Consider the following 144,179-nt stretch of genomic DNA (forward strand, 5'->3'; position numbering starts at 1 on the left):
ATTGTCATAGTGGATTTAAAAAAGGAATACCATATTTGAACATTCTTAATGTGTTTTCTTACCGTCCAACGATAAACAACTGTTCGAATTTACATACTCTAGTGGATTTGAGTATCGGCAATCTGATTGGCCAGTGAGAGAGGTGGACGGGTACAGGATGCAAACCAGATAGATGAGTACAGCAGTGTTGATCTCTGCATGTACAGAGGAGGCACAAATGACCATCCCATGTCCACCTGGCCGCCCATGTGGCTGGCTTCCTTCCCAGGGGGCAATGGGGCCATGGAGTGACTGACCTCCTACAGGTATTACACATTGATGTGTAAGCTTCGCTGATGGTTAACTGCTCACTGCGTAATCACGGCAACAAGGACACGGTCTCTTGAACCGATTTCGTGTACTATATTTCTTTCAACCTCATCGATTTCTCCACGCATATTTAGACTTTGTAGCCATAAACGTGTTATTCCGCTGTGACCATGGACCACAAATACCTGCAAAACAAGCACAGGGTGGGATATTTGAGTTTTGACATCTTGATTGGTCATCTTGAGAGGGTCAGATTACTGTAAGGTTAAGGTTGATGGAAAATGTGTCAATTTCTGTGCAACTCAATCCTCAGTACACGACATGACACGAACAATCACACACAACACTCAACAGTCCTGGGCTATATAGGGGTGGTGATGAGATGATGAGGTGCAGGTGCGCTGGACGTGATTAGGGTGCGTTGGGTTTCCATTCCGGTGTTGCCGAGGTGGTGCGCTCAGACCGGTGGCTCAGTAGACCGGCGAATCAGAGCACCAGAGGGGAGCAACGGGAGGAGACGTGACAGTGTGTTTGATTTTACTATCCTTTTGGGGACCAGAAGTCCTCAAAAGGATATTAAAAGAAGGAACATTTTGCTCGTCACAAGGAAAAATGATATTTTAGGCCTTTCCTAGGGGTTAGGTTTAGGGTTACAATTAGGGTTAGAATTAGCGTTAGGGTTAGGTTTCGGATTAGGGGTTTCGGGTTTGGGTTAGGGGTTAGGAAAAATTGGACTTTGAATGGGAATCAATTGTTTGGTCCCCACAAGGATAGTAAAACAAATGTGTGTGTGTCCTTGTGTGTGTCATCTGATCATGTCATCTTGTCATGTGACTGTAGCTTCTCATGTTTTCAGAAACTACAGTCATTGTGCCACCTACTGGATACAGGGCTGTCTATAGCTCATGCAGGGCCTTATTCATAAAGCGTCTCAGGGTAACATTAGGAGTGCTGATCTATGATCAGATTTGACTTTTTAGATCGCATCACAAGATTAGATGGACAGGGGGTACCTGATCCTAGATCAGCATGCCTATTCTGAGATGCCTCATGAATACCAGCCCTGGCTCAAATAAATACATTTGGATTTAACATTCAGTGTACCTTGCCCCAAATGACTGATTGTGCACACTGTCGACGCATATTGGATGTAGTGTAGATTAACAGTGTAACAGTCAGTGGCGACAGATCATTCAGGGCAGGTGGGGCAGAGCCATTGAGTTAATAAAGACGCATACAAACCTGGTCTCTTTTTTTGCTTTCTTGAGTAAGGCAGCTCCAAAATGCAGGTGTTTCAGCCTAGCTCAGTGCTTTTTGTGGTTGTGCGGCAGCCAGCGGAAAATACGGAGTGTAGGGGTTGGTAATGTTCTCTAGTTGCACCGTGATTGGCTCAGTGTTCTTTCACTCATGAGGACACTACGTCGCCGCAAAATCTATGGGGAGAGAAATTATTAAGAGAAATTATAGATAAAACGTATCGGTGCTCCTCGGCCATTAGACATAAACATTACACAACAAGTTGGAAATCGCAAATTCACCAATGAGTGGTTTGGAAAGAATCAGTGGCTAACTGCAAGCATTGCAAAGCAATCATTAGCCTTCAGTGGAGTGGGTGTGTGGTCCAAGTCTGGGTTTAAGGGTCTCTTTTCCAAGCTTAAAAGGATAAACGTTCAACATTAGCCATGCTGTCAATCCAGCATGACTTCTGCTGCGTTCAAAACAACTAGAAACTCGGAACTGGGAAATCTCAGACTTCAGTGAGTTCAAGACAACTGGGAACTCAGAAAAAATTAGCTCCAACTGGGAAAATACGTTTTGAACGGTCATCTAAATCGGAATTCCAAGTCGGGAACTCGGGCCTCTTTCTAGAGCTCCGACCTGAAGATCACTGACGTCATGATTCGACCTTGTTTTTTCTCGGGTTCCCAGTTGTCTTGAAAGCACCATAAATCCAGAGAATGCCAGACTTTGATGACAAAGTTTGATGACAAAATTTGCCCACGAAGGCCAACTTCCTGTTCAAGTGAGCACAGCACAACAAGGGGAGTCAAAAATGTATTGTATGCTGCTGCATAAATTATGTAATATGCCAGGGAGATATGTATACTGTAGCTAAGAAAGTAATACTAAGTGTATGTTTCTGTAGTAAGCTGTTAGTAGCCCATGTGCCTTGCCCTAATAATTTGGTCCCTTTTCCCCTCATAACTTAGCCTACTGTTCTGACTTGGTGGTGCACATGTAGCCCATAGCCTGTTTTAGAGAAATGTAATCATCATATATTGTAAGAGCTTTCATTGTCTGCGTATATACCCCTTTTATTTATCCTATGGTTCTGACTTGGTGTACAGGGAGAATACTGTAAGAACGGCCCATGTTCTGAATTCTGTCGCTGTACGTTTCAAAAGTGCTGAACAAATAGTTATATTGACTACGTCCGTCCTAGCTCACTTATTAATGTCTTAATCGAAATTACGGATTGCCTCTTATCCGCTTGTCATCCCCTTATGCCATAGTTTGTATGTCTCAATTGTCAGTAGAAACCACATTTATTTAAGCAAGTCAGCTATATCAGCTATTTATTTTTAAAGGCAGTAAATGAGGTTGAATGAACTGTTTCTCTGCCAGACAAGGCTCCACTGCCCCATCAATATTTACATGCTAAAATCGCCACTGGTAACAGTAGCACCACCCACTGGATTAGTAGCCTATTGTATGTCATGAATGAAATAGGCCTACTGCAAGTTTATCAATTCCACTTGTGACAGAAAGCAGCCAAGTCACTCATATTATATTATGTTAATGCTTCCCAAAGGAAACATGGTGTGTCAGGCTCAGTCAATCATATCCTGTTGCATCTAAAACATAAAGGTAACGGTGTAAAATGATTCTGAAATAATAGGCCTAATAATAGTGAAATAGGTCTAGAGTTGTGTTACACCTGAAATGCAAAAAAACAAAATGTCAGTGTCTGTTATTTATTCAGCAACAATCCAAAAAAATTGATACAAAATTACCCGACAAAGTTACATCATCACCACAGAATCATTCGCATCCACGTGGCTATGCAAAAGCGTAAAAGCAGGAAGCCAAATCGGCAGTTATTTTTTTATTGTCGCTGTCATGTGTCATTTGAACTATTAGCCTGGACTTTTGATGTTGCAATTTGGTAGAGAAAACGTGCAATTTATAGCGTCGGGAAAGTAACACGTTTAATGTAACTATTGCTGTTTTATCATTCTTTTCATTTTGATAAATAATTTACGTGCGTAGGATGACTACCATCTACGAAGAGAATGATCCAAATTCTTTGGAGCTTGTGGAAGGTCTTGGTCAAGATAACGGTCAAGAGGAGTTCGACTTCTCCTACCTGTTTTTGTACAACCCATCTGAGGATGACTTTCGCGGGAATGAAGGTAAGGGTGCGAACATTTTCCATAAGTGCAATCAATATGTTCCGACAAATCTTTTGGTGTTAAAATAATAAAGGTTTAAATTGGAGTTTATAACATTTTTATTCAGGATTTACAAAACAAAAGTAGCCTTATCATGTAATCATATTTTGTACACTACTCAGAAAAGGCTACAGTCACAAAACGAAATGTAAAATAGATTTCAATTAGCTTTTTCTTGCTTGTACAAATCCATGGTTTTGTGATTGAGTTTATATTTAGCCAGGTTGAACCAGTGGTGAATGATGGAGTCACTCCGTCAATTTAAAACACATGCTATTTTAGGAACATGTTTCCTATTATTGCTTGGAATTGCCTGATGTCCATAAAAAAATATTTGGTAACAAAATTCGTAAGAACAAAAAATATTGTCACTAAAATGGCAGGCGTATGGTAATTAGTAAAACAAAAATAAATCCCATTCTGATCCTGAAATGGTGCAATCCATGATGCACTCCCCTAAATGAGTACTCCCTTCATTCTTCCATATTCTTTACAGACAACTCAAGGGTTCTCCCTCACGATGGTCACAACCCTCCATCTATGGTGCCCTACCCTTGTGATGACAGTTCCAGTTGTGCCCCTACAACCTCCAGCCAGTCCTCCTACTACCATGGGCCTGTCACTGACTGCCTGTCTGGGCCTGGGTTTAACTCGCTGGATTTCCCCTCCAGGCCAGGGGGTGCTCCCTCCCCCAGCCCTAGGATTGAGATCACCCCGTCTGGGGACCCTTACCGGACTCAGCCCCTGGATGCCAGCCCCAGATCCACGGCCCTGACTGTGCCTGGCTATGAGAACACAGCCTATCGAGAGCCCCAGTGCCTAAGCCCTGCCAGCAGCAACTCCTCTACGGGCTGGCTGTCCGAGGCCTGCTCTCCCCGGGCCTCGCCTTGTGTATCTCCTAGTGGTGGTGGTGGGGGTGGGGGCGCGGTGGGCTTGACCACCTCGGACCACCTCCAGGGCATCAACATGTCCTCGGCTCACTCCTCCCCAGGGACCTCCCCGTGCACCAGCATCACAGAGGAGACGTTCCTGGTACTGCAAAGTCAGCGGTCATCCTCCCCCCACTCCCATACTCACCCGCGCTCTCGTTCCGCCTCTCCCCAGGGCAAACGCACCTACGACCAGTACAGCGCCCCCAGCCTGGGGACCACCAGCAAGCAGCAGCTCTCCCGGAGCCCCAGCCCCTCGCCCCACCACCCCCAAGGACCCCAGGCCCAGGCTGACCCCCAGGCCAATGCCTCTCAGCAGGCTCCCAGCCTTGAAGAGGGGTTGAGCAGCCTCAGCTCCAGCCTCAGCTCCAGCCTGCCCAGGGCGGTGCCCTCCAAGATAGTGCGGCCCAGTGTGGAGTGCTATACGTACAGAGAGAGCCAGGGGGATGGCTGTGTGCATCCCATGGAGCAGGGGAGGAGAGGCAGAGCTGGGGCTGAGACCTACATCCTCCCCACATCTGTTTGGCCAGTTCCACTAGCCCACGGAGCCTTCAGGTATAATGTGCTACGGGAATGATGATCCCTCATAAGAATGACTCTGTAATTACAGGCTATGTACAGAAGCAGTATTAGGAAAACCTTATTTCATTTGAAATTGTGATTTCATGTTCTGATATGTGATCTGTAATTTTGTGTGTGTGTTATGGCAGGAAATGTTACACTAATGATCTAACTCCGCTATAACCATTGAAATCTCTCTCTCTCTCCCCTCTTCAGTAGCATCTCTGTGCCATCTCTGCCCCCTCTAGATTTGCAATTGCCCAGTCACTCAGACCAGTATGAGCTCTGTCTGGAGCAGCAGCCTAAACAGCACCACCGTGCCCACTACGAGACAGAGGGCAGCAGGGGGGCAGTCAAAGCACCCGGCGGAGGACACACTGTGGTTCAGGTACTGGGGGAGGGGGGAGGGGGAATGTGTGTGTGTCTGTGTTAAATCTAGGTATGTGGGGATGGTTGTTGACAATGTGCCTGTGTGGATGTTTGAGTGTGTAAATGTATCGTGCAGCTTGTACTCCCGTGTGTATAAATGTGTCTGTGGTGGTATTTCCTTGTCATTATGTCACCCTGTCTGTCTCAGCTGCACAGCTACAATATGTAAATAAACATCCTTGTATCAGCCTGCATTATTAGGACTACACCCATTCAACCACAAAACCAGCACAGCACAGTTAAACCAACATAGGGCGTTTTCACACTTGAAGTTCGGTACCTTGGTTCGGTTTCTTCAAGTTTTTGTGAGAATTCAACAAAATAAGTTTAGCTTTTACAAGATCTGACGATAACCGTTTCAGGGTAGGATTTGCGAGATGCTCATTCTACATGACGTAAGCAAGCTAGCTTGTTTATAACGGGTAAAAAGTTACATGCGACTTGTGCTGCCGCCTCACAATACCTAGTACGCTGGTCTTGGATCTTGGACACGTTACTCACGCATGCTTATTAGCGCAGATCAGGGTACCAAAGACTCTTGGATCCAGATCATACAGGTGATACGTGAAAGCTCCCATACTCTCATGTACTCTTCTTTACAACAAGTTATTTACTACAATGTTCTATTCAAGTAGTTTGAGAGGACGCGCCCTAAGTGAAAGGAGAGGAAGACTCCCTGTTGAAATAAAAGTTAAATAAATGAAAGCAAATGGCTTAGTTTAGTAAGTTGTTTTGTGATCTAGCATCTCACCCTCAAAACCTGCTGGAATTTCCCTCCTTTACTGACAAATGTTTTCCATGTAAAGGTGAACACTTTCAACTTCTCATCCCCAGCAGGCTCTCTAGCAATTGAGCCTTGGATCGAGGTTAACGTTCAGCTTCATATTGGTGGAAAATCCACCAATATGAAGTAGTAGACAGTTCAGAGACATATTGACTAAGCCATTTTGTTTTTGATGTATAGTTACTAACGGAGTGAGCGGTCTTCTCATTCCGTGACGTGAAAGCCAAGGCATTTCTGGGTCCAGGGCAACAGTAGCGATGCTAACCATCTGCTAATCATTAGCCATCTGCTACATATGCAAATAATTATGTCAGGAGTTGGCCTTTCGTAACCTATGAAGTCATTTTCCTTCATGATGTAACAGACAAGAACTGTGATATTGTTGGAGGTATTTAACCCTCGATGATCCCTAAGTAATTATAGATGTCTCCGATTTCAACAGTTTAATATTTTGATGAGTAGGTGTCTAGAATGAATTGTTCTACTGTGGATTACACATTAGAATGAGGTGCACAGTTCAAATTATCAAAATTAGTCAGAGATATGATTATTTACCATCATGTATAAAAGCTGAAGGAATGCTGTGCAGTACAGGGGACACAGTATCGATTTCAACTTCCGAAAGATGTTTTTTTACCTTAAAAAGCAGTCTAATGTCCACATCCTATGTCATTGATTGTGTAGATCCAGCTTTGCCTCAACCCCAGATGAATGGAAAAGAAAGCACCGGGTAAGATTTGGAAAATAAATGGTGCTTATCATTTCTATTTATTCTGGGTTGTGGCATATAGGTGGATATATACAATAGCTGGCTTGGGATGTGGACTTATCTCAACATAAGACCAGTATTGACGTCTGAAAACATCTGTCAAACTTTGGTTTTGGAATATAATGTCCCTTTAAATATCGAATCCGCATTAGGAGAAACAGAAACCCTGTTCGCCCCAGCACTTTTGTTGTTGTTTTTGTTCTGTGGTTGAAACGGAGGAGAAACTGAGGAGAAACTGAGGAGAGGAGCCTCCGGCAAAGTGCAAAAAAATTTGCAGTACATGTTCTGCTGTTCTATTGCACATGCAATGATGTCGGGGGGAACAGTGTTCGTTGTTTGCGGTAACTTCTTTGTTGTTGTAATATCCCAAACGGACATGGCAGATTCCAGCTTTAATGGTAAAACTGTTTGTTTGTTTGTTTGTTGACAGCTTCATGGGTACAGAGGCACAGCTCCACTGGGTCTGCTGGTGTTCATCGGAACGGCTGACAAGAGGCTCCTCAAGCCCCATGCCTTCTACCATGTGCACCGCATTATGGGCAAAACCGTCACCACCCCCAGCAATGAGATAATGGTCAATGGCACCAAGGTCCTGGAGATCCCTCTGGAGCCCAAGAACAACATGAGAGCAGTGTATGGAGAGCAGTCTCTAGTACACTAGAGATAGTACAGTGTACACACACACACACACACACACACGTTTTCAGAGCTAGGTTATGAAATAATTAATCAAATAAAATGTTCACTTCCCATGTAAAGGATTGACTGTGCTGGGATCCTAAAGCTGAGGAACGCTGACATCGAGCTGAGGACAGGAGAGACCGACATCGGACGGAAGAATACCTGTGTCCGTCTGGTCTTCCGGGTCCATATTCCCCATCCAGGAGGACAGTATGTCTCTCTTCAAGTGGCCTCCCATCCCATCGAGTGTTGTAAGTTAACATTTGTTCCAGCAACCTGACTTCTATAACTACTGCAAATAATAATAAAAATAATAATAATAATAATCTGCAGAGCGATTTAATCCAAACATTTTCTTCAGTAATGTGCGTTATAAGGATTATATAACTGGAATTTAGTAAACTGCCTACCTGTCTATATGCCTTCCTGTCTATTTGAAATGTTAGTTATTTTGCTCACAGCCATTTGCTCGTGCAAAATGTCACCCTCAGAATGTGACTCGGGTTCTAATGTTCTCCTAATGACGTTTTACTGTGGTTCCACAGCCCAGAGGTCAGCCCACCAGCTTCCCACTGTAGAGCGCCAGGACGTAGACCGCTGCTCGGTTCTAGGGGGACAGCAGATGATACTGACCGGACAGAACTTCACCTCTTATTCCAAGGTGGTGTTCACGGAGAAGACACCTGGTGAGGAATTTACAATCAAGCAATCAAATATATAAAGCCCTTTTTACATCAGCAGTTGTGCTTTACAGTAACCCGGCCTAGACTCCAAAGAGCAAGCAAAAGCAAGTCATTGTATCTAGTAATGGCGTACTGTACACTACCTTTAGTAATGTTTGGCTTCATGGTAGTAAATTATAGAAATGGGCTAAGCCAGGAGGTTGTCGCCTATTGGCTGCCTCAGTCTTTTCTTCGTACAGCAGTAATCAGCCTTCCACGAGCGTTGGCTTGTATGAGCCGGAACAGCTCATATGCGCAGGATCTGCGGTTTCTGTAGCATGAGGCAGTTTGATGTACAAGTACACCCCCTGGATAGGACAGGCCTTACCCCCAATCTATCGCCGTAATGCTTAGTGCCAAGCAGCGATGCACCGGGACCCATTTTTACAGTCTTTGGTATGACTCTGCCAGGGAACAAATCCCAACATTCCAATCTCAGACACTCAAACCACAAGGCCACTGAGTTTGTACAGCAGTAGTTGATAACTATTTTGAGTTAGTTGTCCTATTGAGAAGACAATTTCCAGAACATTTGCTATTTTTTTAAACTATTGGCTCTCTCTTTCTCTTGCCATTGTGCTCCGTTGTGATCCAGAATTACTGTACTGCACGTTCTAAAACCAACCAGCTCATCTTTGACCTGCTTAGATTTGTATGGATTGCTGGTCTCAATGGACTGGTCTCCAAGCTCTCTGACATCACCATGGCTATATAATGCAAAGCTTTATTTCTTTGCATAGCCCAACATGGATAAGATGATTAACATCTAGTTTGTTTATTTGTACTCCCATCTTGTTTGCATATTGCCAAAGAAACCGATAGTACTGGAGTTATAGTACAGAGCAGTGAGATGTCTAGTCTAGTCATAACCCCCTGACTGCAATACAGGAAGAGAAACTAGATAATAGGATTAGTGACGCACTACTCCCAAGTTGAAACAGTCACAAAATAGGGACGCACTGCACATGCTCAAATAACTCCGCACAAATGAAAAATGACTAGACCAAAAGGTTCTGTAATATTCAAGCCTATGCCATTTAGGAGACCATTTTTTCAAAAGCAACCTACAGTACAGTGTATGTATGTGATCCCTGTGGGAATTGAAGCCATGATCTTAGCATGGCCAGCACTACACTCTTACTAACTGAGCCACATAGGACCTACTTATTGCAATGATTAATTTCCATAATTGTATGGTCTTTACAGGATTATGATGCCTCTGTAGAGTGTCACGTAACAAGGTGTGGGTGCAGAATAGAAGTACCATTATGAGTTTGTAAACTGCTCTCTTGTTTACCATGTGGTTTAGTGCGAGAGGATGTGGTTAGACAAACATCGATACCATCTTCAAGCAGAGAGATGTTTTTTGTCTCACTTTACTCAAAACGTGGGCTGTGAGCAGTAGGTCAAAGTTTAGATGGGAATATACTAGAGCAGAGATGACAGAGAATCTTTACTGATACTGCCAACGTGCCAGTTACTGAGAAGAAAATGTGGGTGGATAGGGAGTTTTCATTTAACCTCACTACCTTGATAGATTTACAGATGCTTTCTTAACGCCCTGAGTATGAAACATGTAATTGCTAAGTTTGTTGCTACCACCACATTACTGGGTTTGTTTGTGCCATTTGTGAGTTTTGGTCGGATCTTAAAAGGTTCCATTTGACTATAACTACATCAGCTAGCTCCTGTTTTAGATACTTGTATTTATTTAATAAATATGATGTTATTCCAGTTTTACTACTGTAGTTGCCTTCACATCCCTCTCTGCTAATTTTTTAGTTTGTTCATATCAATCTCTGCTCTACTCCTAATATTTAATTCAATGTATTCCATTCATGCTAATGGTATACTGCACTTGCATTGTGTTTCTTTCAGATGGGCAGCAAATTTGGGAAGCGGAAGCATCAGTAGACCGAGACAAAAGCCAATCAGTGAGTTACCATCCTATCACCTTTATGAAAAGTGACATTAAAATACTACTGGCTTTATAAAGTACTACCTAACTCCTCTTCTACATATATACACTATATATACAAAAGTATGTGGACACCCCTTCAAATTAGTAGATTTGGCTATTTCAGCCACACCCGTTGCTGACAGGTGTATAAAATCAAGCACACCGCCATGCAATCTCCATAGACAAACATTGAGAGTAGAATGGCCTTACTGAAGAGCTCAGTGACTTTCAATGTGGCACCGTCATAGGACGCCACCTTTCCAACAAGTCAGTTCGTCAAATTTCTGCCCTGCTAGAGCTGCCTGTCAACTGGAAGTGCTGTTATTGTGAAGTGGAAATGTGTAGGAGCAACAATGGCTCTGCCGCGAAGTGGTAGGTCACATGAGCTCACAGAACGGGACCGCCGAGTGCTGAAGCGCGTAAAAATCGTCAGTCCTCAGTTGCAACACTCACTACAGAGTTGCAAACTGCCTCTGGAAGCAACGTCAGCACAATAACTGGTTCGGGCAAGACCCCTTAGTTCCAGTGAAGGGAAAGCTTAACGCTACAGCATAAAGTATTTGATACACTGCCGATCTTGCAGGTTTTCCTACTTACAAAGCATGTAGAGGTCTGTAATTTTTATCATAGGTACACTTCAACTGTGAGAGACAGAATCTAAAACAAAAATCCAGAAAATCACATTGTATGATTTTTAAGTAATTAATTTGCATTTTATTGCATGACATAAGTATTTGATACATCAGAAAAGCAGAACTTAATATTTGGTACAGAAACCTTTGTTTGCAATTACAGAGATCATACGTTTCCTGTAGGTCTTGACCAGGTTTGCACACACTGCAGCAGGGATTTTGGCCCACTCCTCCATACAGACCTTCTCCAGATCCTTCAGGTTTTGGGGCTGTCGCTGGGCAATACGGACTTTCAGCTCCCTCCAAAGATGTTCTATTGGGTTCAGGTCTGGAGACTGGCTAGGCCACTCCAGGACCTTGAGATGCTTCTTACGGAGCCACTCCTTAGTTGCCCTGGCTGTGTGTTTCGGGTCGTTGTCATGCTGGAAGACCCAGCCACAACCCATCTTCAATGCTCTTACTGAGAGGAGGAGGTTGTTGGCCAAGATCTCGCTATACATGGCCCCATCCATCCTCCCCTCAATACGGTGCAGTCGTCCTGTCCCCTTTGCAGAAAAGCATCCCCAAAGAATGATGTTTCCACCTCCATGCTTCACAGTTGGGATGGTGTTCTTGGGGTTGTACTCATCCTTCTTCTTCCTCCAAACACGGTGAGTGGAGTTTAGACCAAAAAGCTATATTTTTGTCTCATCAGACCACATTACCTTCTCTCATTCCTCCTCTGGATCATCCAGATGGTCATTGGCAAACTTCAGACGGGCCTGGACATGCGCTGGCTTGAGCAGGGGGACCTTGCGTGCGCTGCAGGATTTTAATCCATGACGGCGTAGTGTGTTACTAATGGTTTTCTTTGAGACTGTGGTCCCAGCACTCTTCAGGTCATTGACCAGGTCCTGCCGTGTAGTTCTGGGGTGATCCCTCACCTTCCTCATGATCATTGATGCCCCACGAGGTGAGATCTTGCATGGAGCCCCAGACCGAGGGTGATTGACCGTCATCTTGAACTTCTTCCATTTTCTAATAATTGCGCCAACAGTTGTTGCCTTCTCACCAAGCTGCTTGCCTATTGTCCTGTAGCCCTTCCCAGCCTTGTGCAGGTCTACAATTTTATCCCTGATGTCCTTACACAGCTCTCTGGTCTTGGCCATTGTGGAGAGGTTGGAGTCTTTTGATTGAGTGTGTGGACAGGTGTCTTTTATACAGGTAACGAGTTCAAACAGGTGCAATTAATACAGGTAATGAGTGGATAACTGGAGGGCTTCTTAAAGAAAAACTAACAGGTCTGTGAGAGACGGAATTCTTACTGATTGGTAGGTGATCAAATACTTATGTCATGCAATAAAATGCAAATGAATTACTTAAAAATCATACAATGTGATTTTCTGGATTTTTGTTTTAGATTCCGTCTCTCACAGTTGAAGTGTACCTATGATAAAAAATTACAGACCTCTACATGCTTTGTAAGTAGGAAAACCTGCAAAATCGGCAGTGTATCAAATACTTGTTCTCCCCACTGTACAATGACATTCTAGACAATTATGTGCTTCCAACTTTGTGGCAACAGTTTGGGGAAGGCCCTTTCCTGTTTCAGCATGACAATGCCCCTGTGCACAAAGCAAGGTCTATACAGAAATGGTTGGTCGAGATCGTTGTGGAGGAACTTGACTGTCCTGCACAGAGCCCTGACCTCAACCCCATTGAACACCTTTGGGATGGATTGGAACGCCAACTGCGAGCCAGGACTAATCGGCCAACATCAGTGCCTGACCTCACTAATGCTCTTGTGGCTGAATGGAAGCAAGTCCCAGCAGCAATGTTCCAACATCTAGTGGAAAGCCTTCCCAGAAGAGTGGAGGCTGTTATAGCAGCAAAGGGGGGACCAACTCCATTTTAATGCCAATGATTTTGGAATGAGATGGTCGACGAGCAGGTGTCCACATACTTTTGGTCATATAGTGTATCTCACACAGCCTCAGTATAGAGATATGGTATGTCCACAGTCCACACTGTCGCCCGGTGATACTCTATGACAAATGACTGATGTTCTATTGTACCATATTATATCAAGAGCATGCTGTTTATCGAGATCCCTCCATATCGAGATCACACCATTTATCACACGGCTAAAGTTAACTTCTATGTGATCAACGGGAGGAGGAAACGCAGTCAGGCGCAGCACTTCACCTACACTCCTTTAACAGGTGAGTCCATCCATACTCCTTATATATTTTTGTCATCATTAGAACTGGATCCGGCCACACCTTAAATGGCAGTAACTTTATCACAATCCCATTGCTTACTATTTAAAGGGATAGTTCCCCCAAATTACAAAATGACATTGACAATCAGTGCCACCTCTGCCTAAACGCAGACTATGTGGCGTGCTGCATGTAGGAAGTCAGACGGGGTCTGAACTTACTGTTGAGAGATAGCATAGTAGAATACACAACATGCAATTTAGAAATTTGGTAGTGCATCAGCAGTTTTCCTCTTGTTATATCAGTCACTGACAGTCAATATATCATTTTGTAATTTGGGGGAACTATCCATTTAACTTGTTTTTAGCGCCAACTGTCATTTAAAACTCAGATCATCCAAATTCTAATTCCGATTTACTGTTCTTTTCAGTTCCCTCCATTAAAACGGAACCCGTAGATGACATCCAGTTTGGCCAGCTGGGTTGTACTGTGTCCCAGATCCTAGGAGTGTCACCCAAGTCCTACCACCACACCCCCAGTAGCCATCTCAACCCTAATAGCCACAAGGCTGGCATGACAACCTTGGTATCCTGCCAGCAGGCGAGCCTCCACGACTCCATTGTCAGAGTGTCAGCCTATCAACAACAAGACCCATCTGTCTATTACCCCAGTAAAAGCAGAAGCCTGGGTAGCAGCCCTGTTCTGTATCAAGAAATGAACCACCACCACCACCACCCAGTGATGACCCACTGTGGCTCCCCATCTCAGATGTCGAATATCGGTAGCCAGCACTACTCCACCCTAGTCTCCCAACCTTTCCACCCCTCTCACTCTGCCACCAATCAGCGAGTTGTCAACATTGCAGTCCCGTTGGCCCAACACCAGCATGTCACCATGGTGGGTGATGTGTACCGGGCTGCAGCTTCATCATGGAAGGTTGGTGCCGCGCCAGAGGCCTGTTCATCAGAAGGCCAGTACCAGGGCTTCATGCAGATGGTGGTGCCGGTCTTGGGCAGGTCTCCACAACTATCACCACGACATAGCCCTACCCTGGCCCAGAGGGGTCCAATAACAGGGAGCCAGAGTGGGCCAGTCCTGGAGAAGGTGACGGTCAAGCAAGAAAACCTGAACCAAGCCTATCTGGATGATGGTGAGTGAAAAACATATTGGATACTGCAGAAATGTACTGAACCCAATGTAGGCTTGGGCGACATACCTTTTATACCGTATACTGGGTTATTTGGAAACGGTATGATACAGACGGTATGATTTTCAATACTGTTTAATTGAAAATAAAATAATTATATATTTTACTTTTTTGTGTTGAGGGCACCCCCGCCTCACGGGGGCTGCATGGGTGCATGCCACTGCTTATAAATAAGTTAAGTATAACTATAAGAAATCTAAGATGTGTGAAATAAATTATATCCAGCTCAGGGCTCCAGCTATGCATTTGATTTGCTAACTTGCTAGCTAAGAGGCTAGATGTCAAGATCAAACGTCTTGGTTACAGCAGAGACATTCAATCCCCTCCTGGATCAAGATCCCGGTTGCCAAAATTGTTTTGAAATAGCGCCCCTTGTGTGCACATTCGGTAATACAGTATACTCCGGTATGGTACAGAAACGGTATGAAAGTCTGGATACCGCCCAACCCTAACCCCATGCTCCTCTCACTTGTTGTTTTGAATTAGTGAGAATGTCTGGTTAAATGGTTATTGTTAATTTGGTGGGATGCTGGAAATTGAGATGGACTACACTGATATACAGTACACAGCAACATCTTTAAATAAAATCTCAGATGTTTGAAAGAGGAAACACATTTATTCGTATCCCTAAGCTTGTTCAAAGGAGATACAGATGATGAACAAACAAACAGGAAATATAGAGCACATGTAAAAAATACAAAAATAAAAAACCTTCAGTATGTGAATGTCTGTCAGCAGTAGCCTGCCAGAATAAGCTGCTGGCCCCTTGACTTTGGGCCTTGACAGAGGAGTGATATGGTTTTCTACTCTGACACTCAGTATGAGTTGGTCTCTTTATTTCTGAATCCCAAATCAGCCCCAAGCCCCAACACTAGATCCACTAGAATTTGTGGGTTTTTGTTTGTCCACCCGCCTCTTGAGGATCGACCACAAGTTCTCAATGGGATTAAGGTCTGGGGAGTTTCCTGGCCATGGACCTAAAATGTCGATGTTTTGTTCCCCGAGCCACTTAGTTATCACTTTTGCCTTATGGCAAGGTGCTCCATCATGCTGGAAAAGGCATTGGTCGTCACCAAACTGTTCTTGGATGGTTGGGAGAAATTGCTCTCGGAGGATGTGTTGGTACCATTCTTTATTCATGGCTGTGTTCTTAGGCAAAATTGTGAGTTAGCCCACTCCCTTGGCTGAGAAGCAACCCCACACATGAATGGTCTCAGGATGCTTTACTGTTGGCATGACACAGGACTGATGGTAGCGCTTACCTTGTCTTCTCCGGACAAGGTGTTTTCCCGGATGCCCCAAACAATCGGAAAGGGGATTCATCAGAGAAAATGACTTTACCCCAGTCCTCCACAGTCCAATCCCTGTACCTTTTGCAGAATATCAGTCTGTCCCTGATGTTTTGCTGCCCTTCTTGACACCAGGCCATCCTCCAAAAGTCTTCGCCTCACTGTGCGTGCAGATGCACTCACACCTGCCTGCTGCCATTCCTGAGCAAGCTCTGCACTGGTGGTGCCCAATCTCACAGCTGAATCAACTTTAGGAGACGGTCCTGGCGCTTGCTGGACTTTCTTGGGCACCCTGGCGCCTTCTTCACAACAATTGAACCTCTCTCCTTGAAGTTCTTGATGATCCGATAAATGGTTGATTTAGGTGCAATCTTACTAGCAGCAATATCCTTGCCTGTGAAGCCCTTTTTGTGCAAAGCAATGATGACGGCACGTGTTTCCTTGCAGGTAACCATGGTTAACAGAGGAAGAACAATGATTTCAAGCACCACCCTCCTTTTAAAGCTTCCAGTCTGTTATTCTAACTCAATCAGCATGACAGAGTGATCTCCAGCCTTGTCCACGTCAACACTCTCACCTGTGTTAACGAGAGAATCACTGACATGATGGCAACTGGTCATTTTGTGGCAGGGCTGAAATGCAGTGGAAATGTTTTTTTGGGAGATTAAGTTCATTTTCATGGCAAAGAGGGACTTTGCAATTAATTGCAATTCATCTGATCACTCTTCACGACATTCTGGAGTATATGCAAATTGACATAATCAAAACTGAGGCAGCAGACTTTGTGAAAGTTAGTATTTGTGTCATTCTCAAAACATTTGACCACTTATTGGATCCCTTGATAAAAAAATTAGCAAAAAATACTGTATAAAATGAATAATAAAAAACACTGAGCTATATTGTATGCTAAAAAAAATGTAATTATATTATTTTATGCTAATACAATTGCACAGATAAGTAGATTTTGTTTATCAAGTAATCTCAAAAAGTTAAGTCAAAATTATTGGATTCCCTGTTTTCAATACTCCAGCACCCTCCCCAGTCGAGGATAACGACACTGAGCCTTTTTCTAAGATGTTTTATGAGATTGGAGAACACATTGGGAGGGATCTTAGACCATTCCTCCATACATAATCATTCCAGATTCTTGACATCCTACGTCTGTGCTGGAGTATTAAAAACAGGGGATCCAATAATTTATCTTTCTCTGAGCAATTGTATTAGTAAAAAATAATAAAATAAAAATGTGGAGCACAAAATATACAGTGCATTCGGAAAGTATTCAGACCCCTTCCCAATTTCCACATTTTGTTACGTTACAGCCTTATTCTAAAATTGATTACTTTTTTAAAAATGTTTTATCAATCTACACACAATAACCCATAATGACAAATCTAAAACAGTTTTTTTGATTTTTTTGCAAATGTATAAAAAATACGAAACAGATACCTTATTTACATAAGTATTCAGACCCTTTGCTATGAGACTCGAAATTGAGCTCAGGTGCATCCTGTTTCCATTGATCTTCCTTGAGATGTTTCTACAACTTGATTGGAGTCCACCTGTGGTAAATTCAATTGATTGGACATGATTTGGAAAGGCACACACCTGTCTGTATATGTTGACAGTGCATGTCAGAGCAAAAACCAAGCCATGAGGTTGAAGGAATTGTCCGTAGAGCTCCGAGACAGGATTGTGTCGAGGCACAGATCTGGGGAAGGGTACCAAAAAATGTTGGCAGCATTGAAGGTCCGCAAGAACAAAGTGGCCTCCATCATTCTTAAATGGAAGAAGTTTGGAACCACGAAGACTCTTCCTAGAGCTGGCCGCCCGGCCAAACTGAGCAGTGGGGGAAGAAGGGCCTTGGTCAGGGAGGTGACCAAAAACCTGATGGTCACTCTGACAGAGCTCCAGAATTCCTCTGTGGAGATGGGAGAACCTTCCAGGAGGACAACCATCTCTGCAGCACTCCACCAATCAGGCCTTTATGGTAGAGTGGCCAGACGGAAGCCACTTCTCAGTAAAAGGCACATGACAGCCCGCTAGGAGTTTGCCAAAAGGCACCTAAAGGACTCTCAGACCATGAGAAACAAGATTATCTGGTCTGCTGAAACCAAGATTGAACTCTTTGGCCTGAATGCCAAGCGTCACGTCTGGAGATAACCTGGCACCATCCCTACGGTGAAGCATGGTGATGGCATCATGCTATGGGGATGTTTTTCAGTGGCAGGGACTGAAAAACTGGTCAGGATCGAGGGAAAGATGAACGGAGCACAGTAGAGAGAGATCCTTGAACCTGCTCCAGAGCACTCAGGACCTCAGACTGGGCCGAAGGTTTACCTTCCAACAGGACAATGACCTTAAGCACACAGCCAAGACAACGAAGGAGTGGCTTCGGGACAAGTCTCTAAATGTCCTTGAGTGGCCCAGCCAGAGCCCGGACTTGAACCCTGATCGAAGAATGGGAGAAACTCCCCAAATACAGGTGTGCCAAGTTTGTAGCGTCATACCCAAGAAGACTCGAGGCTGTAATCGCTGTCAAAGGTGCTTCAACAAAGTACTGAGTAAGAGGTCTGAATGTTTATGTAAATGTTACATTCAGTAGTTTTTTATTTATTTATGTTTTTAGGTGGTAGATCAGCTTTAAAATTGCAGATAGATTGTAGCTTCCAATCCCCAATATCACTTCCAATCCCCAATATATTTTTTTGCATATATACCTGTGGACACACCTATTCATTCCAGGGTTATTCTTTATTTTTAGTATTTTCTACATTGTAGAATAATAGTGAAGACATCAAAACAATGAAATAACACATATGGAATCATGTAGTAACCATTTTTTTTTAAAACAAATCCAAATATATTTTATATTTGAGATTCTACATATAGCCACCCTTTGCCTTGATGACAGCTTTGCACACTCTTGGCATTCTCTCAACCAACTTCATGAGGTAGTCACCTGGAAAGCATTCTAATTAACAGGTGTGCCTTCTTAAAAGTGAATTTGTGGAATTTCTTTCCTTCTTAATGCGTTTGAGCCAAATCAGTTGTGTTGTGACAAGGTAGGGGGGTATACAGAAGATAGCCCTATTTGGTAAAAGACCAAGTCCATATTATGGCAGGAACAGATCAAATAAGCAAAGAAAAACAACAGTACATCATTACTTTAAGACATGAAGGTCAGTCAATACGGAAAATGTCAAGAACTTTGAACGTTTCTTCAAGTGCAGTCGCAAAACCATCAAGCGCTGTGATGAAACTGGCTCTCATGAGGACCGCCACAGGAATGGAAGATCCAGAGTTACCTCTGCTGCAGAGGATAAGTTCATTAGAGTTACCAGCCTCAGAAATTGCAGCCCAAATAAATGCTTCACAGAGTTCAAGTAACAGATACATCTCAACATCAACTGTTCAGAGGGGACTGTGTGAATCAGGCCTTCATGGTTGAATTTCTGCAAAGAAACCACTACTAAAGGACACCAATAGGAAGAAGAGACCTGCTTGGGCCAAGAAACACGAGCAATGGACATTAGACCGGTGGAAATGTGTCCTTTGGTCTGGAGTCCAAATTTGAGATTTTTGGTTCCAACCGCTGTGTCTTTGTGAGACACAGTGTGCGTTAACGGATTATCTCTACACGTGCAGTTCCCATCGTAAAGCATGGAGGAGGAGGCATTATGGTGTGGGAGTGCGTTGCTGGTGACACTGTCTGTGATTTATTTAGAATTCAAGGTACACTTAGCTAGCATGGCTACCACAGCATTCTGCAGCGATACGCCATCTGTAGTGGGTTCTTTGCACAGTGCTGATATTCTCTTATTCTTAAACAAACTTAAAACTTTAGAAAATGACACAGACAATGGCTTCTGAGTATATGTAAAATATCTTTAGTTATGCAATTGCAGGCAGAAGTTAATACATAGTCAACATGATTTGTATAGCTCTTCATAAGTTCTGCAAAGTGTCTAAAACAGTCTCTGCTTTTTATACTAGCACTCCCTTCCAATAGCCTGACCCTGAACTTGCCCTAGTAACAACAAAGTATTCTCCCTAGTCTTGTCTTCCCACAAACTCAGTTTCAGGGGGTGAGGTGTCAGACAATAAAATGAGACATGTCTAAAAACAATGTGGCAATTGTGGTTGCAGGTTTCTGAGAACTTTCTGCTGTCAAGGCCTCCATAGATTTTAATAATGTAAGCAAATGCGCATAATAGATAATATATTCCCCATCACATCCCATCTGGTTTGGGCTTAGTGGGACTATCATTTGTTTTTCGTCAGGACAATGACCTAACACACCTCCAGGCTGTGTAAGGGCTATTTTACCAAGAAGGAAAGTGATGGAGTGCTGCATCAGATGACCTGGCCTCCACAATCCCTCGACCTCAACCCAATTGAGATGGTTTAGGATGAGCAGCCAACAAGTGCTCAGCATATGGGGGAACTCATTCAAGGCTGTTGGAATAGCATTCCAGGTGAAGCTGGTTGAGAGAATGCCAAGAGTGTGCAAAGCTGTCATCAAGGCAAAGGGTGGCTATTTGAAGAATCACAAATATAAAATATATTTTGATTTATTTAACACTTTTTTGGTTAAAACATGATTTAATGTGTTATTTCATAGTTTTGATGTCTTCACTATTATTCTACAATGTAGAAAATAGTAAAAATAAAGACAATTATTGTGCGCCGCCCCATGGGTCTCCCGGTCGCGGCCGGCAAGACAGAGCCTGGATTCGAACCAGGATCTCTAGTGGCACAGCTTTAGACCACTGCGCCACCTTGTGAAGATGCTGGAGGAAACAGGTACAAAAGTATCTATATCCACAGTAAAACTAGTCCTATATCGACATAACCTGAAAGGCCGTCAGCAAGGAAGAAGCCACTGCTCCAAAACCACAATAAAAAAGCCAGACTACGGTTTGCAACTGCACATGGGGACAAAGACCTTACTTTTTGGAGAAATGTCCTCTGGTCTAATGAAACAAAAATAGAACTGTTTGGCCATAATGACCATCATTATGTTTGGAGGAAAAAGGGGGTTACTTGCAAGCCGAAGAACACCATCCCAACCGTGAAGCACGTGGGTGGCAGCATCATGCTGTGGGGGTGCTTTGCTGCAGGAGGGACTGGTGCACTTCACAAAATAGATGACATCATGAGGAAGGAAAATTATGTGGATATATTGAAGCAACATCTCAAGACATCAGTCAGGAAGGTAAAGCTTGGTCGCAAATGGGTCTTCCAAATGGACAATGACCCCAAGCATACTTCCAAAGTTGTGGCAAATTGGCTTAAGGACAACAAAGTCAAGGTATTGGAGTGGCCATCACATAGCCCTTACCTCAATCCTATGGGAAATTTGTGGGCAGAACTGAAAAAGCGTGTGCGAGCAAGGAGGCCTACAAACCTGACTCAGTTACACCAGCTCTGTCAGGAGGAATGGGCCAAAATTCATCCAACTTATTGTGGGAAGCTTGTGGAAGGCTACCCGAAACGTTTGACCCAAGTTAAACAATTGAAAGGCAATGCTACCAAATACTAATTGAGTGTATGTAAATCTGACCCACTGGGAATGTGATGAAAGAAATAAAAGCTGAAATAAATCATTCTCTCTACTATTATTCTGACATTTCACATTCTTAAATTAAAGTGGTGATCCTAACTGACCTAAGACTGGGAATTTTTACTAGGATTAAATGTCAGGAACTGTGAAAAACTGAGTTTAAATGTATTTGGCTAAGGTATGTAAACATCCGATTTCAGCTGTATCTCTTAACACCATCCATATTGGATTTTTATTTGCCATATTTTTCAACTGTGCTGAGATGTTTCACAAAAAAGTTTGGAACCTTTCTATTCTCATTGTTTCTACAGACTGTAAATTGAAAATAAATATTTTTGCTAAAAGTATTATTATATTATTGATCGATTTGACTATGAATAAATAAATAAAATAAATTTGACTATGACTTTTCAGATCACCCAGTAGTGCTATCTGCAGGGTTAGCTCCAGGTAAATATTGCAATTCTTCAGCCATTTCTGGAGCTGTGACCAAAAACAAGCTACATATGGACAGTACCAAAACAAATGATCTAATGATTGTCTCTTCACAGCAAAATCTGCAGAGCTGGGAAGGTTGTATCCCCCATATAAATAACATTCTATTGGTTGCAATAATTTTGTATAATAATTTAAATTGAAAAATTCAAAGTTTTGAATCCGGTGTCGTTTAGCGTATCAGTTCATAAACCCTGTGCCATGAAATCGGTACGTCAAAAATCTGTTCCCAGCTATTTTGCAATCTATATGGCACAGTTGTCAATATGGCAGTTTTTTATTTTTAATACATTTGCTAAAATTTCCAAAAACTGTTTTTGCTTTGTCATTATGGGGTATTGTGTGTAGATTGACGAGGGGGGAAAAAACGATTTAATCCATTTTAGAATATGGCTGTAACGTAATCAAATGTTGAAAAAGTCAAGTGGTCTGAATACTTTCCGAGTGCACTGTAGCTCAGTATTTGTATTATTAATTTAAACAGTATTTTTTGCTCATTTTTATCAAGGGATTTAATCATGTTGGACCCCACTGTACCTAGAAGGTAGGGTGGAAGAGTATAGGGGTTGATTTGGAATTGAGTGTAACTCTTTTTAGTGGATGCTCCCTTTCCCTTGCTTATCCGGCTACAGTATGTGGGTCAAAGCTTTAAATAGTCACAAACAAAGCCAATTGATATTGAGTTTTTTATCTGTGTTTGAACCAACACTAAGCCTGGAAAGGTCAGTGAGAGTACACATTATTGATCATGTCAGAATGGATACAATTAGATCCCCCTAATTGCAAAATGTGCTTTGCCATCCGAATAATGAAGATTCAGCAAGCCTCCATGGTCTATACGCTCAGGAATGTTGTACAGAAGTCTGCCATTACGTCTAGTAATTTGTTTGTTAAATGTGCGTTGTGTTGATGATTCCTGATGCCTGTTACCTTGTGTGTTCATTTATGATTAATTGCTTTTCAGAGGTAAAAAGTCGAGAATGTGAAATGGACAAAATTGACATACAGTATTTAGCATAAAGAAACCTAGGCAAGGCCATAAATTACGGTATAATTGATTTGGTCTGTTTTAAATACACATCAATGCATATGTTTTACAAATGTTTACATTTAACTAATTTAGCAGACGCTCTTATCCAGAGTGACTTAAAAGAGCAATTAGGGTTAAGTGCCTTGCTCAATGACAGTAGATGATACATGGACGGTATTTCAAAGAAACCAAGAAAAAACACAATTCTCTATGAAGCGATGAGGATAATGTCATAATACATTATGATAGTGAGTTTGCTACAGAATGTGGTTAATTAACAAGGAGTAAGCTTATTCTGTAGGTGTCAGAAAACAAACCTCTGTGCATTCTACCCTATTTACAAAAGGATGCAGGAGAAAAGCTTCCATTTGATATTATGTATACTGAAGAAATATATAAAATGCAACATGTCCTATGTTTCATGAGCTGAAATAAAAGATCCCAGAAATGTTCCATACGTACAAAAAGCTTATCTCTAAAATGTTGTGCACAAATGTGTTTACATCCCTGTTAGTGAGCATTTCTCCTTTGCCAAGATAATCCATCCACCTGACAGGTGTGGCATATCAAGAAGCTGATTAAACAGCATGATCATTACACAGGTGAACCTTGTGCTGGGGAAAATAAAAGGCCACTCTAAAATGTGCAGTTTTGTCACACAACACAATGCCACAAATGTCTCAAGTTTTGAGGAGCGTGCAATTGGCATGCTGACTGTAGGAATGTCCACCAGAGCTGTTGCCAGAGAATTTAAATGTTAATTTCTCAACCATAAGCCGCCTCCAACGTCGTTTTAGAGAATTTGGCAGTACGTCCAACCGGCCTAACAACAGCAGACCACGTGTAACCACGCCAGCCCAGGACCTCCACATCCGGCTTCTTCACCTGCGGGATCGTCTGAGACCAGCCATCCGGACAGCTGATGAAACTGTGGTTTTGCACAACTGAAGAATTTCTGCACAAACTGTCAGAAACCGTCTCAGGGAAGCTCATCTGCGTGCTCATCGTCCTCACCAGGGTCTTGACCTGACTGCAGTTCGGCGGCTTAACCGACTTCAGTGGGCAAATGCTCACCTTCGATGGCTACTGGCTTGCTGGAGAAATGTGCTCTTCACGGACAAATCCTAGTTTCAACTGTACCGGGCAGATGGCAAACAGTGTGTATGGTGTTGTGTGGGTGAGTGGTTTGCTGATGTCAACGTTGTGAACAGAGTGCCCATGTGTCACGACTTCCGCCGAGGCTGCCTCCCCTCCTTGTTCGGGCAGGTTTCGGTGTTCGGCGTCACCGGCTTACTAGCTACTGCCGATCCATTTATCATCACTCCATTTGTCTTGTCTTCAATCACACACACCTGGTCCTTATTCCCTCATTAGTCATGGTATAAGTGTTCCCTCTGCTTCCTTGTCTGTGTGGGTGATTGTTTATTGTGGAGGTTAGTTAAGCTCGGTGGAGCTCGTGTAATGTGTATCGACGGGAGTATTTCCCGTGTGCCTTGTATTTTCCAGTGCGCCTGTTTTGTGCCCTGGAGTGTGTTTGACGCATTTCTGCGTAAACCTGTATTTTGCGGATTAAAGCCTGTTATTCAGTGATTTACCCTCCAGCGCCTGACTCCTTCAACACCACCTCGTCACAGAATCACCCACCTGATATGGAGTCAGCGGGAGAGACGCACATGCCTGGAGTCGTGGAACGGGTCCAGGAGCATTCAACTATGCTACGCCCCTCTGCGTTCTTGGGTGAAGCGATGGGTCGGGTTCTTCAGGTCGTCCAACGCCTGGAGAGGAGAGAGCCCGATCCATTGAGACCAGCTGGTCAACCGGATCCCGCCACCTACACCCCAGCACCCGGAGGGATCCAGATATCCCGACCAGGGGAGTTCGATGGGACAGTGGGGCTGTGTCAAGGATTCCTTCTCCAACTGGAGCTCTACTTCTCCAGCATCCGGCCGGTTCCATCGGAGCGGGAGAAGGTGTCCGCCCTCGTCTCCTGCCTCTCGGGGAAAGCCCTGGAGTGGGCCAACGCGGTGTGGAACAAAGGAGGTCTGCCCGTTTCCATCCCGGCCAACTCGGATCCAGAACCGTTGGAGATGGGTGGAACCGCTAGCCGAGAGAGCGAAGGACGACAGCGCCAGTGCCACACTGGTGGCGCGAAGGGACATTTCACCACACGTTGTCGTCAACGCTCTTCTGGGTTTGGAGGCGGCAGGCAGGGTACTCTCGCATCACCCCAGGTATCGAACACCCACACTTGTTCAGAGCCCTCTGCTGCGCACTGTAAAATACTTGTCTCCTTTCCTGAGCACATGGTAGTTCCCCAGTGTAAGGTGCTAGTCGATTCAGGTGCAGCTGGGAACTTTATGGATAGGGCATTCGCACACCGTATAGGCATTCCATTGATTCCCCTATCCATTCCACGCCCCATCAGAGCACTTGATAGTCGACCATTAGGGTCCGGGTTGGTTAAGGAAGTTACTGCACCAGTCACCATGATTACCCAGGAGACTCATTGTGAGCAGGTTACTTTTTCCATTATTGAGTCTCCTGCTTTCCCTGTGGTATTAGGTATCCCTTGGCTAGCATTCCACAACCCCACCTTCTCATGGCCGCAGAGGGTTCTCACGGGGTGGTCGCGAGAGTGTCAGGTTAGGTGTCTAGGTGTTTCCGTTGGTGAAACCACGATGGAAAGTCCAGACAGTACCTCCACCGTGCACATTCCCCCTGAATACCTCAATCTGGCGCAAGCGTTCTTTAAAACGCAGGCGACTAAATTACCACCTCATCGGGTGGGGGATTGCGTGATAAACCTCTGTATTCCGCTACCTGCGCTGAGCATGTGTCCCTGGTTCGCAAGGTGCTGGCCCGACTGTTGGAAAATGACCTTTATGCTAAGGCAGAGAAGTGTGTTTTTCCAGCAGTCCGTCTACTTCCTCGGATACCGCATTACCACCTCAGGTGTGGAGATGGAGGGAGATCGCATTTCAGCCGTGCGTAATTGGCCTGCTCCAACCACGGTTAAGGAGGTGCAGCGCTTCCTTGGCTTCGCCAACTACTATCGGAGGTTTATCCGGGGCTTTGGCAAGGTCGCAGCTCCCATTACCTCCCTGTTGAAGGGTGGGCCGTCCCGGCTCCGCTGGTCTGCTGAGGCTGACCTTCTGCAAACTGCGGGGTCTGTTCACCTCAGCCCCAGTACTGGCCCACCCCGATTCATCACTACCGTTCGTAGTGGAGGTGGATGCGTCCGAGGTTGGGATAGGAGCTGTCCTGTCTCAACGCTCGGGTACGCCACCCAAGCTCCGCCCCTCTGCGTTCTTCTCGAAGAAGCTCAGCCCGGTGGAGCAGAACTACGGCGTTGGTGATCGGGAGCTGTTGGCTGTTGTCCAAGCCTTGACCGTGTGGAGGCATTGGCTCAAGGGGGCAAAACACCCTTTCCTCGTCTGGACGGACCACCATAACCTGGAGTACATCCGGGCAGCAACGAGGCTGAATCCTAGCCAGGCCAGGTGGGCCCTATTCTTCACCCGGTTTGATTTCACTCTATTATACATCCCGGGTACGAAGAACGTGAAGGCAGACACGTTGTCCCGGCTGTATGACACAGAGGAGAGGCCCAGTGACAACACTCCCATACTGCCGGCCTCCTGCATTGTGGCGCCGCTAGTATGGGCGATGGACGCGGATATAGAGCAGGCATTACACGCGGATTCCTCTCCACCTCAGTGTCCAGATGGGCTACAGTACGTTACTGCTCTTATCCGTGATCGTCTGATCTATTGGGCACACACACGTCACCCTCATCTGGTCACCCAGGTATCGGCCATACAGTGCGCTGCCTGACCGTAAAATACTGGTGGCCTACCTTGGCTGAGGACGTGAGGGTGTATGTCTCCTCCTGCTCAGTGTGCGCCCAGAGTAAGGCACCTAGGCACCTCCCAGCTGGTAAGTTACAACCTTTACCAGTTCCACAACGACCATGGTTTTCTAACTGATCTTCCCCTCTCCCAAGGTAACACCACCATGCTGGTCATTGTGGACCGCTTTTCCAAAGCCTGCCACCTCCTTCCTCTTCCCGGTCACCCCACGGCTCTGCAAACTGCGGAGGGCCCTGTTTACACACGTCTTCCGGCACTACGGGGTACCAGAGGATATAGTGTCTGACCAAGGTCCCTAGTTGACGTCCAAGGTCTGGAAGGCGTTCATGGAACGTCTGGGGGTCTCGGTCAGCCTGACCTCTGGGTTCCACCCCGAGAGTAATGGACAGGTGGAACGGGTAAATCAGGACGTGTGTAGGTTCCTGCGGTCCTACTGCCAGGACTGGCCGGGGGAGTGGTCGGTGTTCTTGCCATGGGCAGAATATGTTCAGAACTCTCTCAGCCACTAACCTAACGCCTTTCCAGTGTATTCTAGGTTACCAACCGGTTCTTGCACCGTGGCACCAGGGCCAGACCGAGGCTCCTGCGGTGGAAGACTGGTTTCGGTGCGCGGAGGAGACGTGGGATGCTGCCCACGTTCACCTCCAACACGCCGTGCGTCGTCAGAAGGCCACCGCAGTGAGGCCCCAGTCTTTGTACCGGGGGATCGGGTCTGGCTCTCGACCCGGAATCTGCCCCTCCGCCTGCCCTGCCGGAAGCTGAGCCCGCGGTGTGTGGGGCCGTTCAAAGTCCTGAGGAGAGTCAACGAGGTCACTTATAGGTTATTACTTCCCCCTGAGGACCGTATTAACCCCTCGTTTCATGTGTCTCTCCTCAGGCCGGTGGTAGCTGGTCCGCTCCAGGAGGCTGAGGTGCGGGAGGTCCCTCCACCTCTTCTGGACATCGAGGGGGCCCCAGCGTACTCTGTCCGTTCCATCCTGGATTCGAGGCGTTGGGTGGGGGCCTTCAGTACCTCGTGGAGTGGGAGGGGTACGGACCGGAGGAACGGTGCTGGGTCCCAGTGAGGGATATCCTCGATCCCTCCATGTTACGGGATTTCCACCGTCGCCATCCGGCTCGCCCTGCTCCGTGTCCTCCTGGCCGTCCCCGAGGCCAGGGTCGGCGTGCTGCTGGAGCCGCGCGTCAAGGGGGGGGTACTGTCACGACTTCCGCCGAGGCTGCCTCCCCTCCTTGTTCGGGCAGGTTTCGGCGTTCGGCGTCACCGGCTTACTAGCTACTGCCGATCCATTTATCATCACTCCATTTGTCTTGTCTTCAAATCACACACACCTGGTCCTTATTCCCTAATTAGTCTTGGTATAAGTGTTCCCTCTGCTTCCTTGTCTGTGTGGGTGATTGTTTATTGTGGAGGTTAGTTAAGCTCGGTGGAGCTTGTGTATTGTGTATCGACGGGAGTATTTCCCGTGTGCCTTGTATTTTCCAGTGCGCCTGTTTTGTGCGCCTGTTTTGTGCCCTGGAGTGTGTTTGATGCATTTCTGCGTAAACCTATATTTTGTGTTATTCTGTGATTTACCCTCCTGCGCCTGACTCCTTCAACACCACCTCGTCACACCATGGTGGTGGTGGGGTTATGGTACGGGCAGGCATAAGCTAGGGACAACTAACGCAATTGCATTTTATCGATGGCAATTTTAATACACAGAGATACCATGTTTCAGCATGATAATGCACGGCTCCATGTTGCAAGGATCTGTACACAATTTCTGGAAGCTGAACATTTTCCAGTTCTTCTATGGTCTGCATACTCACCAGACATGTCACCTATTGAGCATGTTTAGGATGCTCTGGATCGACATGTACGACAGCTTGTTCCAGTTCCTGCCAATATCCAGCACCTTCGCACAGCCATTGAAGAAGAGTGGGACAACATTCCACAGGCCACAAACAGCCTGATCATCTCTATGCGATGGAGATGTGTCGCGCTGCATGAGGCAAAGGTGGTCACACCAAATACTGACTGGTTTTCTGATCCATGCCCCTACCTTTTTTTGTTAAGGTATCTGTGACCAACAGATGCATATCTGTATTCCCAGTCATGTCAAATCCATAGATTAAGGCCTCATTTATTTATTTCAATTGACTGATTTCCTTATATGAACTGTAACTCTGTAAAATATTTGAAAATTGTTGCATGTTGCGTTTATATTTTTGTTCAGTGTAGTACAAAAACAGGAAGCACTACCAAATGAAGTAGTGAGAAGATTGCGCCAATAGACATGGCCGCCCTGTTTCTGGCTCCTAAGCAACTTTGCAGTATTTTGTATTTTTCTGTTATTTGTCACATTATTAGTCCAGAACGTTTTTTGCATTATTACATACAGCCAGAAATAACTTTTGGATAGGGGACGTTGTTCCCACTGTGACGATTAAAACCTATCCAAACCAAAAACTGTGGCTAGATGGCAGCATTCGCACAAAACTGAAAGTGCGAACGACCGCATTTAACCACGGCAAGGTGACTGGGATTATGGTTAAATACAAGCAGTCCAGATATGCCCTCAAACAGGCAAAATGTCTGCGACAAAGTGGAGTCGCAATTCAACAGTTCAGATACGAGACGTACTGTATGTGGCAGGGACTCCAGACAATCATGGATTATAAAGGGAAAACCAGCCCCGTCGTGGACACAGATGTCTTGCTCCCAGACAAGCCAAAAACCTTCTTCGCCAGCTTTGAGGATAACACAGTGCCACCGACGCTCCCGAGGACTGTGAGCTCTCTTTCTCCATGGTCGACGTGAGTAAGACATTTAAGCGTGTTAACCCTCGCCAGGCTGCCGGCCCAGACGGCATCCCCAGCTGCATCCTCAGAGCATGTGCACACCAGCTGGCTGGAGTGTTTACAGACATATTCAATCTCTCCCTATCCACTTGCCGCCCCCTGGTGGTGAAGGTAGGCAAAAACACCTCCACTACGCTGATGCTCAAACAAGGGCCCCATAAGGGTGCGTGCTCAGCCCCCTCTGTATTCCCTGTTCACCCATGACTGCGTGGCCATGCACGCCTCCAACTCAATCATCAAGTTTGCAGACGAGAACAGTGGTAGGCCTGATCACCAATAACGATGAGACAGCCTACAGGGAGGTGGTGAGGGCCTTGGCAGAGTGGTGCCAGGAAAATAACCTCTCCCTCAACGTCAACAAAACGAAGGAGCTGATCGTGGACTTCAGGAGGCAGCAAAGGGAGCACACTCCTCATCCACATCGATGGGGCTGCAGTGGAGAAGGTGAAAAGCTTTAAGTTCCTCGGCATACACACCACTGACAATCTGAAATGGTCCACCCACACAGACAGTGTGGTGAAGAAGGCGCCTCTTCAACCTCAGGAGTCTGAAGAAATTTGGCTTGGCCCCTAAGACCCTCACAAACTTTTACAGATGCTCCATTGAAAGCATCCTGTCGGCCTGTATCACCGCCTGGTACGGCAACTGCACCGTCCGCAACCACAGGGCTCTCCAGAGGGTGGTGCGGTCTGCACAACGCATCACCGGGGGCACACTGCCTGCCCTTCAGGATATCTACAGCACCCGGTGGGTGTCACAGGAAGGCCAAGAAGATCATTAAGGACCTCAGCCATCCGAGCCACTGCCTGTTCACCCCGCTATCATCCAGAAGGCGAGGTCAGTACAGGTGCATCAAAGCTGGGACCGAGAGACTTAAAAACAGCTTCTATCTCAAGGCCATCAGACTGTTAAATAGCCATCACTAGCCGACATCCACCTAGTACCCTGTCATCACAAGCCGGCTACCACCCGGTTACTCAACCCTGCACCTTAGGGCTGCTGCCCTATGTACATAGACATGGAACACTGGTCACTTTAATAATGTTTACATACCTTTTACCCATTTCATATGTATACTGTATTCTAGTCAAGGCCATTCTATTCAACAATTGCTGTACATATACAATTCTAGGTATTCTTCAGGTATATACTACATACAGTCACCGTATACAGTGCATTCGGAAAGTATTCAGACCCCTTGATTTCTTCCACATTTTGTTACGTAACAGCCTTATTCTAAAATTGATTTAAAAAAAGGTTTCCTCATTAATCTACACACAATACCCCATAATGACAGAGTGAAAATAGGATTTTAGAAATTTAGACAAATGTTATAAAAATGTTTAACAGATATCTTATTAACATAAGTATTCAGACCCTTTGCTATGAGACTCGAAATTAAGCTCAGGCGCATCCTGTTTCCATTGATCATCCTTGAGATGTTTCTACAACTTGATTGGAGTCCACCTGTGGTAAATTCAATTGATTGGACATGATTTGGAAAGGCACACACTTGTCTATATAAGTTCTCACAGTTGACAGTGCATTGGTCAGGGAGGTGATGGTCACTTTGACAGAGCTCCAGAGTTCCTCTGTGGAGATGGGAGAACTTTCCAGAAGGACAACCATCTCTGCAGCACTCCACCAATCAGGCCTTTATGGTAGAGTGGCCAGACGGATGCCACTCCTCAGTAAAAGGCAAATGACAGCCTGCTTGGAGTTTGCCAAAAGTCACCTAAAGGACTCTGACCATGAGAAACAAGATTCTCTGGTCTGATGAAACCAAGATTTAACTCTTTGGCCTGAATGCCAAGTGTCACGTCTGGAGGAAACCTGGCACCATCCCTACGGTGAAGCATGGTGGTGGCAGCATCGTGCTGTGGGGATGTTTTTCGGCGGCAGGGACTGGGCAACTAGTCAGGATAGAGGGAAAGATGAACGGAGCACAGTACAGAGAGATCCTTGATGAAAGCCTGCTCCAGAGAGCTCAGGACCTCAGACTGGGGCGAAGGTTCACCTTCCAACAGGACAACGACCCTAAGCACACAGCCAAGACAATGCAGGAGTGGCTTCGGGACAAGTCTCTGAATGTCCTTGAGTGGCTCAGCCAGAGCCTGGACTTGAACCCGATCGAACGTCTCTGGAGAGACCTGCAGCGACGCTCCCCATCCAACTTGACAGAGTTTGAGAGGAGTACTGAGTAAAGGGTCTGAATACTTATGTAAATATTATTCCATCTTTTTTTTTATACGTTTGCAAAATTTTCTAAAAACGTGTTTTTGCTTTGTCATTATGGGGTATTGTGTGTAGATTGATGAGGGGGAAAAACAATTTTAGAATAAAGCTGTAAAGTAACAAAATGTTGAAAAAGTCAAGGGGTCTGAATTATTTCTGAATGCACTGTATTCTATCCACATACTGTCCATAATGTCTATACATCCCATCCCATCACACACTACATGGCCAAAAGTATGTGGACACCCCTTCAAATTAGTGGATTCGGCTATTTCAGCCACACCCGTTTCTGACAGGTGTATAGCATTGAGCACACAGCCATGCAATCGCCATAGACAAACATTGGCAGTAGAATGGCCCGTACTGAAGAGCTCAGTCACTTAAAGTGGCACCATCATATGATGCCACCTTTCCAACAAGTCAGTTCATCAAATTTCTGCCCTGCTAGAGCTGCCCCGGTCAACTGTAAGTGCTGTTATTGTGAAGTGGAAATGTGTAGGAGCAACCGAGCAGCCGCGCACAAGCCTAAGATCACCATGTGCAATGCCAAGCGTCAGCTGGAGTGGTGTAAAGCTCGCCGCCATTGGACTCTGGAGCAGTGGAAATGGGTTCTCTGGAGTGATGAATCACGCTTCACCATCTGGCAGTCCGGCGAACGAATCTGGGTTTTGCGGATGCCAGGAGGAAGCTACCTGCCCCAATGCATAGTGCCAACTGTAGGCTGGGCCCCTTAGTTCAAGTGAAGGGAATTCTTAACACTACAGCATACAATGACATTCTAGACAATTCTGTGCTTCATACTTTGTGGCAAGAGTTTGGGGAAGGTCCTTTCATGTTTCAGCATGACAATGCTTCCGTGTACAAAGCGAGGTCCATACAGAAATGTTTGTCGACATTGGCGTGGAAGAACTTGACTGGCCTGCACAGAGCCCTGACCTCAACCCCATCTAACACCTTTGGGATGAATTGGAACGCCGACTGCGAGCCAGGCCTAATCACCCAACATTAGTGCCCAACCTCACTAATGCTCGTGGCTGAATGGAAGCAAGTCCCAGCAGCAATGTTCCAACATCTAGTGGAAAGCCTCCCCAGAAGAGTGGAGGCTGTTATAACAGCAAAGGGGGGACCAACTCCATAGTAATGCCCATGATTATGGAATGAGATGTTCAAGCAGTTGTCCACATACTTTTGGTCATATAGTGTGTATACATTCAAACATACATTCATACATACATACGGACTCCGACATTGCTCGATTTCTATATTTCTTAATTCCATTAATTTACTTTTAGATTTGTGTGTATTGTTAGATACTACTGCACTATTGGAGCTAGGAACACAAGCATCTCGCGACACCCGCAGTAGCATCTGCTAAATATGTGTATGCTACCAATGAAATTTTATTTGAGTACCTGTAGCAAAGACTATCTCTGCTCAGAGGTGGCACCACAGGTACAAAAGTGATGTGGTAAACTTAATGTATTTTCTGGGGCCTGGAGTTTTTCCTGATCTCATGTCCTAGTCAGGTAGAACTCCTATGGGTCCTATTCGTAGGAGATGACAAAATATTATTATTATTATTATTATTATTATTATTATTATAATAGATAGCTTCCCTTTTCATCTGTGCTATGACTATAGGGGTGGGATTTTTCTTGTCGGGTCATGTGAATTGGAAACACTCCTGGCCTAAGATGGATCAAACTCTTTCAAACTACTACAAACCTTGTTATTATTCATTCTGAATCTGGTATCAAAAGAGCCAGAGACAACAACTTCAATGGACAACAGGGCTGAGCGTTATGCAAAGAATGGTTACAATGTATTTAAATATTTATTTCACTCTATACACACAATGTTAAGCACTGGATGTTGAAAAATAAAAAAGACAGACAGGTTTCATAATTTTTTGTTTGTTCATAAAACCTATTTGTTCATCTGATTAGTGCTCTTTTGCAATTATTCATTCTGTAAACTTTATGTAAGGCTGGATTACATTTAACACTATACACAGTAGACTTTGTAAGAAGGCAGGGTTACATTTAACACTACACAGTAGACTTTGTAACAAAGTTTGTTTTATGTGTAAGTCATAAAACCACTAACCTTTTGTTGTCCTGTTCTCCAGCTGGCCCACCAGAGGTAGGTTCTCTGGCACTCACTGTAGGAACGGATTGCCTCTAAAATCTATATTCAATCATTGAATCAACTACTTTCAACATTTTCATTGAAAATATTTTTTTCTTGAACGTCACTATATTGCACTCTATTCTAACCAAACCTACATTACCAGTTCATATCAGTAGGTGTCATTATTCACTAGCTAGTCAAAAAGACTGACTCGATGATGGCTGCCTGTCTCTGTATTTGTGAAAGTTATGGTGGTGCTAGAATCTATTAATTCTCTCTTTCTGCATTAGCCATCAATCTGTTATGGTGGGACAAATGTGTTCATATTGTCTGTGTAGACTGCTCTGTGGCAGAATTTGTAGGTTTTTTACTTATAAGACAGTGAAATTTGCGCCACAAACATTTGTGAATAACCACCAGCAGTGGAAATAAAAGAATATGCCATCATTCGTGGACAAAAAAACTGTCTGACTAACCTTTTCAGGAACTTCAGTATCAGCAGCAGATCGCTTCATCTTCTTTATCGTGTGCCAAACACATTTATTCAATGAGTCTAAATTATTAACGTTAGCTTCTGGCTCCTTTATTGTATCAACCTAGCTAGCTAATGTTAGCTATCTATCTAGCTAGGTTACTAAAGCTAACATTAGTAATTTTGTTAGCTAGCTATAGAGTGGATTATTGTAGCAAGTTTTAGAGGACGACTAAACTGCTTTTATTAACACATACCTTGTTTGATATGAAAATTTGTGTTCGCTCTCTCATGAGGCAGGAGGGGAGTGTGAGCGAAGAAAGAAACCAAGTGCAGAGTCAAAAAACTAGGTGCTGGTGCAACCAAACTAGTTGTTGAGAGGCGTGGTTGATTAGGCTCCGTAGGCTGTAGCTAGGAGACCAGTGTGACTGACAAGTGAATCCACCTGTCGCAGTGAGCGTGGGGGTTACCGCTTGAAATCCTAGGGACAGGGTTGTATTCACTAGACAAAACAAAGGCAAGCGGGCTGAAATTGGGGGAGGTACTATATGAACTTGTGCAATAAGAAAGGCCTGCTTTTTCTTTTCCGTTGCAAATTGTTTTCCTATGTGTTTCTATGACGTGAACTAATGAATATGTTTGATAAGGTACTGGGGCAAATGCTGTCTAGCCACACGTTTTCCAGCGGCTCTGTCTCTGCCTGTGGTTTGCTTGGAGAAAAGCAGTGAAATGACACCTTGTGGAGCACCAGTGTCAATGTGATTTACTATTACAAGTACAATAGGCCTTTATGTTAGACTGTCCTAAACATTATCCCACCCTATCTTGTTTTCCAGTGAATGACATCATAAGGAATGATCTGACTGTCCACAGTAAAGAGCAGTCGTAGAAGAGCCAGGAGAATCCATATTGTGACCAACAATCACATAGGTTCGAGAAATGCCATGACATCATTCTACGGTCTGATTGACCCCAACTTCGTATATCGTGTATGCAGATGAAATCAAGTTAGGGGTATGCAGTGCCTGATATCATGGGTTATCTTATTTTAGCATGTGTATCATGTATGTGGCCTCAATGTACAGTAGACCGAAATTTATTATTTTGTCATTGTAAATAGAAACATCTTTATGAAAATCTCTATGTATTTACTAAGACAATATCGAAAAGACCAGAATATGATTGAGAGACATGTAGTGTCACATATTTTTTAGGCTTCTGTCATGTTGGCAATACAATTTTATTTTTTCATTGTATTATTTAATTTTATTTAGTGTTCCTGCCATTAAAATATATATTTAAAATCTTCTTTGTTGATTTCAAAATGAATCAATGGCTATATATCGTGATTTTAAAAGTCCCAAAATGTATGTAGCAATCACAGATTGCCCCTTTAATCTACCATTGATTTGTAACAAGTGCACATGCAGTCAATCTAACCGGACAAAATACTTCCAACCACAGGTCCCATACATCTTCTGGATGATTACTTTTTAATGTCCTCTAATATACAAAAAATCATTTCTACTCTGCAACCTCCACAATGTTGAAACGAATTGCTTTGTAACACTAAAACTAGTGGCAACTGAGCTGCCACCACCTTAAAGGAGACCAAACCTTAACTTTGCTGGAGTGTTGAAACACATGGTTGTGAGGGTATTGGGACAGATTTAAAGTGTACTGAAACATTCATCCTGAGGTGTTCTGAAACATGACATGGTTAGTTGTAACGCCACCTTGCCAGAGACTGGGAGCATTAATCCAGAAAAGGTTGAAAACACTATTACAGTGTTTCGAGTCCTGTGTAGAGCAGAATTAGATCCCTTCTTTTTTGTTGTTCCCTCTCTTAAAAGCTCCTAAACACTATGATGGTGTTTTGAATCCTGTCTAGTGCAGAATTTGATCCCTTCTTCTGGAGTTTCCAAATACTGTAAATGGGTGTCCATCCTCTTATTGTATATTCCCTGTTTACATATGGTGTGTTACGCCTCATCGGTAATTCCAAAAGGTCAAATATAGAGTACTATGCTCAAAGAACACAAGAAAATAGTTGTGAAAATAAATTAATCTGATTGTCCAGGATAATAATTGAGTACAAAATAAAATTTAAGACATGATTGAAGCTTCAAATGCTTTCTTTTATTTGCAAATTATTAAATGACAACTAAACATTAACAGGTCTTGTAAAATTTTTTATTGATAAAGACAGTTCAAAGATCTGTAAGGTATTTACCATATTGTTCTTCACAATCAACAGAAATGTGGCATTATATTTTACATTCATGGAATGAAATACAGGCAATGACTGCTAATGTTAGACGCAGCACTCATACCAAACTGGTACAAAACTTCAGCCCAGGGCTCAATGCGATCCACCTGTCATCCATTATGCGAATGTCCTGACCTGAGTCTTTATATTCAGATGATGGTACATGGCATGGAAGGTTGTTCAGATTAATTGAATCACAATACATTGGAGTTAAATTATATGATTGACAGTTGACAGTTCAGTTCATTTAGTGTAACATATAGTTTGTTGGGTATACATCAACCAGTAGATAAAACTCAAAGTTAGTAGGCAAACAAGCCAGCAGTATTAACTCAAAAGCAGGGCATAATTTGAATAAAAGTGCACGAATAGTGCAACAATGACGTGTCAATTAACTACAGCCAATGTAGCGTCAAGAAAACTGATCAATGAATCAAAATGGCTGTTTTACTTGAACTATTAGCATTAGCGGCCAAAATGCTACACAAAACAAATGTTTTTATTGAGTGAATTCCTTTTCGGTTTCCTTTTTAAATGTGATAACATTTTGTACTCAAGTTTTCATTGACGCATACTTTCTTTGATTGTTTTGGAGAGTTTCATCTGATTGTTTGCGTGCTCTCACCTGTCTTGAGTTCGTGAAGGACCTGAATACAGGAGAGGCGCCCGCAAACTTGGCTATTTTTATACTTGACCATAGAGTTTGCTAGAGAGCACAACTGCCACGAATGCCTCTCCACCTCCACGTCTGAGACTGGGGGAATTCTGAACAGTACAGCAGCACAATGTTTGAAGTTCACATTTTGCCTTTAATCTAAACATTTGTCTTCTGATATGGTATGAAAAAATAAAGGTGGAATTTCACCAAAGAACATTCTCACTAGGCCCTATTCAGACTTGAGATAAGTTGATTTAGCATGGACTTATATATCGTTTTTTACTTTAGTAAATTTTTTATTGAGTCCACGTTAAAGCTGCAATATGTAACTTTTTGGGTGACCCGACCAAATTCTGTTATAGATCTGTCATTCTCATTGAAAGCAAGTCTAAGAAGAGGTAGATCTGTTCTATGTGCGCTATTTCTACGCTTCCCATTCTTAAATAAGTGGTCCTCTGTAGCTCAGCTGGTAGAGCACGGCGCTTGTAACGCCAAGGTAGTGGGTTCGATCCCCGGGACCACCCATACACAAAAATGTATGCACGCATGACTGTAAGTCGCTTTGGATAAAAGCGTCTGCTAAATGGCATATTATATTATTATTATATTATAAATATATTTCACAGCGGTTTAGATGGTACAATGATTCTCTACACTATACTTGCTTGTTTTGTCACATAAACTGAAATTAGACAAACTATTAGAAATTTAGCAAACAGGAAATGGCGGAGTGCCTTCTTTTCTTTATAAATTTTTTGTTGTTGTCTTTTACCCCCTTTTTCTCCCCAATTCCGTGATATCCAACTGCGATCCAATTACGATCTTGTCTCATTGCTGCAACTCCCCAACGGGCTCGGGAGAGGTGAAGGTCGAGTCATGCGTCCTCCAAAACATGACCTGCCAAACCGCGCTTCTTAACACCCGCCTGCTTAACCCGGAAGCCAGCCGCACCACTGTGTCGGAGGAAACACCGCTCAACTGATGACCGAAGTCAGCCTGCAGGCTCCCGGCCCGCCACAAGGAGTCGCTAGAGCGTTATGAGTAAGTAAATCCCCCCCGGCCAAACCCTCCCCTAACGCGGATGACGCTGGGCCAATTGTGCCCCGCCCTATGGGACTCCCAGTCACGGCCGGTTGTGACACAGCCTGGGATCGAACCCGGGTCTGTAGTGACGCCTCAAGCACTGTGATGCAGTGCCTTAGACCGCTGCGCCAAAAGTATTCAATTCCTAGTGTCTTCTTTAACATTTACATTTTTACATTTACGTCATTTAGCAGACGCTCTTATCCAGAGCGACTTACAAATAGGTGCATTCACCTTATAGCCAGTGGGATAACCACTTTACAATGTTTTTTTTTCTATTTTTAATTTTTCATGTTTTTATTTTATAAAAATAAAAAAAAAATGAAGTTTTTTGTTTTTGTATTTTTTTAATGTCATTCAAAATATTGACAGATAATCCAATCAATATTTATAATCAATCAATATTTATGCTATAAATAATTTGCAATTAAAAAACATTTGATTGTATGAGAGACACAGTCTGCCAAAACATTTTTGTGTTTTGATGCTGCCTTTTACATGCACTGAAACATTAAAAACACAATTATTCAGATTGAAGAGCCACTTTGGGTGTTTCAGAGTACTTCCATTCTGTTTTGAAATACATTTAGTGTATCTCCTCCCGAGTGGTGCAGTGGTCTAAGGCACTGCATCGCAGCGCTAGCTGTGCCACTAGAGATCCTGGTTCGAATCCAGGCTCTGTCGTAGCCGGCCGCGACTGAGTGACCCATGGGGCGTCGCACAATTGCCCAGGGGAGGGAATGGCCGGCAGGGATGTAGCTCAGTTGGTAGAGCATGGCGTTTGCAAAGCCAGGGTTGTGGGTTCGATTCCCATGGGGGGCCAGTATGAAAAATAATAATGTATGCACTCACTAACTGTAAGCTGCTCTGGATAAGAGCGTCTGCTAAATGAAGTAAATCTAAAAAATAAAAAATTAGGTTTACATTCAAACACTAGATTTCAGCTAAGGTGCACTACTTTTCATGGTTTTACTACACAATGATGGTGTTTTGAGTCTTTCTATTTTAACAGTGCATTTGCAGCTGAGCCGAGAGGTACAGACAGACAGACAAACAGAGATCAACAACATTACTAAAATAAACAATATGTTAATTAATGGATGTGGAAACAAAGCAACCCTTTGACAAATCTTTAACTAGTTATGATACATTATAGAATTATCCGCATTTATGTTATGTCAGATTACTTTTTGTATTATCAAAACAATTCACAATGCTTTGAACACATTTAAACTAATTCAGCTAACATTGTACAGCTATGGTGTAATGGTGCATTCTGAAAATATTCAGACCCCTTTACTTTTTCCACATTTTGTTACGTTATAGCCTTATTCTAACATTTATTAAATTGTAGTTTTTTTCTTCAATCTACACACAATACCCCATAAGGACAAAACGAAAACAGATTTTTAGATTTTGGGCAAATGTATACAAAATAAAAAACTGAAATACCTTATTTACATAAGTATTCAGACCCTTTGCTATGAGACTCGAAATTGAGCTCAGGTGCATCCTGTTTCCATTGATCATCCTTGAGATGTGTCTACAACTTGATTGGAGTCCACCTGTGGTAAATTAAATTGATTGGACATGATTTGGAAAGGCACACACCTGTCTATATAAGGTCCCACAGTTGACAGTGCATGTCAGAGCGAAAACCAACCGAGGTCAAAGGAATTGTCCGTAGAGCTCTGAGACAGGATTGACGAGGCACAGATCTGGGGAATGGTACCAAAACATTTCTGCAGCATTGAAGGTCCCCAAGAACACAGTGGCATCCATTATTAAGTTTGGAACCACCAAGACTCTTCCTAGAGCTGGCCGCCCGGCCAAACTGAGCAGTCGGGGAAGAAGGGCCTTGGTCAGGTAGGTGACCAAGAACCCGACGGTCACTCTGACAGAGCTCTAGAGTTCCTCTATGGAGATGGGAGAACCTTCCAGAAGGACAACCATCTCTGCAGCACTCTACCAATCAGGCCTTTATGGTAGAGTGGCCAGACGGAAGCCACTCCTCAGTAAAAGGCACATGACAGCCCGCTTGGAGTTTGCCAAAAGGCACCTAAAGACTGTCAGACCATGAGAAACAAGATTCTCTGGTCTGATGAAACCAAGATTGAACTCTTTGGCCTGAATGCCAAGCGTCACGTCTGGAGGAAACCTTGCACCATCCCTACGGTGAAGCACAGTGTTGGCAGCATCATGCTGTGGGGATGTTTTTCAGCGGCAGGGACTGGGAGACTAGTCAGGATCGAGGGAAAGATGAACTGCGCAAAGTACAGAGAGATCCTTGACGAAAACCTGCTCCAGAGCGCTCAGGACCTCAGACTGGGGCGAAGGTTCACCTTCCAACAGGACATTGACCCTAAGCACACAGCCGAGACAACGCAGGAGTGGCTTTGGGACAAGTCTCTGAATGACCTTGAGTGGCCCAGCCAGAGCCCGGACTTGAACCCGATCTAACATCTCTGGAGAAACCTGAAAATAGCTGTGCAGCGACGCTTCCCATCTAACCTGACAGAGCTTGAGAGGATCTGCAGAGTAGAATGGGAGAAACTCCCCAAATACAGGTGTGCCAAGCTTGTAGCGTCATACCCAAGAAGACTCGAGGCTGTAATCACTGCCAAAGGTGCTTCAACAAAGTACTGAGTAAAGCGTCTTAATACTTAAGTAAATGTGATATTTCATTTATTTTGTTTTTGTTTTTGCAAAAAATTCTAAAAACCTGTTTTTGCTTTGTCATCATGGGGTATTGTGTGTAGATTGATGAGGGAAAAAACAATGTAATACATTTTAGAATAAGGCTGTAACGTAACAAAATGGGGAAAAAGTCAAGGGGTCTGAATACCTTCCGAATGCACTGTATATCTAGTCACACCTGCCCATTTGATTGTATTTTCGGTAACACTTGTCATAATATGTCATAACAGCTGACATGACTTGTCATAACCTTTTATAATATGGTCATAACACTGTCATAACCATGTATATTTACACCTGTTGTGACATATACTGCGTTATTTTATGGCTGGTTATGACACCTACATAAGAGTGTCAAATCAAAACCCACAGTTATTCAAATTCGTTTTTTCCCTACCAAGAAGTTTCCTTTCGTTTTAAAGTTTGTTTCTTTAATGCTTTGTTGTTATTGTAATTGATTCTTTATAGTCATTTTTTTACATCATTTTTTAGATAACTTTACGACACTGTCATGAAGCATTATGACCATCCTGTGTCACTTTACTTGGACTAAGAAAATACACTTTATGACACAGTAAAGAAGCATTGTGACCATCATAATCATATAAGCCAGATAGGCCTATCACGTACATGTCCTTATGTCAGTCATCAGTCCAGAAGAGGGTGTCTTGTCCTGCTACTGAAATCTGCTTCTGCATTCATCCCAGTTCTCAGCAACAGAGCATTGGGGTAGGTGCATGTCTGACATCAATGTGTGCGCAATTACAATGATAATTTAATGTGGTCAATAAAAAAATTAAAAAGATAACGTAAACATACTGTTGACACATAGGCTATGGTGTAATGGAATGTTTTGCCTTGTGTGGTACATTTGGTGGGTTTTGACACACTTATGTAGGTATCATAACCAGACATAAAATAACGACTTTGGTAGGTTTTGTGGGTTTTTACACTCTTATGTAGGTGTCATAACCAGCCATAAAATAACACAATATATCTCACATCAGGTCTAAATATACAGTATATGTCATGACAGTGTTAGAACCATATTATAACAGGTGACAAGTTATGTCAGCTGTTATGACATATGAGATGGTTATGACCATGTCATAACGTGTTATGACGCTGGGTGTCAAGTAAAGTGTTACCGAATTTTCTGTAAGACTTGATCACTGATTGTAGTTATTACACCCCTTATTTATTATATTGCCCACTTTTACAGATACATTTATTGATGAAAAATAAATACACAAATAAATAATATGTTATAGAAAGCACATTTTGTTTCATGAGAAAGGGTCTCTCCAATGAACATCACTCAGTCCTTTTCCCCAGCAAGGTGAGGGTGTCTAAACAGGGGGCTGGACCATGAGGGGTGATCAGATGCAATAGGTTGAAAGGGAAGTATTTTTCCTCTTGGCTGATGAAGTCTACGTTCCCCTGTGCCTTCTTGGACTGTCCCTTGCAGGTACCTTCACTCAAATCCTCCTTGGGTTTGAATGTTAAGTACAGTGGTAGGTATAAATTAGAGACGATTTAGCTAATACAAATCTCATGAGTTTAGTTTATTAGGATCCCCATTAGCTACTGCACATGGAGCAGCTACTCTTCCTGGGGTCCACATAAAACATACTAATACATGACAAAGTACAGAACAGTAATAGACAAGAACAACATAATTAAAAATATATAATAATAATAACAGTTATATATAGGAAAGAAACCAAGAGACAACAAAAATATTATTTACACACTATTCATATATGCATATTCATATTATTATATACAGTACAGTTAAATTAGATCTTTAGAAAGAGGAGAGGCACTGTGATTTTTTTAATGTTGTTTTAAAGCGAAACTAGCTTTTTGCCTGAGTAGCCTCTGGTGGCAGAGCATTCCACGATGACATGGCTCTATACATAACAAAGCGATGCATTAAATCTGTTTTTGGTTTGGGTACCGTGAAGAAACCCATAGTGGTGTGTCTGGTGGGATATGTCTGTTTGAAGTGTATACAAATAGATTATACAAATGGTTAGGCATTTTCAACACACAAATGTTCTGAGCCAGCTGCAGCTTTGCTAGGTCTTTCTTTGCTGCACCTGACCATATTACCGGACAGTAATCAAGATGGGACAAGATCAGAGCATGAACAACTAGTACAGTTGATCTTTGTGTCAAAAATGTAGAACATCTTTTATAAGAGACATACAGTGCGTTTATAAAGTATTCATACCTCTTGACTTATTACACATTTTGTTGTGTTGCAGCCTGAATTCAAAATGGATTAAATATCTCACCCATCGACACACAATACCCCATAATGACAAAGTGAAAACATAGGACATTTATTGAAAATTAAATACAGAAACATCTAATTGAATAAGTATTTAGACCCCTGAGGCAATACTTTGTAGAAGCATCTTTGGCAGTGATTACAGCTGTGAGTCTTTCTGGGTAAGTCTCTAAGAGCTTTCCACACCTGGATTCTGCAACATTTGGCCATTATTATTTTCAAAATTCTTCAAGCTCAATTGGTTGTTGATCATTGCTAGACAACCATTTTCAAGTCTTGCCATAGATTTTCAAGTACAGATTTAAGTCAAAACTGTAACTCGGCCACCCAGGAACATTCACTGTCTTCTTGGTAAGCAACTCCAGTGTAGATTTGGCCTTGTGTTTTAGGTTATTGTCGTGCTGAAAGGTGGAAAGCAGACTGAACCAGGTTTTCCTCTAGAATTTTGCCTGTGCTTAGCTCCTTTCCGTTTATTTTTTTACCTGAAAAACTCCCCAGTCCTTAATGATTACAAGCATACCCATAACATGATGCAGCCACCACTATGCTTGAAAATATGGAGAGTGGCACTCAGTAATGTGTTGTATTGGATTTGCCTCAAATATAAAACTTTGTATTCAGGACAAAAAGTTAATTGCTTTGCCACATTTTTTGTAGTATTACTTTAGTGCCTTGTTGCAAACAGGATGCATGTTTTGGAATATTTGTATTCTCTGCAGCAGTGGAGGCTGGTGGGAGAAGCTATATCATTGTAATGACACCTCCCACTAGCCTCCGCTGCTCTACAGGCTTTCTTCTTTTCACTTTGTCAATTAGGTTAGTATTGTCGAGTAACTACAATGTTGATGATCCATCCTGTCTTGGAGCATTCTTGGGTATGACGCTACAAGCTTGGCACACCTGTATTTGAGGAGTTTCTCCCATTCTTCTCTACAGATCCTCTCAAGCTCTGTCAGGTTGGATGGGGAGCGTCGCTGCACAGCTATTTTCAGGTCTCTCCAGAGATGTTTGATCGGGTTCAAGTCCGGGCTCTGGTCGGGCCACTCAAGGACATTCAGAGACTTGTCCCGAAGCCACTCCTGCTTTTTCTTGGCTGTGTGCTTAGGGTCGTTGTCCTGTTGGAAGGTGAACCTTCGCCCCAGTCTGAGGTCCTGTGTGCTCTGGAGCAGGAATTCATCAAGGGTCTCTCTGTACTTTGCTCCGTTCATCTTTCCCTCGATCCTGACTAGTCTCCCAGTCACTGAAAATCATCCCCACAGCATGATGCTGCCACCACCATGCTTCACTGTAGGGATGGTACCAGGTTTACTCCAGACGTGACGCTTGGCATTCAGGCCAAAGAGTTCAATCTTGGTTTCATCAGAGCAGAGAATCTTGTTTCTCATGGTCTGAGAGTCCATTAGGTGCCTTTTGGCAAACACCTAGCAGGCTGTCATGTGCCTTTTACTGAGTAGTGGCTTCCGTCTGGCCACTCTACCATAAAGGCCTGATTGGTGGTGTGCTGCGGACATGGTTGTCCTTCGGGAAGGTTCTCCCATCTCCACAGAGGAACTCTGGAGCTCTGTCAGAGTGACCATCGGGTTCTTGGTCACCTCTCTGACCAAGGCCCTTCTCCACCGATTGCTCAGTTTGGCCGGGCGGCCAGCTCTAGGAAGAGTCTTGGTTCCAAACTTCTTCCATTTAAGAAGGATGGAGGCCACTATGTTCTTGGGTAACTTCAATGCTGTTGAATATTTTGGGTACCCTTCCCCAGATCTGTGCCCCGACACAATCCTGTCTTGGAGCTCTACAGACAATTCCTTCGACCTCATGGCTTGGTTTTTGCTCTGACATCCACTGTCAACTGTGGGACCTTATATAGCCAGGTGTGTGCCTTTCCAAATCATGTCCAATCAATTGAATTTACCACAGGTGGACTCCAATCAAGTTGTAGAAACATCTGAAGGATGATCAATGGAAATAGGATCCACCTGAGCTCAATTTCAAGTCTCACAGCAAAGGGTCTGAATACTTATGTAAATAAATGTAATCGTCATGACCGATGATCTTTACAGTTTCTATACTGAACAAAAATATAAATGCAACATGTAAAGTGTTGGTCCCATGTTTCATGAGCTGAAATAAATGGTCCCAGAAATGTTCTATACGCACAAAAGCTTATTTCTCTCAAATCTTGTGCACACATTTGTTTACATCCCTTTTAGTGAGCATTTCCCCTTTGCCAAGATAATCCATCCCCCTGACAGGTGTGGCATATCAAGAAGCTGATTAAACAGCACGATCATAACACAGGTGCACCTTGTGCTGGGGACAATAACAGGCCACTCTAAAATGTGCAAATTTGTCACACAACCCAATGCCACAGATGTCTCTAGTTTTGAGGGAGTGTGCAATTGGCATGCTGACTGCAGGAATGTCCACCAGAGCTGTTGCCAACGTCAGTTTAGAGAATTTGGCAATATGTCCAACTGACCTCACAACCGCAGACCATGTGTATAGCGTCATGTGGGAGAGCCGTTTGCTGATGTCAACGTTGTGAACAAAGTGCCCCATCGTAGTGGGGTTGTGGCATTGGCAGGCATAAGCTACGGACAATGAAAACAATTGTATTTTATCTATGGCAATTTGATTGCAAAAATACCATGACGAAATCCTGAGGCCCATTGTGAGGCATCTGTGACCAACAGATGCATATCGGTATTTCCAGTCATGTGAAATCCGTAGATTAGGGCTTAATTAATATATTTCAATTGACTGATTTCCTCATATGAACTGTAACTCAGGAAAATCTTTGACATTGTTGCATGTTGCGTTTATATTTTTGTTCAGTGTAGTTTTGCCTATGTCAGGATCTGGCCATTTATGATGAGCCTATAAGCTACATCAATAATAAGGTATGATATAAAAACTGAGCTCTGTCCACGGACCTATAGCACATGACACGTATTTTGAAACTCTCCGATGCGCAACCGTGTGTAAAGTAACGATGATCATAACGCTACGAAGGCTCTGGAAAACGAGGCCCAGGGCCCGGTTTCCCAAAATCAGAGATTCCTATAGTTCTAACAATGTACATAGCCTTAAGATGCTTTTGGGAAACCGGGCCCTGGGCCTCGTTTTCCAGAGCCTTCGTAGCGTTATGATCATCGTTAGAACCATCTTACGATGGATCTTTAGTAGGAAGAGGTGTTTCCCAGAGCCTTTGTTAGTAACATGGCTCTTAAAAACCTTCGCACATCTACGAGTGATCCAGACCACTCATAGAGCAGCCAAAGTGCATCGTTAGGCTTCTTTTCTACCATACCTGACAAGATATGATTCTAAAACATTATATAATTGTTTTGTGTGAATGGGCATGATCATACAATGATACACGTTTCATTTGGGTAATGTATAGAATGTCATGTAATATTTGAAATATGTATTTGTAACATTTTGTCAAGCTCAGTTTTGTCCCAAGCAGAATCTTTTCCGGCACAAAATTAAAACACCTGGAATACTATAAACGCTAAGCCATTGTCAGAGGTCAGCGGAATAACAATAATACAGCATATGGCTGCTATTCAGCAGATTGTTGCTCTCCAACATAATCGGCGATGCCGGCCGCGCAGTCTGTTGGTGTATATAAAGTAAATGCACATATTCGCAACAACCTGAGCCAGTTGCAGACTCACAATGATGGAGCTATCCTTCAGAAATACAGGGTCCCACGAGAGGAGATAATCAGACTGCTCGACCTTGTGTCTTCCTCAATCAGCTGACCAACCCACTGGAACTTTGCGCTGAGTGCTGAGGTACAGCTTCCTCCAGGTCCAAAATGTGTGCAGTAGAGGTTTAGTTACTGTTTACAGTGCTGCTTGAAAGTATGTGAACCCTACAGGGAAGGTCATTATTTTGCTATAAAATATTAAAAATAGACATAAAATCATTTTCTAAACCCCAATTCATAAAATACATTCCAAGTAAATGACAGAAACAAAAGTGGTTTATTTAACAGAAACTCAGATTTGATGTGTGCAAAAATATGTGAACCCCTTCAGTCAATAGCTTATGGCACCTCCATTAGCAGCGATAACTTGGACTAAACATCTCCTATAGCCAGTAATCAGTCTCTGACATCTGTTTTGAGGGATTTTTGCCCACTCCTCCTTACAGAACTCAGCCAATTGAGTGAGGTTTGAGGGGTGTTTGGCATGAATTGCCCGCTTCAGGTTCTGCCACAGCATCTTGATTTAGGTCAGGACTTTGACTTGGCCAATCCAAAACGCAAATCTTATTTCTCCTGAGCCATTCTTTGGTAGATTAGCTTGAATGCTTTGCGTCGTTGTCTTGTTGGAAGACCCATTTTCGGCCCAGCTTTAGCTCCTTGATTGATGGCCTTAAGTTCTGTTCAAGAATCTCCTGGTATACCTCAGAATTCATGGTTCCCTTAATGATGTGGAGTCATCCAGGTCCAGATGAGGAAAAGCAGCCCCAGATCTTGACATTCCCAACACCATGCTTGACTGTTGGGATAAGGTTATTTTTGTGGTAGGCAGTGTTGGGTTTTCGCCAAACATAGCAGTGTTGATTGTGACCAAAAAGGTCATCGGTCCAGATAATGGACTTCCAGAAACCTTCAGGTTTGTCCAGGTGGTCTCTGGCAAAGTTAAGGCTTTTTCCTAGCAACCCTCCCATGAATGGCATTTCAATTCAGTGTTCTTCTTATTGTTGAAGCATACACAGTTACCTGAGATGCAGCAAGGGAGGTCTGCAAATCTCCAGATGTTATGTTTGGGTTGGCTTTTACCTGATTTATTATTGTTCTTGTGGTTCTTGGGGATATTTTGGAAGGGCGTCCACTTCTAGGCTGAGTTGCTGTCATGTTTAATGCTCTCCATTTATAAATTATTTGTCTCACAGTGGACTTATGGAGCGCAAATCTTTTTGAGAAGATTTTATAGCCTTCCCCAGGATGATGTGCTCTCACTACCCTCGTCCTCTGAGATCTCTTTTCCTCTTGGCATGGTGAGCTTTGCATTCACCTGAATGGGGAACACCAAACTGACCAGGTTTCTTATCTGTGTTTATCAGAGTCCCGCCAAAATGCTTTCCTAACGATCTCTCCTTTGATTGGTTCATTTGGTAGCTAATTATTTACCCACCTGATTCTACTTACCCTACTTGATTTAACCAATGCAACTTGCGGTTCACTTATTTTTGCACCTGCACTAATTCCTTTTTAATTTTGTTTTTCTACTACACGCATGATTTCCTCTACACCAACATATGGTATTGGTAAATATAAACCTGTTATGTCAGATCAAAAAGACTGGTTCTGATTAAATGAAGATTTCGTGGTAAAAACGGAAAATATCTGTAATTGCACAAGGGGTTCACATACTTTCAAGCAGCACTGTATATTCTGGGCTAAAAGGAAACTATCTGAGACCGATATTGATTTTATTATTACGTTTATTTGTCAGTGACAATGCACAACAAAAACATAGACTAAGTCAAAGAGCACTCAGAAAAATAAAAAAGATCAGGGCCCGGTTTGGCAAAAGTGTCTTAAGGCTAAGTTCATCATTAGAAACTTCGTAGGAGCATCGTTAAATCTCCAAGCTGTTTCCCAAAACCATCGTTCTTAACGTTGCACTTGAAAACGCTTGTAATCTAACGCCTGCTTCAGACCACGCGAACAGCTAAGTACAGTGCATTCGTAAAGTATTCAGACCCCTTCCCTTTTTCCACATTTTGTTAAGTTACAGCCTTATTCTAAAATGGATTAAATAATAATGCTTCCTCATCAATCTACACACAATACCCAATAATGACAAAGGGAAAACAGGTTTTTTGAAATTAAAACAGAAACAGAAATAGCTTATTTACATAAGTATTCAGACCCTTTGCTATGAGACTCAAAATTGAGCTCAGGTTCATCCTTTTTCCATTGATCATCCTTGAGATGTTTCTACAACTTGTGGTAAATTCAATTGATTGGACATGGTTTGTAAAGGCACACACCTGTCTATTTAAGGTCCCACAGTTGACAGTGCATATCAGAGGAAAAACCAAGCCATGAGGTCGAAGGAATTGTCCACAGAGCTCCGAGACAGGATTGTGTCGAGGCACAGATCTGGAGAAGGGTACCAAAAAATGTCTGCTGCATTGAAAGTCCCCAAGAACACAGTTGCCTCCATCATTCTTAAATGGAATAAGTTTGGAACCACCAAGGCTTCCTAGAGCTGGCTGCCCGGCCAAACTGAGCAATCGGGGGAGAAGGGCCTTGGTCAGGGAGGTGACCAAGAACCCGATGGTCACTCTGACAGAGCTCCAGAGTTCCTCTGTGGAGATGGGAGAACTTTCCAGAAGGACAACCATCTCTGCAGAACTCCACCAATCAGGCCTTTATGGTAGAGTGGCCAGACGGAAGCCACTCCTCAGTAAAAGGCACATTACAGCCTGCTTGGAGTTTGCCAAAAGGCACCTAATGGACTCTCAGACCATGAGAAACAAGATTCTCTGGTCTGATGAAACCAAGATTGAACTCTTTGGCCTGAATGCCAAGCGTAACGTCTGGAGGAAACCTGGCACCATCCCTACGTTTTTCAGCGGCAGGGACTGGGAGACTAGTCAGGATCGAGGGAAAGATGAATGGAGCAAAGTACAGAGAGATCCTTGATGAAAACCTGCTCCAGAGCGCTCACGACCTCAGACTAGGGCGAAGGTTCACCTTCCAACAGGACAATGACCCTAAGCACACAGCCAAGACAACCGAGGAGTGGCACCGAATGTCCTTGAGTGGCCCAGCCAGAGCCCAGACTTGAACCTGGTGTGCCAAGCTTGTAGCGTCATACCCAAGAAGACTGAAGGCTGTAATCGCTGCCAAACGTGCTTCAACAAAGTACTGAGTAAAGGGTCTGAATACTCATGTAAATGTGATATTTCTAAAAACCAGTTTTTGCTTTGTCATTATGGGGTATTCTGTGTAGGTTGATGAGGGGAAAAAAACATTTAATCAATTTTAGAATAAGGCTGTAACATAACAAAATGTGGAAAAAGTCAAGGGGTCTGAATACTTTCTGAATGCACTGTATAGGCATGCATATTTCACTCATATTGGAATACATTTCATGTTCAATCAATTGAGTTCTATGTTGCTACTTGTAGGCTACTGTCTGTAATTTGTCTCAATATATTTCATGATGTGTAGTCTAACGTGTGCGCAATGATGTGCCAAATCTGTGATTTAGTGCATTTTTATTGGTTAAGCATCAGAATATTAGAATATTTGCAGCCGTAGGTGGTAATTTCGCTCTAGGAGCTGATCCATAGTCAGTATTGTGAGATCATTCTAATCTTAAGGAAAAATGTGAATGGAGAAAGCTGATCCAAGAGCAGAACTCCCTTTCTTTCGATCCTATCAGTATCGACACATGCTCCAACGACGCACTTAATTACCGTTTTCTCTGTGTGGTGTTTTGTGAAATGCTTGTTACATCTTCGGCCGTTGTAGGAAAGATGCATCATTAAAACAATCATAAGCCTCAAAAGTTCCATCTCTATCGGAAACCGGGCCAAAGTCAAAACATTGTGTACTAAAGCACTGTGGAGGAAAGAAGACGACCTGGGTTAAAATCTTGAAATCAATGAACATTACATGACGAAAATGGTTAGTTTGTAGATTATGGTTTTATTTATTTTCATTCATAAAAACTAGTCTGCTAAATGTATAAGGCTTAGCCTATGTTTCACATTAAATGTGGGCTATTAGTGGTGTTTGCATATGATGCCAGCGGCATCGATTTCAGCACCAGGGACCTGGACAACTCCCCCAACAGGATCATGTAAAAAACCGAACATGTCCCCAACGACGCTCATAGCTGTGTCTCTTACAGGTTCACTCTACGTGTGTGTGTGGGAAACACTCTTAAAAAGTTGGATCGTAAATAACTATGCATCTGGTATGACCATCGTAATGCTTAAGTTATATCGCAACTGGGAAGCGAGGCCCTGATCCGTCAGTCTCTCCTGGACTGCGTCACCTTCAGTGTTCTCCAGACAGTCCCGGGGGAAAAGTGCCTCACACTTCTAAAACCAAATTAGCAATTGGCTAGGCTATGGTTTACAATGTTTATTTGTCCAGGGGCACAGAGCAGCTCGCCATATAAAACGGATAAAAAGTGGATATCGAACAACTTAAAACGGACATTCCTCTGCATCTCTCTGCGCTGCTCTTTCACTGACAACCAGCAGCTGGTTTCTAGAAATCCACGCTTCCCAAATTTCCAGCGACACAGGTACAATTATCTGGATTAAATTATGAATAGGCCTAATAGTAGCTCACTCACGCCAAAGTTTGAAGTTAGCCTAATTGGAAGATCATCCCTTTTAGCAGGGCTAGAGAGAGTTGTCTGGAGGGCTGCTGTCACGGTTAGTAGGCCTAGTGGCATTCTGAGATTCGAGTTGAAGATCCATGTCTGGCTGTTGGAGAGGTGTCCTGTTCGTGTGGCGTTCGTAGGTCGACTTCCTCGGGAGGGAGAGCAAAAAGTCAGGTATAAAAGTCAACAGGATACACAGGATGACATAGCCTAAATACCTCACGCTGTTTTAGTAGGTAGGTTAGGAAATGACCAGGCCTCAACAGCAGAGCTAAAGACCATTGGTCATGTTTCTCCTCCCCGGAGTTGCGCGCCTCTGTTTCGAAATGCCGCTTTTCATGTAGAATCACCAGGTGGAGGTCTGCTGACAATACTTCCATGTCGAGACCTGCTGAGGGAACAATCTCTCCTAAACAAACCCAGTGGCAAGCACTGCCTATCTACTATATTTATTTATAAACTTTCCTAATATTAAGCACATTGCTTCAGTCCGTCATGAAATAACACCCTAATATAGATTCTACAGACCCTACTGAGTATTCCCAACCCCACTTTTACATTGGCACATATAATAGTTCTCTCTATAAGCCAATATGTCATTTATAGCCCTACAGTGTATTGCATTGGGACCAATGGAATGGGTGGGGTAGCAAGAGCTTAGACCACAGTCACCCAAGAAATAACACTATATAGATAGAGACTCTAATGCTAGATCAGTAGGGTCTGCAGGATATAATGCTCTTTACATTTATTTACTTAAGCTCCAACCAATTCTCAATGTGCTCTACCTTATTATTGTATCTTATATAAAGTAGTAATTCTCTTTAGTTTAGATTTTTCCCCCATGTAGTTATAATTTGGTAACAAAAATGTACGATTATGCACTATGCAAAGCTGCAAAAATCATACGCATAGCATTTTACCACAAACGTTAATTTTGAAGGCAAAATCTGAAAACCGGAAGTCATAATGTTGCTGCCGGGACACTATTGTTGCTGCCATGACTCTAATGCAGTTGATCAAGTCGCTACACCGGATTTTTGCGACCTACGTCCTTGCACATAATTTTTGCAGGGGGAAGCCATGTTGCTTGGTTTGTATTGTCTCACAATTGTAAATGATTAAATCACTGCCACAACGTTTGTAACAATTTAGCTAGTTATTCTGCCTATTTCATGGAAAGTAAGGGAAGAGCGCAGTGATATCATAAATTAGGAACTATGTTTTCATTTTTTAATGGTGGATGCTCGGGAATATATATATTTATATGAGTTCCACATCCTACAAGACAGATGGTCCATGGTATGTGGAATCCTTGGGACAGCCCTACCCTAAGGCGGTGATTGGTCAGTGCTATCCAGAATTCTTGGGACATCTCTACCCTAACCTAACCCTAACCTTAACCCCTACCCTTAAAGGAGTAGTTCACTATTTTACAACTTGACGTTAGATGGTTCATCACCCTGAAAGTGGTCTATGGGCCAAGAGAAAATGTAAACCAGGTTTCAGTTTTCAATGGGTACTTTTATTTTGAAGGTGAACCACAATTGTGGCTAATCCTTTAAACAGCCACCACACATTTCAGCTAAACTTAGCCACCACAAGCTAACAATCAATGAAAGTAATGGGGGCATGTTTCAAAAAAGTATGTTAAAATCACCTCAAATCAACACAATATTTGGTTTCATGTTACTTAAAAGTGATTTGCAATAAATAAATAAAAACATGCCCCCATCACTCCCATTGAATGTTAGCTTGTGGTGGCTAAAGTTAGCTGAAATTTGTAGTGGCTGTTTAAAGATAACTGAATCATGGATTACAGTTTCTCCTGGCCCATAGACTACGTTCAGGGTGAGGAACCATCTAACATCAAATTGTAAAATAGTGAACTACTCCTTTGACCATTTCAACTTCAATGGGGTAGGACCAACCCAAGGATCCTGGATAGCACGGACCAAGGCGGAGTGGTTGAGGGAGGAGCGTTGCATAGGAGTGATGCAATCTGAAGTAAAACAATGGTCCAAGTATGGCATTATTCCCATATAATTAGGCATTAGTCATTTATTAGGATCTTTATGATTATTCCATTAGTTGTATCCGTTTGCATCAATTTCAATGGGTACTTTTGTTTTGAAGGCGAACCGCAAATTCCACTATTGTGGTAAATCGTTATTATGGCTAGCTTCACATAGCTAAGAAAATAAGCGGATCTCACAATGACTTCACTTCCGATGCAAATTTGACGACTGTAAAATATTTTTTGTGCTGATACAAATTACGTTGAACTCACGATTTTACACTCAGGATCGTGTTTGGTGCTATAAAAATAACGAAGGACGAGTTGACTTAGGGCCCTGGTAAGCTTTTGTATGAAATTGTAGCCTATGATTAGATTCGCCGAACAGCAAATTGTTGTTATTGTATCGAGGCCGACAGCTTCCAGTTCAGATGCGTGGAAACGTTGTTGCAGCCATTGTTACATTGTCGTTTCTGTAAACAGTTATACGCGTATTACAATATGGCCTTCAATGATTTGGCAAAAATAACGTTAGTGAGTTTGATTTGGAAAAATATAGTGAGCTTTGCAGAGCAGGCTTATCCTTGTTTACATACATTTCGTGTTCTTGCACACAGGGACCTGAAAGGAGGCTACAATGTCCGCGGAACTGGACCTTTCACCTCCAGAGGTACCTGAACCCACTTTGCTTGAGAGCCTCCTGCGCTATGGACTCTTTCTGGGAGCTATTTTCCAACTCATCTGCATCTTGGCTGTCATAATACCCACCTCCAAGGGGCATGAACAGGTATGGTAAACAGTCCTATTGGCAGTTGAAAGAATGCGGTATGATATTGTAATAATGTCATTATTTACTATAGGTTTACTTATGGCATTATGTGATAAATCCATATAAGCCTGATACTTCGTATTTTTTCCCTTCTGTCCTATTGTAGTCTACTTTTGAACTTGGCTTGAGCAAGCAAACTGTCCGTTACTACTCAGCAACCTACTGTTACTGTTCCATATGTGTCTTGAGTGTCACTGGGACTCACATTCTGTTTTATCATTAGGAGGAGATGGAGCCAAATGACATGAAGGCTGGTGACCAGAATAAGAAGTCGAAAGGACCTGCTCCTCAGATTCGTCAGAAACTAAAGAAAGAGAGCAAGAAGAAGCGATAAGTGTGTTGGATTTGGTGCTGTGCATCCAAAATTATTGTTACATTTCAAATTATGTAGACTGAATCATTTTTGTTCCATCAAATTGAAAGGATGTCTCTACCATGATTTATGAAAGAACAGAAGTGCATTTGAATAACTGTTTTATTCAACTAGTCTGCTATCAAATGTCACTTGTCAATCTAAAACTTGTAAAGGCCTAAACACAACCATACACCTTGGGGGCATTCATAAAGTATTCACATCCCTTGACTTTTTCCAAAACATTTTGTGTTACAAAGTGGGATTAAAATTGATTTAATTTTAATTTTTCTTGTCAATGATCTACACACATACTCTGTAATGTCAAACTTGATGTATGATTTTTTTTAATGAATAAAAAATAAATAAATGTTAGTCACCTTTGGCAGCTATTACAGCTGTGAGTATTTCTGGGTAAGTCTCTAAAAGCTTTGCACACCTGGATTGTACAATATTTGCACATTATTATTTTTACAATTCTTCAAGCTCTGTCAAGTTGGTTGTTTGATCATTGCTGGACGGCCATTTTCAAGTTTTGCCATAGATTTTCAAGCTGATTTAAATCAAAACTGTAACTAGGCCACTCAGGAACATTCAATGTCATCTTGGTAAGAAACTCCAGTGTATTTTTGGCCTCATGTTTTAGGTTATAGTCCTGTTGAAAGGTGAATTTGTCTCCCAGTGTCTGTTGGAAAGCCGACTGAACCAGGTTTTCCTCTAGGATTTTGCCTGTGCTTAGCTCTTCAATTTATTTGTATCCCTAAACAAGCATACCCATAACATGATGCATCCACCACCATGCTTGAAAATATGAAGAGTGGTACTCAGTGATGTGTTGGATTTCCCCCAAACATAACCCTTTGTATTCTGGACAAAAAGTTAATTTCTTTGCCAAATGTTTTGCAGTATTACTTTAGTGCCTTATTGCAAACAGAATGCATGTTTTGGAATATTTTTATTCTGTACAGGCTTGCTTCTTTTCACTCTGTCATTTAGGTTAGTATTGTGGAATAACCACAGCCATTACACTCTGTAATTGTTTTAAAATCACCATTGGCCTCATGGTGAAATCCCTGAGTGGTTTCCTTCGTCTCCAGCAGCTGAGTTAGGCAGGATGCCTTTATCTTTGTAGTGACTGGTTGTGTTGATACACCATCCAAAACATAATTGCTAACTTCAGTGTCTGTTTTTCTATTAGGTGCCTTTATTTATGAGGCATTGGAAAACTTCCCTGGTCTTTGTGGTTGAATCTGTGTATGCAATTCACTGCTTGACCGAGGGACCTTACAGATAATTGTATGTGCAGGGTACAGAGATGGGGTAGTCATTCAAGAATCATGTTAGCCACTATTATTGTGCACAGAGTGAGTCCATGCAACTTATTATGTAAATTTTACTCCTGAACGTATTTAGGCTTGCCATAACAAAAGGGTTGAATACTTATGGCCTCAAGACATTTCAGCTTTTCATTTGTAATTAAAAATATATATATATTGGGTTATTGTGTGTGATTAGTGACACAATCTCAATTTAATCAATTTTAAATTCAGGCTGTAACAACAAAATGTGGAAAAAGACGAGGGGTGTGAATACTTTCAGAAGGTACTACTGTATGTATTTTTTTTTTTAGATTGTGTGCATTTTATTACTATAATTTCTGTGTCAACCCAGAATAAGCACCCTCTTTCTCTGTTATATCAATATGAGGTTGAACAAAAATACAACTGTACCCTTTTAATCTTAAAATTTCTCATTTAGCCTTATAACCCTTACCCTGTGCATACATTCTCAATTTTGTAGCGAATTTTTTTAAAATGGGAAATAAATTATTTGAAATATTTCTCAGATAAGATTACAAATATTTTTTTTGTTGCAAAATAGACCTTGCTAATAAGGATGAATAGCATTTTCTGAGCATGAAAACATAAAGATTTCCGTGAATCCGGATGGTAGCCTGCCTAGTTTCTGCAATCTTGTGTCAGTCCAACACCTTCGCTTTTACAACAAGAAGAGGTCCATTGATGAGATAGTTGGTGTTGTACTAAGGACTTACCTCCTTTGCACTAACCCATTCCTTCCCTCTGCACCTCAAGTCCCTCATGCTCTGGCATATCTCATGGTATCACTATCCCACTTCTGCCAACAATGTAGTGACATTTTGGGGTAGCCCAACTAGGACTTGAATGTGTGATCCCAGGTCTGTCAGTTCCACACCTTACCAATAGATTGCTGGTGTTGTGCTTGTGCAAAGTATGTACTGGTAAACTATTCAGATTCCTGTTCAAATGACTGTGACTCACTTTTCACAATATAGGCTATGCTATCTCTGTTCTATTCTATGTTGAAAGTTACTAAATGTAATTTCACATATACAGTAGAGATATATCAGATGGGTGATGGAAAGTAGAATGCATTGTGTTCCAAGGCTCTTGTCTTTCACAGTCTTAACCTAATATATATTCCAAAATGTAAGGGCAGGTTTCCCAGACACAGATGAAGGTTCCTAGACTAAGAAGTATGCTCAATTAGAATCTCTATAAAAGGGCTATTCAGTTCAGGTCTAGGCTTAATCTGTGTCAGGGAAACTGGCCCTAAATGGTTTTGCGTAAATGGTTGTTAATTTATTTGAATTGTCTACGTCAGGGTTCTTCAATTCCGGTCCTGGAGGGCCGAAACACCTCTGTTTTTCATCCTCTCCTTCTAATCAGGGGCTAATTCAGACCTGGGACACCAGGTGAGTGCAATTAACTACCAGGTAGAAATAAAAAACAGAAGTGTTTCGGCCCTCCAGGACCGGAATTGAAGAACCCTGGTCTACGTGAAATACATTGTTATTCCACGGGGCTACGCTGTATTCCTGACTCCATCCAGTTGCGCAAAAAACGTAACACGGTCCATTCTCCCCTATCATATTTGTGCTGTTTTGTTTCGTCAGTGATGCACACGATCTTGCCTTTTTTCAATACAAGGAATGTTTTCACCATATCCCGCGTATATGGCACAAGGATGAATTTCATAGCCCTAATTCATCACTGCGCATTTCATTAAGCCTACTTAATTTTATTAATTTCCATAGCCTACTTGCGTTTATTTTAGAGAAGTGGATCGCCACCGCAATCTGAACCGTGCCCTCTGCTCCTCAAGGCAATTCCCGTCATGACCTCTCTACACTTCCTAAATTCGCTAAATGGGATTTTCCTTCAGTACTAGTTTCCTCAAAGAAGTTAGATATCATTCGTTTTCGAATCCTTTTCATGAAATGAAGACGAGTGTGGGGATTTGATTTGGTTCTTTACTCACGCTTCTTCTGTGCCTTGCGTAAACCTCAAGACGCTTGCTTCAAAGGTGAGTGTTGATTAGCCTACAATAATAGCTTATTTGAGTCCGGGTGAAGGAATGTTAAGACATTTTAGTATAATACATTTTCTTGACATTACACAAAGGATTCGTAATTAGAACGAAAGCTTTTCTCTTGTTGGTTAGCGTTGCTCGCACCCCCACCACCCCACAGTGTTCTGAATTGACAGTTGAATTTTAGTCAATTTCATACAATTTTCACCCTAGCATTTATACCCAGCGTTATTCATTGACTATGTTGTTGACAGATTTCATCCCCATCGCATTGCCAACATAGGCTACTATACAATAATGCATGCCTGACGCCTCCTCGATTGAAATGGTGTACAAATAATCAATACACACACACTGGCCATAGTAATTCAAAATGGAGTTGTAACAGCACTTGATCTGATTCATACAGCCCAATTATAGCCTATTAAAGCGGATTAATATCAATATGTATGTGCATGATCTGCACTTAAATATACCCTAGCCAATAAGCATTACAATCAAGAAATTGTGTTTTTTTCCCCCCCATCTTTCACCAATGGGGTTACAATATGGCATATGGCAACGTGCGGAAATAGTGACCGTGTGGTGCGCAAAAATTTTTCCGGCATTTTGGTTATAAAAATATTCTTATGATTTGGACAGGGGCACACTTGTGTACATCCCATACAGTTTACGCACCAACCGCTTGATTTTTTTTTGCTACAGCCCACATTTACTGGTTTGAATGAAACAGGTGTGCATCCCTGGGAATTTTGGCATGGGATGTTGCCAAGTGTCAGCATATCTAAATGGAGGCTATTGTTCAAGTGTGGGTGAACCACACTATTGCATTATAATAGAATAACACAGCCTCAAATACATTGATACGCTCCCATTCACTGATTCATCACACCCTTACCAATATAAGGATAGCTTTAGCCAATCGCATATTTCTAATGTCAGATGTACTGTATGTGCTGTTGAGTCTTTTCTATGTCGATCAGATCTTGTTGATGTGCTTCTCCTAAGGATTTCTCCAAGGACTGATATGGGTTCAAAAGAGCCTATAGAATGTGCCTCATTAAAAGGGAACAGAAGCCCAGTTCCTATTTGTCTGTTTTCATGGCTCATTGTCTGCCAATGGTTGATACTGTGCATCTACTTCCACTTCTTACAGTGCGGAACATGGCTTAACGATGCCTACTCTCATTGCTTCAGGGACAGTACCATATTAAGTGACGGACAGAGGAAGTGGATCCAGCGTCGAGTTTATCTGCTGGGTTCTCCCCTTGCTGCACTCCTCTGCTTCACTCCTCCTCTTTCCCCCTCTCCATCCATTCTCTGTGCACAGCCATGGAGGAGAGAAGATTAGATGGGACAGGCCGATAAAACCAAGTTTTCTGGAGAGCTGGGGTGAGACAAGGAATCCAGGACTGTGGAGACACTGCCGTCTCCTGTGGAGCTCTTTTATCAAAGCTTTTGACATCCTTTTACAGGGACCACGAGACAACATCAAGGTGATTCTTGGTTCATTCTTGGCCTACGTCTCAAATGGCACCCTATTCCCAATATAGTGCACTACTTTTGACCAGAGCCCTATAACCTTATTCTCAAAAGTAGTGCACTATATAGGGAATAGGGTGCCATTTGACACACCCTTGTTCCACCTGTCAGGAAAGTCCAAGCATTATTGAAAATCTACAGTTGAAGTCGGGAAGTTTACATACATCTTAGCCAAATACATTTAAACTCAGTTTTTCCACAATTCCTGACATTTAATCCAAGTAAAAATACCCTGTCTTAGGTCAGTTAGGATCACCACTTTATTTTAAGAATGTGAAGTGTCAGAATAATAGTAGAGAGAATTATTTATTTCAGCTTTTATTTCTTTCATCACATTCCCAGTGGGTCAGAAGTTTACATACACTCAATTAGTATTTGGTAGCATTGCCTTTAAATTGTTTAACTTGGGTCAAACGTTTCGGGTAGCCTTCCACAAGCTTCCCACAATAAGTTGGGTGAATTTTGGCCCATTCCTCCTGACAGAGCTGGTGTAACTGAGTCAGGTTTGTAGGCCTCCTTGCTTGCACACACTTTTTCAGTTCTGCCCACACATTTTCTATAGGATTGAGGTCAGGGCTTTGTGAAGGCCATTTCAAAACCTTGACTTTGTTGTCCTTAAGCCATTTTGCCACAACTTTGGAAGTATGCTTGGGGTCATTGTCCATCTGGAAGACACATTTGTGACCAAGCTTTAACTTCCTGACTGATGTCTTGAGATGTTGCTTCAATATATCCACATAATTTTCCTTCCTCATGATGCCATCTATTTTGTGAAGTGCACCAGTCCCCCCTGCAGCAAAGTACCCCCACAGCATGATGCTGCCACCCCCGTGCTACACGGTTGGGATGGTGTTCTTCGGCTTGCAAGTAACCCCCTTTTTCCTCCAAACATAACGATGGTCATTATGGCCAAACAGTTCTATTTTTGTTTCATCAGACCAGAGGACATTTCTCCAAAAAGTACGATCTTTGTCCCCATGTTTAGTTGCAAACCGTAGTCTGGCTTTTTTATGGCTGTTTTGGAGCAGTGGCTTCTTCCTTGCTGAGCAGCCTTTCAGGTTATGTCGATATGGGACTAGTTTTACTGTGGATATAGATAATTTTGTACCTGTTTCCTCCAGCATCTTCACAAGGTCTTTTGCTGTTGTTCTGGGATTGATTTGTACTTTTCGCACAAAAGTACGTTCATCTCTAGGAGACAGAACGCGTCTCCTTCCTGAGCGGTATGACGGCTGCGTGGTCCCATGGTGTTTATACTTGCGTACTATTGTTTGTACAGATGAACGTGGTACCTTCAGGCGTTTGGAAATTGCTCCCAAGGATGAACCAGTCTTGTGGAGGTCTACGATTTTCTTTCTGAGGTCTTGGCTGATTTCCTTTTTTTCCCATGATGTCAAGCAAAGAGGCACTGAGTTTGAAGGTAGGCCTTGAAATACATCCACAGGTACATCTCCAATTGACTCACATTATGTCAATTAGCCTATCAGAAGCTTCTAAAGCCATGACATCATTTTCTGGAATTTTCCAAGCTGTTTAAAGGCACGGTCAGCTTAGTGTATGTAAACTTCTGACCCACTGGAATTGTGATACAGTGAATTATAAGTGAAATAATCTGTCTGTAAACAATTGTTGGAAAAATGACTTGTGTCATGCACAAAGAGGATGTCCTAACCAACTTGCCAAAACTATAGTTTGTTAACAAGACATTTGTGGAGTGGTTGACTCCAACCTAAGTGTATGTAAACTTCTGACTTCAACTGTATATCACTGCCATTTTGTATGTTCTTCTGTGATCCAAGCCTCAATTTGGTGGCCAGGCTATATTTAGCAGAGTTGTGGATTGTTCTGAGGATTATGGATATTTTCTAAGTAGAAAATAACTGAATATTTCCCCATTTAACCATGTTTGTATTTGCTCCGTGGAACAGGGTAGGCCTAAGTCAGAATGAGGAGCACACACTGCTTTTTTTGTTCACTTTTGATCTTGATAAACATGCTTGTTTACCCCTCCAGGGCAAAAACAAGATGAGTCTTTCGATTGTCCCATCAGTCTCAAGCGAAGTCTCAGCTAATTTCCTCAATGGAGCAGTAGGACATCTACGAACTATAACTAGAATTCGTTGAACGTGGGGATTACAAAAAAAATTAATTTGCCTTGGCATGTGCAGCATATAGGTTGACATTATCAATGGCTGATGTCACTGTCAATTTCACTGAGCCTGCTCTCAGCACGTTCCCTATATACAGTGGGGAGAACAAGTATTTGATACATCAGAAAAGCAGAACTTAATATTTGGTACAGAAACCTTTGTTTGCAATTATAAAGATCATACGTTTCCTGTAGGTCTTGACCAGGTTTGCACACACTGCAGCAGGGATTTTGTCCCACTCCTCCATAAAGACCTTCTCCAGATCCTTGGGTTTCGGGGCTGTCGCTGGGCAATACAGACTTTCAGCTCCCTCCAAAGATTTTCTATTGGGTTCAGGTCTGGAGACTGGCTAGGCCACTCCAGGACCTTGAGATGCTTCTTACGGAGCCACTCCTTAGTTGCCCTGGCTGTGTGTTTCAGGTCATTGTCATGCTGGAAGACACAGCCACGACCCATCTTCAATGCTCTTACTGAGGGAAGGAGGTTGTTGGCCAAGATCTCATGATACATGGCCCCATCCATTCTCCCCTCAATACGGTACAGTCGTCCTGTCCCCTTTGCAGAAAAGCATCCCCAAAGAATGATGTTTCCACCTCCATGCTTCACGGTTGGGATGGTGTTCTTGGGGTTGTACTCATCCTTCTTCTTCCTCCAAACACGGCGAGTGGAGTTTAGACCAAAAAGCTCTATTTTTGTCTCATCAGACCACATGACCTTCTCCCATTCCTCCTTTGGATCATCCAGATGGTCATTGGCAAACTTCAGACGGGCCTGGACATGCGCTGGCTTGAGCAGGGGGACCTTGCGTGCGCTGCAGGATTTTAATCCATGACGGCGTAGTGTGTTACTAATGGTTTTCTTTGAGACTGTGGTCCCAGCTCTCTTCAGGTCATTGACCAGGTCCTGCCGTGTAGTTCTGGGCTGATCCCTCACCTTCCTCATGATCATTGATGCCCCACGTGGTGAGATCTTGCATGGAGCCCCAGACCGAGGGTGATTGACCGTCATCTTGAACTTCTTCCATTTTCTAATAATTGCGCCAACAGTTGTTGCCTTCTCACCAAGCTGCTTGCCTATTGTCCTGTAGCCCATCCCAGCCTTGTGCAGGTCTACAATTCTATCCCTGATGTCCTTACACAGCTCTCTGGTCTTGGCCATTGTGGAGAGGTTGGAGTCGGTTTGATTGAGTGTGTGGACAGGTGTCTTTTATAAAGGTAAAGAGTTCAAACAGGTGCAGTTAATACAGGGAATGAGTGGAGAACAGGAGGGCTTCTTAAAGAAAAACTAACAGGTCTGTGAGAGCCGGAATTCTTACTGGTTGGCAGGTGATCAAATACTTATGTCATGCAATAAAATGCAAATGAATTACTTAAAAATCATACAATGTGATTTTCTGGATTTTTGTTTTAGATTCCATCTCTCACAGTTGAAGTGTACCTATGATAAAAATTACAGACCTCTACATGCTTTGTAAGTAGGAAAACCTGCAAAATCGGCAGTGTATCAAATACTTTGTTCTCCTCACTGTAGTAGGTGTAGTGTCAGGACTTGTCTGTTCCATCAAACTGCATTTCAGTCAACTGTGTTTTCCCTCATGTTGTACACACACACACACACATACATACATACATACATACATACATACATACATACATACATACATACATACATACATACATACATTCAGTGCATATGGAAAGTATTCAGACCCCTTGACTTTTTCCAAATGTTGTTATGTTACAGCCTTATTATAAAATAGATTACATTGTTTTTCCCCCCTCAAATCTATACACAATATCCCATAATAAAACAGGTTTTTAGAACATTTTACTAATTTATAAAAAATAAAAAATGGAAGTATCACATTTACATAAGTATTCAGACCTTTTACTCAGTACTTTGTTGAAGCACCTTTGGCAGCGATTACAGCCTTGAGTCTTCTTGGGTATGACGCTACAAGTTTGGCACACCTGTATTTGGGGAGCTTCTCCCATTCTTCTCTGCAGATCCTCTCAAGCTCTGTCAGGTTGGATGGGGGGCGTTGCTGCACAGCTATTTTCAGGTCTCTCCAGAGATGTTCGATCGGGTTCAAGTCCGCCTCTGGCTGGGCCACTCAAGGACATTCAGAGACTTGTCCCGAAGCCACTCCTGCGTTGTCTTGGCTGTGTGCTTAGGGTTGTTGTCCTGTTGAAAGGTGAACCTTCCCCCAGACTGAGGTCTTGAGTGCTCTGGAGCAGGTTTTCATCAACGATCTCTCTCAACTTTACTCTGTTCATCTTTGCCTCGATCCTGACTAGTCTCCCAGTCCCTGCTGCTGAAAAACATCCCCACAGCATGATGCTAGGAAGAGTCTTGGCATTCTAGCTCTGTATTAGGGGAAGGTGCTACTAGTTGTGCAGCTGCAGCATTAGTTCGTTGTTTACACATTGTGACTTTGAGGCTGCTAAGTGTGTGCTGGTCACAGTGTCCTCCTGGCAAAGAGCAGTCGCAGTCCCTTGAGAGGGGACTAAATGGCTTCCTTCCCTCTTCTCCTCAAAAGCCTCATTGCTACTGATTTGGTGACAGTAGGGCACAATATCGTGGAACGTTCAAATAGAAATGCAGTATGTAGAACAAACATGCTTCTCTGACATGTAGATTAAGGAATCAAGTCAGCTCGTTTCATGACATTTCTATGTGCAAGTTGTGTACTAAAGGTGGCCCAGGTGATATCACTGAACAGGAACATGGTTGAATCCCGATTCTCTATCCTTCTACCTAATGCACTTGCACAATCCTCCCTCATTGATGTGAAGGAAATTGACTGGTGTATGAACAATGGTGGGAAATCTCCAGCCAATGCTTGCACCAACCCAAAGCTTTTAAATCAATGACAAGGAGTGTGGAAGTGCGCACCTGGGGAGAAAAGGTCGAGAATCGCGACACAACCTCTGTGTGGTCGTGGAGGAAAGACTACTGTGGTTGTTTTGAAGTTATTGAGTACATCATGTACAGCAGACACTTCAGGTTTACCTCCAGTTGAAGACGAAAGGGTTTGGGAAGTATCTCAACCTTGTTCCTATAGTTTTTCAATCGATTTGTATGGCACTGTGCTTATCTTTTGTCACAGATCACTGAGCAAAAGCTTTTTGAAACAACAAATAAAAAAACTGAAATTGAGCATTCTTATTGAATAAGTTCAGGTAGTACATCCTATGTTTCAATTAGCTTTCTCCCATTTTGTAGCCTACTGAACATAATGAGCCAGGTCTCAGGGAAGGTGATGTCACTACTTGAGCTAGCTAAGCTAGCTTCAACCAGCTAAACTTCCACCATACTAGGACATCTGTACAGGCTTTTGGCCCTGGATGCTGGTGTTTTGTCCCAATCCAGACATGTGCACGTGCTAGCTAAGCTAGCTTCAACTATATAGTTAATGCTCCAACATTGGTACAGGCTTTTGACCTGAATGCTGTTTGGTCCAGGGCCCAGCCTATGCGGAAGCTAGCTTAACTAGCTAGCCACCACTATGCTAAGCTAATACATTGGGACCAACTTTTGACCCCAGCTGATGGTATTTTGTCCAGGGCCAGGCTTGTGTACATTATTTTGTCCTTTGGTTCCGTAATTCCAGTGACCTGCAGTAGTCTCATCAAACGCCCACTAACATTGAGCCGTCATCTACCCCCAAGGTGTCTCTCTGTGTGACTAAGCAGCATGACACAGAGGAAGACGTTATTCCTCCCCCACTGGGCTGGCTTTCATTCTGACTACAGATAAATCAGAGCCACACACTCACACATACAGTAGGTATGCATTCTCACACACATTCCCACCCGTATTTACAGATGCACACAGCAGGATATTTTTCCTTTTCCTCTGAAGGTGTGCATGCATGCAAGCATTGCTTACCTTTTCATCTGAGTTTACACACACCCAAACACACACACACAACGGTGTATTAAAAAACCTAAAACAGAGAAGAAAGCACCTCACCTGCACTCGAATGTGTCAAGATCCATTCACACTCATGGGCAAATGCAGCAACACACACACCAGACACAACCATAACCTCAGATGCAGCAGCATACCATTCCCAGTTCATCTGCTCCTCCCCCACCCTCTGTTAGTCACACTCAGCCCTGTCTGTCTGTCACGTGGCTGTCTGTCTTCACACGGCGCTAACACATCTGGACAAGAGGAACATCTATGTGAGAATGCTGTTCATTGACTACAGTTCAGCATTCAACACTATTGTTCCCTTCAAGCTCAACACCAAGCTCAGAGCCCTGGGTCTGGACACCACCCTCTGCAACTGAATCCTGGACTTCCTGACGGGCAGACCACAGGCTGGGAGGATTGGCAACAACACCTCCTCCACACTGACTCTTAACACTGGGGCGCCACAGGGGTGTCCTCAGTCCTCTGCTGTACTCCCTGTTCACCTATGACTGCGTGGCTTTGCACGTCACCAACTCCATCATCAAGTTTGCAGACGACACCACGGTTGTAGGCCTGATAACCAACAGCGCCGAGTCAGCCACTTACCTCAGGGAGGAGGTAAGTAAACTGGCATTATGGTGTCATGACAACAACCTCTCACTCAGCGTCAGCAAAACAAAGGAGTTGATTGTTGACTTCAGGATGCAGAGGAGGGAAAATGCCCCGATCAACATCAATGGGACTGTAGTAGAGAGTGTCACAAGTTTTAAGTTCCTCGGCATCCACATCACCAAGGACTTGTCATGGACCAACAACGCCACCACCCTTGTCAAGAGGGCGCAACAGCATCTCTACTTCCTAAGACGGCCAAATAAATTTGGCATGCCGCCCCGGCTTCTCTCCAAATACTACCGCTGCACCATCGACAGCGTCCTGACCGGTTGCACCATGGCCTGGTAAGGAAATTGCTCCGTCCACGACTGCAAGGCCCTCCAGCGGGTGGTGAAGATGGTCCAGTACATCACTTGGACCGTGCTTCCACCCATCCAGGACATCTACTCGAAACGATGGCTGAGGAAGTCCTGCAGCATCATCAAGGACCCCACACACCCCAGCCACAAGCTGTTCACTTCCTTACCGTCGGGCAGACGGTATCGGAGCACGAGGTCTGATACCAACAGTCTCAGAGACAGTTTCTATCTACAAGCCATCGGACTGCTGAACACTCTTGAACTGGACTGACCACCTGCTCTGATTCTCCCCACTTTAGAACAACTGACTGCTACCAGACTCTTATTACACTTTCCCCCCATCCCCCTTTCCCCAATACACAATGAAATATTGTACTATAAATTGTTCCTTCCTGTATTATACTGATGCTAAAATGTTTATTCTACTCTACTGCCATTTACTCTATGTTCGTATTCTTATTTTGTACTATTTATTATTGTTGTTGCATTGTTGAGAAAGAACCTGTAAGTAAGCAAGCATTTCATTGGATGATGTATCCCGTACATACGACTAATAAAACTTGAAACTTGTCTGTCTGTACACACGCACAGTCACAGTGAGTGTGTTGGAAACAGGACTGTGACTGTGCGTGTGTTGGAAACGGGATGTGAGAGACGCGTGTGTGTGTGTGTCAGCGCTTCTGTTCTCAGGGACAGATCGGAACAGCTGCTCACACACACTAACTGTCTGAAACTGAGAGGCCTGCCGCTCACAACGGAACAAGCTGTGTGCATCATCTAGCATGTAATAGGCGTCCTCACTGTGACTCATTCTGTTGTACAGAGGGAAGAATTGAACTGGAGTTTGTAATTGAGAGTCTGTAAGAACAGGATTCAACTAGAAATGCAGGGGTGGCTAACTAATACTAGAATTACAGATGAGGACGAAAGCAGTGGTGGAAAAAGTACCCAATTGTCATACTTTAGTAAAAGTAAAGATACCTTTTTAATAGAAAATGACTCAAGTAAAAGTGAAAGTCACCCAGTAAAATACTACTTGAGTAAAAGTCTAAAAGTATTTGGTTTTAAATATACTTAAGTATCAAAAGTAAATGTAATTGCTAAAATATACTTAAGTATCAAAAGTAAAAGTATAAATCATTTCACATTCCTTAATAGCAAACCAGACGGCACGTTTTAATTTAATTTATTTAATTTACGGATAGCCATGGGCACACTCCAACACTCAGACATAATTTACAAACGAAGCATTTGTGTTTAGTGAGTCTGCCAGATCAGACGGATGACCAGGGATGTTCTATTGATAAGTGTGTGAATTGGACCATTTTCCTGTCCTCCTATGCATTCGAAATGTAACGAGTACTTTTGGGTGTCAGAGAAAATGAATGGAGTAAAAAGTACATTATTTTGTTTAGGAAGTAAAAGTAGTCCAAAATATAACTAGTAAAGTACAGATATCACAAAAATCTACTTAAGTAGCACTTTAAAGTATTTTTACTGAAGTACTTTACACCACTGAACGAAAGTGTTGTTGCCAACTTCGACCCAGACCAATATTTCCAATCCGCGCAGTTATACACTGTCTTATTGTGTAGATCTGTATTTATTTATGACCAGGTTGCTGTTCATTATTTAAATTTTTTTTGCAATAGAAAACAAAATAAGTGTGCCGTGTCGGACAACTCCAGGTAGTCGCTCCTTGTTTCAGCCTGTTGTATTTTGTTTGGTTCCTAATGAACCCCACCCTGCTGAATTATTATACCGTTGCATGGAAAGGGGTTATATAGAACCAATCAGGAAGAGAGGTGTCTCCAGCCAATCATCAGCTCTGGCTTGAGTGAATTTATTTCAGCGAATTGAATTGAGAGATTGCATTGAATCAAACAGGTCTGAACTGCATTGAGACAGATTAAAATGGATCAACTTGAGATTTGAATTGTTGTTTCTTTTACTCAGGCTGATGGGAGCGGGAAAGAGCAAGCCCAAGGAGCCGGGCCAGCGCTCACTGAGTCTGGATGGCACCATTGGAACAGGCTCGGACAGCGTGCACCACCACCTCAGCCCAGCCCAGCAGACCCAGACCCCCAACAGAAGTCCCGCCGTAGGGGGTGCCAGGCGCGGCCACCACCCCGGGCATGCCCCCACCAACACCCCAGAGCTGGCGCTGTTTGGCGGGATGGACCACACAGGCAGCATCATCTCTCCTCACAGAGGACCACTGGCAGGTAGGTGGAGCAGGAAGTTCCAATGCTGCCTAGGCTGCGTGAAGCAGGGCAAAACATTGTGGAACGTTCAGATGGAAAACGTTCAGGTGGACAAAACATTGTGGAACATTCCAATGGAAATATATTACACGTCTCTCTGTAATGTAAATGTCACACACTTCTTTAATTATAGCTCAATAATAATTTTGGATACAGATTAAGTGTAAGCCAAACATCCTTCCCCAAAGTATCTTTCTGGATTTTGTTTGAGGAAGATCCAAAATGTCATAATTCACACGAATACCCCTTCATCAACTAGACGAAACTGGATTTGATGTCCTAAGGCCCTAAAGCGTAGTTCAGAGATTGGACATTGTCGCTCTAAAGCCGCGCTTAGAAAAACACCCTGAAGAAAGGTAAAGGAACACTTTGCTTATTTTTTACCTCATGTTCATGATATCCAGCACTTACCAGTGTCTTATCTTTTTGACTACAAAACATAGAAACACACCATTTTCACATTTAGACACTGGTATGGTGCTGGATATAATATATAGGAAAGAAAACATATTTGAAGTGTTCCCGTAAGGCTGCAACTGCTTAGAGTGCAAAACCATCTTCAGTTTGACTTTGAAGACTCTCACAGACCAGACAACGTTACAAAATCCAAGTTCAGCGCCAGGCATCGAACTAATGTGTCTAGACTCACCAGATGGTCAGTAATTATTTTGCATCTCCTTTAAAGAGATTGGTTGCCCTCTCATATTAGGGATTTTCTGCAGGCTCGGGTTATCCCCCCGGCAACTAATTAACCAATCAATAATTGGCCCGAGATTCCACGGTCTAAATCAGGTGCTCGTTATAAAGGTATGGCTGAGAAGCTATAGATGTTGTGACCTTCAAGGACTATTGGGCAGTCCTAATGTAAATGCCGATATCGCTTTGCGGGAGATGCTAAATTGTATTATACAGCTCAGCGTTTCCTCTAGTTTTTTTTTTCTGTTGACAAAGTGCAAAGTCCTCCAAAGTAATGCTTTAAGATGTGAAAGACAAAATATTAAATTGAGATGAAACATATTTAAGCGGGGGCAGCAGAGCTAGTAATCCTCCTGCCTAAGTAATGGTTCGGGACAAAGTAATACCCAGTTCTATGAATCTATATTAATATTCAGGTTTATATAAATGTGAGCTGTATATTGCAGGAAGAGGATACTGTTAATTCTGCCTTTTGCCGTTACTCAGATACATGTGTGTTAGCCCAAAACTCCAACAGTGGGGAGAACAAGTATTTGATACACTGCCGATTTTGCAGGTTTTCCTACTTACAAAGCATGTAGAGGTCTGTAAATCTTATCATAGGTACACTTCAACTGTGAAAGACGGAATCTAAAACAAAAATCCAGAAAATCACATTGTATGATTTTTAAATAATTAATTTGCATTTTATTGCATGACATAAGTATTTGATCACCTACCAACCAGTAAGAATTCCGGCTCTCACAGACCTGTTAGTTTTTCTTTAAGAAGCCCTCCTGTTCTCCACTCATTAACTGTATTAACTGCACCTGTTTGAACTCGTTACCTGTATAAAAGACACCTGTCCACACACTCAATCACCAGACTCCAACCTCTCCACAATGGCCAAGACCAGAGAGCTGTGTAAGGACATCAGGGATAAAATTGCAGACCTGCACAAAGCTGGGATGGGCTACAGGACAATAGGCAAGCAGCTTGGTGAGAAGGCAACAACTGTTGGCGCAATTATTAGAAAATGGAAGAAGTTCAAGATGACGGTCAATCGGCCTCGGTCTGGGGCTCCATGCAAGATTTCACCTCGTGGGGCATCAATGATCATGAGGAAGGTGAGGGATCAGCCCAGAACTACACGGCAGGACCTGGTCAATGACCTGAAGAGAGCTGGGACCACAGTCTCAAAGAAAACCATTAATAACACACTACGCCGTCATGGATTAAAATCCTGCAGCGCACGCAAGGTCACCCTGCTCAAGCCGGCGCATGTCCAGGCCCATCTGAAGTTTGCCAATGACCATCTGGATGATCCAGAGGAGGAATGGGAGAAGGTAATGTGGTCTGATGAGACAAAAATAGAGCTTTTTGTTCTAAACTCCACTCGCCGTGTTTGGAGGAAGAAGACGGATGAGTACAACCCCAAGAACACCATCCCAACCGTGAAGCATGGAGGTGGAAACATCATTCTTTGGGGATGCTTTTCTGCAAAGGGGACAGGACGACTGCACCATATTGAGGGGAGGATGGATGGGGCCATGTATAGCGAGATCTTGGCCAACAACCTCCTTCCCTCAGTAAGAGCATTGAAGATGGGTCGTGGCTGGGTCTTCCAGCATGACAACGCCCCGAAACACACAGCCAGGGCAACTAAGGAGTGGCTCCGTAAGAAGCATCTCAAGGTCCTGGAGTGGCCTAGCCAGTCTCCAGACCTGAACCAAATAGAACATCTTTGGAGGGAGCTGAAAGTCCGTATTGCCCAGCGACAGCCCCAAAACCTGAAGGATCTGGATAAGGTCTGTATGGAGGAGTGGGCCAAAATCCCTGCTGCAGTGTGTGCAAACCTGGTCAAGACCTACAGGAAACGTATGATCTCTGTAATTGCAAACAAAGGTTTCTGTACCAAATATTAAGTTCTGCTTTTCTGATGTATCAAATACTTATGTCATGCAATAAAATGCAAATGAATTACTTAAAAATCATACATTGTGATTTTCTGGATTTTTGTTTTATATTCCGTCTCTCACAGTTGAAGTGTACCTATGATAAAAGTTACAGACCTCTACATGCTTTGTAAGTAGGAAAACCTGCAAAATCGGCAGTGTATCAAATACTTGTTCTCCCCACTGTATGTCTAAAATACTGTGTTTTTGTGTGTGTCTGTCCCACAGGAGGTGTCACTACATTTGTGGCGCTCTACGACTATGAGTCACGGACTGCCTCGGACCTGACGTTCAAGAAAGGCGAGCGGCTGCAGATCGTCAACAACACGTAAGGAGATACCCGCTCCATCGTCATATCCCACCTAGACGCACACACTCATCCAGACATAGACAAACCCAAACACACAAGTTTTTCTGTAAACACAGACGCATGCATGCACACTGTATAAACACGCACCTATGAGCTCGCTTGCTCGCGCACTCACTCGTTTGCACACACACAGTGCCCACTTATTCATAATTCCTCGTTAGCCAGACAACACTGTCTGTCTTCTTTCTCTCGACCCCATCACACTACTACTAATGCTTTCAGATCTTACAATGACAGCCTTGTCAGGTCATGTTCATTAGGCACCAAATGAAAGAAAACAAACTAAAACAGCGACGCACTGCCTGTCCTGTAAGAAACACACATTTTAGTTTTTCTTTTTGAACAACGTTAAACGTTTTCTGTTGCATGCTCTAATAAACACAACCCTGATCCTAGCTCTTCTAGTGTTGATTGGCTCTGATAGTATTTTTTAAAATGTTATTTACACGTTTATGACCTTTCCAAAACATCTCGTTGATGGACGCAAGCCAGTTTGTTTCCAAAATCTTCACTATTTGTTCCTTCACTGGGTATTTTGGTTGCAGCAGGAAAAATACAAAATACACAAGTACAACAGCGTTGCATTAAAGACATAACTCATAAGACACTATAGGAAGACATTTAAAATGCATGGTTCAAATACAACCATTTCAGGTCAAGTCATGTGGGAGTTAGGTGCAAATTGACTTGTTTTTTTCCATGTTCAATGGTCTGAAATGCTTGAAGTATGGTCTTGTCTTGTTTGCTGCATTTCACTCTGTTTTTGATGTTCTCTGCTGTTTCTGTTATTTCCCTCTCTCACGCTTCATGGTTTCTCTTAGGAGAAAGTACAGCTTCAGGTCAGTGAACCAGTCCTTTCTGAGCCCCCTGTCTTAACGTATCTCTCCACCTTTCCATTCAACCTGTTTTTCCTCAGAATGTGCACCGAGGTGATGTTTGTCAACCCAACCTACAGCATGTTGAGTAACCACTCTTATTTTGTTGTTGTAAAAATTGCTGCTCACTACAAGCAAACCAAATGATTGTGCTTATGAAGGCAAAGGCGAATTGGCACAGAATGTGCTATAATCAGTCATATTGTTTTCACTTGGTTTCCCTGTTTTGTTCATTCTTATTTAGTCAAGAGAGGTTAAGATACATTTCTTATCCTGTGAATTTCATGGTATGAGCACACAAATCAGTGTCCTACACTGGTTTACTCACGGTGGGGTTTTTAGGCTTCAACCACTGTCAAATAGTGTGTGTCTGATGTGAATGACCAGTTAGTACCTTGAAGGAACCCAGGGAAGAGTTCTGGTTGTCCTAGTCAATAACCCTGTCGTCTCCTCCTCCTCTCCTCTGTCGTGCTACAGGGAAGGGGACTGGTGGCTGGCTCGGTCTCTGACCACCGGAGAAAGCGGTTATATCCCCAGCAACTATGTGGCCCCCTCTGACTCCATCCAGGCAGAAGAGTACATCAACTTTTCTTTCTTCCTGTTTTCTCCCAGGTTGCGGTTTATTGTGGTGAATCTTGTCCTGGAGGCAGAACTGAGCCTTTTCCGCTAGATGGGCCAGCTGCAGTCAACATTTTTTGACTTTTTTTTTTTTTGTCTTCATGTAAAGTTAGACGTTAGGTTTAGCATTGTGGTTAAGGTTAGGTTTAAAATCAGATTTTATGACTTTGTGGCTGTGCCAGCTAGTGACGACTCTCCAGAACAAGATTCATGACGAAAAAACACTAACCTGATTTTCTCTCTATCTATCCTATTTTTGTTGGTTTATGAAATGTAGATGATTTAATAATAATAATAATAATAGCAACACAGCCGTATGTATAGAATGCTCAGATGCTAGGTTTGCAAAATTCTGGTAACATTCCCAAAATTCCCAGGTTTCCCAGAAATTCTGGATTTCTCTAAGGTGTATAAATATGATTATGGACAAACCCATGTAGACAGTAAAATACCCTATTCGCAGATGTACTTCAGTGGGTCTGAATGGGCAAAAGTAGTGCTCCATAGGGAAATTTACCCTCCAAAATCAAAGTTTGTCAGGTGTTTTCAGACATCAAAAGTGGTCTTCTGTTGAGATAACTCCACGTCCCAGGCCATCTGTTTTGTAGATCCAGCTATATGTCACAATTCAAAATGAATGAAAAAGATAAGCACCATACAGTGGGAAAAAAAAGTATTTAGTCAGCCACCAATTGTGCAAGTTCTCCCACTTAAAAAGATGAGAGAGGCCTGTAATTTTCATCATAGGTACACGTCAACTATGACAGACAAAATTAGATTTTTTTTCTCCAGAAAATCACATTGTAGGATTTTTTATGAATTTATTTGCAAATTATGGTGGAAAATAAGTATTTGGTCAATAACAAAAGTTTCTCAATACTTTGTTATATACCCTTTGTTGGCAATGACACAGGTCAAACGTTTTCTGTAAGTCTTCACAAGGTTTTCACACACTGTTGCTGGTATTTTGGCCCATTCCTCCATGCAGATCTCCTCTAGAGCAGTGATGTTTTGGGGCTGTCGCTGGGCAACACAGACTTTCAACTCCCTCCAAAGATTTTCTATGGGGTTGAGATCTGGAGACTGGCTAGGCCACTCCAAGACCTTGAAATGCTTCTTACGAAGCCCCTCCTTCGTTGCCCGGGCGGTGTTTTTGGGATCATTGTCATGCTGAAAGACCCAGCCACGTTTCATCTTCAATGCCCTTACTGATGGAAGGAGGTTTTCACTCAAAATCTCACGATACATGGCCCCATTCATTCTTTCCTTTACACGGATCAGTCGTCGTGGTCCCTTTGCAGAAAAACAGCCCCAAAGCATGATGTTTCCACCCCCATGCTTCACAGTAGGTATGGTGTTCTTTGGATGCAACTCAGCATTCTTTGTCCTCCAAACACGACAATCCTCTTCTGGATCATCCAAATGCACTCTAGCAAACTTCAGATGGGCCTGGACATGTACTGGCTTAAGCAGGGGGACACGTCTGGCACTGGAGGATTTGAGTCCCTGGCGGCGTAGTGTGTTACTGATGGTAGGCTTTGTTACTTTGGTCCCAGCTCTCTGCAGGTCATTCATTATGTCCCCCCGTGTGGTTCTGGGATTTTTGCTCACCGTTCTTGTGATCATTTTGACCCCACGGGGTGAGATCTTGCGTGGAGCCCCAGATCGAGGGAGATTATCAGTGGTCTTGTATGTCTTCCATTTCCTAATAATTGCTCCCACAGTTGATTTCTTCAAACCAAGCTGCTTACCTATTGCAGATTCAGTCTTCCCAGCATGGTGCAGGTCTACAATTTTGTTTCTGGTGTCCTTTGACAGCTCTTTGGTCTTGGCCATAGTGGAGTTTGGAGTGTGACTGTTTGAGGTTGTGGACAGGTGTCTTTTATACTGATAACAAGTTCAAACAGGTGCCATTAATACAGGTAACGAGTGGAGGACAGAGGAGCCTCTTAAAGAAGTTGTTACAGGTCTGTGAGAGCCAGAAATCTTGCTTGTTTGTAGGTGACCAAATACTTATTTTCCACCATAATTTGCAAATAAATTCATTAAAAATCCTACAATGTGATTTTCTGGATTTTTTTCCCCTCAATTTGTCTGTCATAGTTGACGTGTACCTATGATGAAAATTACAAGCCTCTCTCATCTTTTTAAGTGGGAGAACTTGCACAATTGGTGGCTGACTAAATACTTTTTTCCCCCACTGTATTTAAGAACCATATAACATCTTTTTTCTGTGCTTATAATTTCCATTTATTTGGTTGAGGCATATAACTGGATCTACACAATCAATGGCACGAGACGGAAACTCATCTTAACATTACGCTGTTTTTGAGGTCTGAAAACATGAGACCAGCTATGACGACATCCCTTTAAGGTTTAGCTTAGTCACTGTTCCTTCTTACTCACTCTGACCCACTTTCGCAGGTGGTATTTTGGGAAGATAACTCGGCGCGACTCGGAGAGGCTCCTTCTGAGTTTACAGAACCGGCAAGGAACCTTCCTGGTCCGAGAGAGTGAAACCACTAAAGGTGAGAAGAACCTCTGCGAGAGCGACGGCCATTTTAAACATGGATTAGAAGCACTGTTTGATTATTGTCAAATTCCTTGTTGACGTTCTCCTTTCTTTGGTGAAGTAGTCCTTTTTAACACAGAATGAACTGACCAAAAGCGTGAATAGTCTTTATGTCCCGGAGGCCTCTAGCTGTGGCTCGGTGATGTAGGGAGGGGGGTATTTTGGAGGAAGTGGGGAGTGGAGCACCTGTGAATGGGCGGGGGGGTGAATCACACAGGCAGAACTAAATCACTGTGCGAGGGTGCTGGATTACCTCTGGCTATAGAATTTCTGCACACACACACACAGTCACACACACACTCTCTCTTGCCTACACGCACACAAACACACACAGAGGGAGGGTCTAGGGAAAGGGTTTACAGCGTAGGGTGCTTTAGATTTCATTCTGCAGAGTATAGAGCTCATGTGGTGTAGTGTGTAGTTTGGGCTGTAGGTGTTTTAGGTTGTATACTGATGTGTGTACTAGTGTGTAGGGCTTGTGTTATAGTGGGGAGGATCTATGCCATAGTGTTGAGGGTGCATGTATACTAATGTGTACTAATATTTGAGTGAGGAAGGCTTGTGTTGTAGTTTTGTAGTATTTATGCCATAGGGTGTATGGTGCATGCAGAAGTGTGCAGGATTCATGCTTTAGAGCACGTGTCAAACTCCAGTCCTCGAGGGCCGATTGTTTGCAGGTTTTCACTCCTTCATTGTACTTGATTTTAATAATTAAGGTCATTGATAAGTGACCTCCCCTCATCTGGTTGTCTAGGTCTTAATTGGAAACAAATTGCAGACACACGGCCCTCCAGGATTGGAATTGAGTTTTGACGCCCCTGCTTTAGTGGGTAGAGTAAGGTGCATGCTCTAGGTAGTGTGCTTCATTCCTTCAGTCCTGGCTCAGTGGGTACCGTTAGATCATGGTGCTGGCAACATTAGTCTTGCCGCCGGTTTGATCCAAAGTCCGGAGAGCATGATGGTACTTCCTTTCATTACCGGTTTGATTCCCACATGGGCGACATACACTGAGTGTACAAGACATTAGGAACACCTGCTCTTTCCAAGACATAGACAGACCAGGTGAAAACTATGATCCGTTTTGATGTCACCTGTTAAATACTCTTCAATCAGTGCAGATGAAGGGGCGGATACAGGTTAAAGAAGGATTCTTAAGTATTGAGACAATTGAGACATGGATTGTGTATGTGTGCCATTCAGAGGGTGAATCGACAAAATATTTAAGTGCCTTTTGAATGGGGTATGGTAGTAGGTGCCAGGCGCACCGGTTTAAGTGTGTTAAGAACTGCAACGCTGCTGGGTTTTTCATGCTCAACAGTTTCCTGTGTGTGTCAGGAATGGTCCAAAACCCAAAGGATATCCAGCCAACTTGACACAAATGTGGGAAGCATTGGAGTCAACATGGGCCAGCATCCCTGTGGAACGCTTTTGACACCTTGTAGAGTCAATGCCCTGACGAATTTAGGCTGTTCTGAGGTCAAAAGGGGGTGCAACTCAATATTAGGAGGGTGTTCCTAATGTTTCGTACACTCAGTGTATTCTGTGCATGTACATTCAGTGGTCAAGTTTATTAGGTACACCACCCCATTCACAAATCTTTCGCTCCTACAGACAGTGAGGCACGAGGCATCGAGGCATTCAGTTACTGTTCGATTGAACATTAGAATGGGAAAAACTAGTGACCTAAGCAACTTTGAGCAGTGGAGGATCCTCAGAGGAGGAAGGGGAGGACCATCCTCCTCAGTGAATTTCATAAAAATTAAAACAGTAGTCTTAGCAGCACTCTGTAGGGTAGCACCATGGTGTAGCTGGAGGACGGTTAGTTTCTGTCCTCCTCTGGGTACATTGACTTCAATACAAAACCTAGCAGGCTCAGGGTTCTCACCCTCTTCCATAGACTTACACAGTAATTGTGACAACATCCGGAGGATGTCATCCAACCTATCAGAGCTCTTACAGCATGAACTGACATGTTGTCCACCCAATCAAAGGATCAGAGAATGAATCTAGTACTGAAAGCATAAGCTACAGCTAGCTAGCACTACAGTGCGTAAAATGTGGTGAGTAGTTGACTCAAAGATCGAGAGAGACAATAGTTAAACAGTTTGAACAAATTAATTTATTCAAAAATGACTTTCACTTACTTAGCTAGCGAATGCAGCTAGCTAGTTTAGCTTACTCAGACAGAGAGGGATGCTATGTTAGCTAGCTGGCTATGGCTATCCACCACTGGAACTCTTCCAAGTCAAGGTAAGCTTTTGGTTGTATTAATTTATTGCCAACGGGGCCCACCTGTGTAACTGCGTGCTGCTGACTGTACACTGTACTGCATGATTGTAGCCGGTTTACTAACGCGTTTGTTCTAGTAGCTATGTTGACTATGACGTTAATACGGTGACAACGATGTAGGCTGTATGTAGCGGTTAGCGGTTATGATAAGAAGGTTTGGCTTGGAAAGGTTTTTTCACCTGGTCACAGAAAGCTGATGTGTTGTGAACTGAAGTCCATAAGCAAAGGGAAAAGGTGAGAGGAGGAGAGCACGTAGATGCGAGAAGGAATTATACAACGATCAAAGGGATCATGCTGTTTGTATGTGGCTGCAAACAGAACGAAACGGGGATAAACATACCTGAATTTGTCCAATAGAAACTCTTGTTTGCAACTGTTGGACTAATGATTACATCCTAGATCAGCTAGATGCAGGCAAGAGTGTGCAAGGCGGTATTGAATGTGTCAATGTCTGTCACCTTGATTAATCAAATTTCTTTCAACCTGTGCACCTACATTGTAAACTTTAATTCATAGGCTAGGTTGTAGCAACCTGATGATGCGTATAGGGACATTTTTAGTATCATGCAGTAGCCTAAACCTATCAATGTTACATTGAGCTGGGTGAAAATCATTATACATTTATGGCAATTTAGCTTGCTAGCTTGATGTTGCTAGCTAATTTGTCCTGGGATATAAACATTGGGATGTTATTTTACCTGAAATGCACAAGGTCCTCTACTCCGACAGTTAATCCACAGATAAAAGGGTAAACCGAGTTCGTTTCTAGTAATCTCTCCTCCTTCAGTCTTCTTCTTCTTTGGACTTCATATGGCGGTTGGCAACCAACTTTAAGGTGCATTACCACCACAAACTGGACTGGAGTGTGGACCTCAGTTCATATTTCAATCACCCACATGGGTATATGCTCCTAAAAACCAAGGAGGAGATGGGAGAGGTGGGACTTGCAGCGCGTCAAACGTCACAAATAGAACCAAGTTCTATTTTAGTGCGAGCATTGTGGGTGCAATGATTGAATAACGTATGTGTACATTTATTTTGCAACACGAGCGGTGTGGTCAGCATGTAACAGGCGGGCCACAAACAGGCAAATAACGGCACAGTACAACAGTGGTGTGTAGAACGGCATCTTGGAATACACAACTTGTTGGTCCTAGTCACGAATGGGCTGTTGCAGCAGACGACCACACCGGGTTCCACTCCTATCAGCTAAAAACAAAAAGAAGAAGCTCCAGTGGGCACGCGATCACCAACACTGGACAATTGAGCAGTGGAAAAACATTGCCTAGCCGCCGAGTCCCGGTTCCTGTTGCATCATTCTGATGGCAGAGTAAGGATATGGCGTAAGCAGCATGAGTCCATGGCCCCATCCTGCCTGGTGTCAACGGTACAGGCTGGTGGCGATGGTGTGGGGAATGTTTTCCTGGCACACGTTAGGTCCCTTGATACCAATTGAGCAACGTTTCCATGCCCCAAAGAATTCAGGCTATTCTGGAGGCAAAGGGCGGTCCGACCCGGTAATAGATGGGTGTAACTAATAAACTGGCCACTGAGTGTATATGTCACTGTTAAAGTTGACAGTTCTGTAAGTGGCTTTGGATAAAAGTGTCTGATAATGACTATATTATTATTTTATATTATATCATGCAAGTGTCTCACAATTTAAGTGTATGGGAGGTGAGTAATCAGAATTTGCTCTTCTCATACACCTGCCAGTGATTGATATTCACCATGGATTCTATAGGTAGTGATACAGCTGTAAGTACTGACTGTATTTTAGGGATTTATAAAGGCGTAGGGAGTAGAGTTGCACAGTTGCATGTTGTTAGAAATAACTATAGAGCACAGTGCTATTTAGGCTTACACTCTGTACTGGTTGTAGTGTACAAGTTGTTTTCAGCATCAGCCGTTCCAAATTCTGGAGATATTTTTGTTGTATTATTGTTTCTTATGTAGTCATGGCTGTTCAATCAATTTCCCTGCGGTGACAATAATGTTTGAATTAACTTAAATTGAATTTGTTTTGACCCATCTCTCGCCCCCCACACACAATATCTAATTATTTTATAATTCTATTTTTATGCACAGGAGCCTATTGCCTGTCCGTCTTGGACTATGACAACACTAAAGGTCTCAACGTCAAACACTACAAGATACGCAAGCTAGACAGCGGCGGTTTCTATATCACCTCACGCACCCAGTTCAGCAGTCTGCAGCAGCTGGTCTTCCACTATCGCAGTAAGTAACGCATAATAATCACATTTGTATTGCCTTTTACATGCTAGTAGCTGCTTACAAAAAATCCTATTACACAGCGAGTAACACCAAACTTGAAGGGAATGTTTTTGTATTTATTTGTCCATGTACTGAAATATGCATGTAGGTCAAGGGCATGGTGGGGGCAATTGTCGTTCTGTTTTCCAACTAGTGTAAAGTGAATAGTACATCTATGTATATTGAATATATACTTTTTCTTACATGGTATGCAGTGTCTTTGTCAAGCATATTGATCATATGTCAAAGTGAAACAGAATAGAGGCTACACAGACATTGCTCAATAACTCAATAAGAATATCAAACAGATTGGCACATCTGACGATTGTCAGAAATGTAATCCTATCTCGCAGAAAACACGGATAACTGCCTAATGTGGATAGTGCTAATAAGGGTGGACAGTGCTAAATGTCTCTTCCTGTCTTTTCTACCTAACCCCAGAGCATGCAGACGGGCTGTGCCGCTGTCTGACGGAGGTGTGTCCCGTGCTGAAGCCTCAGACCCAGGGCCTGGCCCGCGACGCCTGGGAGATCCCACGGGAGTCCCTCCACCTCGACCTCAAACTGGGCCAGGGCTGTTTTGGAGAGGTCTGGATGGGTAAGACGCACACACACACATTTTGCTCTTTGAAATAGATTACAAATAAATACTTTTCATTACAGCCCGACCGATATTATCGGTTGACCGATATTAGCCTTTTACGGATGTATTTGTATCGGCATTTAATCCACTGAAAATTATCAATTTTATAAAATGCGGAGAACACGCTTGAAAAAACAAACATTCTAAGCCTATCTTGCCTTGGCGTGCTACAGCAAGGCTGGACACTTTAAAAAAGCCGATTTATGCTTGAACCGGCTATGCGGTCCGGAGACTCCGTACGGATGGTGTGACGCAATTGCGGAACCTCTGGAGGCTTGTCTTTGTAACAATGCGGAGGGCTTCGTGTAGCTCCGCATTAACATAATTGGTTGACGGTGGGTGGTGGGCAGTACGTCCTGTATAAACACAAACTCACTTCCTGACAACTTCCTTCACATCAGCTCTGCTCTGCGAAGCGCAAGAAGTATGAATGCCCTGACTTCTGCAGAGGCCACATCGCAGTAAATGCTGCACGGCCAATGCAGACGCCGGAATGACCTTAAATCAACTAAATGGCCATGTTACCAATACATTGAAATACATTGTGTCCCATTGTGTCGTATGACATTGTTTTCCAGCTGGCTAGCATGAGGCAGCTCAGTCTTCAGAGACACATTTTTTTGCTGGAATCAGTGCAGTTTATTACATTTACATTCTATTCATTTAGCAGACGCTCTTATCCAGAGTGACTTACAGTTAGTGAGTGCGTACATTTTTCATACGTTTATCCTCCTTTTACTTCACTAGAGTAACACACAGTTTTTCCATCAAAAAAATATTGTCTTTCTGGTGCTCCTAAATTCTATGTGGTTCTGATATTGTTCTTTCATCAAATTTAAAAAAAAATCTGCTTTCTGAGTACCTTTTGTAGGGCTGTTTCGGCCACAATCCATCCCAATGTTTATTTATTTATTATTCCAGCTATAATAAACAAAATATCAGCAGATATATCGGTTATCTGTGAATATTTTCATTCTAAAAACCGAATCGTATCGGATCCAAACATCCCATATCGGTCGGGCTGTACTTTTCATTCCAATTTCATGTATTTCACCTATAACTTCATATAAGGACTGTGTGGTTGCTTGTGGCAGAAACGTGAGCCTGTACCATGGGTTGTCTGCGTCGCCGAGAGAAATAATGTACTCCTTTAGCTACGAAAGCATTGGGAAACCCACCTCTGGTTGGCTAGGTTCTCTGACCAATGGCTTTTGTGTTTCCACAGGGAAGTGGAACGGTACAACACGGGTGGCTATCAAGACCCTGAAGACAGGCACCATGTCCCCAGAGGCCTTCCTCCAGGAGGCGCAGGTCATGAAGAAGCTGAGACACGAGAAACTGGTGCAGCTCTACGCCGTGGTGTCTGAGGAACCCATCTACATCGTCACTGAGTACATGACCCAAGGTAACTCCAAAAGGTTTTGGGACACTGTAAAGTCCATAGAGAATAATAGCACCTCCTCCCAGCTGCCCACTACACTGAGGCTAGGAAACACTATCAGCACCGATAAATCTACAATAATCGAGAATTTCAACAAGCATTTTGCTACGGCTGGCCATGCTTTCCACCTGGCTACCACTACCCCGGCCACCAGCTCTGCACCCTCCGCTGCAACTTGCCCATGCCCCACCCCGCTTCTCCTTCACACAAATTCAGACAGCTGATGTTCTGAAAGAGCTGCAAAATCTGGACCCCTACGAATCATCTGGGCTAGACAATCTGGACCCTTTCTTTCTAAAACTAGCCGCCGAAATTGTCGCAACCCCTATTACTAGCCTGTTCAACCTCTCTTTCGTAATGTCTGAGATCGCCAGAGATTGGAAAGCTGCCGCGGTCATCCCCCTCTTCAAAGGGGGTGACGCTCTAGATCCAAATTGTTACAGACCTATATCCATCCTGCCCTGCCTTTCGAAAGTTTTTGAAAGCCAAGTTAACAAACAGATCACCGACCATTTCGAATCCCACCGTACCTTCTCCGCTATGCAATCCGGTTTCCGAGCTGGTCATGGGTGCACCTCAGCCACGCTCAAGGTCCTAAACGATATTATAACTGCGATCGATAATAGACAGTACTGTGCAGCCATCTTCATCGATCTGGCCAAGGCTTTCGACTCTGTCAACCACTGCATTCTTATTGGCAGACTAAATAGCCTTGGTTTCTCAAATGACTGCCTCGCCTGGTTCACCAACTACTTCTCAGATAGAGTTCAATGTGTCAAATCGGAGGGCCTGTTGTCTGGACCTATGGCAGTCTCTATGGGGGTGCCACAGGGTTCAATTCTTGGGCCGACTCTTTTCTCAGTGTTTATCAATGATGTCGCTCTTGCTGCTGGTGACTCTCAGATCCACCTCTATACAGACGACACCATTTTGTATACATCTGGCCCTTCATTGGACACTGTGTTAACAAACCTCCAAACGAGCTTCAATGCCATACAACACTCCTTCAGTAGCCTCCAACTGCTCTTAAACACTAGTAAAACTAAATGCATGCTCTTCAATCGAACGCTGCTGGCACCCGCCCACTCGACTAGAATCACTACTCTCGACGGGTCTGACCTAGAGTATGTGGACAACTACAAATACCTAGGTGTCTGGTTAGACTGTAAACTCTCCTTCCAGACTCACATTAAGCATCTCCAATCGAAAGTTAAATCTAGAATCGGCTTCCTATTTCGCAACAAAGCCTCCTTCACTCATGCTGCCAAACATGCCCTCGTAAAACTGACTATCCTACCGATCCTTGACTTCGGCGATGTCATTTACAAAATAGCCTCCAACACTCTACTCAGCAAATTGGATGTAGTCTATCACAGTGCCATCTGTTTTGTCACCAAAGCCCCATATACTACCCACCACTGTGACCTGTACGCTCTTGTTGGCTGGTCCTCACTACATATTCGTCGCCAAACCCACTGGCTCCAGGCTATCTATAAATCACTGCTAGGCAAATCCCCGCCTTATCTTAGCTCATTGGTCACCATAGCAACACCCACCCGTAGTATGCGCTCCAGCAGGTATATCTCACTGGTCATCCCCAAAGCCAACACCTCCTTTGGCCGCCATTCCGTCCAGTTCTCTGCTGCCAATGACTGGAACGAATTGCAAAAATCTCTGAAGCTGGAGACTCTTATCTCCCTCACTAACTTTAAGCATCAGTTGTCAGAGCACCTTACCGATCACTGCACCTGTACACAGCCCATCTGAAATTAGCCCACCCAACTACCTCATCCCCATATTGTTATTTATTTTGCTCATTTACACCCCAGTATCTCTATTTGCACGTCATCTCTTGCACATCTATCATTCCAGTGTTAATACTAATTGTAATTATTTTGCACTATGGCCTATTTATTGCCTTACCTCCATAACTTGCTACATTTGCACACACTGTATATATATTTTCCCTATATGTAACTCTGTGTTGTTGTTTTTATCGCACTGCTTTGCTTTATCTTGGCCAGGTCGCAGTTGAGAACTTGTTCTCAACTGGCTTACCTGGTTAAATAAAGGTTAAATAAAAAATAAAAAACTGTAGACCACACACATCATCATTATTATCAGTATGGCTGTCCATCGTTGCTTCCGGGGATGGGTTGTAGAACAGATGTGGCTACCACTATTGTTACAAACACACACACACGCAACACATGATCATGTAAGTAGTGCACGTAATCATAATCATCACTCACTTAGTACATGAGACACACAAACACACACCTCTTCATCATCATCATCATCATCACTGACTACAATGGACTATGGTTCAAGCTGGCATTTGCATGTGCATGCTCACACACATCTTGTTCTTGTGTTCCCTCTCTCCTGCCTTCTCTCTCTCAGTATGCTGATAATGCTGTCGCTCCCACAGGTAGCCTGTTGGACTTCCTCAAAGGTGACACGGGCAAGCTGCTACGTCTACCCCAGCTAGTGGATATGGCATCTCAGGTGGGACATTCAGTGCAATGTTGATTATACCTTTCATGTAATTATATTATTTAAGTCAATTAAAGTTATTTTGGAATCTTCTTTCCCTCCCCCCCCCCTCCTTTCTTCACCTTATCCCCTGATTTTCCCTCTTTCTGCTGTATCCATTCTTCCTCTCACTTTTTCTCTTTGTCCCTCTATCCATTCTCATCCTCTAACTCTCTCTCTCTCTCTCTCATTTCATCTCATCTCCTCTCCCAGATTGCAGCAGGTATGGCATACGTAGAGAGGATGAACTACGTCCACAGAGACCTCAGGGCTGCCAACATTCTCGTAGGAGACAACCTGGTGTGTAAAGTGGCCGACTTTGGCCTGGCCCGTCTCATAGAGGACAACGAGTACACTGCCAGACAGGGTAAGGCTTCAGTCCAGGAGCAAATCTGTAGTTGTGTGTCCTAAACCTGGTTTTGGAGGACCCCTGTTTAACCTGGTTTTCCTTCCAACTGGTCTCTGTGTATAAAGTGGCCAACTTTGGCCTGCCCCTCCTCATAGAGGATAATGTTTACACTGCCAGAAAGGGTAAGGCTCTGGTCCGGGTCCAATATCTCTAGGTAAGTGAACTGTCATTGTGATGCCAGGACAACCTCTCCCTCAACATCAGCAAAACAAAGGAGTTGATTGTTGCAGAGACAACACGCATCAACGGGACTGCAGTAGAGAGACAGCAGTTTTAAGTTCCTCTGCGTCCACATCACTGATGACTTGACATGGATCAACACAACCACTCTTGTCAAGAGGGCACAACAGTGCCTCTACTTCCTCAAGCGGCTGAAATAATTCGGCATGCCACCCACGGCTACTCTCCAAATACTACCGCTGCATCATCGAGAGTGTCCTGACCGCTTGCATCACGGCCTGGTACAGAAATTGCTCCGTCCATGACTACAAGGTCCTCCAGCGGGTGGTGAAGATGGCCCAGTACATCACTGGGGCCGTGCTCCCACCCATCCAGGACATCTACTTGAAACGGTGCCTGAGGAGGCCTACAGCATCATCAAGGACCCCACACACCCCAGCCATGAGCTGTTCACTCCCTTACCATTGGGCAGACGGGCTCAGATACCAACAGGCTCAGAGACAGTTTCTATCTACAAGCCATCAGACTGCTTGTAGCGGCTTTCGAATAGCCGTTGGAAAAGCAGTTGCAAGATTGAGACGCACATCCAAAATCCAAATAGAAAACCCAAGAATTCAAATGAAACCGATGACTTGACATTTTATATGTGTTTGTAGAATCCAAAATGATAAGTGCAAGGTAAACAAACGTTCCAATATTCCAGGTAAACTAAAAAGATCAAGTTAAAACGTATGTGGTTCAAATGTATGCCAACTCGGTATCCCAAACATTTCCCATCCCGGGTAGGCCTTACTTCCTGTCTCTTATACCAGTATGTGGCTATCTGGGAAGGCTACCTGTACCACCCACTAATTGAGGCTAGAGGGTGAAATTGACCTATTTCTAATTCAAATCATAGGACCATAATAACAGACCACATAACCACATAAGACTGCTGAACAATTAATCAAATGGCCACCCGGACTATTTGCATTGACCCCCCACGCTATTATCTATGCATAGTCACTTTACCCCTACCTATATGTACAAATTACCTTGACTAACCTGTACCCCCGCACATTGACTTGGTACCGGTACCCCCTGTATATAGTCTCATTATTGTTATTTTATTGTTACTTTTTTAAATTAGTTTATTTAGTCAATTCTAGTTTCTTAAAACTGCATTGTTGGTTAAGGGCTTGTAAGTAAGCATTTCACGGTAAGGTCTACACCTGTTGTATTCAGCGCATGTGACAAATACGATTAGATTTGTATAAACAAATATTTGCATAACCAAGGAAATATGAAAACTGGCTCCAACCCTACGACCCCTAATTGCTAACTGCAAAGCAATTACCATAAACATAAATGGAGACTAAGTACCATATTATAAAAATGTCTTTATACATTCTTTCTTTTGAATGTCCATACTTAATTTTCTTTTGAAGAGTGTGTGCGGGTATCAGTGATAGTCAGTGTAGGCGTTGAGTAACTCAGGAGGCACGTCCGCTTCAAACAGTGTTACACGCAGTCTTTACTCGTACATTTTCATCAAATTATTACTGCCTTATTACTACTACATTACTGCTTCCTGCAGCGAACAGAGCTTGCTGATGGGCCTCTCCAGCTCACTGGTCTTTGTCTTTACTGCGTACCAGACCTCTGGAGTCTGCCATAGTGTCAATGATTCACCCCATTAGCCATGAGTTGCGTGGTGCTGTAGCATCCACAATGAGCACCACTTCTCCACTGGTGAAACTCTGCTTTATGCTGTTCTACTTCGGACGCTCCTGCATCATTGGCAGATACTCACGTCCATCTTTTCTAGAAGAGGTCTGCAAGGTAATGTGCTTGTTTCCATCTCCTTCGAGCATACAAGCCATCCTTCTTGAACATACCTGGCTGCAGGATTGGCTTTTCTTTTAATTGAATGAGGTGATTTGGTGTTAGGGTTTCCAAGTCACTTGGGTCATCCGAGAATTAAGTGATTGGGCGGTCATTAAGAATTACCTCCACCTCACGCAGAGCTGTTTGCAGGGTTTCGTCCTCAAGGGTTTGCTGCCTCATGATTGATTTGAAGAATTCTCTTTACCTGCCGGGTAAGCCGTTTCCACACACCGCCATGGTGAGCACCATGAGGAGGGTTGGATCTCCACTTTATTCCAGCCTGCAACAGGGCCTTCTGAATTTGGTTTAGCTCCTTCAGAACTTCTCTTAGCTCACGGTTAGAGCTGACAACATTTGTTCCGTTGTCTGACCTGATCTCTTTCACTTGTCCTCTACTATAAGTGAAATTGTGAGAACCTGGTCCTTTAATCCACCTTCTGGATTTCAGGAACGCTTCAGCTCGCAGGCCATGAGCTGCATCGTCCACAGGGATGAGCTTTGAGCTGATGTACTTCCATTGTGATGGCTTTGACAGGTCTCTGATGGAGGAGACCCTGTTAGCCACAAAGGTCTGGAACCTTTTAGTACCGTTTGAGATGTACTTTAGGACTGTCGTGCTGTCGGACCAGTTGAAACTGTAGCATCCTGTCCATACGAACTGGTATGGTGTTCTGCTTTAATGGCGCCACTCTTGCTTTCCCCATCACAAATGCAGAGTTTATGTAATTCTTGTCATTTGTCAGATGAAGATAAGTAACCATTCCATATCCAGCTCCACTAGCATCGCATAAATTACAGTATGTAACTGAGTGGTATTTACCTTACCAGTCCTTTTGGTATGAAACATCTGTCCACATAACATTTTTCCAACTGATTCAGTTCAGCCAGCCATCTTTGACACTGCTGGGCAATCACGTCTGGAACATCTGTATCCCATCCACACTTGGTCTTACACAAATCCTGGAGAATCCATTTTGCAGGAAGTATGACTGGTGATAGGAAGCCCATGGGATCATACACAGCTGACAACTGAGAGAATGTCACTTCTTGTGGTTGGCCGATTCTTGACCACCATGCTGAAGTTGAATGTGTCAAGTTGAATGTTCCATTGAGCTCCAAGCGCTCTTTCAATAGAGAGATGTTCCCTATCCAGGTCCAGTGTCTTAACTTCTTTGGCCTTGTCCTCTTCAGGGATCAGAGTAAGGACACAGCGACAGTTGCTAATCAATTTGGTCAGCTTGAATCCTCCCTTGGAGCACACTTCTTTGAGATCTCTGTATGAGGATATGGCTTGACCCACTGTGTAGACAGATTGTAAGCAATCATCCACGTAAAAGTTTTCCTTGATGGTACTGGTAGCTTCTGGTGGGTATTCCTCTTGATTGTCGTTGGCGGTCTTTCTCAGAGCAAATGTAGCACAGCTCTGGCATCACAATGAATTATTTAGGCTATATTATTACCCTAATATTTAAATAATTTCAAGGCCATAGCCTACAAAGAAATAAATTGTGAAGCATTTGCAAGTGTGACACACTAGGCTCCCAGGGACATTAAGCGCTCAGCATTAAAACAACATTTCATTGTATTAAATCATTACAGTCTATAAATTGTGCATATAGGCTGTTCTTTGAAACGAAAAATGCCATATTAGGCTCAGTCTACAGTGCCTTTGAATAAACTTTTAGAAACACGAGTTTGGCCAGAGTATTTGGCTTCAGGTTCATGCATTGGTGCCTGGAAAGCAGGCCAGCAGCAGAGAATATCCTCTCCGCGCTTGCAGAGCCACTGGGGATGCTAAACACCCTTTGGGCCACTCTTTCCAGGCTGGGCAGGGATGCGGAGTTGTTTTTTAAATGTTTCTATAGGTAGGCCTAAAGGTTTTTAGGCAAAATAACCCTATCAAAACGTAAAGCTCCTTGAAATAGGTAATATGTTAGTCCTATTGGGCCAAAATCAATGATAGTCTATTGTATAGAACTAAAATGTTATAAACTTTTTTTTAACCGTATGACGCTACCAACACACGTGGGATCATTCTACAGTGGTCCCTGCAGCTTACGCTCAAACCGGTGTGATTAGAACGCTTATTTAGAACGTCTAGTTTCGATTGAAGCAGCAGTCAGCGTTTTGAGCTGGCAACAGTTTTTTTCACAGAAACATTTTACACAAACACAGTCCTTACAACATTATGTTCTGAATGTGAGCAGTTTATTTTTGGATGTTAAGACATTCACAGAAGTGGCGACAGCTTAACACAATCATCCAAACCGGAAAATGTAGGCTACATTAGTGCTAACTGATGAAAGTGACTCATATTTAGCTAACAGTAATAGAAATTAGCTAATAGAAATTAGCTTCACGGGTGAGCTCACCATTGATCTAAATAATTGAGTAAAACACTTTCTAAAAATCGAAAGTAATCCGACGATGGGTAGGTTGTGCGTGCCGCCATGTTTTTTTTTTGGGTCAACCAAAGATAAGAAGAGGAGACAAGATGGGTTTGATACCTTTGCAGTATGCATGTTGAAGGGGGCGTGTCGTCTACCATCATTCACTTCCCTTCATTCACTTCCGGAAGTTTACTCGAAAGATGAGTGAACCATCCCTCACCTCATTTTTTAAAATAACATCTTTGTTCCGACAGACATTTACGTGACACCCAGAATGCATTGTATAATGTCATCAAACATGACGCCACACATAGCTGGCAAATAGCTTAGCATTAACTCATCATAATCAGTACAACCTTCAAAAAAGTATTTTACACACGTCATATTACAATCTATGCAAGAATCGGAGTGCATGATTTGTCACCAGTACTTGAAAACGTGAATAAAACTGTAAATACATTATGCTCCATACATACATACGGTATGCTACAGTAGAAACGACAACACGATATACAGAAAATAAGGCACTTACTTTGATTTGAACGCACACATGTCCAAAGTTATTCTTTGTAAGGAAAACAACAATGAAGGCAATGCAAGGGCCAGGCAGAAAATGTGCCAAGGGGGGGAAAGTTTGTGCAAGACTGCGCAAATGTCTGCATACTTGGTCTGGGGAAACACTGGGGAGGTGCTTAGGCTCTTATCGAAGAGAGAAGTTTGTCCGGTTCGGTAAAGCCTCAAACATAAATTGTCCGCAACATTGAAATGGGCTACTTCTATGTGAATTAATGAGGAGGCGGAACACACCTCAATTCAAACTAGATAGAAAATAATTTCAAATTGACAAGTTGAAATATAGCCTATAGATCATTTGTAGGCAGCGTGTATCTTGGTTTGAGGGCAGCGCGGGTTAACTGTCCTGTTGCGTAACAATCACAGTTTGGAACAGTGAGTGCATTCAGATTTTTTGTTTAGAAATACTTTGCCTCAATGACACACTTAGCTAGCAACCCACCTCATTCCTTTCTGTTAGCATGTGCACGTAGTACACCATCATGCTTTCGAGATATGCATCTTTTCAGATTCCACAATGACTATTCCGTTGTGGACACTACATCACCGCACTCCCGCTCTTGCCTTGATTTTGCACCTGTGTGTTTTATCAGTTTCGTTATGAAAATATTTAACGAACTCCATGACAGTAGCTAAAGCAAGGGGCTATAGCAGCATACAAGTAGCCTACAGATGCATGCTGGACCGGGCATGCCCTGAGCTGGTGAAGTGAGCGGGACTGGAGCAAAATTGGAGCGGGCGAGAAGGTTGACGCTCCAGCGTTTTCGGAAACTCGCTCCACGCTCCAGTCAATTTGGGCACGCTCCTCGCTCTGCTCCAGCTCCGCTCCGCTCACGTACTCTGATTGAGGCCAATCAGTAGCTCAACATTGGCATTGATTTTGTTCAACTCAACATCCCTAAGATACGGCCACCGTCTGAGGTTGTCTCGCGAGGGAATATTGTTTTTGGTGACATGGATACTTGGTTGTGCGTAGATGTCTGGCAACTGAAGGAAAGTGTTACTCTTGAGACCAGCCACTTCTAACCCGGTGACCTTGAGACTGGAGACATGCTTTTCCTGGCCCATTGTCTTCTGGAGGATCTCAATTTTCTTACCTTTAGCATTTAGCTGAGACATCACTTCCTTAGTGCAAAATGTAGCTGTCCTCCCAGGGTCAAGGAAAGCATATGTTTGCACAGTTTTGCTCCTTTTCAGAAGTTTGACCTGAAGTGGTACAATGGCGAGAGGACACTTTGCTACTGGCCCCAGTATGACTGCTGATGTTTAAGGAGACCATTGCACTTGTCACTAGTGCCTTTTCAGTGGCTTCTGTAGGAGCCTCCTCCTCAGCCAGCTGGATATTTTATTTTTTCAAAGTGCAACAAACTTTGGTGCTTTTGACACTGTTGACAGGTCATGTGCTTCTGACAGTTCTTGCTCATACTGGATGTCCCCTTGTGAGACATCCAAAGTAGAGGCTTTTGTTTTTGAGAAATTCAACTGTTTTGGCCTAATGTTTCAACTTCTGACAGAATTCCAATGCATGATCACGGTCACAGAAAATGCAGAGTTTCTTTAAAGGCACCTGATTTGTTGTTGTCTGGCTTTCTGTCTGTGCTGAAGTTTGATTTCACAGCTTTTTCAGTTACTGCTGCAACTGTGGTGGCAAAACTGCGCCCCCTGTTGGATGGTTTAGCCCTTTGCATTGAGTCTGTGGACTTAAACTTGGAACCTGACCTTTGAACTGTGGTGTCTTGAACGTCACCATAGACTGGATCCAATGCCATTCGGGCCTGCTTCTCCACAAACTCCACCAAATCTTTAAACTGGGCTCTTCTGCTGTGTTGATCCTGAAAATCACACACCTGAACTCCACCTCCCGGAGCTTGAATGGCAGTCTTTAGACAATAGCTCTGAGAAGTCCTGCATCGTGTTAGAGCAGCCTCTAAAGAATAGTGCATGAGAACGCAATGCCTTCCCATCTTCTGGTGTAATGACTGACCAGCTCAGAGCTTTTTCCAATAAGGCATTTTTATTTTATTTTAATTGCCAGTTGAACTCCTGCTGTTTCCTTGCTTCATTGTATCCCGTTGCTGGATTCATGTGCAAACGGCTACGAACAAGTTATTTTGGTTGGCCACTTGTATACTGCTCTAAATAATAAAGCCTGCCTTGCATGTTGTTAGTTTTGCGTTCAATACCATGTTGGAATAGCTTTAATGAATGACCTGTAATGAAGTGGGTCACCATCGAACACTGGTATTTCTCTCTTGTTGGCAGTAGAGAGAGCTGCTGCTGTTTTATCAGATATTCAGTGATGTCATTCTGTCTTTGGATAGCATTGGTGAGAGCATCTTGGTTGCTAGTAACATTAGCTTGGTTGCTAGTAGCATTAGCCTGATTGGAACCTGTGCTATGTGTTGCTTGCACATTAGCGCCATCTATGAGTGTTAGTGGCTGCTGCTGTGGCTGCTGTGCTTGTATGATGTTGCTTGCAGAATGCAGCCTAGGTCTCCCTGTTTTGGATCCTGTACTCAGTAGAAGTAGGTAAACCCTGTGATGTTGGTGCCTCAGAGGCGTTTTGGTCAAGTTCGGTCCAGTTTCTTTTGTCACCCATTGCTTGTCATGTTGGAGAAGAGTTTTATCCATACAGTCGCCGGAATGCCTCATAGGCTTTGTGGTAAGCTTCAGTCCAGTCTCTTTTACTGTCATCCTCTGTTGCACAAGCAAGAAAAAGTTTTGACATTCCTTTAAAACTTGCATTTTGGCAGCTTATGCAGCCAGCTCAGCTCAGCTTCCATTTCCACCAATTCCTTTTTTGCCTTTAGTTGTGTTTCTTCCATATCAAGGGCATTTTTATTTTCCAAAACTGCAGCTTTAGCTTTCAAAGCAGCATGCTCAGCCTGTGCTTTCATTCTAGCACTGGATGCCCTTGAGCTGGATGCATGTGACTTTTTTGATACAGCAGATACTGTCATGTGGACCAATGGAACTTTCAATTCTCAATCATTGTTCGACATGGATGGACTTTCTGATACAACAGAGACACTGTCATCTGGACTAATGACACTTTGCAGGTGTGAATCACTTTTCACTTCAACATGCAACCACCTGATCTTGAAAAGCAATAGTTTTGGCTCATACCAATCAGAATGATCAACTCTCTTTCCTCTTCAGGCAACATATTATGCACAGCCACATACAGATCCATAAACTCAGCCAATAAAGCATTGAACACCTCAACATTACTACTGACAACCTCATCATTTTCGCCACTATCCAGCAATGTTTGAATTGCATTCTTTTTCTTTGTTAACACGCCAAGCTTCCATCTGCGGGTGCCAATCAACTTGTGCAACTTTTTCTCATCCAGCTCATCCAGAGCTTCAGAATGAGTACCCGCCATTATCAGTCACAATTTTCTGTTCCACACTTCAATATCAACAGTGCATTTGCTTAACAGCTTCCCATCCCACCGATGGCTCATTCAGTTGACATTGTTTCCAAAACAGACTTGTCAAACATTTCCAAACCAACAATCACATGTACTCCTGGTCTCTTTAGTCGGCAGTGCTACTTTCCTCCCAAGTGATTAGAAAAATCCATAAAGTGTGGAACTCCATTAAATCCATGGCATTTAAAAAAAATTTAACATAAATGTAGCGGCTTTCAAAATGGGAAAACCAGTTGCAAGATTGATACGCACATCCAAAATCCAATTAGAAAACCTAACGAAACCGATGGCTTGATGAATAAAATGTAAAACTTTATATTTGTAGAATCGAAAATGAAAAGTGCAAGGTGAACAACGGTTCCAATATTCCAGGTAAACTAAAAAGATCAAGATAAAATGTATGTGGTTTAAAAAATGTATGCCAACCCGGTGTCCCAAACATTTCCCATCCCTGGTAGGCCTTACTTCCTGTCTCTTATACCCAGTATGGGGCTATCTGGCCGGGCCCACCTGTACCACCAACTAATTGAGGCTAGAGGGCGAAATTGACCTATTTCTAATTCAAATCATAGGACCATGATAAGAGACCACATAACCAAATAATGCATACACCGTACCTGTATATAGAAATGAAATATGATATTCTATCAAATAAACAAATATTTTGAAAAATGAAAAAAATGTAAAAAATAAAAACTGTCTCCAACACTACTGAACACTTGAACTGGAATGACCACCTGGACTTACTCGCTGCACCTTAACCATTGTTTCCCTTTGCGGCCCTTCACCGGCAACGAACCTGCCATATCCATGCATATTGAACCCCACGGTACCTTTGATTTAATGGTCTGACCCTCTTGCCTTTTCCCTACCCTCCATGCATTGCAGAGGTGGCACTTTCTCAAAATCCGGGCCAGTGCAGGTAACCCTGTACTCCAGCTTTACCATTGGTTTCCAAGTTCCTTTTATACCGGCATGCCCAATCTCTGTGTGCACCCCGGTAACCAACTGTTCCATACAGTTTTACTGGACATGTATTCCTCTGTCCCCCTTTTCCCAGCTCTTTCCCCCAACAACAATTACACCTCTCATTTGGGCCAACATGTCAACCTCTCTATTACCTTCTCAATAGTTCCCTTCGGTGGTATGACTTTTTTGGTGAGCGACCTCAATTTCCACTTTTGTAATGAGTTCTGCTATTATTTCCTATTACCCCCAGTGGGCCACTTCTTTACCCTTAGCACCCTCATCCCCAGATCCTCCTTAAGTGCCTCTTGCACAGTAATCACTATCCGTTATCAAGCGTAACCGCTTTATCCCTTTTCTGCCTCCAGTCGGTGGTACCTCGCCACCGTGTTTTAATATGTAAGCACAGTAGGCCCCTGTGTTGGTTCCTTTACGGGATCCATTAGTATACAGTTCCCACTCAGACTCCTCCACCTTCTTAGCCTGCTTTTCCGGTCCATCACCATACACACTTTCTTCAATTCCCTATGCACCCTGCTCTGAGTGTGTACTATGCTTGGCATACCTCCTGCCAGTTCTATTATCCTCTTCCAGTAATGAGCTAGTACTGCCAATTCCTGCTCTGGTAGAACATATTTCTGCTCCAAGACCAGAGTGCTATTAGCCCTCCTCCTTTATTTACTAATTTAGTTTCTGAACCCATTCCATCCAGATGGATCCATACTTCCAGATCTTTGTCTTGGTCCCTAGGTTCGAGAGCTGTTTATCTACGTACAGTGCATTCGGAAAGTATTCAGATCCCTTGAATTTTCCACAGTTTGTTACATTACAGGCTTATTCTAAAATTGATTAAATAGAAAAATGTCCTCAGCAATCTACACACAATACCCCATAATGAGAAAGCGAATACAGGTTTTTAGATTTTTTTGTAAATGTATTAAAACAAAAAAACAGAAATACCTTATTTACATATGTATTCAGACCCTTTGCTATGAGACTCGAAATTGAGCTCAGGTGCATCCTGTTTCCATTGATCATCCTTGAGATGTTTCTACAACTTGATGGGAGTCCACCTGTTGTAAATTCAATTGATTGGACATGATTTGGAAAGGCACACACCTGTCTATATAAGGTCCCACAGTTGACAGTGCATGTCAGAGCAAAAACCAAGCCATAAGGTTGAAGGAATTGTCCGTAGAGCTCCGAGACAGGATTGTGTCGAGGCACAGATCTGGGGAAGTGTACCAAAAAAATTCTGCAGCATTGAAGGTCCCCAAGAACACAGTGGCCTCCATCATTCTTAAATGGAATAAGTTTGGAACCACCAAGACTCTTCCTAGAGCTGGCCGCCCGGCGGGGGAGAAGGGTCTTGGTCAGGGAGGTGACCAAGAACCCGATGGTCTCTCTGACAGAGCTCTAGAGTACCTCTGTGGAGATGGGAGAACCTTCCCGAAGGACAAGATTGAACTCTTTGACCTGAATGCCAAGCGTCACGTCTGGAGGTAACCTAGCACCATCCCTACGGTGAAGCATGGTGGTGGCAGCATCATGCTGTGGGAATGTTTTTCAGCGGCAGGGATGGTCATTATCCATAACTTCTGTGCCTCCTCGGACGCTCCCACTAGTGTACTTCCTACTCTCGTGAAGTACTCTGCTGCGTTTTCCCACTTTCTTTGTGGGGTAAGCAGGTCTTCAAAAATTGAATTTCGCTCATGCCGGTTCCCCTTACTGCCCCGGCCAGTCCCGTGTTATTCTCCCCCTTCTGACCCCTTTTTTGGGTTGTCCAGGAATAGTTGCAGCGCCCCTGCCTGTTCTCTTGGGCCTTGGGCTGGGTTCCACTTCTTCCTCATCCTCTTCACTGAGCTCCTCGGGCCCCGGAGTCAACATCCTCCTCCTTCGCATCCAGGTCTCTCTTGTGCTCCACCAGCACCTGGGGCTTGACTTTTTTCAACAAGTAGTCACGGGCTATTTCCAGATAGCTGTTCTTGAAGGGGTTTGTCAGCCTGGGAGCTCTTCGCACCTTTGTGGACGGTGTCATATGGGTTATCACCGTACGTATAACCTGGTTTTCCGCATATCGACCGGTCTTCTCTTTCCTCCCACTCCCTCGGGATTGGCCATATTATTATTTGCCCTAAGTCTGGCACATAACATTCTCTTCCATCTCTGGCTTTTATGGGACTGTACTTCGTGTTCACGCCCGGGGTTCATCGATTTACTCTTCCTCGTATCTAGGCGACTCAGGGTAGAATGCGATCAGAGGCCTATCCCTATCCGGGGTCGGTGTCTGGTCGAGACTGACTGAGGCGAAGTGAGTTCAAAGGCTGAAACCTAACTGTGTTCTGCCCGCGACTATCGTCCTCCAACTCTTCCTCCTCCCGGTACCATTCCCCCGGGCGTGGGGTCCCTGGGCTCACCTCTCACACCGTTCATACCCATTCCCTCCGTCTAGGGAAAAGGCTATTTTCCTTAACACGTGCGCGTCTGCTCCCGGGGTCTGTGATCCAAGGGGCTGAGGAGGGCTTTCATGTGGCTGTTGCCTGGGAACCCATTGCGGTGGCGGAGGCATATACTATGCCTCCCTACCTGTGGGCCCACTCTTGAGATTTCCTTTTCGGCAATTTTACTATGATTACTTTTTCCAGTGATCTCCTACCCAGAGGTCGCGCCTTATTCCACTATTCTAATGCCGCCAGTATTGTGTCCTCACACACGCGTGGGTCACCCCCAAAGTTCCCCGCTGATATTATGGGTACCGCCAACGAGGCTATTCCTCCTCTGTCGGCCACCACCAACACGTTCTGTACCGTGTGGTGGAGGTCTATCCACAAATAATCAGTTTCCTCCACACGTGGACTCACCGTAATGTAGTATGCATGGCCTTCTCAGTTTCCCCCCCGTGGGGACTACACAATTTGGTCGTAGGTGTCCACCCAGTGCCGCTCTGCCTCCTCCATGGCCGGTCCCACGCCATCGGCCAGGGCTTTGGCCACCCCATGATTGAGATAAGATTTGTTCGCGTTCACTATCGCATCTGCCCTACTCCCTGCTATGTTCCCTTCCGACATAGCTATTATTAACCTGGTTGATTATTACCGGTTCTGGTGGCAACCCACGGTCCCCACCTTTTGGGATCCCCCCTTCACTGTGGGGATTTACCCTTCTCTGGGGCAGAGCTGCGCTCAGTGCATCGGGACCTTGTGCCCTTTTTCCACGGCTGAGTTCCAGGGATTTGGGCCTGAGATACTGCATTCCCCGCCTGCACAGCACTTTCTGCCTCGCCAGGAGGGGCTCTAGGCAAGTTGCCTTTCCCCCTCCCTCCTGACCCCATCTCCTCTCCTGGGGTTAAGGTTTTTGGTGCCACTCTCTGGGGTAGTACTGGCGCCATTTCATTGCCATCTTCCTCTGCCCGGGAGTCTGACTCATCACAGTCCTCATCCAACCCCTCTAGCCATTGACCTACCCTTTCATCCGGAAACACCTCAGGCTCCAGTCTCGGGTCAAACCCTGACACCTCTGTCTAGAGGGACCTCCTTCCTTTAGGTCTCCTCCATACTTCGGTGCTGTGTAACCATCCGACCCAGAGTGCACGGTTCCTTTCCCACCGGCTCTCTCAATAGCCCCCCTTTGTCCGTTACATTCAAATCCTTTAGCAAGATGGCTAGTTCCTCCCTGTTTTTTAAGTAGGAGCCCCCAACCTCAGGCTCCGGCAGTGCTGGGGGACTCACATTCCTTCCCTCCCACACTTGCGCCTTGAGGTACTTATACGACAATTCATTAGGACTACTATGGTCCCTATCGCTCCCCTTCCTAGGGACGCCATGGCCTTCCACCAAGCACCCCCACTGAACCACACCTTCCCACATGGTTTCAGAGTTTCCCTCGGGGACCCGAGCTAGGAGAATGGGCTTCTCCTCCCATTGCTGATCTACAGTAATCCGGGGAATGGACCTGGTCGTATTGATAACCTTTGTTTCTCCCATACACGCTCAGTCATACCACTCAAAACCAGTTTTGGTTTAACCCTTTCATTCACCGTTGACCATGTTCCCTGGAGGGGAATTAACACAAAGTTGTTGGACAGAGCTTCGGCCATGATTAGATGACCCCTATATTCTCTTACCCGTGGGATGTCGACTCTCCCTGGAGCAAGTTTTGATGGGCCTATCGAATTTAAACCTCCTTGTATTTGGGTGGGTTTTCCTACACAGCCTATGGTTTCTTTTGGTCAAATAATTGTGGGCTTTTTCAAGACTAATCCTTTAGTCGTGCCCAACCGAGGCTCTTTTTATTGAGCCCACCCAGGGACGCTAAAAATGTCTTGCCCAACTCACGCCTCTCCCTTCAGATTAATGAGCTAGCCTAGGTTACCCCTGCTTCAAGCCTATTACCTACGGGTGTTGCCCTTCCAGCGCAGTCCCGATCCCAGCAACCCACTGATACCAGCCACAGCTGGAGTGGGAGAAACCTTTTTCTTATTAAGAACCACTCAGCAGGGCGTCCAGCTCGGGGGTAGGGCGACCCGTAGTTCGTCAGGCTCTCCTAGGGCTATAAGACCAGGGGAAATGGAGTGGTGAGTATACTTTCTCAGCTCGGCAACTGTTATCATTTAATAAATAGCTTAGTTTTACACCCACGTCACAAACCCTTCACCTGTGGACCTGGAGTTATTCACTGTAATGGGACCTAGTGTCCCACAAGATGAACGAGGTATAGTCACCGTGCCATGCCTTAGATTAACATCCTAAGACATTTTTCATACACACCCTAAGCATGGACCCACACCGTTAACCAAGGGAGGATCTATCCGGTCTATTTCGGTCAGTGGCCCCTCTAGAGGAAACGCACTGCATGTGTTTATTCAAGCAAAGCCCATTACAGAGAGCCTACTTATCCTATGGATATCCTAGCTCCCAACATTGAGGAAACCCAATCCCGTTCCACCTAAAGAAAAATACAAATTATATGACCCTGCCCCTGTGGGTTAAAAGCAGAGGCTTACCTCTAACTGAAAAAGTTAACAGGCTCTGATCTCAACAGCTAAAAACAGCAATTAAAGCTATAGCAAAAAATGCCCCCAAAAAAGAGAGGTGTTCTAGAAACAGGCTCTCTGCAGAAAAAGCAAAAATGCTGCCTCTATCTTCGGTGACGATGGTGATGGTGTGGACAGACTGGGGGCTGCCTCCGCCTTCCTCTGCTGGCTGCGACATCTCAGCTCTCTCCCTCCTGTTCCTCTTCCTGTCCCGTTGACTCTCCATATTCTTGGCCTCCTGCTCTCTCCATCCCAGAACCCATTGTAGCTCGGCGGGGATGAGAGTTACATCCATCCCATGGTTCACGACAATGTACCTTTTTAACCTGTCTCTCCTCTCTGGGGAGTTTCCCAGTGCTTGGAAGGCAGCCACGGTGCATCCTTTAGTTAAAGGGGGAGATCAAGCTGATCCTAACTGGCCAATTTCTATCTTGCCCTGTTTATCAAAAGTTTTGGAAAATTGACTGGCTTGATGTCTATAGTATTCTCTCTCGTATGCAATCTGGATTCCGCTCAGATTATGGATTTGTCACAGCAACCTTAAAGGTCCTGAATTATGTCACCACTGCACTTGACTCTAAGCAATGTTGTGCTGCTATTTTTATTGACTTGGCCAAATCTTTTGATATAGTAGACCATTTCATTCTTGTGGGTCGGCTAAGGAGTATTGGTGTCTCTGAGGGGTCTTTGTCCTGGTTTGCTAACTACTTCTCTCAAAGAGTGCAATGTGTAAAGTCAGAACATCTGCTGTCTCAGGCACTGCCTGTCACCAAGGGAGTACCCCAAGGCACGATTCTAGGCCCCACGCTCTTCACAATTTACATCAACAACATAACTCAGGCAGTAGGAAGCTCTCTCATCCATTTATATGCAGATGATAGTCTTATACTCCGCTTGCCCCACCCTGGATTTTGTGTGAAACGATCTACAAAAAAGTTTTGTTAGTGTCCAGCAAGCTTTCTCTGCCCTTAACCTTGTTCTGAACACCTCCAAATCACAAGCTGCAGGCTAAGTTTAAATCTAGACTTGGTTTCCTCTATTGTAATCGCTCGTCTTTCACCCTGGCTGCCAAACTAACCCTGATTCAGATGACCATCCTACCCATGCTAGATTATGGAGATGTGATTTATAGATCGGCAGGTAAAGGAGCATTTGTCACCAATGCTCCTTATAGGACACATCACTGCACTCTATACTCCTCTGTAAACTGGCCATCTCTGTATACCCGGCTCAAGACCCGCTGGTTGATGCTTATTTATAAAACTCTCTTAGACTCACTCCCCCCTATCTGAGATACCTACTGCAACCCTCATCCTCCACATACAACACCCGTTCTGCCAGTCACATTCTGTTAAAGGTCCCCAAAGCACACACATCCCTGGGTCGCTCCTCTTTTCAGTTTGCTGCAGCTAGTGACTGGAACGAACTGCAAAAAACACTCAAACTGCACAGTTTTATCTCCATCTTACTGACACTTGTATCTGCTTCGAGTGATCTATTGTTGTCTACATTTTTGCACTTTGGGGAGTACGGCCCGCAGGCTGTATCCGGCCCGCCAGGCACTTCAATCCAGCCCGCGATACATTTTTTAAATGTATTAAATATTATTATATTTGAGTTATGATTTTTGGCCAAACATTACTCATTCCATTTTTGCACTTTGTGCTATTGTCCATGCCTAACAATGTTTGTACCATGTTTGTGCTGCTGCCATGTTGTGCTGCAACCATGGCGTCATTGTAAATAAGAATTTGTTCTTAATTGACTTGCCTAAAACATTAAAATACTAAACCTGGTTTTGGAGGACCCTATTTAACCTGGTTTTCATTCCAACTGGTCTCTTGATGATTCACTGTGACTTCAGTGATCGTAATGAAGGGGCTAAATAACATGAGAAATGAACGTATTCTTGTATGCTGTGAAAGGAAAAATGTATATCGCAAACAGACCACTGGAAACGAGCACAATAGAAGGGCAAAAGTAAAGGTCATGTTTTCCATTTCAGCAGACTGTAGAGGCTCAAATCTAGCCTTGTTTTAGGAAAACATACTGACATTTTGGCTACCATGGTCTTTTATCAGAGAGTCATCAATCTCCATTTTGTTTCCACAGGAGCCAAGTTCCCCATTAAGTGGACGGCGCCAGAGGCTGCCCTCTACGGCCGTTTCACCATCAAGTCAGATGTTTGGTCATTTGGGGTCCTGCTCACTGAACTGGCCACCAAAGGCAGAGTACCATATCCAGGTACCATATACTTTATTTTATTTATTCTTTATGAAACAATTCTAAAGGTAGTCAAACACTGTATAGGTATAAAACACCAACTTTTTGACACACAATGCTTTCTTCAGGGTTCCATATACCAAATACTTTGACTAAACAATAGTCCAAGAGTAGCCTTTACATACAATTGCACTTAGAAGTGAACGGAAATGGAAGGGTTTGTATGTTCCGTGTGCTTATTATAGTATTCGTAAAGGAGGGGTTTGCATTGAAATATATAGTTTGTAGCTATGGTTCTATTTTTTGGGCTAGTGGCAGATTCAGAATATGACCTAGAAAAGTTGTACAAATGGCTCTTTAAAACAATTCAGAAAATCTTTATAGAAAAATGCTGTCTAACACACTGTCTAATGTGTCCTCTCGTTCTCGCTCTCTCCCCTCTCTCTCTTTCTCCCCCACCCCACCCCCTCCTGTCAGGCATGGTGAACCGGGAGGTGCTGGACCAGGTGGAGCGCGGATACCGGATGCCCTGTCCCGCCGAGTGCCCGGGCTCAATGCACGAGCTCATGCTCACCTGCTGGAGGAAGGATGCCGAGGAGCGGCCCACCTTCGAGTACCTCCAGGGCTTCCTGGAAGACTACTTCACCTCCACCGAGCCCCAATACCAGCCTGGGGAGAACCTATAGGTCTCAGGGACATCAGTCCCACCACGGGACCACATGGGTGGACTCGCCCACCCCTGCCCACCGCTCACTTTAAACACTGATCAAGGGTCGGTTCTGCATTATTTCCCCCCTGTAATGGACAATGGTTAAGGATGTTTTAGGATTGGGGAGAGAGGGTGAGCTGATCCTAGATCTTTTGGTTATGAGTGGCTTCTAACCTGGAGCTACTGCATGGCTGGGGGAAGTGGGAACCGTTGGTAATAACTGATCCAGAGACAGGTTTTGTGGGGACGGTCGTAGTGTTTGAGGGTTGGACTGGTGTGAAAGGTGCTGATCCCAGATATGTGGGGGAAAGGTGGTGAGCAGCTGTAGTGTCCTAAGGAGGAGAAGGGGTGCAGTTGCCCCTTTAATTTAGCATTTATTCCACTAATGGTTAAAGTTAGGATTGGGGGAGGGGAAGCTCATCCTAAATCTGAAGCTAGGGGAAACTTCACCCCGGAGGACGGAGGATAATGAAATGGGACATGGCCACTGTTTTGACCCTCCCGCTCTGTCCTAGTACCCTTCTCCTCAAAGGCTCTGTCCGGATTCATTCACACTCCTCCCAAAGTGTGCACTTGTGCACTACCTGTCAAGCATTGGATTGGTGTAAGCATCGGCTAGACTAGAGGAAGTCTCCCCCATTGTTGAAATCTGGACGCGACCATAGAGCCATAGCATCTGACCTCTCCTCCTCCTCATTTTGCAGAGCACTGCCAACGTGGCATAGGTGCCAATGGAACGTCCGTCTATTGTCCCTCTCTCTAGTGTATGCCAAATGGCACCCTATTCCGTACACAGTGCACTACTCTTGACCAGAGCCCTATAGGCCCTCGTCAAAAGTAGTACACTAGGGCTCTGGTACACTAGTACACTAGTAGGGAATACAGTGCCATTTAGGACTGAGCCTCTGTGTGTGTGTGTGTGTGTGTGTCTCTCTCTCTGTCTATCCCTCTGTCTCTTTTTTCCTATCTCTATCTCTCTCCAGTATTCTCAAGTGCTGCTTACTCCAGGTCACCAGGTGTCTCCAAAACAAATCTCCAACGATTCATTTGGAAGGTTTTTCTTTGTTTGTCTTTTTTTGTTTAGTTGTTTTTTACGGATGCTGCTTCTTTCTTCCTCTGTCCATGTCAATAAAAGTTGTAAAGCTGCCAGCCAGTTTCACGTGAAACGTTTTGGAAGACTGCTTTATATTATACCCATAGAAGTGACGTCAAGCATACTCAGCGTTAATACAGACTCGCACTAGTAAAAAATGCTCCTGGGTCATGTTCATCATGGCACAACATTTTAAAACGTTTTGCAACAGAAAATTAACGTTTCTATTGGGCAAGCCCACGTTGTCCCTGCCTGTTTGTCTGTTTTATTCTGTTTGATACCTATTGAACACAGCCCTGTGTTTTGGTGCAATCAACCTGAGATTATTGTGGCTCTGTTGTACAATCATTTGAAACCTATTGTAAAAGGCTTTATTGATAAGGATCCAAAACTTGAATTCTTAAATGCATTCCTTTTTATGGGGTTTATGGGAATTAACAATAAATTAATGATTAAACATGGAAATTAAGTAAAGTTTTGAGCCAATCGGATGTGAAGGATCGCGTTCATGCACAATTAGTTACATCTTTGTGAACCAAATCTAGCACTACAATCTATGCATGACTTAATCCCTTACAAATCGTAACATTACCACAATCCTTTACAGGCAATCCTTCAATTGCTACAATCCTTCATAGGCAGAAAGACGGGTGGTGAATTTAAACACTATTGTGCTGAGGTGGATGTGGAACCAGTCCAGCACAGTACTGCTCAGGTGATGGTCATAGGTTAGGTTAGGTTTAAAGGTAGACTCAGCGAGATGATATATATGCACAGAGTAAACAGTAGTAGAGGGTCAATTTCAGGATTTGGGGATTAACTGATTACATATAATTACATGTAATCAATTACGGGTTTATGTACTCTGATTACATAAAACAAACTAATTAGTTACATTACGAGCAAAAATGTTGTAATCAGATTAGATACTTTTGAAAAACTAGATGATTATTCTTGGATTACTTTTAAATTCAGAAAGGATGTTTGTGAAAAAATACACATTTCTGTTTTCCTAATGACATTCAATTCAGCATTGAAAAAAGGTGCAAGTTTATGTTTGTTCCATCTGACCGAGTTTGACCACAAGTCAGAGACCACTATGATGACACACAAAATGCGTTTGATGGATCCCTTTTCTCTACGTCTAATGCCTCTTAAAGTAATCAGATTACATTACTGAGTTTGGGTAATCCAAAAGTTACGTTACTGATTACAATTTTGGACGGGTAACTGTAACGATTACATTTAGAAAACAACCTACCTAACCCTGGCCAATTTTCGCAACAACCAGGAGCGTTGAAGCGCGAGGCTAAACTTCTCTGCTGTTTTGGTCCCGTAGCTACCACGTAGCAGCGTGAAGCGCAACTGTTTACATGTGCAGATACTCTGTGTGACTGTGTGAGAGCAAAGTCTTGCATCTTTCTCATCATAATGGGCACGTTCAAGCTGATCATTTTTGTCAAGTTGGTGACTATCGTTGGTCAGCGCCTTTCAAAGTGTGTTAAATTCTGGGGATACAAATTTTACTACATGTCGACTGCATGAAATGTACAAAAATCATGTGATCAAAGGTCATTAAGTAATTATTATTTTTTATTTTTTATTTTTACCTGCCTGCTTAACCCGGAAGCCAGCTGCACCGATATGTCGGAGGAAACACTGTTCAACTGACGACCGAAGTCAGCCTGCAAGCACCCGGCAGCCATCGCCTGCATTGTGGGAGGCTCTATTGCCAACCAATCATTAGGGTTTTTGTTTGATCCACACAAACGTCACCAAAGACATGACTGAAACAGGAACCAATTTGCAGTGATTTACAGTGGGGCCCGAAATTCTTAACACCCTTGAAGATGATGAGCAAAGATTAGAAAAAATGACTGTATTAAATAAATAATTCAAATAGTGAGCTATATTGTATGCAAAAAAAGGGATACTGTATTTATACTAATACAATTGCTCAGAGAAAGAGATTTAGTTTAACAAGTAATTATAAAAAATATTTAAAAAAAAGTAGGGATCAAAAGGGTTGACACCCGTTTTCAATACCTTCAATGCCCCACCTTGCAATGATAATGCCACTGCGACTTTTTCTAAAATGCTTTATGAGTTGGAGAACAGATAGGGAGGGATCTTAGACCATTAGATCTTAGACCATTCCTCCATACAGAATTCTATTTACTGCCCTCTTCAATTCAAACCACATGTTTTCACTGGGATTCATGTCTGGAGACTGAGTTAGCCATTGCAAAATGAAAATGTTGTGTCCAATTAACAATTTCTTTGTGGATTTTACAAAGATGCTCTTGTCCAGAGCGACTTACAGGAGCGATTAGGGTTAAGTGCCTTGCTCAAGGGCACACCAACAGATTTTTCCCCTAGTCGGCTCAGGGATTCGAACCAGAGACCTTTTGGTTACTGGCCCAATGTTCTTAACCCGCTACCTGCCGCAGGGGTTATTGTGCTTGGGGTTATTGTCTCGTAGATACCATTTTTATGTCTCTTCATTCAGACACAGCAACATAAAAATGGCACCCACGAGTTCATCTTAACATGGGGAAGTAGATAAAGGGCCTCATTGCCAAAATCCTGAAGTATCCCTTTAACAAAGGCCCCAGGACCAGTGGAAGCAAAATAGCCCCGTAATATCAAAGATCCTCCACCATATTTTACAGTAGGTATGGGGTTATTTTCTGCTCTTGCATTCTCATTTTGATGCCAAACCCACCACTGGTGTGTGTGGCCAAAGAGCTCTATTGTCATGTCAATTGAAGAGGGCAGTCCATAAGCACAGACGAAGGATATCAAGGATCTGGAAGGATATAAAATAGTATAATTTCCCTATTTATTTTTTTGCATAAAATATAGCTACGTTTTTTTATTATTTATTTTGCTAATCTTTATCAAAGTTGCCAATAATTTTGGACCCCACTGTAGTCATATTTGAGGCTCTCACTAATTGATTCTACAATGTGTACACACATTATATAATGATAATTGTATAGTTTGTAAGTGTGTGATATGGGGGTTCGATACATGTTCATTTTGACATTATAAAGAAAACATTTTTATAAACAATGGCATGTTGAGTTGAGCCTTGATGTTGGAAAACCACATTAGTGTCTGACTTTTGGCTGTCGCAGATGCACCTCCCCCGACTTCACTCGTCAACCTTCGTCTACAATAGGTGGCTTCAGCCATACCACTGAAATGCATCCAATACAGTGGGGCAAAAAAGTATTTAGTCAGCCACCAATTGTGCAAGTTCTCCCACTTAAAAAGATGAGAGAGGCCTGTAATTTTCATCATAGGTACACGTCAACTATGACAGACAAATTGAGAAAAAAAAATCCAGAAAATCCCATTGTAGGATTTTTAATGAATTTATTTGCAAATTATGGTGGAAAATAAGTATTTGGTCACCTACAAACAAGCAAGATTTCTGGCTCTCACAGACCTGTAACTTCTTCTTTAAGAAGCTCCTCTGTCCTCCACTCGTTACCTGTATTAATGGCACATGTTTGAACTTGTTATCAGTATAAAAGACACCTGTCCACAACCTCAAACAGTCACACTCCAAACTTCACAATGGCCAAGACCAAAGAGCTGTCAAAGGACACCAAAAACAAAATTGTAGACCTGCACCAGGCTGGGAAGACTGAATCTGCAACAGGTAAGCAGCTTGGTTTGAAGAAATCAACTGTGGGAGCAATTATTAGGAAATGGAAGACATACAAGACCACTGATAATCTCCCTCGATCTGGGGCTCCACGCAAGATCTCACCCCGTGGGGTCAAAATGATCACAAGAACGGTGAGCAAAAATCCCAGAACCACACGGGGGGACCTAGTGAATGACCTGCTGAGAGCTGGGACCAAAGTAACAAAGCCAACCATCAGTAACACACTACGCCGCCAGGGACTCAAATCCTGCAGTGCGAGACGTGTCCCCCCTGCTTAAGCCAGTACATGTCCAGGCCCGTCTGAAGTGCATTTGGATGATCCAGAAGAGGATTGGGAGAATGTCATATGGTCAGATGAAACCAAAATATAACTTTTTGGTAAAAACTCAACTCGTCATGTTTGGAGGACAAAGAATGCTGAGTTGCATCCAAAGAACACCATACCTACTGTGAAGCATGGGGTTGGAAACATCATGCTTTGGGGCTGTTTTTTCTGCAAAGGGACCAGGACGACTGATCCGTGTAAAGGAAAGAATGAATGGGGCCATGTATCGTGAGATTTTGAGTGAAACCCTCCTTCCATCAGCAAGGGCATTGAAGATGAAACGTGGCTGGGTCTTTCAGCATGACAATGATCCCAAACACACCGCCCGGGCAACGAAGGAGTGGCTTCGTAAGAAGCATTTCAAGGTCCTGGAGTGGCCTAGCCAGTCTCCAGACCTCAACCCCATAGAAAATCTTTGGAGGGAGTTGAAAGTCTGTGTTGCCCAGCGACAGCCCCAAAACATCACTGCTCTAGAGGAGATCTGCATGGAGGAATGGGCCAAAATACCAGCAACAGTGTGTGAAAACCTTGTGAAGACTTACAGAAAACGTTTGACCTGTGTCATTGCCAACAAAGGGTATATAACAAAGTATTGAGAAACTTTTGTTATTGACCAAATACTTATTTTCCACCATCATATGCCAATAAATTCATTAAAAATCCTACAATGTGATTTTCTGGATTTTTTTTTTCTAATTTTGTCTGTCATAGTTGACGTGTACCTATGATGAAAATTACAGGCCTCTCTCATCTTTTTAAGTGGGAGAACTTGCACAATTGGTGGCTGACTAAATACTTTTTTTCCCCACTGTATCTGCGGTGCTGTTCATGGCAATGTCATCTTGCTGAGTCTACCTTTTAAATGATAAAGTCAATCTCAGTGTGACCTGACATATTCAGAAGCTTGAAAACGCCATCAGAATTATTATTTTTGAAAACCCCATTCAATTTCTGCCCCCCCAAAAATGAAAAATGAACATAAATCATTATGATTTTTGTTTGAGTTTGTTTTGGAGTCAAAGCTAATAGTTTCAGTATAGTTTTAGTTCTTCAAACGGGTTTGTTAATTATTTTATTTAAGTTTACTAAATAGTTTTTCTCATGATTTGTTTTAGTGTGTTTTAGTTTACTATAATAACCTTGCTCTGTATTTAGTGCCACTTCAGTTTCCTGGCCATGGACCCAAAATGTCAATGTTTTGTCCCCGAGCCACTTAGTTATCACTTTTGCCTTATGGCAAGGTGCTCCATCATACTGGAAAAGGTATTGGTCGTCACCAAACTGTTCTTGGATGGTTGGGAGAAGTTGCTCTCTGAGGATGTGTTGGTACCATTCTTTATTCATGGGTGTGTTCTTAGGCAAAATTGTGAGTGAGCCCACTCCCTTGGCTGAGAAGCAACCCCACACATGAATGGTCTCAGGATGCTTTACTGTTGGCATGACACAGGACTGATGGTAGCGCTAACCTTGTATTCTCCGGACAAGGTGTTTTCCGGATGCCCCAAACAATCGGAAAGGGGATTTATCAGAGAAAATGACTTTACCCCAGTCCTCAGCAGTCCAATCCCTGTACCTTTTGCAGAATATCAGTCTGTCCCTGATGTTTTTCCTGGAGAGAAGTGGCTTCTTTGCTGCCCTTCTTGACACCAGGGAATCCTCCAAAAGTCTTCGCCTCACTGTGCATGCAGATGCACTCACACCTGCCTGCTGCCATTCCTGAGCAAGCTCTGCACTGGTGGTGCCCCGATCCCACAGCTGAATCAACTTTAGGAGACGGTCCTGGCGCTTTCTGGACTTTCTTGGGCGCCCTGAAGCCTTCTTCACAACAATTGAAGAACCGCTTTCCTTGAAGTTCTTGATGATCCGAAAAATGGTTGATTTAGGTGCAATCTTACTAGCAGCAATATCCTTGCCTGTGAAGCCCTTTTTGTGCAAAGCAATGATGACGGCACGTGTTTCCTTGCAGGTAACCATGGTTAACAGAGGAAGAACAATGATTTCAAGCACCACCCTCCTTTTAAAGCTTCCAGTCTGTTATTCTAACGCAATCAGCATGACAGAGTGATCTCCAGCCTTGTCCTCGTCAACACTCTCACCTGTGTTAACGAGAGAATCACTGACATGATGACAGCTGGTCCTTTTGTGGCAGGGCTGAAATGCAGTGGAAATGTTTTTTTGGGATTAAGTTCATTTTAATGGCAAATAGGGACTTTGCAATTAATTGCAATTCATCTGATCACTCTTCATGACATTCTGGAGTATATGCAAATTGCCGTCATCAAAACTGAGGCAGCAGACTTTGTGAAAATTAGTATTTGTGTCATTCTCAAAACCACGACTGTACTGTCCCCATCCATACAGCCAGCTGGGTTTTCAATACATTGTGCGGATAGGAATAAAGAACTCTCCCGGAAGTAGAAAGGCATAGGTGTATGTTTCATGATTAACTACTCATGGTGTGATTGTGGTAATGTACAGGAACTCCTTTTGTTCACCTGACCTAGAATACCTCACTATCAAATGCCGACCTCATTAACTCCCTAGAGAATTTCCTCAGGTTATCGTCACAGCTGTGTATATTCCCCCTCAAGCCGATACCACAACAGCTCTCAAGGAACTACACTGGACCTTGTCTAAACTGGAAACTGCATATCCTGAGGCCGCATTTATAATAGCTGGGGACTTTAATAAAGCAAATTTGAGGAACCGAAGTTCTATCAACACATCGCCTGCAGTACTCACGCTTCAAAAACTCTCGACCATTGTTACTCTCCCTGGCTACAAGGCCCCCGACCTCCCTTCGGCAAATAAGATTGCGACTCCATTTTGCTCCTCCCTTCCTATAGGCAGAAACTCAAACAGGAAGTACCCGCGCTAAGGTCTATTCAATGCTGGTCTGACCAATCGGAATCCATGCTTCAAGACTGTTTTGATCATGCGGATAGGGACATGTTCCGGGTGCCTCTGAGAAAAACATTAACGTATACACTGACACGGTGACTAAATTCATTGGGAAGTGTATAGGGGATGTTGTTCCTACTGTGACTTTTAAAACCTATCCTAACCAAAAACCGTGGAGAGATGGCAGCATTCGCACAAAGCTGAAAGCGCGAACCACCGCATTTAACCACGGCAAGGTGACTGGAATAGGCAATCAAACAGGCAAAACGTCTGTACAGAGACAAAGTGGAGTCACAATTCAATGGCTCAGACACGAGACGTACACTACCGTTCAAAAGTTTGGGGTCACTTAGAAATGTCCTTGTTTTCCATGAAAACATAAATTAAATGAGTTTGAATAGGAAATATAGCAAAATGCATAGGAAATGTAGTCATTGACAAGGTTAGAAATCATGATTTTGAATAGAAATAATAATTGTGTCCTTCAAACTTGGCTTTCGTCAAAGAGTCCTCCATTTGCAGCATTTACAGCCTTGCAGACCTTTGGCATTCTAGTTGTCAATTTGTTGAGGTAATCTGATGAGATTTCACCCCATGCTTCCTGAAGCACCTCCCACAAGTTGGATTGGCTTGATGGGCACTTTTTACGTAACATACGGTCAAGCTGCTCCCACAACAGCTCAATAGGGTTGAGATCCGGTGACTGTGCTGGCCACTCTATTATAGACAGAATACCAGCTGACTGCTTCTTCCCTAAATAGTTATTGCATCGTTTGGAGCTGTGCTTTGGGTCATTGTCCTGTTGTAGGAGGAAATTGGCTCCAATCAAGCGCCGTCCACAGGGTATGGCATGGCGTTGCAAAATGGTGTTATAGCCTTCCTTCTTCAAAATCCCTTTTACCCTGTACAAATCTCCCAATTTAACACCACCAAAGCACCACCAGACCATCACATTGCCTCCAACATGCTTGAAAGATGGCATCAAGCAGTCCTCCAGAGCATATTTTCATTTGGTCTGCATCTCACAAATGTTATTCTTTGTGATCCGAACACCTCAAACATCGATTAGTCTGTCCATAACACTTTTTTCCAATCTTCCTCTGTCCATTGTCTGTGTTCTTTTGCCCATCTTAATCTTTTCTTTTTATTGGCCAGTCTGAGATATGGCTTAAAAGGTCAGCTTCCCGGAGTCACCTCTTTACTGTTGATGTTGAGACTGGTGTTTTGCGGGTACTATTTAATGAAGCTGCCAGTTGAGGACCTGTGAGGCATCTGTTTCTCAAACTAGACACACTAATGTATTTGTCCTCTTGCTCAGTTGTGCACAGGGGCCTCCCACTCCTCTTTCTATTCTGGTGAGAGCCAGTTTGCGCTGTTCTGTGAAGGGAGTAGTACACAGCATTGTACGAGATCTTCAGTTTCTTGGCAATTTCTCGCATGGAATAGCCTTCATTTCTCAGAACAAAAATAGACTGATGAGTTTCAGAAGAAAGTTATTTGTTTCTGGCCATTTTGAGCCTGTAATCGAACCCACAATTGCTGATGCTCCAGATACTCAACTAGTCTCAAGAAGGCCAGTTGTATTGCTTCTTTAATCAGCACAACAGTTTTCAGCTGTGCTAACATAATTGCAAAAGGGTTTTCTAATGATCAATTAAACTTTTAAAATGATAAACTTGGATTAGCAAACACAACGTGCCATTGGAACACAGGACTGATGGTTGCTGATAATGGGCCTCTGTACGCCTATGTAGATATTCCATTAAAAATCAGCAGTTTCTAGCTACAATAGCCATTTACAACATTAACAATGTCTACACTGTATTTCTGATCAATTCAATGTTATTTTATTGGACAAAAAAATTGCTTTTCTTTCTAAAACAAGGAAATGTCTAAGTGACCCCAAACCTTTGAATGGTAGTGTATGTGGCAGAGACTCCAGATAATCACGGATTATAAAGGGAAAACCAGCCACATCGTGGACACCGACGTCTTGCTCCCAGACAAGCTAAACACCTTCTTCGCCCGCTTTGAGGATAACACAGTGCCACCGAAACGGGCCGCTCCCGAGGTCTGTGAGCTATCGTTCTCCGTGGCCGACGTGAGTAAGACATTTAAGGGTGTTAACCCTCGCAAACCTGCCGGCCCAGACAGCATCCCTAGCCGTGTTATCAGATTATGCGCAGACCAGCTGGCTGGGGTGTTTACGGACATATTCAATCTCTCCCTATCCCAGTCTGCTGTCCACTTGCTTCAAGATGTCCACCATTGCTCCTGTACCCAAGAAATCACTCACTTCTGTCATCATGAAGTGCTTTGAGAGGCTAGTTATGTGGTAGGCCTGATAACCAATAATGACGAGACAGCCTACAGGGAGGAGGTGAGGGCCCTGGCGGAGTGGTGCCAGGAAAATAACCTTTCCATCAACAAAACGAAGGAGCTGAATGTGGACTTCAGGAGATAGCAGAGGGAGCACTCCCTCATCCATATCGACGGGGCCGCAATGGAGAAGGTGAAAAGCTTAAAGTTCCTTGGCGTACACATCACTGACAATCTGAAATGGTCCACCCACACAGACAGTGTGGTGAAGAAGGCGCAACAGCCTAACAAGCAACGTTTGGAATTTGTTCTACCCTCTTGTGGCTTTGATTCTCGTGACTCCTGTCAAGGAGTGCCTCTTCAACCTCAGGAGGCTGAAGAAATTCGGCTTGGCCCCTAAGACCCTCCTGTTGGGCTGTATCACCACCTGGTACGGCAACTGCATTAGCTCGCTAGCTAATGTTACGTGTATGATCTGTGTAGTAATATTATTTGTATCTCAGAGCCATTTGCTTTGCTAGTTATAGCCTAATGTTAGCTAGTTAACATTGAACCTGGTTGGTTAGCTACCTGCAGATTCATGCAGGGTAGTGACATCATGAGTTGGGATTATGGTTAATTGTTTAGCTAGCTAGTTAGCTAGCTACATGTCTTAACAAAAGATTCCACTATGCAAGTAACCATTTCAAAATAATGTTAATGATGTCATTGCGACAACTGATATGCCATTTCAGAGTTTCCTATAGGAACATTTGGTGCCGGACAACATGACGGGGAATATTTTAATTAACCGGACATTTGAGAAATGTTATGGACATCCTTATGCATTCAGATCCAACCTGGCGCAGCCAGCACCATCAATAAATCAATAAATGAGCCACATTTACGTGTTCTTAAAAACAGCCTATAACAAAAACAAAAACACTATTGTGTGTGTTTCGATGTGTAGCATATTTTTATTTATTTATTTTATTTTACCTTTATTTAACTAGGCAAGTCAGTTAAGAACAAATTCTTATTTTCAATGACGGCCTACACCGGCCAATCCTGGACGACGCTGGGCCAATTGTGCGCCGCAAAACTTTATAGCCTATTTATTTTGGGGGGGATGGGAGGGGGTCTAGGATACTTTTCTAAAACAATAATTGCGAACCTCACAGTTCAGCTGTCAGAGATCTTTAGCACTAAATGTATTGGGGTATTGCATGTAAGATATTAATATTTTAATAAATATAAATATATACAGTGCATTCGGAAAGTATTCAGACCACTTGACGTTTTTCACATTTTATGTTACAGCCTTAGTCTAAAATGGATTTAATATTTTTTTGTCCCTCATCAATCCCCAATAATGACAAAGCAAAAACAGGTTGTTAGATTTTTTTTTCACCATTTCTTCAAAATAAAAAAACAAAAATCACATTTACATATGTATTTAGACCCTTTACTTAGTACTTTGTTGAAGCACCTTTGGCAGCGATTACAGCCTTGAGTCTTCTTGGGTATGATGCTACAAGCTTGACACGCCTGCATTTGGGGAGTTTCTCCCATTCTTCTCGGCAGATCCTCTCAAGCTCTGTCAGGTTGGATGTGGAACGTCGCTGCACAGCTATTTTCAGGTCTCTCCAGAGATGTTAGATCGGGTTCAAGTCCGGGCTCTGGCTGGGCCACTCAAGGACATTCAGAGACTTGTCCCGAAGCCACTCCTTCATTGTCTTGGCTGTGTGCTTAGGGTCATTGTCCTGTTGGAAGGTGAACCTTCGCCCTAGTCTGGGGTCCTGAGTGCTCTGGAGCAGGTTTTCATCAAGGGTCTCTGTACTTTGATCCGTTCATCTTTCCCTCGATCCTGTCTAGTCTCCCAGTCCCTGCCGCTGAAAAACATCCCCACAGCATGATGCTGCTACCACCATGCTTCACCATAGGATAGGTGCCAGGTTTCCTCCAGACGTGACGCTTGGCATTCAGGCCAAAGAGTTCAATCTTGGTTTCATCAGACCATATAATCTTGTTTCTCATGGTCTGATAGTCTTTAGGTGCCTTTTGGCAAACTCCAAGCTGGCTGTCATGTGCCTTTTACTGAGAAGTGGCTTCCATCTGGCCACTCTACCATAAAGGCCTGATTGGTGGAGTGCTGCAAGATGGTTGTCCTAGCTAGCTAGCTAACGAACAGGCAAATAAAGGTAACAGTAGCTAGCCAATGAATGTGGTTTTGATTAGCTAGGTAGCTAGCTAACGTAAAGTTATACCAGTCAGATGAGAGCTAACGTTGGCTAGGTAGCTAACCAACAAGCGAGGAAAGCTAGCTAGCTATATTTAGCCAAGTAAATAATGTATTTCTGTTTTGTTTTTTTGTTGCAAAAATTTCTGAAAACCTGTTTTCACTTTAATTATTAGATATTGTGTGTAGATTGATGAGGAAAAACATTCATTTAATCAATTTTAGGATAAGGCTGTAACATAACAAAATGTTGAAAAAGTGAAGGTGGTCTGAATACTTTCCGAATGCATATAGCCTACATAAAGTAAGAGAAGCTTAGGCCTAACCACAGCAAGATGGAGATATGCCGGTGGCATGCTACGACACTGACATGCATTGCTTTATGTCAGATGGTTACTGCGTCTGCTATACAGAAATAGATGTACAGAAGGAGGGTAATTTGTTAATTTTCGATTCAAATATTTTGTATAAAGTTAAACATTCTATTGTTAGATTACAGGAGTAACTCTGGTAGAGCTGAAACAGTCTTCCTCACCTCAAGTTCAACTGTCTGAGTCAGTTGGAGCGCCAGGGCGCACTGCCTTCATATCATACAGTGGGGAAATAAAGTATTTAGTCAGCCACCAATTGTGCAAGTTCTCCCACTTAAAAAGATGAGAGAGGCCTGTAATTTTCATCATAGGTACACGTCAACTATGACGGACAAAATGAGAAAAAAAAATCCAGAAAATCACATTGCAGGATTTTTAATGAATTTATTTGCAAATTATGGTGGAAAAATAAGTATTTGGTCAATAACAAAAGTTTCTCAATACTTTGTTATATACCCTTTGTTGTCAATGACACAGGTCAAACGTTTTCTGTAAGTCTTCACAAGGTTTTCACACACTGTTGCTGGTATTTTGGCCCATTCCTCCATGCAGATCTCCTCTAGAGCAGTGATGTTTTGGGGCTGTCGCTGGGCAACACGGACTTTCAACTCCCTCCAAAGATTTTCTATGGGGTTGAGATCTGGAGACTGGCTAGGCCACTCCAGGACATTGAAATGCTTCTTACAAAGCCACTCCTTCGTTGCCCGGGCGGTGTGTTTGGGATCATTGTCATGCTGAAAGACCCAGCCACGTTTCATCTTCAATGGCCTTACTGATGGAAGGAGGTTTTCACTCAAAATCTCACGATACATGGCCCCATTCATTCTTTCCTTTACACGGATCAGTCGTCCTGGTCCCTTTGCAGCATAACAGCCCCAAAGCATGATGTTTCCACCCCCATGCTTCACAGTAGGTATGGTGTTCTTTGGATGCAACTCAGCATTCTTTGTCCTCCAAACACGACGAGTTGAGTTTTTACCAAAAAGTTATATTTTGGTTTCATCTGACCATATGACATTCTCCCAATCCTCTTCTGGATCATCCAAATGCACTCTAGCAAACTTCAGACGGGCCTGGACATGTACTGGCTTAAACAGGGGGACACGTCTGGCACTGCAGGATTTGAGTCCCTGGCGGCGTAGTGTGTTACTGATGGTAGGCTTTGTTACTTTGGTCCCAGCTCTCTGCAGGTCATTCACTAGGTCCCCCCGTGTGGTTCTGGGATTTTTGCTCACCGTTCTTGTGATCATTTTGACCCCACGGGGTGAGAACTTGCGTGGAGCCCCAGATCGAGGGAGATTATCAGTGGTCTTGTATGTCTTCCATTTCCTAATAATTGCTCCCACAGTTGATTTCTTCAAACCAAGCTGCTTACCTATTGCATATTCAGTCTTCCCAGCCTGGTGCAGGTCTACAATTTTGTTTCTGGTGTCCTTTGACAGCTCTTTGGTCTTGGCCATAGTGGAGTTTGGAGTGTGACTGTTTTGAGGTTGTGGACAGGTGTCTTTTATACTGATAACAAGTTCAAACAGGTGCCATTAATACAGGTAACGAGTGGAGGACAGAGGAGCCTCTTAAAGAAGAAGTTACAGGTCTGTGAGACCCAGAAATCTTGCTTGTTTGTAGGTGACCAAATACTTATTTTCCACCATAATTTGCAAATAAATTCAACCTTCCCCTGTGCCACCCAAAAAAACACACAACCCTCCCCAAAGCAAAAATATAAGTTTGACAACCCTCCCCTATTTTGGACCACCCCTCCCCCCAGTAAACTTTGATCTGTCCCTAAGTCTGATCAGTGCAACAATTCTCATTCTTAGCAATGGGCTAACATATAGGGTAATTAGTATACTTGTCAGCAAGAACACTACTGTTATTCCCGCACGTATTTATTTATTCCACTTCTTCCCAATTTTTCCAGTGTAATCACACATTTGAAATCTGATATGCCTACTTGTGTCTTTGAACATTAATTATATGAGGCTATGCATTTTTACTGCCATTCATTGACAGTTTTAAATCAGTCTTACAAATAAGAATTGTTATTGAATGCTCCAGAAATTAATTGTTATAACAATAACTTTTCAGCACTTCGGAAACATAGATCCGGGGCGGCCAACCCTCCTGGATCGCACACAGGATTTTCTTCCAGCCCTATTTTAAAGAGTTCACCCAAATTACAAAATGTTTGTGTCCTTACCTTGAAAACAGTCTACGGACAAGGAAACTGCAAACGAAGATTTGGTTACCCACTGCCATCAACCATTAATATTAGTATTTCCTGTGCAGAGTCTTCATGTAGTGGTAACACTCCCCGGCACGTGTCTTATACAACTTTCCACCTGAGAACCGGAATCAATCCCTGCTTCCAACCTTCCCACTGTTTCTCCCATTTGCTTGTCTCCCAATCTCATTTCATTACTGTCTGAATAAAGTGTCAAACCACCGAAAACATATGTTAAAAAAAATATTAGCATACTTCACATTTCAACCCCCCAAAATCTCAAAGTAACAAAGTAGTCCAATTTTGAGTGTTCATTTAATGTTCAAAGCATCTTGAATACACCTGACCGGTGTTTTTGTTGTTGTTTATTTTTTATTTATTTTTTGGGGTCATAGGCCTAAGCCATGTCAAAACACGTAGAATTGCAGGAAATGTGCTTTAAAACAGTAAAATATTCCTGGGGGATTATGGTCATTGTAGTTAAATACCACGTTTCTGCGCTGAACTAGGTTGAATATTTGCTTACTTAAAACTACTGAAATTATACTTGAGTAATAATAGCCTACTTGTTACTAAGATGTGTAACCTTTTACAGTGCCTTCAGTAAGTATTCATACCCCTTGACTTATTCCATATTCTGTTGTGTTACAGCCTAAATTCAAAATGGATTAAATAGATGTTTTTTCTCACCCATCTACACACACAATACCCCATAATGAAACATGTAAAATGGTCTTAGACATTTTTGCAAATGTATTGAAAATGAAATATAGAAATATGTAATTTACATAAGTATTCACACCCCTGAGTCAATACTTTGTAGAAGCACCTTTGGCAGCAAATACAGCTGTGATTCTTTCTGGGTAAGTCTCTAAGACTTTTCCACACCTGGATTGTGCAACATTTGCCCAAGATTATTTTCAAAATTCTTCATGCTATGTCAAATTGGTTGTTGATCATTGCTAGACAAACATTTTCAGGTCTTGCCATATATTTTCAAGTAGATTTAAGTCAAAACTGTAACTCGGCCACTAAGGAACTTTCTCTGTAGTCTTGTTAAGCAACTCCAGTGTAGATTTGGCCTTGTATTTTAGGTTATTGTCCTGCTGAAAAGTGAATTCATCTCCCAGTGTCTGGTGGAAAGCAGACTGAACCAGGTGTTCCTCTAGGATTTTGCCTGTGCTTAGCTCCATTCCGTTTCTTTTTTATCCTGAAAAACTTCCCAGACCTTAACGATTACAAGCATACCCATAACATGATGCAGCCACCACTATGCTTGAAAATGTGGAGAGTGGCACTCAGTATTGTGTTGTATTAGATTTGCCCCAAACATAACACTTCCAGTATTACTTTAGTGCATTGGTGCAAATAGGATACATGTTTTGGAATATTTTATTCTGTTCAGGCTTCCTTCTTTTCACTCTGTGAATTAGGTTAATATTGTGGAGTAACTACAATGTTGTTGATCCATCCTCAGTTTTCTCCTATCCCAGCCATTACACTCTGTAATTGATTTAAAATCACCATTGGCCTCATTGTGAAATCCCTGACCGTTTTCCTTCCTCTCCGGCAACTGAGTTAGGATGGACACCAGTGTCTTTGTAGTGAATTCGTGCATTGATACACCATCCAAAGTGTAATGAATAACTTCACCATACTCAAAGGGATGGTGCTTCATTCTATAGCTAGAGGACTACTGATATCTCCAGGAGTGATAACTATATCTTTTTTTGTCTTTATCTGTTGTGGTCTAGTACTGTCTTTTTTCTAGCTAGGGCCATCTACTTTAAGTGTTACCTGTCTTACCAGTTGCCTACTTGGTGTGTGAACTGCTGACTGCTCATAATTTGCAGATAGTTATTGACACATCAACCAGGATTAACGGGCAGGGCAATTTGTGACTTGTTTTGGTAATCAGTGGCTGTATTGGAGTGATTTCACCTCTCCTAGGCAATCAGCAATTAGTACAGGGAGGTGTGCTCTCCACCTCTGCTGGGCAATTAGCAATTAGTCTTAGTACTTCAGTCTCCCCTGGTTTCTCAACGGCAGCTGTGTTGAAAAACTAAGACAGTCGATGAAACAAAGACGGTTCTGCCGAGTTGTTCTGTGGAGTTGTTTGGGGAAGGAAAGAGAGGAAGGCTTCACACCACTCTCAACCCCTTGGCTGCAAACCTTATAATTTGGTGTACCTTGTGCGCACAACCCATGTGGAATTCCGGGTGGCTTTTGGAACTGCCGATCTGCGGTCAAGAACGCTGAGTTCATCTCAGCCTTTGCTGCCCTTCAGTCCCTTGACTTTTTGGCCCTGAGAACACTGCTACTCCAGCTGCTCTTTCTTCATCTGACTATGTTTCTTTCTCATAGTCCGAGAGCATCTGGTCGTCGCAGTGGTGGCACAGGTCTACTCATTTCTCCTAAGTGGAGATTTTCTCTTTTCTCCCTCTCACCTGTCCATTTCCTCATTTTAATTCCATGATGTCACTGTCACTTGTCCACTCAAGCTTAACATTACTGTCATCTATCACCCACCAGGTGCCCTTGGAGAGTTCCTCAATGAGCTTGACAAGCTAATTTCCTGACGATGGCGCACCGCTCTTCATACTTGGTGACTTACCTCCCGACGTCTGCCTTTGATTCATTTCTTTCCAACTCTCTTTCCCCTCCTTGCCTTTTTTCACCTCACCCTTTCCCAATCCCCTCCAACACACAAGACAGGCAATACGCTTGACTTCATCTTTACTGAACGAAAATGGAGGAAAACTAAACTTCCAGAGGACTTATCATCCTTTCACTCCCTTCTCTACTTTTTCTTCCTCTGTATCCACTGCTAAAGCAACTTTCTACCACTCTAAATTTCAAGTTTCTGCCTCTAACCCTAGGAAACTATTTTCCACCTTCTCCTCCCTCCTTAAACCTCCACCCCCTTCCTCTGCGGATTACTTTGTCAACCACTTTGAGAAGAAGGTTGACGACATCTGCTACGCATTCACTCCTATTGAGTCCACTGGTCTCACTCACACAGAACTACCCTACACCTTGACCTCTTTCTCCCCTCTCTCTCCAGATGAAATCCTGCGACTAGTGAGGTCTGGCTGCCCGACAATCTGCCCGCTCCCTTCTCCAGACCATCTCTGGAGACCTTCTCACTAACCTCATCCCTGACCACTGGCTGCATCCCTCTGACTTCAGAATGGCCAGAGTCGCTCCCCTCCTCAAGAAACCAACGCTCGACTCATCTGACATTAAAAACTACAGACCTGCATCCCTTTCTTTTGTTTCCAAAACACATGAGCGTGCTGTCATATCAAGCTTCTCGTTATCTCTCTCAGAACAATCTTCTTGACCCTAACCAGTCAGGCTTCAAGACAGGTCACTCAACTGAGATTGCTCTTCTCTGTGTCATGGCGGCTCTCCGCACTGCCAAAGCTGACTCTCTCTTCTCAGTTCTTATCATCCTAGATATATCCTCTGCCTTCGACACCATGAACCATCAGCTCCTCCTCAACACCCTCTCAGGGCTCGGTGTCTCAGGCTCTGCACACTCTTGGATTGCATCCTACCAGGTAACGTGGAGAGGATCTGTCTGCACCACGTACTCTCACAACTGGTGTCTCCCAGGGCATGGTTCTAGAACCCTCTCCTCTTTTCTCTATACACTAATTCACTCAGCTCCGTTATATAGTCTCACATGATCTCTCCCATCATTGCTATGCAGATGACACTCAACTACTTTTCTCTCCACCCCCCTTCTGACACCCAGGTGGCGATACGCATCTCTGCCTGCCTGTCAGATATCTCAACTTGAATGTCGACTCACCTCCTCAACCTCAAGCCAGAGCTGCTCTTCCTCCCGGGGAAGGCACTCAAAGACCTCTCCATCACGGTTGACAAATCCACAGTGCCGCCCTCCCAGAGTGCAAAGAACCTTGGTGTGAACCTGGACAACACCCTGTCGTTCTCTGAAAACATCAAAGCAGTGACTCGTTCATGCTCTACAACATCTGTGGAGTATGACCCTACCTCACACAGGAAGCGGATTGACTAAGCTATATGGAATTGTTTTAATGCCATACCAAGGATAATTTTGCTCTTTGAATTTTAAGACCCCTTGAAGTATAATTTTTTTTAATGATTTGATAAAATGGTGTATTTGGCCATACTATTAGTCCATATAAACGCATTGAATATAACAGATTCACTACATGGAACAACAGTCCCCCAAAAAATATCAAAAGGAAGTTTGTTCTGAAGTGTCTGTCCTATATAAGAAAGATCAGGAAACATATTTTTGGCACTAAAAGGTCTCCATATACAGTGCATTCGGAGAGTATTCAGACCCCTTGACTTCTTCCACATTTTGTTACGCTACAGCCCTATTCTAAAATGTATGAGAATTTTTATTGATTTGATCCATCAACACACAATACCCCATACTGATAAAGCAAAAACAGGTTTGTAGAAATGTTATTCAGACCCTTTACTAAGTACTTTGGTCCAACTACAGGTTGGATGTAATGTGTGCTCTCCGTCTGGACTTGGTCAGTACCCATGCTGCAGCATTATGTATGTTTTGCAGTTGACCAATGGCTTTCTTGTGTAGACCAGTTAGGAGAGCATTACAGTAGTCAAGCCTGCTTGTAATAAAAGCATGGATGAGTCTCTCTGTATCAGCCCGAGATAAAAACGGCCGCACCTTGGCAATGTTCCTCAGGTGGTAAAAGGATATTTTGGTCACATTCCTAATGTGTGATTGGAAATTGAGTTCAGAATCTAAAATGACACCTAGGTTTTTTACCTGGCGTTTTATCTTTATTGTCCATTAATTAAACTGTGCGGTCAGATTCTCTCGCTTTGGCTCCAATAGTAAGTACCTCAGTCTTGTCTTGATTTAGCTGGAGGTAGTTGTGAGCCATCCAAGTATTTAAATCACTAATGCAGTCTAATAATTTATCTGTGGAGCTAAAATCCTCTGGTGACACAGAAATGTAAAGTTGTGTATTGTCTGCGTAGCAGTGAAAATCAATGTTGTGCTTTCTGATAACGCTGCCAAGGGGTAACATATATAAACTGAACAACACTGGACCCAAAATCAAACTTTGTGGAAGGCCACATGTGATATCTATTTTCTCTGAGTTATGTTCACGAAGGATGACAAACTCTCGACTGGTTAAATAGGTCCAAAACCAATCTACAACTGGACCGGAGAGGCCAATGAACCTCTCCAGTCTGTCCAGAAGGACATCATGGTCAACAGTGTTGAACGCAGCACTTAAATCCAAGAGTACAAGGACAGAGAGCTGTTTGGCATCTGTGTTGGCTGTAAGATAATTTACTACTTTAGCTAAGGCTGTCCTCTGTGCTGTTGTTGGCACGAAAACCAGATTAGAATTTTTCAAAAATACAGTTGGTACTTAAAAAATAATTTAGCTGTTTGAAAACCAATTTCTCCAGAATCTTGCTTAAGAATGGAAGGTTGGAGATTGGCCGAAAATTGCTAAGAGCTGAAGAATCTAGATTACTTTTCTTCAGAAGGGGTTTCACCATAGCAGTTTTTAGTGCAGTGGGGAAAGTGCCTGTGAACAGGGAGTGATTAACAATAGCTTGCACTTCTTCAGTTATACAGTTAAAAACAGTTTTGAAGAAGGTGGTGGAGATAGGATCGAGAAGGCAAATTATGCTAATTCGATTTCAGCGGGAGCATGGACATCGACCTTATTAAGCAAATTGTTACTCCTGAACTTATTTAGGCTTGCCATAACAAATGGGTTGAATACTTATTGACCCAAGACATTTCAGCTTTACATTTTTTATTAATTTGTAAAAACTTAATTCCACTTTGACATTATGGGATATTGTGTGTAGGCCAGTGACAAAACCATTAAACATTCAGGCTTTAGCACAACAAAATGTAGAAAAACTCAAGGGTTGTAAATACTTTCTGAAGGCACTGGACATATGAGTTGGCTTACTTGTAGACTTTTTATATGTAATAATGTGTTGCTTTGAAGTGAAGTGTTTAAACTTGTTTTAATTGTTAGCTTAACTATTATTCCAGATCAAATCCAATTTGATTGGTCGCGTACAGATATTTTGCAGATGTTATCGCGAGTTTAGCGAAATGCTTATGTTCCTAGCTCCAACAGTGCAGTAATACCTAACAATACACACAATTCTCCCCAAAAAAGTATAAAGGAATTAAGAAATATAGAAATATTAGAACGAGCAATGTCAGAGTCCAGAATATAAATATACAATATATGTACAGTGAGGGAAAAAAGTATTTGATCCCCTGCTGATTTTGTACGTTTGCCCACTGACAAAGAAATCATCAGTCTATAATTTTAATGGTAGGTTTATTTGAACAGTGAGAGACAGAATAACAACAACAAAATCCAGAAAAACGCATGTCAAAAATGTTATAAATTGATTTGCATTTTAATAAGGGAAATAAGTATTTGACCCCTCTGCAAAACATGACTTAGTACTTGGTGGCAAAACCCTTGTTGGCAATCACAGAGGTCAGACGTTTCTTGTAGTTGGCCACCAGGTTTGCACACATATCAGGAGGGATTTTGTTCCACTCCTCTTTGCAGATCTTCTCTAAGTCATTAAGGTTTCGAGGCTGACGTTTGGCAACTCGAACCTTCAGCTCCATCCACAGATTTTCTATGGGATTAAGGTCTGGAGACTGGCTAGGCCACTCCAGGACCAGAATGTGCTTCTTCTTGAGCCACTCCTTTGTTGCCTTGGCCGTGTGTTTTGGGTCATTGTCATGCTGGAATACCCATCCACGACCCATTTTCATGGTCTTGTAGCCTATTCCAGCTTTGTGTAGGTCTACAATCTTGCCTCTGACATCCTTGGAGAGCTCTTTAGTCTTCGCCATGGTGGAGAGTTTGGAATCTGATTGATTGATTGCTTCTTTGGACAGGTGTCTTTTATACAGGTAACAAGCTGAGATTAGGAGCACTCCCTTTAAGAGTGTGCTCCTAATTTCAGCTCGTTACCTTTATAAAAGACACCTGGGAGCCAGCAATCTTTCTGATTGAGAGGGGGTCAAATACTTATTTCCCTCATTAAAATGCAAATCAATTTATAACATTTTTGACATGCGTTTTTCTGGATTTTATGTTGTTATTCTGTCTCTCACTGTTCAAATAAACCTACCATTCAAATTATAGACTGATGATTTCTTTGTCGGTGGGCAAACGTACAAAATCAGCAGGGGATCAAATACTTTTTTCCCTCACTGTATATGATGGTGTGTATAGACATTATGGACAGTATATGATTAGAAAGGGTGTGTACAGCAGTAGTTATATAGGATGAGCCTTGAATAGAATACAGTATATACATATGAAGGGTGTAAAACACTATGTAAATATTATTAAAGTGACCAGTGTCCAATGAATATGTACATAGGGCAGCAGTCTCTAAGGTGCAGGGTTGAGTACCGGATGGTGGCCGGCTAGTAACAGTGACTAAAGTTCAGGGCAGGGTACTGGACGAAGGCCGGCTAGTGGTGACTATTTAACAATCTGATGGTCTGGAGATAGAAACTGTTTTTCAGTGTCTCGGTCCTAGCTTTGATGCACCTGTACTGTCTCCGCCTTCTAGATGGTAGCGGGGTGAACAGGCCAGGGCTCTGGTGGCTGAGGTCCTTGATGATCTTCTTGGCCTTCTTGTGACACCAGGTCAGCCCCCGGTGATGCGTTGGGCTGACCGCACCACCCTCTGGAGAGCCCTGCGGTTGTGGACGATGTAGTGTCAACATTGATTAAACATATATCACAATCCTGCAATAAAGAGGGGAAGGGAATCTGTCTCTAACTTGTCTGTGTTTCTGTGTTGTATTCTCAAATGATCATTACCTTTTTGTTAATTTGTAAGCTCTCCAATAGTTGTATTTGTTTGTCACTCTCTCAGGATATCAGCCATGTGAACACATTTTGCAGCTGATGATAATGGCATGCAATGTTTATTGGTCGCGTACACAGATTTGCAGAGGTGATCGCAGGTCAAGCGAAATGCTTGTAATCGGAAGCAGAGAATAGCTTAACTCACACATTGTTGCATTAAGAAGAGAATAGATTAACTCACACATTGTCTACATATTGTTGAGCTATATGTTCTCAATTTTAAAATGATATCAGTAGACAATGTATATGAGGCTAATCATTAGACCAGATGTTGTACATGCCTTGGGCTGACATGAAATTGTTTAATGCAAATCCAACCCTTGAAATGTCTGGAAGCAAGAGATGATGGGATCCTTAGCTTAAAACATACAACTACTACTACCAAGTTCAATGCCAGATACTTTTCTCTGAGAAGGTCTGAGTGATGCTTGGAGGTGTCACTGTGCCACTGTGATAATGATGATGGTTTGCCTAAGACTACCACAACAATGACATTGTCTATGCTAAATGTGTTTACATTGTAAAATAAATAAATAATATTGAGGCTATAAGAAGTACATTTTATTCAATGGGGCAAGTGAAAGCAGAGATGACACACAAAATACTTTTAATTTCACCCATACAACAATATAGCTAGCCTATTATTAAAGTACATTATGTTTACAATATCATAAACAATATTGTTTTACATGTTCCATATTATATTTTATATATTCATGTGTACATAAATTACTGTGAAACGTTTTCTGTTTAATCAGCAGTTAGTGCTACACCCTTCATTCGGTTTAAGGGGGCACTTTTGTCATGACGACAAGGTGACAGTGCTCTCTACTCAAATGGCACAACATAATCATTCAGATTGACCAAGGCACAGCATATCACAACCATTTTGTCTAACTGAGGGATGTCTGGAAAAGAACAAAGTAGTAGAAATAGAAACTGATTCTGCTGTAGCATTGCTCATCTTCAGATTGGGAATCCACTCGACATGGTTAGAGGTCAGCAGGTGAACCTACAGTACATAAACAAATACAAAGCACACCTGATATTCGAATATCACTTCTTTGGGTCACATACCACCAGGGCTCTTGATTGTTTGGTTGTGTTTAATTCATTCAGGTGTTTTAGCGTCATATAAAGACTAAATCCATTGTCGGGCTGGAACAACCAATAGTCAACACAGCAGGTTGTTCTAGGGCAATTCCACAGTAACAGAATTACGCTGAGACTCAGATTTTTCACTTTAAAATGTATACCAAACAAAAAACACTGATTTCAAAGTTTAACAAACCGTAGAACATTTCTCTCCTATGAGAGACGCATGCCAGAGAGACTACAAGCTAATGTTGGCTACTTAGTCTTAGTGTTAACACCTGTTTAGCATACAGTGGGGAAAAAAAGTATTTAGTCAGCCACCAATTGTGCAAGTTCTCCCACTTATAAAGATGAGAGAGGCCTGTAATTTTCATCATAGGTACACGTCAGCTATGACAGACAAATTGAGAAAATAAAATACAGAAAATCACATTGTAGGATTTTTAATGAATTTATTTGCAAATTATGGTGGAAAATAAGTATTTGGTCACCTACAAACAAGCAAGATTTCTGGCTCTCACAGACCTGTAACTTCTTCTTTAAGAGGCTCCTCTGTCCTCCACTCGTTACCTGTATTAATGGCACCTGTTTGAACTTGTTATCAGTATAAAAGACACCTGTCCACAACCTCAAACAGTCACACTCCAAACTCCACTATGGCCAAGACCAAAGAGCTGTCAAAGGACACCAGAAACAAAATTGTAGACCTGCACCAGGCTGGGAAGACTGAATCTGCAATAGGTAAGCAGCTTGGTTTGAAGAAATCAACTGTGGGAGCAATTATTAGGAAATGGAAGACATACAAGACCACTGATAATCTCCCTCGATCTGGGGCTCCACGCAAGATCTCACCCCGTGGGGTCAAAATGATCACAAGAACGGTGAGCAAAAATCCCAGAACCACACGGGGGGACCTAGTGAATGACCTGCAGAGAGCTGGGACCAAAGTAACAAAGCCTACCATCAGTAACACACTACGCCGCCAGGGACTCAAATCCTGCAGTGCCAGACGTGTCCCCCCTGCTTAAGCCAGTACATGTCCAGGCCCGTCTGAAGTTTGCTAGAGTGCATTTGGATGATCCAGAAGAGGATTGGGAGAATGTCATATGGTCAGATGAAACCAAAATAGAACTTTTTGGTAAAAACTCAACTCGTCGTGTTTGGAGGACAAAGAATGCTGAGTTGCATCCAAAGAACACCATACCTACTGTGAAGCATGGGGGTGGAAACATCATGCTTTGGGGCTGTTTTTCTGCAAAAGGACCAGGACGACTGATCCGTGTAAAGGAAAGAATGAATGGGGCCATGTATCATGAGATTTTGAGTGAAAACCTCCTTCCATCAGCAAGGGCATTGAAGATGAAACGTGGTTGGGTCTTTCAGCATGACAATGATCCCAAACACACCGCCCGGGCAACGAAGGAGTGGCTTCGTAAGAAGCATTTCAAGGTCCTGGAGTGGCTTAGCCAGTCTCCAGATCTCAACCCCATAGAAAATCTTTGGAGGGAGTTGAAAGTCCGTGTTGCCTAGCGACAGCCCCAAAACATCACTGCTCTAGAGGAGATCTGCATGGAGGAATGGGCCAAAATACCAGCAACAGTGTGTGAAAACCTTGTGAAGACTTACAGAAAACTTTGACCTGTGTCATTGCCAATAAAGGGTATATAACAAAGTATTGAGAATCTTTTGTTATTGACCAAATACTTATTTTCCACCATAATTTGCAAATAAATTCATTAAAAATCCTACAATGTGATTATCTGGGAAAAAAATTCTCATTTTGTCTGTCATAGTTGACGTGTACCTATGATGAAAATGACAGGCCTCTCTCATCTTTTTAAGTGGGAGAACTTGCACAATTGGTGGCTGACTAAATACTTTTCCCCCCCACTGTAATAGCTAACAGCTAAACTAACTCGAAATCAGATTTACCAGTGATGAAATGATCGGAGCAGACCCTGTACTGACAGATGTCTAGGTTCAGGTCTTCACGAGCAAAAAGGTTTCTTCGCTTTTCTGACAGCTCTTGAGTCTTATCTCCTTGGTGTTTCATGATTGTGGGTAATATGTCAAAATGTATGCAGTGGTCTTCCACCATGAAAATGCCGTACGTCACTTGGTCATCTCTCACCTTTATTGATGACACTTTAATTTCGCTTAGGAGGAGTCCAGTGAGAAGTTTGTTCTCCAGGGCCCTATCTCAATGTATCTTTCTGCGAGTCCTTGCATTCTATCTCCTTGCCTCCTCAACCATGTTGGAAGAGAAGGTCCAGGGTCCCTCCTCTCTGACCTTATTCTCCAATGTATTTGGAGACTGAGGCGTAGGAGAGAGAATGTGAGGAATCAAGGAATGATTAATTCAGAAAGAGCCTTGGGGTGAATTTTTTTTTTTTTTTTTTTTTATATACTTTGTTTATTGAATTTTCAGTACCAGCATTTAGTAAGTAATTACACTTGAAAGTTATTTGGTATGAATATGGAACAACAATTTGAAGACATCAATACAGCAAAACATGGAGAGACAGACATGAAAGAAAAAATAGACATTAAGTACATAAATAAGATAAAACACAAAAAAAAATAAAAAATAAAAAAAAAAAAAAAAAAAAAGGAAGAATATCTGTTTTGATCCATTTGTTATAGGTCAGCTAGCACAGTTATTACCGTCCTTAACATCCGAGATGTCGTATATGCACATACCAGGCTTCTTACATCACCAATATATAAATATACATCACTCTGGAACTGCAGGGAAATGTATTCTTTTGACATAAGAAAAGAAGGGAGCCCACTTTGCATAAAATTTGTCTACAGACCCATTGAGTGTCTGTTTTATTTTCTCCAACTTTATGCAATTCAAAATAGATTTAATCCAAAGAGCATGAGAAGGGGCTGCAGAGGATTTCCATCTAAGTAAAATTAATCGTCTCGCTAACAACGTGACAAAGGCAATTACATCCTTATTCATTTTGGTCAATTGTATTGTGGGTAAGGAAACTCCAAATAATGCAATGAGAGGGTCTGGCTCGATCTGTGTGCCGCTTAATTCTGAGAGTGTGTTAAAGATGTCTTTCCAGAAACCAACAAGAGATGGGCAGCACCAAAACATGTGCACATGATTAGCAGGGGACTGGTTACATCGAACACAATTAGGGTTCACATCCTTGTAAATTTTTGATAGTCTTGCTTTGGTCCAGTGAGCCCTATGAATGAGTTTGCATTGGATGAGGCCGTGTCGAGCGCAAATAGAAGAGCTATGTACCCTTTTGAGTGCCTCTTCCCATAGTTCATCAGATATTTCCTCACCCAGTTCCTCCTCCCAAGAGGATTTGATATTGTTTAATGAGATGGCTTGTAGTGAGCAAATTTGACTATAGATTATTGACATTGTGCCTTTCTGATTAGGAAGAGGGGTGAGAAATGTGTCGAACTGTGTTCCACTAGAAAGGTTGGGGAATCCTGGATCTATGCTGCGGATGTAACTCCGGACTTGTAAGAATCTAAAAAAATGATGTCTGGGGAGACCAAATTTAGCTGATAGTTGTTGAAACGTACTAAATGTATTGTTAGTATACAGATCTCTGAATCTTTTAATACCGAGATTAGACCATGTTGAGAAAGCACCATCAATCATAGATGGGGAAAAGCTGGGTTTGAGGCTACCGGAGCCAAGGAAGAGGTTGTTTGAAACCCAAAGTGGCGCCTAAATTGATTCCAGATCTTCAATGTTGTTTTGACACATGTATTGTTGGTGAAGGAGGAGTAAGGGCCTGTAATAGAGGAGTGAGCGAGGGAAGACAGTGATGCCGGTGTAGACGAGGCAGCCTCCATCTCCAGCCAAGTTGGGGGTGGGAATATTACTCTGCTCTGCAACCAGTACTGAATGATCCTAAGGTTAGCGGCCCAATAATAGAATCTGAAATCTGGTAGAGCTAGACCGCCGTCTGGTTTGGGCCTCTGCAAGAGCTGTTTTCGCATCCTAGGAGGCTTTTTGTCCCATATAAAGGGTAGAATTAGGCCGTCGATCTTTTTGAAAAATGTATTGGGTAGAAATATTGGAAGGCACTGATAGAGGTATAAGAATTTAGGGAGAGTATTCATTTTAATAGAGTTAATTCTAGCAACTAAGGAGAGGTGTAGCAAAGACCACCGTTCCAAATCGTCCTTAGTACGGGTTAAGAGAGGAGCAAAGTTGGCTTGAAAAAGGTTTTCAAACCTAATTGTGACATGTACCCCGAGATAAATAAAACTGCTGTGTGCTATTTTAAATGGCAAGTTATGTAAAGGGGATTTTTTTGCAGCCATGTTAAGTGGCATCAATTCACTTTTACTGAGATTTAGTTTATACCCTGATATGTGACCGAAGGATGCGAAAGTGGCAAGGGCAGCAGGGACAGAGACAGAAAGATTGGATGTGTATATTAATAAATCATCTGCATATAAAGACAGTTTGTGTTCGTGCCCGTATCTGACTATGCCTTTGATGAGGGGGTTGGAGCGAAGTGCTATTGCAAGTGGCTCTATGGCGAGGGCAAACAGTAAGGGACTTAAAGGGCAACCCTGACGTGTCGATCTTTGCAGAGGAAGCGATCTGATTGAGTGTTATTAGTCCTGACAGAGGCTTGGGGGATGAGTACAGAAGTTTTATCCAGGTCATGAATTTGGAGCCAAAGCCAAATTTATTTAGAGTGTAAAAAGGTATTTCCATTCCACCCGATCAAACGCTTTCTCCGCGTCCAGGGATATAATGGCTTCAGAGGTATTGTTGACAGAAGGATTGTATATAATATTAAATAATCTTCGGAGATTGAAGAATGAGTGTCTATTTTTATAAATCCTGTTTGATCCGGAGAGATAATTGATGGGAGGACTGTTTCTAGCCGCGTTGCCAGAATTTTGGCTAGAATTTTATAGTCCACATTTAGCAGGCTAATTGGACGGTATGATGCACAGTCAAGAGGGTCTTTGTTTTTTTAAGAATAACACAAATGGTTGCTTGAGTGAGAGTATGTGGGAGAGCACCATTTACAAATGCATCATTGTACATTTCAATTAGAATAGGGGCTATTTTGGTGATAAACTTTTTATAAAACTCTGTCGGGTAGCCATCAGGCCCTGGGCTTCTCCCAGATTGAAGGGATTTGACAGCGTTAGACAGTTCTTCAACAGTGATCGGCTGCTCTAATTTTTTACCAAATCCCGGCCGACCGAAGGCACAGATAGTGAGTGGAAGAAATTATCCAATTCCAGTGTATCCGCTTTACTTTCAGAGGTATATAGAGACTGGTAAAATCTCTTGAACTCCTCATTGATCCCCCCAGGATCTAATGATATCCCAGATGATGTACGAATTTTTGTAATCTGAGATGATGATGATTGTTGACGTAACTTGTGAGCTAATAATTTACTGGCTTTCTCTCCTTGTTCATAGTAAGTGCTCCTAGACTTGACAAGCATTTCAGTAACCTGGTCTGTTAATAGTGTGTCAAATTCTGCTTGCAGAGTTAAACGTTCCTTATAAATATCTGGGGATGGTGAAACGGCATAAATGTCATCTAATTGGGCAATACAGCGTGTTAGCATAGATAACCTATTCCTTTTCAATTTGTTCTCATGTGCGGTGTAGGAGATAATTTCACCTCTGATATAAGCTTTCAAAGTTTCCCAGAGAGTAGACGCAGAGATGTTTGGGGTTCTATTTGTAATCATGAAAAAGTCGATTTGACTCAAAACAAAGTTGACAAAGTGTTCATTACTGAGCAGTTGGGTTTTTAGTCGCCAAGGCGGTCGCTGATTGTCAACATTTTGAAATGCTACTTCCATAGTAACAGGGGCGTGGTCAGATACAACAATTGGGTTATATGAACATGAAGTTATGGAGTGGAGGAGCCGGTCATCAACAAGGAAGTAGTCTATGCGCGTAAAAGTGTGGTGAACCGATGAGAAAAAGAGTATGTTTTCCCAGCTGGATTAACCATTCTCCAAGGATCTGAGACTGCGAATTCAGACATAAAGGTTCGAACAACTCTAGCTGAGGTTGATAGGGTGGTAGGTTTAGTGGAGGATCGATCCAATTGTGGGTCTAACCAACAGTTAAAGTCACCTCCTAAAATCAACATATGGGTGGACATATCTGGGAGTGTAGAGAAAACCGATTTGAAAAAATCACCGTTGTCCCAATTAGGAGCATAGATATTAACAAGAAGAACCTTTGTATTGAGCAGCCTACCACTGACAATTATATATCTACCATGGGGATCTGCGATCACCTTAGAACATGTAAAAGGTACCGATCTGTGAAGTAAAATAGCCACCCCTCTCGCCTTACTCTGAAATGAGGAATGGAACACCTGACCCACCCATCTGCACCTAAGACTTGAGTGTTGTGATACCTTCAGATGAGTTTCTTGGAGAAAGATGATGTGAGCTTTCAAATGATGAAGATGGTGTAGCACCTTACTACGTTTAACTGGGTTATTTATGCCCCTGCAGTTCCAAGTAATAAAATTAAAGCCATTCCCTCCAGCAGTATGGGCTACACTAGGCTGAGTCATATCTTAAGAGAGAGAGAGGATGTGTAAAGGACAAGGTACAATGTAAACTGAAGATCTTAGTTGAACCTAAAAGCGCAAATGTAAAAAACAAAGACAAACGAAGAGGCACAAAAAACATATACAAACTATATACATGAACAAACCCTTCCCTCACACCCGCCCTTGCCGAAGCATCTCCCCAAATGAGATGCAAGCAAAACCCTAAATACGAAGAAAGTTTAGAGCTAAGCATGATAACTCTTACTCTGTGCTACCTAAGATTAGTGACCATTTAACTAGAGTAAGCCAAACATGAATAGAATGGTCCCCAATAGAGTCTAAGGAAAACTATCCTCAATTAAGAGAGGTTTAACCTCGACGCAGATGGTAAATGATCAGACTGAAACAGCCATGCAGACCCCCAGATATTGGCATTAGAGGCGGCAAACCTGGGCTGGAAATAAAAAGATAAAGAAGAGAATGACATTCATATGTCGATGAACCCAGCAGAGATGGCTTCGTTAGTCACCCATTCGGCCTGCTAACTAGCCTGCTAGGAAGACCAGCTAGCCAACCATTTGTTACAAACCATGCGGTACAACAGCCGCTTTCACGTTCTTGTTGATGAAATCTGCCGCTATAGCCGGGTCCTCGAATCTGTGCATGGAACCGTCCGGTAAAGTCAGTCTCAAAACCGCAGGGTAGATGAGGCCGAACTTCACGCCCGGGCAGGTGTGTAGTTGGCGTTTCACAGCTCCAAAGCTAGCCCGCCTCTTAGCCACAGCTGTTGTGTAGTCCGCAAATATCGAGACTCTTTTACCCTTATGTAGAAGAGGGGATGCTTCTCCCGACCTTCTCAGTATGTCGTTGCGGACGTGAAAGAAATGCACCCTGATGACAAATGGTCGTGGGGGTTCTCCATCCCTGGGTCGGCTACGCAGAGTGCGGTGAGCCCGGTCTAGCAAGGGGTGAATTTTTTAACTATTTGGATTCTTTGATTCGGCACTGGATGAGAAGATCTGAGAAGAAGATTTTCTCCAATTCCCTTCTCACTTCCCTCTGACGTTATGAGAAGGAGGCGAGGGGAGATATAAGGAATGGAGGAAAATAATCAAATGCAACGTGTACTGTATGCAGAAACAACATGTACTGTAACCTACTGACACACATCAGTTGCACAAATGGCACTCTATTCCCTATTTAGTGCATTACTTTTGACTACTGGTCAAAATTAGTGCACTATATAGGGAGTAGGGAGCCATTTCAGAGACAACCACAGTATTCTCAAGATGTTCCTTTTGGTCAACCACAAGGAGGCAGTATTTGACTGTTGTAACATGGCCACTAACTGTAATGTGTCACCCTCATTTCCCTACATAAATGATAATCAAAGATTACAGTCTAGTATATTGACCTAGACTGATCTATTTTTCTTATGTTTTTGTCATGTTTACTCATTTACAAACAAGAATGCAAAACTCAAAGGCATGGACATACAGTATGACATGTTGTATGCCTACAAGTCTTTCATCTAACCTTTTATCGAACCTATCCATGAACGATAACATTTCATTAGTAGATTTACTGGCTGTGGATTTCCTGTTTTTCACTGCAAAATCCATACCCCTAACTAATACACGTATTCATGGAACTGTTAATTGACAACAGATGGGCTCTCCGCATTAATCAATGTCCATATTCAATAAATCAGCAGCTGAAGTTACACCACTAATGAGTAGCTAAGTTGTTCTGCGGTCTACCGTTTTACTGTAATTAGGAACAAAAAATATATCCGAGGAGATATAGGCAACTTTTTTTTCATTTGATGCCATCCGTTGCAGAATACTAATAGTCTGTTTCTCTCTATGATTATTTTTGTGTGGGAGTTATGAGTGTACGTCAACTGTAACCTTTTCTGTATTGTAGTTTTCCCCCTCGTGTGTGTGTGTGTGCTCATGCACTCATGTTTAAGTATGCATGTGTGTGGCAAATCAGCATTCGTGCTAAATTTGTGTGGTATGCACTATGCCTGTGTGTGCAGGGCTGGCCCTAGCCTTTTGGGGGGCCTAAGCGAGATTTGGTTGGGTGGGTCCCCCACCTCGCAGGCAAAACATTTTAGTGGACCCCCTCTTGAAGGCGGAGAGAAAAATTGGAAATTTTCTGCAATTCTACACATTTCATCAAGGGGCGGAGAGAACATTTAGCAATTTTATAACTAACTTCATGCAATTCTACACATTTTGCCATGAGGTGGAGAGAAATGTTTGCATTTTAAAAGCTAATTTCCTGCAATTCTACAAATGTTGCCATGACTACTGCCATGTTAATATATCTGAGTGAGAGTGACACTGTGTGCCTGGTCTGTAATGTGGTCATGATTCCTACAAGGTTTAGATAGCTGGCTAGACTAACTTACCAATCTTAAAACATTTTAGCTGACATGGGCTAATTGAGTGACTGTCAGTGACTGACATAACAAGAGGAAAACTGCTGATGAACAACCACATTTTTTTAAATTGAACCTTGTGGTTTTTACCATCGCAACAGTAAATTCAGACCCCACTGACCGCTTATGTGTGTGTGTGTGTGTGTGTATATATACTACCGGTCAAAAGTTTTAGAACACCTACTCATTCAAAGGTTTTTCTTTATTTGTATAATTTTCTACATTGTAGAATAATAGTGAAGACATGAAAACTATGAAATAACACATATGGAATCATGTAGTAACCCAAAAAGCTTTAAACAAATCAAAATATATTTCATATTTGAGATTCTTCAAATAGCCACCCTTTGCCTTGATGACAGCTTTGCACACGCTTGGCATTCTCTCAACCAGCTTCACCTGGAATGCTTTTCCAACAGTCTTGAAGGAGTTCCCACATATGCTGAGCACTTGTTGGCTGCATTTCCTTCACTCTGCCGTCTGACTCATCCCAAACCATCTCAATTGGGTTGAGGTCGGGGGATTGTGGAGGCCAGGTCATCTGATGCAGCACTCCATCACTCTCCTTCTTTGTAAAATAGCCCTTACACAGCCTGGAGGTGTGTTGGGTCATTGTCCTGTTGAAAAACAAATGATAGTCCCACTAAGCCCAAACCAGATTGGGTGGTGTATCGCTGCAGAATGCTGTGGTAGGCAAGCTGGTTAAGCAAAGCACCCCCACACCATAACACCTCCTCCTCCTCCATGATTTACGGTGGGAAATACACATGCAGAGATCATCCGTTCACCCACACCGCGTCTCACAAAGACACGGCGGTTGGAAACATCAGACCAAAGGACACATTTCCACCGGTCTAATGTCCATTGCTCATGTTTCTTGTCCCAAGCAAGTCTCTTCTTCTTATTGGTGTCCTTTAGTAGTGGTTTCTTTGCAACAATTTGACCATAAAGGCCTGATTCACACAGTCTCCTCTGAACAGTTGATGTTGAGATGTGTCTGTTACTTCAACTCTGTGAAGCATTAATTTGGGTTGCAATTTTTGAGGCTGGTAACTCTAATGAACTTATCCTCTGCAGCAGAGGTAACTCTGGGTCTTCCATTCCTGTGGTGGTCCACATGAGAACCAGTTTCATCATAGCGCTTGATGGTTTCTGTGACTGCACTTGAAAAAACTTTCAAAGTTCTTGAAATGTTCTGTATTGACTGACCTTCTTGTCACAACACAACTGATTGGCTCAAACGCATTAAGAAGGAAAGAAATTCCACAAATTAACTTTTAAGAAGGTACACCTGTTAATTTAAATGCATTCCAGGTGACTACCTCGTGAAGCTGGTTGAGAGAATGCTATTTTACTATTTTTCTACAATGTAGAAAATAGTAAAAATAAAGAAAAACCCTTGAATGAGTAGGTGTTCTAAAACGTTTGACCGGTAGTGTATATGTGTGTGAGCTTGTGTGACTGTTGTTTTTCCCATCTGCTGTGCTCTGGCGCTAGTCATTTATCTCAGTTATCCTGACAGTGTCAGAGCTCCATCTGTGAAAACAGTAAACACACTGACTCACTCCTACACCACTCTCTTAGTAACTGCCATCGATACCAGGCATGGGAGCTCAGTGCATGGCTCCCAGCCGCACACACACACACACTTGCAGACAAGCGAGCAGCACACACACACACACACAGTACACACACGTGTTTAACACACACACATAGCTACTATGGTTACTGTTTGTTTTCCGTTCGCTACTATGACAGAGGCATGGCAAGTCAGAGGGAGTGCCCTTTGGCTCTAAAATGCCTTGACCTACTGTCACTGAGTTTGCATGGCCCTGAGGGCAACTTTCCAAAGATGGCCTGAAGTCACATGTGAATTTACAATGAAGAGATCGCAGTTAACATACAGCCAGCCTTTCCTATAACTCCTATAACTTTTTAATTGCATATCCGAGTATACCCCCTGCTGAAGTTTACAACATTAGCCCCAGGATACAAAGACCATACGAAGACCATGCAGTCATGTCTCTATTGTGATCTATGGCTAATACATGGGGGTGGTGGGAAGCAAGAGAGAGAGGGATGCCAGAGCCAAAATAAATGACTGGATGACTGGGAATCAAGGAGGAAAAAGAAAGATGGAGGGGGGCAATAAAGTACAGAGGGGAGCAGGCACACTTGTTCCCATCTGGACTGTAACAGGGGAGAGCGGATATGACCAAGAGTAACTAGCAGGTTATGTTTTTACGAGTCTGTAACCCTAACCCTCCTCCTCCTCACCCAAAACCTAACTCTTACTCCCTCCCCCACTTCCCCCTTCCTCATCCAAACAACAGGCATCTGGGGTGGGGTTGTGACATCATTCGACCTTCGAAATGATGCTAGGTACAAAGCTTGCCCATTGTGATTGAGTGAATATGGACATGCATTTTTCGGTCTTTTTCAAAATATCAATTTTCATAGCTTGCTTTTACCAAGCCCGTAGTACCTATTGCAGTAGTCATCGTAACTTGAAAAGCTATGACTAAAATTTCAATTCCATTATAGATATGTCAATGAGCTTCTCTGTCTTTCTGGATACATCAACCACAGTTTCCAACGCTTGTTCATTATCAGGCCCACTGAGTTATATAGTACCTAATGGCCTGAAAAAGCTACTCAATCACTATACAGTGAGGGAAAAAAGTATTGATCAGTCTATCATTTTAATGGTAGGTTTATTTGAACAGTGAGAGACAGAATAACAACAAAAAAATCCAGAAAAACTCATGTCAGAAATGTTATACATTGATTTGCATTTTAATGAGGGAAATAATTATTTGACCCCCTCTCAATCAGAAAGATTTCTGGCTCCCAGGTGTCTTTTATACAGGTAACGAGCTGAGATTAGGAACACACTCTTAAAGGGAGTGCTCCTAATCTCATCTTGTTACCTGTATAAAAGACACCTGTCCACAGAAGAAATCAATCAATCAGATTCCAAACTCTCCACCGTGGCCAAGACCAAAGAGCTCTCCAAGGATGTCAGGGACAAGATTGTAGACTTACACAAGGCTGGAATGGGCTACAAGACCATCGCCAAGCAGTTTGGTGAGAAGGTGACAACAGTTGGTGCGATTATTCGCAAATGGAAGAAACACAAAATAACTGTCAATCTCCCTCGGCCTGGGGCTCCATGCAAGATCTTACCTCGTGGAGTTGCAATGATCATGAGAACGGTGAGGAATCAGCCCAGAACTACACGGGAGGATCTTGTCAATGATCTCAAGGCAGCTGGGACCATAGTCACCAAGAAAACAATTGGTAACACACTACGCCGTGAAGGACTGAAATCCTGCAGCGCCCGCAAGATCCCCCTGCTCAAGAAAGCACATATACAGGCCCATCTGATGTTTGCCAATGAACATCTGAATAATTCAGAGGAGAACTGGGTGAAAGTGTTGTGGTCAGATGAGACCAAAATTGAGCTCTTTGGCATCAACTCAACTCGCCGTGTTTGGAGGAGGAGGAATGCTGCCTATGACCCCAAGAACACCATCCCCACCGTCAAACATAGAGGTGGAAACATGCTTTGGGGGTGTTTTTCTGCTAAGGGGACAGGACAACTTCACCGCATCAAAGGGACGATGGACGGGGCCATGTACTGTCAAATCTTGGGTGAGAACCTCCTTCCCTCAGCCAGGGCATTGAAAATGAGTCGTGGATGGGTATTCCAGCATGACAGTGACCCAAAACACACGGCCAAGGCAACAAAGGAGTGGCTCAAGATGAAGCACATTAAGGTCCTGGAGTGGCCTAGCCAGTCTCCAGACCTTAATCCCATAGAAAATCCGTGGAGGGAGCTGAAGGTTCAAGTTGCCAAACGTCACGCTCAAAACATTAATGACTTGGAGAAGATCTGCAAAGAGGAGTGGGACAAAATCCCTCCTGAGATGTGTGCAAACCTGGTGGCCATCTACAAGAAACGTCTGACCTCTGTGATTGCCAACAAGGGTTTTGCCACCAAGTACTAAGTCATGTTTTGCAGAGGGGTCAAATACTTATTTCCCTCATTAAAATGCAAATCAATTTATAACATTTTTGACATGCGTTTTTCTGGATTTTGTTGTTGTTATTCTGTCTCTCACTGTTCAAATAAACCTACCATTAAAATTATAGACTGATCATGTCTTTGTCAGTGGGCAAACGTACAAAATCAGCAGGGGATCAAATACTTTTTTCCCCTCACTGTACCCTACTGTTTCCAAGACAAAGAAATCACATTCGACAATCAAGACCTTTCAACTTCTACTATATGAATGACTGTTAAACCTTCAATCTTAAAGGGATAGTTCACCCAAATTACAAAATTACAAAGTTTCCTTACTCTGTAAGCAGTTTATGTACACGGTAAGACAGCAATCCATGCTTTGGTTTTCTTTACCTTGCTGTCTTACCTTATCCATTGACTGCCTACAGGGTAAGGAAATCAATATGTCATTTTGTAATTTGGGTGAACTGTCCCTTTAACTCAATTCAATTTCTTAGGTTGAAGTGAATTTGAATCTGGCATTGAAGTTATCATGAGAGAAGAGGATAATGTCCACCCTTTGATATCTTTTGATTGAGCAGGTGTACAAACTAAAAGTGTAATCATGTGCTCTTCGTGGTGAGTCACGGTAACTGTTGACAGAGTTGTTTGGATCCCGTTGTTCTTTTTACCTGCATGTCTCAAAGGTTTCCTGCTTGTGGTGTGTGAGCTCATTGCGATGTTGCTCCGCAACTGCTGGCTATTGTGTACATCAAAGCGGCACACTGGCAAGAGTATTACACCAGAAGAAGTAAATCCTGACTTGTCAGCGTGCCGAGATTGTTTTGATACACATGAAAAAGTGTGTAAGACGCCTGGAAATGTGTACCATGTTCTCAGCCCAACTTTGATGTTGTTGCAGCATGGGTACTGAATGTTTCACCTCTGTCCAGTTCAGAGGTTCATGGAGCGTTTTGAATTGATCTCTTGCTCTCTCTCACTATAGCAAGCCATTTTGCTTAGATGTTTGAAATGTGAATCATGTAGAATACATGCATACAACAATCATATTCCTATTGATGTATTGTCTCTGGTCTTTTTCTGGTGATCTACAATGAGGAAATGTCAGTTTTATATTTTATTAAATAAACTGGGTTTGAATGGAATACATTGTGGATAACGACCACTGACAAACTTTCTCAGTGCTTAGAATGTGTATGTCTGATTTTGTCTGCTGTATTTGAATGCAGTTTTTTCAGTGTGGGCAGTACTCTAACTTGAGATTCACACACTTAACTCTCCCATTGACCCCAATTAACTATTAAAGTTAAAGTCTGAATTGTGCACACTTATCTCAACTCTTAATCGGGCCTTGTGTGCATACTGTATGTGTTATAGCTGGAATGGATATACAACCTTCTCGGTAACCTCACTGCCCCCCCATCTCTCCACACCCTACTCTGATTACAACCCTGCTCAACACATCAACCCTGTCCTCCTTTCCTCTCTTTGTCCTCTCTCCACTTGCTCTCTGTCACACACTTTTCTCTCTCACTCTCCCTCTTTTCCTCACTCATTGCAATACACCATCTCCCTCGCTCTCCTTGTTGATTTTCACAACTTTGCGCTACATTCACTTTTTGGGCCTCTCCTCGACCCCCACTTCCACAAATCCCACCCGTGGCATTCATCATCCACTATTGGCCCATTCATCACGGAGCAAGAAAGGGCTCTGCAGACAGGGCTAGGGGGGCTAGCAAACATCCCCAGGAATGTAGTGTTGCAGTCAGATTGCTAATGCTTTGCAGCAGTTTACAGTACGTTTCTAAGGGGGAAGAAGACTCCCCAAAGTATGATGGATCGCAATGTGATGAAAACTTCCTGATAGGTCCTCCACTCTGAAAGGGAGACATTTGCAAATGGTCTGTCTCACGTTCAACAGAAATGCAAACAATGGAAGTTTCAGTTGATTTGGAATAGGTTAAAATAATGTTGACCAGCTTCAGACATCTTGATATCCTTCCATGTTGAAACCATCAATTTTGATACAATTCTATTGTGGTAGAAAAAGGGATTTTTTGTTTGCACAGAAAATTGTATTTCATTTGGGGTCAGCAAGAAGTTAAGTTTAAAAATAACTGTCCACTCTGACATAGTAGGGTGAGAAAAGGAGAACCTGGTCTCAGATCTGGAGCTGACTGACTATGACAGATACTACTCACAAACAATAAATGATAACAGACACAACCCCAAATATTTACTAGTGGTTAATGATTACAAACATACAAACTGGGCCCGGTTTCCCGATAACCATGGAATTTAGGCTTACGAGTGTTTTAACGATGCATCTTTCCTACAATGGCCGAAGATGTAATGAAGAAAACAATATGATTGAAATAGACCTATAGCCTTTCTGGTTATACAGTGCCTTGCAAAAGTATTCATCCCCCTTGGCGTTTTTCCTATTTTGTTGCATTGTTGGATTTCATGTAATGGACATACACAAAATAGTCCAAATTGGTGAAGTGAAATGAAAAACATAACTTGTTTCAAAAAATTCTAAAAAATAAATAACGGAAAAGTGGTGCGTGCATATGTATTCACCCCCTTTGCTATGAAGCCCCTAAATAAAATCTGATGCAACCAATTACATTCAGAAGTAAAATAATTAGTTAAATAAAGTCCACCTGTGTGCAATCTAAGTGTCACATGAGCTGTCACATAATCTCAGTATATATACACCTGTTCTGAAAGGCCCCAGAGTCTGCAAGACCACTAAGCAAGGGGCTCTCCAAACTGGTCAGGGACAAAGTTGTGGAGAAGTACAGATCAGGGTTGGGTTATAAAGAAATATCAGAAACTTTGAACATCCCACGGAGCACCATTAAATCCATTATAAAAAAATTGAAAGAATATGGCACCACAACAAACCTGCCAAGAGAGGGCCACCCACCAAAACTCACGGACCAGGCAAGGAGGGCATTAATTAGTGAGGCAACAAAGAGACCAAAGATAATCCTGAAGGAGCTGCAAAGCTCCACAGCGGAGATTGGAGTATCTGTCCATAGGACCACTTTAAGCCGTACATTCCACAGAGCTGGGCTTTACGGAAGAGTGGCCAGAAAAAAGCCATTGCTTAAAGAAAAAAATAAGCAAACACGTTTGGTGTTCGCCAAAAAGCATGTGGGAGACTCCCCAAACATATGGAAGAAGATACTCTGGTCAGATGAGACTAACATTGAGCTTTTTGGCCATCAAGGAAAACACTATGTCTGGCGCAAACCCAACACCTCTCATCACCCCGAGGCATGGTGGTGGCAGCATCATGCTGTGGGGATGTTTTTCATCGGCAGGGACTGGGAAACTGGTCAGAATTGAAGTAATGATGGATGGCGCTAAATACAGGGAAATCTTGATGAAAACCTTATTCAGTCTTCCAGAGATTTCAGACTGGGACGGATGTTCACCTTGACCTTAAGCATACTGATAAAGCAGCACTCGAGTGGTTTAAGGGGAAACATTTAAATGTCTTGGAATGGCCTAGTCAAAGCCCAGACCTCAATCCAATTGAGAATCTGTGGTATGACTTAAAGATTGCTGTACACCAGCAGAACCCATCCAACTTGAAGGAGCTGGAGCAGTTTTGCCTTGAAGAATGGGGGGGTGAATAGTTATGCACGCTCAACTTTTCAGTTAT

At 43.1% G+C, this 144,179-nt stretch overlaps 3 protein-coding genes across 7 annotated transcripts; all 3 read left to right on the forward strand.

Annotated features, from left to right (window-relative positions):
* The first annotated feature begins 3,430 nt into the window (after nt 1-3,430).
* On the forward strand, nt 3,431-35,838 carry LOC121575592 (nuclear factor of activated T-cells, cytoplasmic 2). The gene is made up of 10 exons (XM_041888779.2): nt 3,431-3,722; nt 4,258-5,245; nt 5,468-5,639; nt 7,664-7,866; nt 7,993-8,165; nt 8,460-8,600; nt 10,515-10,570; nt 13,297-13,429; nt 13,857-14,576; nt 35,397-35,838. The coding sequence occupies exons 1-10, from the start codon at nt 3,581-3,583 to the stop codon at nt 35,447-35,449; spliced, it is 2,781 nt and encodes a 926-aa protein (XP_041744713.2). The 5' UTR covers nt 3,431-3,580; the 3' UTR covers nt 35,450-35,838.
* Nucleotides 35,839-54,130: 18,292 nt separating this feature from the next.
* Nucleotides 54,131-55,220, forward strand: LOC121576032 (protein MANBAL). Its single transcript, XM_041889329.1, has 3 exons — nt 54,131-54,283; nt 54,561-54,730; nt 54,996-55,220. The coding sequence occupies exons 2-3, from the start codon at nt 54,581-54,583 to the stop codon at nt 55,104-55,106; spliced, it is 261 nt and encodes an 86-aa protein (XP_041745263.1). The 5' UTR covers nt 54,131-54,283; nt 54,561-54,580; the 3' UTR covers nt 55,107-55,220.
* Nucleotides 55,221-58,006: 2,786 nt separating this feature from the next.
* On the forward strand, nt 58,007-104,519 carry LOC121575593 (proto-oncogene tyrosine-protein kinase Src-like). Of its 5 annotated transcripts, none has more exons than XM_041888780.2 (14): nt 58,007-58,469; nt 59,632-59,971; nt 69,016-69,284; nt 72,182-72,281; nt 73,145-73,162; nt 73,676-73,774; nt 76,241-76,344; nt 80,766-80,915; nt 81,393-81,548; nt 82,819-82,998; nt 85,466-85,542; nt 85,783-85,936; nt 102,534-102,665; nt 103,122-104,519. In XM_041888780.2, exons 3-14 carry the CDS (start codon nt 69,020-69,022, stop codon nt 103,328-103,330), a joined length of 1,644 nt encoding a protein of 547 aa, XP_041744714.1. In that variant the 5' UTR covers nt 58,007-58,469; nt 59,632-59,971; nt 69,016-69,019; the 3' UTR covers nt 103,331-104,519. The 5 variants fall into 5 exon arrangements, with proteins under 5 accessions (XP_041744714.1, XP_041744715.1, XP_041744717.1 ...); XM_041888781.2 differs by having other exon boundaries at nt 59,673-59,971; XM_041888783.2 differs by having other exon boundaries at nt 59,806-59,971.
* Nucleotides 104,520-144,179: the final 39,660 nt, after the last annotated feature.

The sequence above is a fragment of the Coregonus clupeaformis genome, chromosome 10, assembly GCF_020615455.1.
Source record: "Coregonus clupeaformis isolate EN_2021a chromosome 10, ASM2061545v1, whole genome shotgun sequence".
Lineage (NCBI taxonomy): Eukaryota > Metazoa > Chordata > Actinopteri > Salmoniformes > Salmonidae > Coregonus > Coregonus clupeaformis.

Coding starts and splice junctions, on each gene's coding strand:
- LOC121575592 (XM_041888779.2), top strand. CDS start 3,581: ATGACTACCATCTACGAAGAGAATGATCCAAATTCTTTGGAGCTTGTG. Junction 3,723..4,257: donor TGACTTTCGCGGGAATGAAG/GTAAGGGTGCGA, acceptor TATTCTTTACAG/ACAACTCAAGGGTTCTCCCT. Junction 8,166..8,459: donor CTCCCATCCCATCGAGTGTT/GTAAGTTAACAT, acceptor GTGGTTCCACAG/CCCAGAGGTCAGCCCACCAG.
- LOC121576032 (XM_041889329.1), top strand. CDS start 54,581: ATGTCCGCGGAACTGGACCTTTCACCTCCAGAGGTACCTGAACCCACT. Junction 54,731..54,995: donor CCTCCAAGGGGCATGAACAG/GTATGGTAAACA, acceptor TTTTATCATTAG/GAGGAGATGGAGCCAAATGA.
- LOC121575593 (XM_041888780.2), top strand. CDS start 69,020: ATGGGAGCGGGAAAGAGCAAGCCCAAGGAGCCGGGCCAGCGCTCACTG. Junction 73,775..76,240: donor GACTCCATCCAGGCAGAAGA/GTACATCAACTT, acceptor CCACTTTCGCAG/GTGGTATTTTGGGAAGATAA. Junction 76,345..80,765: donor AGAGAGTGAAACCACTAAAG/GTGAGAAGAACC, acceptor TTTTATGCACAG/GAGCCTATTGCCTGTCCGTC.